This window comes from Carassius gibelio, chromosome A13 (assembly GCF_023724105.1).
Source record: "Carassius gibelio isolate Cgi1373 ecotype wild population from Czech Republic chromosome A13, carGib1.2-hapl.c, whole genome shotgun sequence".
Taxonomy (NCBI): Eukaryota; Metazoa; Chordata; class Actinopteri; order Cypriniformes; family Cyprinidae; genus Carassius; species Carassius gibelio.
In genome coordinates, this window is record NC_068383.1 from 15,712,393 (window position 1) to 15,856,571 (window position 144,179).

General features: G+C 37.2%; 2 protein-coding genes and 1 long non-coding RNA gene across 3 annotated transcripts; 2 read left to right on the forward strand and 1 right to left on the reverse strand.

Moving 5' to 3' along the window:
• The first annotated feature begins 2,340 nt into the window (after positions 1–2,340).
• LOC128026281 (GDNF family receptor alpha-1-like) lies at positions 2,341–75,052 on the forward strand. Its single transcript, XM_052613249.1, has 9 exons — positions 2,341–2,845; positions 3,379–3,681; positions 4,271–4,354; positions 56,093–56,444; positions 58,258–58,367; positions 59,236–59,370; positions 65,980–66,185; positions 72,054–72,098; positions 72,901–75,052. The coding sequence occupies exons 1-9, from the start codon at positions 2,806–2,808 to the stop codon at positions 73,042–73,044; spliced, it is 1,419 nt and encodes a 472-aa protein (XP_052469209.1). The 5' UTR covers positions 2,341–2,805; the 3' UTR covers positions 73,045–75,052.
• Positions 50,574–52,931, reverse strand: LOC128026296 (uncharacterized). The gene is made up of 2 exons (XR_008186391.1): positions 52,227–52,931; positions 50,574–51,385 (listed from the first exon to the last, which is right to left on the reverse strand). It is a non-coding gene; the product is annotated as an uncharacterized LOC128026296 (long non-coding RNA).
• Positions 75,053–75,614: 562 nt separating the features above from the next.
• On the forward strand, positions 75,615–76,749 carry LOC128026288 (jeltraxin). The gene is made up of 2 exons (XM_052613266.1): positions 75,615–75,752; positions 76,012–76,749. Exons 1-2 carry the CDS (start codon positions 75,695–75,697, stop codon positions 76,683–76,685), a joined length of 732 nt encoding a protein of 243 aa, XP_052469226.1. The 5' UTR covers positions 75,615–75,694; the 3' UTR covers positions 76,686–76,749.
• Positions 76,750–144,179: the final 67,430 nt, after the last annotated feature.

The window sequence follows — 144,179 nt, forward strand, 5'->3', positions numbered from 1 at the left end:
TTCCCCACCTTAAATATGAATTTGACCTAATTGTTTAGGCTGAGGTTATCAGGATGTGCTACCCCTCTATTCATGGTCAGACTTACCACTGGGCTTGAGTGGGCTGCAGGCCATGGGCTCCGCCTTGTAGGGGACCTCGCCTTTGCCCGTTTAAGTGTGTTTTATCTGTTCGTTTTATGCCAGGCAGAATTCAGAAATTATCAGCCGCATTTCCACTGAGCATGCAAGATCTAAATGGGCTAGCCGGAGCTACATCTTATACAACTACGATCTTCGAGGCCAGATTCGAACAGCATAAACTGGTATTTATGAATATTTCACATACAGTAGAAGGACACATGTATTGAATTGCGTCTGCACCGATTGGTTTGCTATCACATGGCTACATTAAACAGATCCATCAAGCTTTTAGCCCCAAAGAGGGCACATTTAGAAAGATAATGATACATTCTCAAATGTTTACACCTCATTTCTTTACAGAGGATGAAACTAAATTATTTGATCCCCTCATGAGTTTTAAGCGCTCTCTCTCATCTTTCTGCCATTAGTGGAGAAGAAATGTCATCAAAATTATTTTCAATGGAAACAAAAAAATAGCAATTAAAAATGAACACCTGCTTGAGGGGGAAACAAAGAAATTACCGTATTCTCCACTTACGGTTATTAGAACGAAATGAGCCCAGGTTAATTGAGAGATGCATTTAAATCAGTCGGGAAGCATGACTCTTGATTGAACAGCTGTCAATATAGATTTGGTCAGAGTAATTGATCCTTAACTATGGACATACGGATAAGCGTCAAAAGGTTTAGATTGGTTCCTCATGTAAAAGTTCTCATTGATCTCACTGATGAAAAGAAGTTGATTTATTTTTAGCCATAGTTAACTATAAAGTCATTAAGCTGTAAAATACAATAATAAGATAGAACAAGTCGAATGTAATCCACCAGCCGCAACACAAGGATATTCCAATGGTTCTCAGCTGGGAAGTGATGTACCACGCATATTTGAATAATAAGCAGTGGGCAGCTATTTATTGCTGCAGCGCCCGGGGAGCAGTTGGGGGTTCAGTGCCTTCCTCAAGGGTACCTTAAGAGCACCTTAGCACCTAAGTCGTGGTATTGAAGGTGGAGAGAGAACTGTACATGCACTCCCCCCACCCACAATTCCATCCGGCCCGAGACTAGAACCCACAACCCTTCGATTGGGAGTCCAACCCTCTAACCATTAGGCCACGACTTCACCACGAAAACAATTTTTAAATACAGTTTTCTCTTCTGCAATTAGTGGATATAAAATGCTGCAACTTCTGTGTGCTTTTCAACTCTTCAGAGATGGTTAGGTGCTCATGTTCAGCTACAGGCTAGAGCATAGTGTTTTATAATGTTCACAGTAACGCATTTTGCATTTGGAGCATTATTTTTAGGAGCATTAACTTTTACATTTAACAAATATTACATCTTATTTAATTTAGAATTTATTTTAATTCAAGTAATACATTTTTAGTCGGGTATAATTGGCTCTGATTTGTGTTTATTAAAAGGTAGCCTACAAAAACAGGCACCTTTTTCTGGTACAAAAGGGGATAAAAATCACAACCTGGTACCATCTATTGATTTCGACAATGGAAGACTCAGGGTTGGAAAGGCTGAGAACCACTGTTCTAGTCATTTCACTAGTAAGATGCTACCAACAGATGGCGACCTCCACCAGTCTTTCAATAAGCAATGTACTACTGTGAACGATATCGCACCTAAACTTTGTTAGAGAAGGAAATACATAACATTAGATATTAGATATATTGTCATCCTGTAAAGAAAATGGTAACATTTTAAATTTTAATGGAAAAACAAGCAAGTATTTTTACGTTCTTAGAAAGGGCATTATGCCTATTTAATATAGGCCTATATATTTTTTAAAATCGTCCAAGGTACGTTCTTAATCATGATGTCACATAGGATCACGCATGTGATCATCATGCATATAACAAAAATATGTTTTGAATGATCTTTTTAACCTATTTCTTCGTACTTTCGTGGGATTTTCTGAGTAGATCAGAAATGTTGCAGAAATGTAATCTTAGAGCAATGTACGCATCTAATTTGATACGCGTAAATCATTTAATTGAGTCCATTGGTCAGCAACATCAGTGCCACACCAGACTAATCTACTCATATAATACCATTCAGACCAGACTGTCCAACATCTACAGGTCAGGAAAACAAAAGCGATTGCCTTTCAGAGAAAGCAGTGCACGTGGTTTCTTAGACACACTCACCAACTAACGAGAAATTAAAACGCAAGCAGGGTGCATAACACCCTAAATAGTTACACAATAACAAAGAGCAGTTATGATGATAAGTTTTGGAGTGGCAAAACGGGATGTCTTTGTCCGGTTGCCGTGCTTCAAGCAGAAGCGCTGAGCGTGCACGGAGTCGCGCGTGGTGTTTGGTTTGGGTTACAGCGCAGCTGGATGCCTCAGTGCTGTCGCGCGCTCAGTCGCACCAGCAGATCGTGAGAGCTGGAGTTTAATTCTGCTGTCTAGCGATTTATTTTCTGCCTGTTTGTTACATTATCTATGAGTCTAAATCCAAGAAACCATTCCATATCTGTTAGTGACAGTTTTGGACCAGGTTACGGGAATTTTGTTTGTTTGTTTTTGTTTTTATGTTATAGCCCACTCTGGATGTAGCATACACTGTGACCAACGATGTTTCAATGGACCTGAATGAGGAAGGATTATTCTTTTCATCGTCAAAACAATAAATTGCGTGTTTGAACGAACTTATCAACGGACAAAAAGCGCAATGATCATCGCCGTGATTTACCTCGTTTTACCGCTGCTGGGTGAGTTTGAAAGCGGTTTTACACATTCACTGATTGATTGGTAAATGATATAGGTAGAAATCGATTGGTGCACAGACACGCAGTACTGTATTTAAGATTAGATTTCATCACAAGACCATTAAAAATAGTTCTAATTGTAGTCTTTTTGATTATGTCTAATAGCCATTGATAGCTACGATGTTACAATTGTCTCATAACTAGGGCATATTTTAGCTTCTGAGGATCAGCGCTGTTTTAGTCTGCCTAAATCTTCTTGTGCTAATATTTGAATCTCTAAAGCACCTTGAGTTTATTACATCATTATAATATTGAACAGTATTAACTTATATAATAGTACACTAAATATAAAAAAGTACAAAAATAAAATAAGAAATTTGTATACGAATGAAATACTCATATATTAATAAGTTTATTGTTGTTGTCGTTATTCAATGTCTTTGGTAACAGTCTTGAGTAGCCTAGTTGTTGAAGCATTTCAATTAAACGCAATCCTATAACCGTGATATGATTATTTCTGTCGTCGTCCTTTATAGATGTGCTGCTATCTGCCGAGGAGTCTTACTTGACTAGCTCAAACCGACTGGACTGTGTGAAGGCGAACGAGCTGTGTTTGAAGGAGCCGGGATGCAGCACAAAGTACCGAACTATGAGGCAGTGCGTGGCGGGGAGGGAGAGCAACTTCAGTATGGTGACTGGAGTGGAGGCGAAGGATGAATGCCGGCTTGCACTGGACGCTTTAAAGCAGAGTCCTTTGTATAACTGCCGCTGTAAAAGAGGCATGAAGAAAGAAAAGAACTGCCTGCGCGTCTACTGGGGGATCTATCACCATCTACAGGGTGCGCGGTCTTGCCTTCTCATATAGTGCACTGTAAATATTTGAAGCTGTGACAATATTTAGCTTCACACTGAATATATATATATATATATACACACACACACACACACACACACACACACACACACACACACACACACACACACACACACATATATATATATATATATATATATATATATATATATATATATATATATATATATATATACTTAGCAACCAATGATACTAGGCCAAGGAAGTTGCTTTCCTGGGTTCTGTTATCCGATAGGGTCACTGTAAAGTCTTTAAATGCCTCTCTGAACTGTGTCCATTAAAGTTTATGGAGTGTGAGGTGAGCTGATGCTTTATTTTAGTGTAGGCTGATCAACTGATCAGTACAGCTAATCAAACAGAAACTGGCTCTGGAAATGTAATCCAGTCCCATGAATCAATGACACAAATACATAACGTAAAGGACAGTTTCCAGCCTTGTTGTTTAATGCACACATTAAATAACGCGATCAGTGATGCATTTTCATCAATTAAAATACTACATAATTGATGTAACATTTGATTATTTAGTCACATGTCGTTTGTTCATATTACAGGGAATGATTTACTTGAGGATTCTCCATATGAACCTGTGAACAGCCGGCTTTCTGATATATTTCGACTGGCTCCCATCTATTCAGGTAGGATGTGCTTTTTTAATCCACTCAATTTGTTTTAATGAGTGGATCAAATTGCTTCATGGAAAAAAGACTGAATGGTAATGGTGTGAATGGTATTGTCCTACTTGTTTTCCTCCCACTTTATCCTCGATATCCCTTTGTGGATGCATGCTATCTTCCAGTATCTGATCCCTTGGATTTTGAATGTTCTGAATGTTCATGCTTAGTGCCCAGTGAACCATTACAACTGCTGTAAACTTCAGCTGATTGTAGGGTCAATTTAATAGCTCGGTCCAGGGTTGCAACCGGCGTGAGGTGTTGCTTATGTAACAGTTGCATTTGAATGTGTTTTATTTGGGGAGGGACTGCGATGACATTACTTTTTAAATGTGCCTTGGGTTACGGAGGCAAAATGTTTGTGGTAGCAAGGGTTGTGTGAATCTCCCATCTATTGTGTGAATCTGGTCGAGATGCTGACTTGGATCATCCTCTAGGTGGCAATATTGTTCCCTACTTCAGCTTGAAAAAAACCATATTTAAAGAGAGAGAGAGCAATTCGCTGTCAAAGGTGTGCACAACAGATGGTAACAGCAAAGGTTTAACAGCAGCAAATGAAGTCAGATTGAAAGTTTTTATTTTCTGAAAATCTAGTTTACTTAACATTAGATGAGGCTTAATTTAATTAACAACTTAAATTAAAATATTTTTATATGTTTTTTCAAGTGCATGAATTAACACTGAATTATATATATATATATATATATATATATATATATATATATATATATATATATATATATATATATATATATATATGTATTTATGTATGTATCTATGTATGTATGAATAAATATGTACTAATACATGTTTTATCAATAAATAAATAATGTTTATGCATATAATAAATTAATATTTTGGTAACATTTACTTATAGATGATGTTTACAGTATGAAAGTAAGTAAGTTAACTCACTCCAAGCTTTAACAGATTCGTAGTAAAATAAAAAATAAACTTGAGGGGAAACTTAAACCTTCTAAATTCAATCTCTTTTGTAAGTCATGTCAATAAAAATTATGAAATCGAAGAACCACAAAGCCTGGATAGAGTTTAAGGAACCAAAATAAGGTGGTAAACACCACAGTAATTAATATAACACGTACCTTGCTACTTTCCCCTCACCCTCTCTCTCTTTGTGGCTGTGCGAGCAGAAAGTCATGGAGTGCTCTGAATCTGAGGGTGCTCCTTATCCCCCATTCATTGTAAAGCTTTTTACATTGATTGACGGCTGAGTTCCATGGCTAAGAAAACAGGCCAAGCGGGGAATCAGTTCCCCACCTACATCCAGATTTAAGACACAGACACTAAGACAAGGCAGACTCTACAGTCTTAGTGTCTGGGAGGAATAGGTCACAGTTTGAATTGCACTTCTTAACAGCTAAAAAATTAAAAATTAACTTTTGTTTTAATTTAATTTGCATTTATTAATTTGTTTTGGACCAAATTAGTTACATTATTTACATGTGTTTGTTTTAATTTGGTGGTGATATGGAAACAATAAAGTTAAAATAGTTATAAGCTTTTATAATTTCAGGCCCTTCTTAAACTGTCTGCTCAGTAATTTAAGGGCACCTTTGAATATAAATTTTAATATACCTTTAATATCTTAAATGATGATTAAAACTGTGCATTTATACTGTAGTTTAGGAGGAGGAGGTATGGATTGTTAGATATGCCGTGTGCTGCATAATTCATTTATGTCACCTTAGATGATCAGATTTCCAGTTTTAAATCTGTCCCCTCAGAACTGGAACATGTCTGCATTTTTTACCAAAATTACTTTTTTGACCAGCCATTTGTACCACACTTTAAAGAAGTCAAATTATATATTGTGCATGACATCATTGAAAGCATATTTTTTAAATAAAAGCTAAAATAGCCAGACACAAAACATTTGTTTTGTATGTTATAGTCTCCCTTTATAAAACACCGCTGTGCTCTATTGTGGTGTTGAGAGTTGTTGTGTGTTGCCTGTGTGAAACATACCGAGTCCTCATGAAATCTACCTCTTCCTCTGTCTGTTTTCCTGCTGAGTATCCTGCTGGGTTTTACCTGTATTGATGTCTGTTCTCCACACGATTAAATGGCTTATTGAATGCTGCAGGGCTTTCTCTCTCTTGGGACTATTGCCCTTATTTGCCGGAAGTGTCCTCATATTCCTCAGTGCCAATAAAATAAATCCAAAGACAGGGTGATGCAGGGGTCAAAGGCTGCAGATGGATTGGGTTTGCATCTCCCTCTGCTCATAAATGCAGATGTCTTGCTTCAAAATGGCCTGAAATATCAGCAAATAGGTGAGGACAGGGAAATGTAAACTGTTTAGATGGAGAGTTGACTGAGATCCCGTTCACCTGGCCTGAATGAAGATTCGGGTGTTTTTACATTTTTCTTTTTCCTAGTTTCGCTGGTTAGACTATTAAAAGGAATAACCAACCCAAAATGGAAAAATTCTATCATCGTTTACTCACTCTTATGTTGTTCCAAATCTGTATGCGGAACACAAAGAGCATATTTTGAAAAATGTTGGTAACCAAACAGTTCCATTTATTTCCATTGTATGGACAAAAATAATTTAATGGAATTCAACGGGAAGCAAAATGATTTTACTAACAACATTCTTCAAAAGATCTTCTTTTATGTTCTACAGAATTTTCATTTTTGGGTTAACTGTCCCTTTAAGAAGTCAAGCGGGGACACTTATGCTGGTCTTTTCAATGGCAAAAGCAGGTTTTAGGTGTGATTATTCAAAAGCTTGGAAAAGGGACACCATAATTGGGTGGGATTTCTCACTATAATACAAAACTGCAAGGAAATGTTGTAAATAGAGGGAATTAGTAAGAGAGAAGTAATGTGGAAAGCATGTTTAAAGTAGTGAAGAAAGCACCACGTTTCACAGCTAGTTTATTCACACTTATTTGGCACTCTCTTGTCCTCTGATCTGAGGTGACTTTGTATTACCTCCACATCATTAGGCTTTATGCTCGAGGAGAACCTAGAGAAACTAAGCAGCGAACACTCAGAGCAGCCTTTACTCTCCTATGCTGAAACACTTTCTTTTTGTTTCTCAGCAGTATCTGTTTCTACCATGTTCTGTTGCAGAATTTCTGAATTTGGCTTCAGTATTGGTAATTCAATCTTGTCGCGGGTTTGGAAAACAAAAGCCATTATTGTCATGGACATGCATGGTGTAAAATTGGGAGTTTGTTGATAAAGTCCTTAACAATATCAGCCAATTGCCATTTAGCATTTAGTGGCCCTGTGAAATATATGGGGCCAGGGGAGAATGTGACACAAAGTGTAATAGCCAGCCAGCTATTCTGCTTGAGTTGGCTGGGGTGAAATAGCTTAAATGAAAGGGTAGCCATGCATGAGAAAAGCAACATGACATCTTTAAAACATTTTCTTTTTGCTTTTACTTACTATGCTTTTCTTGTTCATCTAGTTCTACATTACAGTTTAGAAATTTTTTTTTTCTCAATTCAAATTCAAGAATTTAAAATATTCTTCTTTCAACACACACACACAAAATAAATAAATAAATAAATTAGTTAAACTAGTACTTAATGTTAACATTCAACATTTAGTATGTTTCTGGGCTACCCTTATGAAAAAGAAGTTTATTCAAGTGTGCTATTAGTATACTCCTTTTAAACAAAAAAATAGGAAAGTATGCTTTTAGTTGACTTTTTATGTATTCTCGGAAATGGGCTTTATTTACTCAGAAATATACTTAAAGGGGGGGTGAAATGCTCGTTTTGACTCAATATCCTGTTAATCTTGAGTACCTATAGAATAGTACTGCATCCTTAACTCCAAAAAGTCTTTAGTTTTATTATATTCATAAGAGAAAGATAGTCTGTACCGATTTTTCCTGGAAAAACACGAGCGGCTGGAGGCGTGACGTGTGGGCGGAGCTAAAGAATCACGAGCGCGAGTAAGCTTTTGCGTTGAGAGCGTTTGGAAGCTGTGAAATTACCGTGAGGAAAAAAACATCCAAAACAAACCATGGCTAAACGGTCAGATTCAGCGTATATTTATGATCCAGAATCAGATCCAGAGGCTAAAATTTAACAAGAGCAGCATCAGCAATTTGCTTAGCGGTTTTGGAAAATGACTAAGTTCCACTTTATGTCATCTTTTTTTTTTTTTAAGCAGTACATGTGGAAAGTGCAGTTTGATGACAACATCGCTTGTTGTTAACTTGATGTGCTTACACTCCGATAGCTAAGTTAACAACACAGATATTTTAAGCAGTTTTACTCACCGGGTGCGGTTCCAACACACGATCGTGACCCTTTTTCGTTGGGACTGCATTATCCTTAAGAAATAAACGATGTGCAACCCCCCCCCCCCCCTTAAAGCAGCAGTAGGTAACTTTTGTAAATATATATTTTTTACATATTTGTTAAACCTGTCATTATGTCCTGACAGTAGAATATGAGGCAGATAATCTGTGAAAAAATCCAGCTCCTCTGGCTCCTCCCAGTGGTCCTATTGCCATTTGCAGTTACGGACCGCTCCCGGTAAGAAAACAACCAATCAGAGCTGTGGTCCATAACTTTGTTTGTGTTCAAAATGTAGAAAAATGTATATAATAAGCGAGTACACCATGAATCCATTTTCCAAACCTTGTTTTTAGCTTGTCCTGAATCACTAGGGTGCACCTATAATAAGTGTTTATATTCAGACTATTTTAGATTGCTTCGGGGGTACCGCGGCGGAGTAACCCAGTTCCTTTGTGATTCTTCATAGACATAAACAGAGAGAAGTAGTTCCGGCTACGATGTTCTTCCGCAGGATGCAAGCAGTTCTGTTTATTAACCGCTAGAGCGTCAAAAGTTACCTACCGCAGCTTTAATGACATTTAGGTATGCTTGACTTATACTTACAAAAACTCTAACTATATTTGAGCTATACTCCTGCAACCTGTGTTTTCATTATTATACGGTAGAGGGCACTAGTACTCATCTTCTGCACAGAATAAAAAAAAAAAAAAAACACCAGATACTAACACATGTATCACGATCATCTGACATGAAGCAGCATCAAAACTGTAACATTATGGAATAAAATGTAGACTGATGAAGAGGTTATAATTGCAGTCAAGCTTTGGAGTGTTGATCGACTCCAACTACAGTTTGATTATCATTCAGAATCCAATTTATAGTGTTCTTTCACCTTTTGTTTAAAATGTTATTTCTTTATTTTTTATGAAACTTACCCATATTAAAGTGTAAAAAAAAAAAAAAAGACTGCATGAAGTTAAAATTAAATGTTTTTGTTTACAAGCTGATACCCTGTTCTTGCTTTGGATGTTTTGTAAGTTCAGATATTCATATAACAAAATATATACAAATTCAAACCTAAATAGGGACATAGTAGTATACATAAAGTATGATGTAAAGTTCACTTAAAAAATGAGAATGAAAACTTATGAGTATACTTAGAGTATAAAATTACTTGTGGACTCAACTAAACTATTTGTGTACTCAAAGTTTGCTGCTGTTATACTTAAAGTAAACTTAAAAGTATACTTTTATATAGTAGAAAGTGGGCCAATTTAGTCCCAAGGAGTATTGAAACGGTACACTTACAAGTATACTACTAGAACACTGATATTTGTATACTTGCTTCATAAAGTATACTTAATATATACTTGAACATTACTACTTTTTGGTAAGGGGTAATCATGGTTTTGTTTCTTTGCAATCTTTTTTTTTTTTTTTTTTGGTTAACAAAAGGTTCTAGCATTCCCTTTTCCTGTGTAACTTTAGGCAGTGTGAGTGGAATGACCTTCCAGACTCGCTGTGGAACACTTTTTAAAATCCCTATACTGACATGACGCTGTGAACCGTCAACACCTAGCTAGTGCCGGAGCAGCACTCGGTTAATCAGTTCCAGACAGAGAACACATTGTTTCACAGAGTACACTGGTCACCACAAGCTCCCCATGAAAGCAGAACATGGACATGATTTATGAATGATTATAGTACCATATCAGTACCATATAGTACCATTGCTCTCCACTGCACAGGTGTTTGACGCCTCTCTTGACACAAAACACCGGAACTCCTTTAATTTCAGCGGGAGTGGGAGCACAGCACTTGGCAAGCTCTCCTTAAACGATTCACCCTTGGAAGTCAGCCTCCATTCCCCACTATAAAGCTCAGTACACCGCAGTGCTGTTCTGGGAAAGTCCATCACAAAATACAAAGCCTTTCATGTTGGCAACTGTACATTGACCATGCTTTAGCAGGAACTGTTAGAGCAGATCAAGCAGGCCAAGGAAGCATCAGGCCATCATTTCCCAGCTCCCCTCTCTCTTTTTTGTGGGTTTTGTTCTGCTAAACTCTTCTATCCTCCAGGAGCAAGCTGCTGCTCAGAGAGACTTCAGCAATGAAAGCTAATCAATAGCGAGCCATGTTAAAATAGAAACTTGAAGCTGTGAGTACAAGAAACCATTGATTTTTTTTGCTTCTCTCTTTTTCCTGTCGCCTTAGGTCTTCCATTTAGATGGATCAGATGAATATCTGTCTGTTGCTAAAGCTCAGGTATACAGTTGCAGTACAGTATAGGACATTTTTAAACTCAAGTGAAATACAAAGTTGTTCCATTTTCTGATTAAATCTGAAATTGCATCAGCTATTTATTTTTATTTTTTATTATTATTTAGATTTCGCTTTAGGCACTAGTAGTGCCTACTTATTATTTTAGTTAATATTATAGATTTCTGTATATTACACATAAACAATTTAAACATTAAAAAAAAGACAGTAAACAAAAGGTAATATTTTGACTGTTTGGGGTCACAAGATGATCCCCAGTCTGATGTCCGGCATATGATCGGAACAACACAACTACTAGAAAGCCATTGATCTTGATTAACATCGTTCCCCTTCAAGAGATCAGCTCACACCTGTCAACACAATTAGAGCTTGTAATTGGCTACATGCCATTGATGAAGTGTAGAGCCATGCAGAGAACATTTAGGTCTTTGATGCTGGACTGAGGAGCTCTTGGGAAATGTTAACAGACTGTACAGCATGATGTCAACTAGACTTTATGTGGCAGAGAGCTCATCACATATCCCCATCACATCCAGACCACCATCTGTCTTGCTGCTATCTGGTGGTCAAACATTCTCCTTGCGGTGGGGGAGGTGGTGAGAGAAAAGTGGAAAGCTAAGAAAAGTGATTGATTCCCACTGGCCCTGACTTCTAACCTGCAGGGCTACACTGATGAAAAGAGAAATTAAATTCAAGAATACTTTCAAAAGTTGCACATCACCAATGTGCATTTCTGATACTGCATATATCTGTGTTTTAGCAACTGTAATAGCTGTGGAAGCATATTCAGCTGTGCTACCAAAGTCTCTGGCAGTGAAAAAGTTTTTGCAGATTTGCAGTTTTTAGTGTTATGGCAGCTCCTGTTCACTTTCATCATTTATTCATGCTGTTGTTTTGCTCTCCTCTTGAGGCACAGCATGGGTAAATCAAACACTACCACTGGTAACAGCATGAAAAAACAATTTCACTTAATTGTAAATGTGTTTCGTTTATTGTTATTTTATGTTAAATGGGTTTGTCCATATGTGTACATGTATGTCAGTGTTATTAATTTTTTATTTTTATTCTATTGCGGTATTTATTTATCAACATTAGAACAAGTTTTTATTTTAACTTTAGTTTAACTTGTTATATATATATATATATATATATATATATATATATATATATATATATATATATATATACACATATATATATATATATATATATATATATATACATATACATATATATATATATATATACATATATATATATATATATATATATATATATATATATATATATATATATATTCTTTTTTTCTTTTTATTATTATAATTTTATTTCAGTTTACTAGTAATAAAACATTTTTCAAGTTAGTTGCCAAAGCAACATTTGTGTTTCAGTTTTTTTTTACAGATATTAATATTTTATGTTTTAATATTTTTAGTTAACAGAACTAAGTGAAAGTGGAGTGATGTGGCCAATTATGTTGACCCATACTCAGAATTAGTGCTCTGCATTTAACCCATCCAAGTTTACCCACACCCAGAGCAGTGGGCAGCCATATTCATAAATAAGTAGTTGGGTTTGGTGCCTTGATCAAGGGTCTCACTTCAGTCGTAGTATCAAGGGTGGAAGAGCATGTTGGTTATTCACTCCCCACACTGATTCCTGCCAGACCTGAGACTCAAACCCACAACCCTCTGGCTACAAGTCAGACTCTCTAACCATTAGGCCACAGCTGCCCCACAAAATAACATTAGTGTGTATATGAGTTCAGTGGCGTTAATGTCAATACTGCCATACAAAGACAAACTGCAGTAACTACAACAACACTGAAAAAAAAATATTAATATATATATATATATTTTTAATCTGAGCATAGTTGAGTTAAACCTGTCAGTCATAGATTATAGATCAGTTTCTAACAGACACAGTTTAATCATAGTTTAGTTATGACTACATGTTATGTTACTGTGCTTGTTATGTTATGTTACAGAGAGCTCTACATGTTTTGGTTGTTGTGTGTCTTGCTTTGTCATTTGAGTAACAGGTACCACAGTTACAAGTCAGGCTGCAGTTTAATAGCGTAATCAAACACAAGGTGCGCTGGCATGCCGCCACATGCTGTCCAAAAATTATTTAGTCAGAGGTGACCAGATCTAAGGCCTGCTGTGGTTTCTATGATTGGATTGAGAAGTGGGGGAATGATTTATCATTGTTAATAGACACTGCTGACAGCTGGAATCAGTAGGGGCGATGTCTGTGCCAACTCCAGCCGTGGCCAGTCACCACAGATGCATGCAAAATTTACACAATTACCACAGCAACAAGTGCCAGTAAGGGAGCAGATAGATGGGGCAACCTACATAATTACTCTGTTTTTAAACAGGTGGAAGGGATGCACACAGGATACAGAAATAAATGAACTTTTAGGAAATCAGAATCCTATAAATCACTCTGTGAGGATTTATAAACAGCTGCTATACAACTATAACAAGACTAAAACTACTGACTAATCTCCATTTTAGACTTCTTTGTTTTGTAAATCTTCTTAATAATATTCATAATAAAATGTTGTATATGTATATATATATATATATATATATATATATATATATATATATTTTTTTTTTTTTTTTTTTTTTTTTTTTTTTTGTCCTTTACTGATTGCCAGGCATAACTCACTTTTGACAAAAGATTACACTCAATAAGTATAGTGGAATATACAATGGGGTCCAAAAGTCTGAGACAACATTGAAAATCAAGCATTTAAAATCTCAATCAAAACGGGAATTTAAATAAAGTTTTGTGGTTTTCATTCATTCATTAATTCATAAATAAATAAAATTGGGTCATTAATCAAAAGGTTTATGGTAAAAAAAAGAAAAAAAAAGAAAAAAAAAACATATATATATATATATATATATATATATATATATATATATATATATATATATATATATATATATATATATATATATATATATATATATGTCACTAATCAAATAAGTAAATGTGTCATTGATCATGTGATCATTTATACAGTCAAATGTTTTTCCATTTAAACTCAAGATGCACTTCAATTTTTCCTCAAATCATACTGGAAGTCATTATCATCAGCTTCTCCATGTAATCCTACAATTTACATTTACATTAAGGGCCCTATCTTGCACCCAGCGCAATTGACTTTGTACACCGACGCATGTGTCATTCCTATTTTGCACCTGCGCAAAGCGCGCTTTTCCCTCCACAGAAGCACGTCGCTAAACTAGTGAATGAACTTGCGCTCCCTGGGCGGTTCAGCGCAAAAAAGGAGGCGTGTTCCGGCGCAAACAATCCCTGGTGCTATTTTGCTGTACCATTAAACAATTGCGCCACTGACCAGAAAAAAACTAGTCTAAAGTCAGTGGCGCGTTGCGCGTTGTTCATTCTGCTATTTTAAGGGCGCATGCTTGACCATAATGTATAGCGTGCACAACGCGCATACACTTTGCTCATGTAATCTACACAGATGCAACAGTTATTTTTGGAAATCATAAATTGTTACACTTAAAAAAAAATATTAACACATGAGATGACGGAAATCATTGTGGTGTGCCACGAAGATGTGAAACAATAGGCATAAATCTAGCTTACAAATTATTCAGGCTAATTGTAGTAATTAAGGATCAGACCTGTTTGAGGTCATATATGTATTTATGGACATCTGACAAATTGGTTTGTCCGTCAAGAACCAGGAAAAAAAAATCGATGAAACAATTGTGGCTATTTCCTCCCACGCCTGTTTAACCGACGCTATTTTGGGTGGGTTTCTCCCATCCCCATACAACACAACTTCTCTGTCTTTCACTGCTCTTACAAGAACATCAGTCTCCTCGGCTGTGAACCGCGCCTGGCGTGCGCCTGGTAAATACGCCATAATAATAGCAATCCATAATGGAACTTGCGCACCTGCTTTTAAAGGGAATGTTGGATGACGCTCTGATTGGTTTATTTCACGTTACGCCCAAACCACACCTATGAATAATGAAGCTACTTCAGACCAACCCATTTTAGATTTGCGCCGGGCGCAAGAGCCATTTATCCCGCCGGGAAAATAGCAACAGCGCCGAGACCCGCCCACAAACTTACTTGCGCTTCGCGCTTTGACACTTGCGTTTCAGATCGTTAAAATAGGGCCCTAAATGTGACAACAACAACAAAAAAATGCAAATTAGAAGTATTTCATTAGTGGTCTCTGACCTTTGGACTCAGATGTCTGTGGTGTTATCCAGACAGTTGAGAAATGTTGGCATTGTCTGGAAATATCTGGAAAATGTTGTCTGTCGCTCAGAGTTTGAAGCCTTTCAATATAACGTGGAATCGGTTAGCACAATCTCACCTAGACCTCTGGTTCACAGAGGATTTGGCAAACACTTGGTAGGAGAGGAAAAGAGAGGCTGGCAGAGCATGAAAGAACAAACAATAGAAAGGATGAGAAAAGTTGCAAATAAATGAAAGTTGAAAGCCAGTGAAAAGAAACATTTAATACATGATTTTCATCTCAGCATGCCTCCAACTCCTCTAATCATGTCTTTACTTCAAGACCTATGATTGGACCAGACTAGCAGCATCGCACTTCCTCTCAGAGCATCTCTGTTTTATTCTGTTTGTCTAATCACACATGCTCTCCACACATATGCAGGGCCTACAATAAAATAAAATAAAATAAAATAAAATAAATAAAATAAAATGCTCTCATTTCACTTTTTTGTGCTAGAAATGTAAAGTCAAGTTTAAAGTCCTCCCATGGTCACAGGAACATAATTAATTTACTATTTATTTAAGTCTCAATATTTCATAGACTACAGAGTAAATATATTCTAATTGTTGAATTGTAATTCCTAGAACATTAACTTTCTTTATTTATTGTTTATTTATGAAGAGTTCATTTGTAAAAACCGATAAACCCCACATTTATTAAAAAAATAAAATAAAATATGAGCTGACTGCCTTGTGTTATTCTCCACATATAGCACTTTCTGCACTTGTTTTGTCACAAAAGCCGGTATTGTTCACTGACAAGGCTACGTGAGTTTACTTTTTACAGCAGGAACCAAAACCGTGGTTTGATTGATATTACTTGCAATGCACAATAAAAACATGATTTATGAAAATTAATAAAAACCAAATATCTGTTTTTGCAAATGAACTCTTCATATGTATTTATTTTTAATAGATATTTGTAATATTTACAGTAATAGTTTTTGGTAATATGGATTATTTTTTTTGCCTTTCTCATGGAACAGATTGCCATGGGTCTTTGAGTATCACAACTTAAACTACTGGACATTACTCAAGAGGATCTTTCTGTTATTGTTTTTGTTGCACTGTCCCATCACCGCCCCAGGTAGTGGGTCCCAGGGAAGGTCAAGACCGCTTGAGCCTCAAGACCCCAGTAGAAACAGAAGGGCACACCCAAACTGGGCTGTTCTTGGTAAATGCATCACTAATATACAGTACGTGAAAATGACTGGAGTAAATGGATGACCATGCATGCCTTTAACAAACCAAAGCATTTTCCATTGTGTGCCATAATTTTATAGTGACGTTGGTTTGTCTACTTACTTTTTTTTTTTTTTTTTACAGAATTAAAAATCTAATGTAAGCTAATGAACACCATCATTGATTAATGATAAGTATAAATAAGTAAATAACTAAACAGGTAGGGTATTTTTTATTTCATTCTTTCTTTGTTCTTTTTTTTACGACTATTTTACCATTAAAAATGAGTAGTGGTACAACACATGGGTAAATCATTAATTTTGCATTATTTGGGTCACAATTACTCAAGAACCAAATCTATGCAATTCTTATGACTTTTTGCCAAGAAGATGAAGGCAGCTGACAGAAAATGTTGCATGGTGATATATGAAAATTGCACACAACTGTTTTCTTTGTTCTCAATAGTAGGAATAAAGCTAGATCTTTATGCCTTTAGAAGAAAAAAAAAAGTCTTCATCTCCCTTTTGGAGTAAACAAAGCTGTAAAATATAAAATGGAATATAAAGTAGAGATTAAGAGGCTGGAGTTTTGGCTCTGAGTGAGACCCCAGCATTCGTACAGGATGAATAATTTAAGCACCTGCAATATTGTGTGTGCTGCAGAGGGGGACAATTTCCCTCTTATACTACTGAACAAGTGGCGATCATTCCCTTGGCCTCAGATGCTGTTTTCTGAGTGTCACAGCGGACTGATTTGTATCATCATTATTGTCATTTTAAAGATAAATGTTATCTGTAGAGGCTCTGGCTGCCTTTTACCTGTTGAATCAAAACAGTTGGAAAATTCAGGCCCTGATTTAAATTGTATGATCTCTTTTCAAAACTAGAAAGGTGGGTGTGTTAATGGCACACTGTGAACTCTAGAATATATGGAAATGTAATGGCATAAGTTTGATTTTAACCCAAAATAACAGTGACGAGAGCTTGAATATGGAAACATTATTCAGATTTTGTGTTGAATAGCTATTGTCTGTACAATGAATATTAATGGAAGACTTAAATACTTTGCTGTATTTGACAGGGAACACCTTAGGGAAACATGAATACATACAGGAATGCACACACACATTCATACATATATCAACTTTTCCCCTCGAATCTTTGCTACACTGTAATTGCCAGGGCACAGACAGAAATAGGTCAGATATCTAACCACTTCATAATTAACATGGATCGTAGTGGTCCGCTAGTCATTTAAATGCAACTAGTGAGTTAAATATATATATATATATATATATATATATATATATATATATATATATATATATATATATATATATATATATATATATATATATATATATATATATATATATATATATATATATGATATTTTAGTGCCTGTTGTGATGTGCTTCAGTTTGCATGATAAAACCCTGTCAGAGATATAACCCTCTATTGCACCTTTAAATCTTCTTCAAAAACCACCAATTTTGTCAGTCTGATCCCTTGAAATTGTAATATGTAACCACAGTATAATTACACACTGGTACATAGCATCTATTGCTGTAATATTTCTGTCACTACACTACAACTCTCAGGTATTGTGACGTGGCCAAGTATGGTAACCCATACTCTGAAAACTTCTAATTTAAGTTAACTTAAACAAATCTTCACATAAATCCATGATAATAAATGTCATATTTAGCTGCCTGAAATTGAATAAAGTTATTAGACATTAAATTCTAAATCAAATAAGAGTGGGGTGGCCAACTCTAGCTCCACCCCTGGATTAATTGTGTTAAATATTTGTAACATGTTAAACTGAAAAAAAAATGAATCACATGCATTAAAGCAACACTAATATATATATATATATATATATATATATATATATATATATATATATATATATATATATATATATATATATATTTGCATGTTTATGTGTGTACATATATTTAAAAAAAAATATTTTTTGTGTATAATGTATAAGTAATTTACATTTTTATATATATAAATGCATGTTTTATTTCATTTGTAATGATTAAAAAAATAGATTTTGTTTAACTTTTTTATACTTTATTTATTGGAAAATAAATAACAAAAATGTAAACAAAATAAATAAATCAAAAAAAAAAAAAAAAAAACCATTGTCATTAATAAATAACCCACATCATAATTAAGACTTTATTCAAAGGTAGGATTTCGGAAAGGCTAGCAATAAAATGCTGCAGACCAGAACCTAATCAGTGACACGATTAGGGATGGCATTGGTTGAGGGTTGAATGCAATGCTGTCAGATCACCTCATGTCTCTTTTATTGGTGAGAAAACATTACAGTACAAAGTGCATAACATTACAATAACAATGCTTTCCATTTTCACTGTCAGCAATAGCGAAATAGAACACGCTGATGAAGTATCGTGTCTGTGTGAACAGTGTGTGCAGAGGTATGCAAATTGACAGGCTGGTAGGACAGCCTATGATAATCTTCGGATCTTCGGATTTTGTCTGCTTAATCAAAATATTTTCTGAAGCCCAATTCGGATGGTAATTGTTTCTCATGTGGATGTCTGTAAAAATAAATTTACATATTACCTCAATGATAGAACTTATGGATTCAGATGCAGATCTATTCACAGAGGAGGAGTGTGATCTGTGATCCTACGAAACTGAGAACTTTTATATCCATTTATAATACACATTTTAAAACTGTATTCCATACCTTGTGCTGCCATAATAAAGACCCATTTCAATGTTAATGTGCTTTTCTTCTCTTTCTGTTCCCAGTAGCTGTGTGAACAGTTATGAAGTATTGTTCTTTTAAATACTTTTCAGCATTTCAGAAATAAATATGTATGCAAATTACACCGAAGTTCAAAGTTAACGTACCTTATGGTGTTCGGGAGTGCTCCAAAAGGAGTTCCACACTGAATTTTGAATTGACTTCTTGTAAACTTAGAGATGTGGATTCGGACGGCAATTAAATGACCACACAACCTCTGTGTTTGTCAGAAAACAGTACGCTGTATGATCCTCACTGTTGTATTGTTTTATTATTATTATTTTTGAAGTGGCTATAAGCAATATTTAAAATATAGCTAGCATTCAGAGCCTTCAGTCAGGGGCCAAGTAAACACACAGACCGGGCCGGGTAATATGAATATTTTTTATTGAGAACAGTGGAATAGAAATTAAATCCTTCTCATTTGCATAACAGACAGTGCTCTAGAGGCATTGGTGAATGTGCTCAGCTTTGCGTGAACATTCAAAGTTGTTTACGACAGGGTAGGGAGGGGATTGTTTAGCCATGTGGCCCCTCTCCTCCATGCTCGGTGCCTTTCATGTGCTGTTGATTTAGTTCCTGGCCGTTTGTGATCAGTACTTAGAGGCAGGATGAAACCAGGAAGCAGGTCAGTGAGCCTTCTGTGAAAGAGCCCGGAGGATTTGCATGGCCCAGGCCCAGTCATGCATGCATAATCACAGCCACTCGACAGGTGACTCTGGAATAAATAAATAAATATAAAAAGGCCGGAAAGAGCAGGCTATTCCCTTGGACCTTGAAATTATGTTCCAGTTTTAGAGCATTAACAGGATCCAAGCTGGCATGGCAGCTGGCCTTCAGGGGAATAGACGAGGGGTAATGAAAGTATGGCGTTAGCTTTGGAGAGCCCTCTCACCACCATTCACTCCGAATTGCCAGTTTGTCATCCAAGAAATGACCAGTTTACTATAATTATATATATTTTTTTTCTTCTAGATATTAGTGGTCAGTTATCACAACAGACAGAGACAAATGTATCACATCTTTTCTTTCAAATGAAATTACTGTTTGCACAGCAGGACTGTGAAACTGAATTAAAGCCATTACTCGGTAACACCTTATTTTAAGGTGTCCTTATTACACGTATTACATGTATTTACTATTATAATTACAATTAATAATGCATAATTACATGCAAGTAACCCTAAACCAAACCCTAATCCTAACCCTAACCATATATGAAGTACATGTAGTTAATTATTATTACTCAGTACTTACATGTATAACTACCCCGTAACAAGGACACCTTAAAATAAAGTGTAACCCATTACTCTTTAAATGAGTGATGTCTGGAGCGTGTTTATAGTTCATAGGCATGTTTTCACAGAAAATGTACATTTTGTTTATATATGATTAGATATGATCATACTACAGGTGCATCTCAATAAATTAGAATGTCGTGGAAAAGTTTATTTATTTTTGTAATTCAATTTAAATTGTGATACTCGTGTATTAAATAAATTCAATGCACACAGACTGAAGTAGTTTTACCCCTCTTTCACACTGCAAGCGTGAGCGTGCAGTAGCAGACTCTCGCGAGTATTCACACTGGAAGCGTATAAGTACAGCATCACAGCAGTGGCTGCAAAGCGTGTTCGGCAGACAGTAGAACCATTTCAAACAATGGGTATAATTCTTTCAACATTTGTTTTTAAAACAATACACCATACTTTCACCCAAAACGATTAATTAAAAAGTTTAAATGGGTAAATACGTAATAGTTATACTTAATTTTCTTTTTTGGCATAATTGTTAAAACACTAGACATTTGCATTGTTGTTAAAACTCTTGACATGCTTATTCTGTGCATTTTGAGTTTTGTGTTAAATCACATTTATTTTGTCCATCAAAAGTGTGCTTTCACTTTAATTGAGCGTGAGCAGCATAGCAAAAATAGACTGGACGCCGAAACCCCCGCTGCACTACTGTTCACGCAACGCTCCTGCTTGATGCTCACACGCTGCTCCTTGTCCCACTGTGAATGCACTCATTGATTAACATGGACGCCCAAATTTGCGCTGCTCACGCTTGCGGTGTGAAAGAGGGGTAAGTCTTTGGTTCTTTTAATTGTGATGATTTTGGCTCACATTTAACAAAAACCCACCAATTCACCATCTCAACAAATTAGGACATGGTGACATGCCATTCAGCTAATCAACTGAAAACACCTGCAAAGGTTTCCTGAGCCTTCAAAATAGTCTCTCATTTTGGTTCACTAGGCTACACAGTCATGGAGAAGACTGCAGATCTGACAGTTGTCCAGAAGACAAACATTGACACCCTTCACAAGGAGCCACAAACATTCATTGCCAAAGAAGCTAGTTGTTCACAGAGAGCTATATCCCAGCATGCTAACAGAAAGTTGAGTGGAAGGAAAAAGTGTAGAAGAAAAAGATGCACAACCAACCGAGAGAACCACAGCCTTATGAGGACTGTCAAGGAAAATCGATCCAAGAATTTGAGTGAACATCACAGGAAATGGACTAAAGCTGGGGTCAAGGCATCAAGAGCCACAACACACAGACGTGTCAAGGAACACAATACAAATACAATAAAAAGGCTTACAAATAACTGTTAATTTTTTTTGCATGCACTGACTTAAATTGTTAATTCATTGAAGGATATCCCTTTAGAATTTTTCAACTTCTTTCCTGCCTTCATAGATTATAGCACAAAACAATAGACTTCAAGTGCATGTAACAAATCAATGGTTGTATCTGAAATCAACTCACTTTCTCTAGTGGCTAGCTGCTGAGTGTACATCAGTTGTACACTCGTTGTAGGACTGAATGAGTGTACTCAAAAATGTCCACTATGGTTTCAGTCAACTCTACAAATAGGTGCAATTTTGACATGATATTTTGAGTCTGAACAAACTGCATGAATTTCATTCGTGAACAAATAGAATGAAAAAAAAATCTCATTATGACCATCTCCTGCATGCGCTTCATTCATTTCGGCATGTGTGTCAATCTCGTTCACAACAATGAATGAAATCGGCTGAAAGAATAATGAAAGTGTATAAAATGATACTTAAACATTCTTCATAAAGTCTCTTATACAAATTTTAGCAAAGGCTAATAAGACTGTCAACTCTTTGTTTTCGAACAAAAAAGGATTTACACACAAATACTTTGTCGCCACATACTTTTTAGTAAACAGATTTAAAACATTCAAGTCATTGGAGTGAAGCAAATCTCCAACCACTAAACGACTCAATACTGGTTTTGTGGCAGACCTCTAGGAGAGCTTTTAATGGTGAAGTGCTTGTGTCAACCCCTCCATTGTCCTAATGTGAAAGAAGTCATAATGTTTTACCTTTTTTTTCTTTCTCCCACCCTGTTAACTAGTGATTTGGCAATCTCCTTGACTTTCATTACAAGAAAATGTGTTCAAATTTGTAGTTTTTTCCATAGCAGTTACCTTCAGTGGTATTCTGTTTACCTTAATGGCATAATTTCTCCAAACAGGCACTGAGCAATCCATTTCACTATTTAAATGTTGTTGTTGTTTTTTGACAGGGCCCCTCTACACAATGCCGAACTGATAAAGATACCACTGTCTGTGGGTGCATACGACACAGCACTAGTGAATACCGTCTGTCTAAACGCACTAAACCTTCATTTAGTCACTGCTGCTGCCTTCAGTGCTGTCCAGGTTTTCACAGCTTGTACCTTATACATTATTCACCAGGTCTGATTCACCGAAACCTGATAAGTCAGGCACATGACAGACGTAGCAAAAGAAAAAGGAAAAGTGATAGCGTGTGTATAGAGGAAGTCGGTGGTAATAGGACCTGTGTGGGTACATCTATACATATGTTTGTGTTTCTTCACCTTAAGCATGCATATAGAAAGCCTGTGGTGTGTGAATTCATGCAAGTATATCTGAGATGCAGCAAGCATGATATGTGTTTCTTTTTCTTATTATCACCAAATCCAACACTCAATATCTGAAGATTTGGTTTAAAGAGATAGCTCACCATCAAATAAAAAGATTCTGTCAAAATTTACTCAGCCTCATGCCTTTCCAAACTTGTATGACTGTCTACTGCGGAACACACACACACACAAAAAAAGATGTTAAGAAGTAGTGTTGTTTTTGGCAGCCTGTTTTAATTTTAGTTTTAGTCTTTGTGTGAAGCTGTCATTTTACTCTTTATTAGTTTTAGTCACATTTATACTCTTTTTCTTTTTTAGTCTAGTCCAGTTTCAGTCAACTAAAAGTGTCTTAGCATTTTATTATTATTTTAGTCAGGATTAACCATGACTATTTTCATCTAGTTTTAGTCGACTAAAACGGATGACATTTAGTCTAGTTTTAGTCAATTAAAATTACATTTTAGTGTCTTTTTAGTAATGAAATTCTATTTAACCCAGTCAATATATTATAAGTACCTAGTAGGAGACAAAACCAAAATTTTCTTATTGCCAAATCCATATCAAACAAGGTTATCTTATTATATTATTGTTACCTTACAGACTCAAGAATACATCCATTCCAGACACGAAAGATTCTCTGATTTGAATTTACAACATTTATATAACCAAACGTGTTAGAAGTACACATCGCTTCCTTTCTCTGTGTCAGACTTAACTTTGTTTGTTGCCGTCTTCGAAATAATGCCGCGAGTGGGCTTGAGGAAGTGGCATTTCCTGCGTCTGCACATTGCGTCCTGATGCACCTCCTGAAGCGAGACACAGGAAACGGAAATACTGCAAAATAATAATAATAACGCAACTAAACGAGACAGAATAGCGTTATAACATTTGGTTTAATCTCGTTTTGGTCAATGGAAATGAAGACATTTTAGGAGACATTTTAGCATAGTTTTTATTTTGTATTTCACATTTAGTTTCATTTTTATTCATCAACAATATTGCATTATACATTTAATTATTGTCACTGTCACATGATCAGCATTTAAATTGCGTCTTGTCTCATTTTCGTCATGTCATAAAGGTTCGTAAATGATGATATTTAGTCATAATTTACATTGACAAAAGCAACACTATATATATATATATATATATATATATATATATATATATATATATTTTTTTTTTTTTTTTTTTTTTTTTATGTGAACTACCCCTTTAAGTATCTCTTGCTGGGCCTCAATTCTTCTTCTCAAATCTTTTTTTGTGAAGAAAATGTATGTACTTTTTTGTGTATAGCAGAAGAGTAGGCAAGCTTTGGGACATGCTACCACATCGCACAATTGCGTCTTAAAACCATGGGACATTTTTGCTGTACTGTTATGTACATCCTGTCACTATAAACCAGCTCGTCAATCATTTAACATGTGACATGCTCATAACCTCACATTTCAGTTTCACTACTCAATCCTACCCTATGGGAAATATTAGTATTTGTAGTATTTCGACACTTATAGTATTTAATAATATAATATTTTTTATTTATAAATATAAATATATTATTATAAATTCATTTTAATTTAGTTTTAGTAATTTTGTTAGTATTTTGATTTTTTTTTTTTTGTCATTTTAGTTAAACTAAAATAATAATAATAAGTAATTTAATCAATAAAAAATCTGCCTGTCATTGCATTATCTTTCATGTGTTTTCTTGCAGTTAGTTAATTTACAAATGTATCTTTATAAAGGTCCACATGATGTTTCAGATGACACACACACATAACATTAAATAAGTCATTTCAATCAGGTTGTTGACAATGAAAAGTGTGCACATATCCACACTTCAGAAACCTACTACTTACTCTTGACCATCCTGGGACTTCTGGCATACGTTCTTCAGGATATTATGCCCTGGGTCAATTATTTTATTCTCACACTACTAATCAGGATGGGTAGTATGCACACTGGGATGTCAGACTTGGTGCTCCTGTGGTGTGTTTTGGGTCCTAAAGCTTCCCGTGCATCTGTCTGTGTGTTCCATAGCCTGTAACATAGTCTCTTCATTTCAGTTAGTCATGACTAGACACACACAAGTCTTGAATAGACTGCGTGACTGCCTCTCTGTCGTGCCGCTCTGCTTGCAGAGCAATTTTCTTCAAACGGTTCCCTGTGGACAGTGATTGCCCCAGGCAGCAGCTTTTGGCTTGTAATCGCAAACCCAGTACTGTAGAACTGACAGAACTGCCCCATACCTGCGTCCACTTACCCCTCTTTTGACCACCCAAAAACACACTGTTGACCCAGGGCTGGAGAAGAGAGTGAAGGAAAGAACAAACTTGAAAGCCTAGTTTTGCTTGGGTTCCTCCTTTAATTCTCCTTCCCTCCTTGGGGCAGGTGAGTCATGGCAGCATTATTGCAGGCCAAATCCCCACAGTGTGATGAGGAGGGATTTACTGGGCTGCTTATGAGAGAGACGCACCAGACTCTGTTCTTGAGTTTCAGATTTACATACAAAGAATGGAGTGCACAAGAAACAGCGGGTCTGAAATAGTAGTGATGACTTAGAAATGCCCTAGCAGGTTAAGTGCAAAAGAGACACAGTTTAATACTCATATAATGGGAAATGCCAGCCTGCTGGCTTAATAAGTCTGTTGCTACTGATTTTACCCTTCACTTACTTTTTATGAGAACATCTCTGTGGATTTTCTTTTGTGTTTTGCATGGCAATTTCTTTGAAAGTTTTTGGAAACTGGAAGTGAGCGTATGTAACAGGTAAGATGTCCTCGCTAATATTATATAAAAGTTTTATAATACTATTACCCAAAAACTATTGCCCCTTCAAACTGCTTCATTTGCATGCATCTGGCAAAAAATAAATTAAAAATTAAAAAAAAAGGAAAATTGGTTCTTTGGCACTATAAAAGCGAGACTATATATAAACCACAGGTTGCAAAAACACTCCATAAAAACACTGTGTTAGCGCAGTGGATAAGACACACGTCTGTGGTTTGGGAGACCCGGGTTCGAATCCACTGTGAGAGACCAATGTGTCCCTGAGCAAGACACTTAACCCCCTAGTTGCTCCAGAGGTGTGCGACCTCTGACATACTTAGCATTTGTAAGTCGCTATGGATAAAAGCGTCAGCTAAATGAAAATGAATAAATGTAAAATAAAAATGTTGTGTTTCTTAATATGTTTGGTGATGAAACAGTGTTACTTTTTTCAGGATTCTTTCAAAGATATAATTTTCCAAAGAACAGCATTTATTTAAGATATAAATGTTTTTTTTTACCTTTATAAATGTCATTAATGTTACTTTTATGTAATGCATCCTTAACACACAGTCTTTTTTGACTTGACACAGTGTATGTTTGACTTGTACAGTGTATGTATGTATATGTGTGTGTGTGTGTGTGTGTGTGCATGCAATAACTGGGTTTGCACTAATTGATTGAGACTATGCTTAAGTTTGTTTTTCTTCTCATATATTCAGGGCTTAAATAATTTGGTAGAATTTGATTGAATGGAGTGTCTCATGTCAGATTGAGTTTTACACAAGTAAAATGGCCCATGCAGTCTCATGTGACACCAGCAGTGTTATATGAGTGAAACTAATTGGAAAAGTCTGCTTTTAAGCATTGCAGCAGACAGGCCATGTGAATGTGAGAAAAGTAATGAAAGTATGAGTTAAAGTTTCAGGGCGCACTGTATCAGACGACGCACCTGTTCTCCCCTCTGAACCAGTGCTAGTTGAATGTGGAGGGTGGGTCATGTGTCCATTCACCATCTGCTGTTGGCTAAACTCACAAAATACTCTCAGACTGGTGCATAGCCCTCCCTGTACCATCAAAAATGCAGTGCTGTAACTACAAAATAGTATAATGAAATGCTTTATACAAATATTAAAATCAGTTTGATGATTTATCTCAGTTTTGATTGTGAGTGTATTTAATCTTAATCTCAGTCTCAGACAATGTGCCCACATTCCACCCACAGTTCACTGCCAGATACATACAGAATTCATAAATGACAAGAGTGCTGTATGAAACACAGTATAAAGAATAAATATGCATTTTGAGATTTGCAGATTAGCAGGGTTCTGAAATAGTTAGTGTTTTGAAAGAATAATTTTAAGTGAGTGTTGAAGTGAAGTGATGAAGGCAAAGGTAATCTTAATATAAAAATTGATGAAAGGAACATGAATAATTGATATTCAATAGCATCCGATATAAAGCAGCACAGCAGTTTTAAATACTGATAATAACCGTCTGACCATTCTTGTGCATTATACTATTTTTGTAAGTCTGCCTGCTTTGTATGTTGCTGCACTTGAACACACTTCAGTTTTCACTTTACGAGACACTGGCAACATCACAATCCTCCTGCTGATTAGTAGGAAAAAATTCAGGACTAGTGTGAGTACACTGTGGATAACTGGTGGAAAAAATGTCATCTGGATCCCTTTCCCTCACAGCGTTCGCTGGTGAGATGGAGTTGAGAGCCCATTAGCAGCTGGGAGATTGTGAACGGTGAAGAATCAGTTTTGAGGTGAGCATTAAGTCTCCAGGGACTGACAACCATCAGTCTGCTGAGAGGTTTGTTGTTTGAAATTAGAAGGAGATGAGTTATTGAGAGAATGACTTTAAATGTGGATGTTGAGCCAGTCGAATCAGTCCACTGGTGTGTAATCTGTTCAGGGGAGCGTTTCATCAATCGGTTTGCATTCTGTCCTGCAGTTTCCTTGTTCCGTCTCTCTCCAGACTTGCACTCCCACACACTTTGCACATCGTAAGGTTTACACTATAAGTCACAGAAATCCCTCAATGGCTTTCAGCTGTCTTGCATCTCGATGCCGATCAATAGGGCAACAGAGATTGATGCCCCAGAGGGTATGGCTTTAATGAGAGCTTTACACAAGCAACAGATCCAGAATTATGGAATTTTGATGTCCAGTGTTGCTCACAAATACTCCAGAGTAATTGCATATGTGGATATTGTGGTATACGTGATATGTTTAAGGGATGTTATATGATGTTATAGGGACCGACTTTAGGTTCATAACTGTTCATGTCCATCTGCAACCGTTGTTGGTGACTGTCCATGAAAGGGCACTCTGCTAATAACCTTGTGATATCTGCTCAGCAAGGGGGAAGATTAATAACATGTCATTAACCCGAAACAGAAATTTTTATAGCCTAGCTGCATCATTATATGACGGCTCCCTCATCAATCATTTGAATATGTTATGTGTGTAGGTCATATTAAGGCTTTGTTTGTTTGTTTTTTGGTTTTTAATGATAATGTACCTGGATATATTTAACAGTATATTATTTTCCTTATGTAATTGTAAATGCAATTTTTTTTTTACAGTGCCCTTAAAGTGACATAGTGTTGGAAAATAAAATAAAATGGAAGGAATATCTGTCTCCAATAAGAATATCTACAGTATATCCTTGAAACAAGATACATTTACAATATACAAAATTGCAGAAGATATTAAGACTTGTTATTTGTGAATTAAAAAAGTTAATTTTTCTTACCTCATTGGCAAATACTTTTTCCATTGAATAAGAGCTTTAAAAAATGCTTGATTATTTAAACTTTATTCAAAATATAAAAATGTTAATATCTTAAACAATTGTGTTTCCCCAAGTAAACTTATCTTGTTTAAAGGATCATTTGACCTTTAAAAATTGAGACAAAAATACTGATTGAAAATAGCATGTGTTGGTGGTGAAGGAATCTATTCTCCTTCCACACATTCTTAATAACTTCTCCATTCTTTATACACAGGCAGCAGGAGATAGTGACATTGATTTTTTTTCCCCTATGAGCAGTGTTTCAGGGACATGGAGAAGACATTGTGTTTGAGAGAAGTTATATATGTTATTAAGGGGATGGCTGTGCCAAGCTTCTCCTGAGAGCTGAGGGATAAAGCTCTTTTCAGCAAAAGACCTGATGGAGTTAATATCAAGGCAGCTGGAGATCAGCCCTGCAGGCGGTAAGCACGTACATGCATTTCTGTCTGGTAATTATAGTAGGGTGGCAGGGAGGATGCTCGGCTAGGTCTGGTAGCTCAGTCGCTGAGAGATGAGGGACCCTGAGCCTTGGAGGCGTCCATCCTCAGGATACTTAAGCTTTAACCCGCCGTTCAGCATTCTGCCTTCAGAATCCTGTGTTTATATGGAAGCAGGTCAGCCGTGTGCTGGGGGGTGGGTATGGGGGTTTGGGGCTTAGTGGAGCTGACAGTCGAAGACAACACAATTACACAAGCTCATATACACAGGATTAGCCAAAAACACATCTACGGTCACACAAGCACACCAACAAACAAGCCCACCCCCCCAGTTTGATTAAAAACACTCTCTACAGACACATGCAGACAAAATGTACTGTGTCCTTCATAATACAGTGATCCCAAAACACAGTAGGATGCCTAAAATGTCACTTAAAGGCATGAAATTAAAATTCACATTATCTATATTGTAAACATATCTTAGACATCTCCAATTATTTCTTGACTTTTTATTGAGTTTGCATTTACATCTGCTTCCATCCAATCAACACCATTACATTACACCATTACATATAATGTTTTTGTTTGTTTGTTTTGTTTGAGATTTATACAATATCTGGAAGCTTAATAAATAAGCTTTCCATTGGCGTATGGTTTATTAGGATCGGACAATATTTGGCCGAGATACAACTATTTGAAAATCTGGAATCTGAGGGTGCAAAAAAAATCTAAATACTGTGAAAATCACCTTTAAAGTTGTACAAATTAATTCTTAGAAATGCATATTACTAGTCAAAAATTAAGTTTTAATATATTTACGGTAGGAAATATACAAAATATCTTCATGGAACATGATCTTTACTTTACGCTAATGATTTTTGGCATAAAAGAAAAATCAATAATTTTCATTCCATACACTGTTTTTTTGGCTATTGCTAAAAATATACCCCAGCGACTTAAGACTGGTTTTGTGGTCCAGGGTCACATATATACTAAACAGTTAAAAAAATCAAATGAACACTATACAACATAAAAATGACATAAAAGAAGACAAAAAAGGATGTGTCAAATAAACAAGATGAGAGTTCAGGGCCTTAGTGTGTCCTACAACACCTCAGCAATTTCTCCGCAGTTCTGAATAGTTCTGTCCTTTGCTCCACTGAGCTTTGCCAAAGTACCCTCTAGTAAAGTGACATCTCTAAATTAGGATAGCCAAATGAAGGTTGTTGAGAGAGAGAGATGTTTCGATTCTGAGCTTTGGAACAGTCTTTTTTGGCAGCCATCCAGCTGCTAATAAGGTCTGTTTTTATTGTGGATTTGGTTGAAGTGTAGACTTGTCCAATAGCTGGAAGAGCATGGGGTCCTGTGGTATATTTAGGTTTAAAATATCAGAAAGTACATTACCTACAGATATCCAGAAGTGTACTACAGCAAGGCATTCCCAGAACATGTACGAAACCTACTACAGACTTATTTCAGAGATGACAATAAGGATCTAAACTAACCTTTATTTTATGCAGTATGCTTGGAGTAATGCCCTATTAATATGCTTATAATTAATCATCTGATGTGCAAGGTTATTCAATGAAGATTTGTACAATTACTTTTAACTAATGTGATTCTTGACATTAACTGTGAACATGTTCTTTATCTGACAAATTCAAAGTGTCACTATATATGTATACATGTTTTTTCTTCTTCTTCTTTATTGTATCTTTATTTATCATTTTATTTTATTCATACCTTAAAGGTACATATTTGTAATTAAAATGACACATTTGTGTCTAAAATATCCTAAGGCATATATTAGAACCTTTTGAAAGAGTATGGTCCCAGTAACAGATATGTTTTTTTTTTCTTTCTTTTTTCTTAAATCAAGCCACATATATATATAATACCAACTTCATCTAACATGATATATCAGAGTTTTAAAAGACTAACTGTTTCCATTCAGTTCACGTGGTAAAACCACTTTCTTTCAGGTCCTCTCATCTTGATTTGAAATATCAATGAGACCTATTTAAGACCCTCCCTGCCTGTCTCTATCATGTAAACATCATTCCTTGAGCTGCTTTCTGTCCCAAAGGGCCTGAGCGCAGACCAGCCGTCTCACTGCTTCACACAAATCCTCCATCGTTAATGGTGGTTTATGGTTTTTACTGCTAATGCGGGGGAATTGAAAAAAGGGCCCCTGGGGTGCATGACTGTGCCTCTGGCGATAGTAAAAGAGCAAATGTACATTTTCATAGATTATTAGGCATTGATTTTCTGTGGATTAAGCGGTCTCGTAACTTTAAGCACTATGAATTTAAAATGCATGCTGTAATGCTGTTATCAGCTCAACAGAAAAACTGAAATGCATGCATCACACACGTGCATATACTTCTGTTCTTTACTCATTCTCTTTTCTCATATGTGTTCAATTAAGCCACTCTGTGCACATTTAGTCCTTTTTCATTTTTACTCTCTTCTACTCTCTACTATGGCAGTCTGTAGTTGAAACCCCATGCTCCAAGGCTAAACTGTAAATGCCCCAAAGGCCATTGTCTTTAGCCAGTACACACTCTCTCTTTTTTTTCTGTTGTTAATATTGCCAGACTAGACTGGCACGTCAAGGTCAGTCGACTCTTGTTTTCATCTGTTAAATCAAACCATCTGTATTGTTCTATATACAATTCACGGTGGCATCAACCAATTCTAATTTCAAAATTTGCTCTGGTGCTGTGAGCCAAGGCTTGTTTTTACTTGTGGTTCACAAGGGTATTTGGTAAATAATCCACAATTGTTCTAAATCATTCTAGTTGAATGACATGTACTGTTTTGTAAAGCTTGAGCGTCATTTGGGGGTATTGTTTAGCCTGAAGAAGCAGTCTAGAACATGTAGTGTATGCTATGAAGGCAGGAACAAACAACCCGTGCTAAGGTATACAAGTATTAAGACAAATTCTTTTATGTTTTACAGATCAACAGGATAGTTCACCCAAAATTTTAAATCCTGTCATTATTTGCTCACTCTCATATTGTTTTAAACATGTATAGAATAATAATAATAATAATAATAATAATAATAATAATAATAATAAATATGTGAAAAAATCTTTATGCTTTTTATTTATTTGTCTCTTGATTTTTTTACAAATCCAAAATGTTAAAAAATAATAATAATACTTTCAGTAAGTAAATTTGATTTGTGCACTATATTCCAGGACCTCTAAAGCCATTCAAAAACTTTGCGACTTTGCGTGAGGAAAAGACTGAAAGTCATTTTTAATTTACAGATAATTTTCCCTTCCTGAGAGCTGTTAATTGGAGAAGAGTTGCATATAGTTTGAGTTGAACTGGAGAACTGGAACTGTTAATGTATGATTCATTTGAATCAGCTCTTTAAAAAAACAACAAATTAGTTCAGAAAATTGCCTGAATGATTCATACAAAAACCTTTGAAACACTTGGGATATAGTGTATGTCAACTCTTTAGTTCCATGGAAAAAATGGCCACGTCACTTCACTTTCACTTTTTTCTGTTAACTAAACAAACTAAAATGAAAGATATAAAATTTTTTTAATTTAAATCAAACTCCAATAAAATATTAATATTATGTTTATCATTTATATATTTTTTTGTATTAATGTAAATGTAAAAGCTTTAAATTAAAAAGACAAGAAAAGAAAAACAAATATAACAATTTTGAAATAAAAAAATAGTTTTACAACTAAAATGAATAAAATTATAATAATAAAAATAAAAATGTTACAGGTTAAACTAAAGTTAAAAGGAACTAAACAAAAATAAAAACTAATTCTAATGTTAATAAATTAATACCATAATAGAATAAAAATAATTCTAAATAACACTGACGCACACGTTCACACATGCACAAACCCATTTAACGTAAAATAACATTAGATGAAACACATTTACAATTAAGTGAAATTGGTTTTTCATGCTGTTACCAGTGTTAGTGTTTGATTTACCCATGCTGTGCCTCAAGAGGAGAGCAAAACAACAGCATGAATAAATGATGAAAGTGAACAGGAGCTGCCATAACACTAAAAACTGCAAATCTGCAAAAACTTTTTCACTGCCAGAGACTTTGGTAGCACAGCTGAGTATGCTACCACATCTATTACAGTTGCTAAAACACAGATATATGCAGTATCAGAAATGCACATTGGTGATGTGCAACTTTTGAAACTCTTCTTAAATTTTATTTACTATATCTTTTCATCAGTGTGGCCCTGCAGGTTAGAAGTCAAGGTCAGTGGGCATCAATCACTTTTCTTAGCTTTCCACTTTTCTCTCACCACCTCCCCCACCGCAAGGAGAATGTTTGACCACCAGATAGCAGCAAGACAGATGGTGGTCTGGATGTGATGGGGATATGTGATGAGCTCTCTGCCACATAAAGTCTAGTTGACATCATGCTGTACAGTCAGTCTGTTAACATTTCCCAAGAGCTCCTCAGTCCAGCATCAAAGACCTAAATGTTCTCTACATGGCTCTACACTTCATCAATGGCATGTAGCCAATTACAAGCTCTAATTGTGTTGACAGGTGTGAGCTGATCTCTTGAAGGGGAACGCTGTTAATCAAAATCAATGAAAAAAGTCTAATAGTTTTGCTGTTCCGATCGTACACCGGACATCAGATCGGACATCATCTTGTGACCCCAAACAGTAAAAAATAGTTTTCATGTATAATATAAACAAAAATGTATTTAAATAAATTGCACATATTATTAATATTACAGTGCACTTGTGCGTTGTACAGCATAGCATTTTCACCCCTTGTCCCGCACATCGCATATTGAGAAATATTTTATTCTAATTGTCATATTAAGAAAACGCGCATATGTTAATTTGCCTTTTTAAGAAAGCTTTTTTATTTATTATTTTTGTGCCATAGTTTTACCTATATTTAACAGTGCCTCGTCAAGTAGCAACATACTTCACACAAATACAACAGTAATTTTTTTAATCCTATCCAATGGTGGTAAAGAAAAGAGCAAATACGGTCACTAAGAGGCTTTGGCGGCTGTCAATCAAAATGTCAAGCAGGTGATTCCCTGTTGTGTTCCCTGTCAGAAAACAATCTTGCCCACGTTCAAATAATTCAGAAAAGTAAAAGCTATTTTACAAGGCATCATAATGGAGAAAATGATCTTTTAGTAAATAACTTGGGCTGGGACATATACTGTACCTGGTTGAATGTCTGGTTGGCAACATTGCTCAGCGTTACGAAAACACGTCATAAATACAATCTTTTGATGCTTTAAAGAACGCAAACACAAATGCGCACTTACCAAATCTGTTTCGGCAATATCCTAATTTCACAGTTTTAACTGAAGGTGCGTGAAAAATGTAGGTGTGGTGTAAGAGAATGAGAAAAAAGTCTCAATTTCATAAGTCTCGAGCTGAATGTGTGAGAGTTGGCAGCCCTGCATCAGTATTTACATAGCATAACAGTAGTAAATGTACTGTCCCTCAAAATCACATCTACTGTCCCACAACAGATCTATTGCCAGGTGTTCACCCTAAGCAGAACACGGACTCAGTTATTAGAATAAGCTTTGGGGACATTGGACTGATGGTACTTTGTGGGGGTAAAGGGGGAGGAGTGACATATGGGATTAATTATGTGTTCCCAGACCCACTCATCCTCAACCCAAATCTTTTATAACCAAACAAAACTTTACTTTCTCTCCCTATCTCTAAAATGTACCTGAAACATTGAGTGTATGTATATATATATATATATATATATATATATATATATATATATATAATTTCAGCTTAGCCCAGTATTTTATATCCATGTGCTTATTTATTTGGTAGTCGTGTAGTCACATGCCAGTTTCCTGGTCACCCTGTCTGAGTTCATTATAATGACTGTCTGGATGTACATGATCTAATACTTGAACTCTGTATGAGGGTTGGTCCTTCAGTGACTGAACAGTATCAGCACTAGTAAATAATGAAGTGTGTTTTCCTAGAAAAACAGCAAGTTGAAACAACAGAGGATGAATAAATGAAAGGAAATCTGATATCAGGTTCAAACACAGCACTGCACTAACACTTCATTAGTTTTGTAGGGCATTGAAAGCCTCCCATTCTCTGTGGATTTTGCGTGTTTAATTAACGTGTGCTTCCTTTTAATGTTTACGCACATGAAGTCATTGTGCACATCAGGAGCAGTTTAAAGCGATTCCATTTATTGTTGCTCTCTCTCTCTCTCTCTCTCTCTCTCTCTCTCTCTCTCTGTCTGTCTATCATATTTAACAAGTAAAAATGACAGTGAGCGATTTGCTTTAAACAGTGTCATTGTTACAGCTTTGGCTGGAATGAGAATGATAATGAAATACAGGTTCTGGGATATTTGCTATTTTAAATCATGAAACGGAATTATTCAGATTGCCATTTTATTATGATAATTACATGGATTCACATGCATTTATGTAGTAAGGAGAATACTGATGTTTTAACTATATAATGAACAATGGAGAAAGTTAGTCCAGAGTTTTAAATACACTTTATAGTGTACTTTGATAGATAATTAAGAAAATATTTTCTCATTCTATCCACTGTTCACAAATCAGTTTAGCAAGTGCAGATGTTGGTGAGGAATGAAATGAGGGTGAATAGTAGGGTAGGGATTTGAATAATAATGTGTGTCTATCCATGTATTTACACTAATAAACGGGACTGGACAGACAGCTGAAAGGGATTTATGGCTATAAATTGACAAACAGTTTCAAATGCGCAAGCCGGGTGAGATTATAATTTATCAAAGATTGTATATAGAAATAAATTACAATTTTAACACTGCATGCAATTTACAGATTTCTTATAAGGACTGTAGACTGTCTATGACCTCTTTCCAAAAAATCCCATATGAGGCATCGTAGTTTTCCTAGCAAAGGTTTTGCTGTGAGATATTTTAATAATGTGCAGTTTGACTCATGTAATGCATTTTCAAATATGGTTTTATGAGGGGGAAAAAGGAGATTAGATTTATAATGTATTATAATCACTTGCCTTGGAGATGTTTGGTGAATTTTCAAAATGAATAGGGCATTCCAGAGTACCTTTTATTGTAAGTTACTATGGCAACAAAATGCTGTGCTTCCTCATAAATCTTTAGACATTATACAGCTCTCCCCCAAACCCTCATCCTTGTGTTTATTGGGTGAATCATTTTTGTCTGTGAGCACTCGTGTATGTGTATCTGTGACTTAGAAGAGAGAAAATCTACTGGATTTTCCATGCTACAGATACAGCAGCATAGACATGTGGTGGCACAACCCACTTTTCATAGCCCCTTCTAACAGGACGTATATGTTCTCACAGATGCATTAACAACAGCGGCAGAGTTCCAGCTTGTTGTCATCCAAACGCACGAGTCAGCAAATCTGTAAACAAAGTTGAACATTTATTCCACAAAGCAAAAACAAAGTAATCCAAGCATAATACATCTTGAGCTTATACCAATTTAGTTAGGTCACGGCTCCACTTCCAGATTTTTCAATCACAAAGTAGGGTTTGTAGCTGCCAGTGGATTACAGAACTAAACATAAAGGGAAAGTTTGGCCAAATTTTTTTATTCTGCCATAATTTTCTCACCTCCTTCTTCTTTTGGGAAGATTTATTCTGATAATGCATTGTTTGCTCTTTTTTCATGCAGTTATATGATAGTGTATTGTGAGGACCAGACTGACATTTAAGTCATTATTCACCGAAAATCTTTGATTAAATTCTTGAGGTTCTTTTTAATGAACTGGTTAAAATCTTTCACAAATCATTGATTTAATCATTTCTGAATTTCTATGAATTAATAATTTTAAAAATTGAATCATATGGACCACGTTTTGTTTGGTTAGATTTTGGAGCCTGAACAGCCCCAGTCCTCATTTGTGTTGTGCGGCCATGATATATTTATCAAAAATATATCTTCTTATTTTCTGAAGATGAAAGTCAGGCATGTTTGGAACAACATGAGGGTGAGTAAAGGTGAACTACACCTTTAAAAATTGTCATTTATAGAGTGAAATTATTAATTTTGTACTGCTTTATGAACAAAGTAGGCATATGAACATTAGAAATTTGAAATGTAAAAAAAAAAAAAAAAAAAATTAAATATCATTTGCAAGAAGCATTAAAAAAAATGTGCATGCATGTGAATTCAGTCACTTTCAGAAATTGCAAAGAAACTTAGACACAACATCCTGCGTCAGTCAATGCAGTGAAAACAGAAATGACACTTTTGTGTCACACGGTTCTTAAGAAATTATAAATTCACTATTTTGTCAGAGAAGATGAGGTGTGACTAACATACTTGTACTCTTTTGTGCATTTTTTTTTTTTTTTGGTGTTTATTGTATTTTAAACACTGGGTTCTACAAACCCTTCTTTGATGCTCTGCAAATTACATATGTTTAAATTTGAGAAATCTCTCTTGAAAGATCATATTGTCGTATTCTACATGAAGACAATTATCACATTTCATCTAATTTACCCCTACGTTTAGTAATCATGTAATCGTGCATCTATGTAATCGTGCACTCTCTTCTTCTTTGTTTCCCATTATCCCGTTTCCTTTTTTTAAGTTGAAGCTAATGTATCTGAGCTCAGGTGGAACACAAACAGATTAAGAGACATTTAATTCACATGAGTACAGTCTCTTGTGCTCTCTTTACCTGTCCCGTGCACCTCCCCTGTACTTTTTTCCTCTGTCTCCCTGGACACACTGAAGAGTAATGGGAACGCACACTCCATTTGTTTCATAGCTGTGAGCTTATCCTGATTACTCAGAATAGATATCCCAAAATGCCATGTGCAGGTCGAGTGTGTCCAGTCCCTCTGTAGGGATCTTTCATAACATCAAATTTGGCTTCAGTGTGAGAGCAAATTAACTGAGGGTGAAGAAATTAAAAAAGGCTGCTGTTTTGCTCTAACTATTTTTTTTAGGATCCACATTACCACATTAGGATCAGATTGATTCCAAAATGTGTCCTCCTGTACAAATATAGCATCTTGAACCTTAAAAGTAATGTTAAATCAATGTTTTAGGCAATAAATAACTGAATAACAGCATCAGTGATTAAATTAAACTAGAACTGTTGATATATTCATTAATTCATTGTCAGTAATGTGCAAATAATGTTATTCACACTAACCAATTTACTTCATTTTTAAGACAATAAAGAGTATGTATTACAGTTAATTAGCATGACAAATACACTACCATTCAAAAGTTTGGGGTCGGTAAGATATTTTTAATAGTTTTAAAAGAAGTCTTACCAAGGCAACATATGTTTGATCAAAAAATACAGTAAAAACAGTGATAATGTACAGTATTATTTTAAATTATAATATCTATATTATATTTAATATATTTTATAAGATGGTTAATTTATTTAATTTTCATCAGCCATTACGCCATACTTCAGTGGCACTTGATTGTTTATTAAGCATTGTAATATGCTGATTTGGTGCGAAACATAATATTAATGCTAAAAACTGCTGCACTGTTTATATTTTAGTGGAAACCATGATACTTTGTTACAGTATTATTTAATGAATATAAAGTTAAAAATAACTATATGTATTGGAAAGATATATATATATATTTTATATATTTTATTATATATATTTTATATGATATATAAAAGTATCATTCTCGTAAAAAAAGAAATAAAAAAATTATTACACACCCCAAACTTTAGAACAGTATGTGTGTGTGTGTGTGTGTGTGTGTGTGTGTGTGTGTGTGTGTGTGTGTGTGTGTGCATTAACATTTACACTTTTGAACCAATGAACATGTTTGACAGTGTTGTCATCTAATCTACATCTTTACAACTGGAGGGGAATCCCATAACTAAAACCACTTCACCTTATCAGTTGAAAGAATGTATAACATTTAGATAACACGTAATTTCCCTGCGTCTGGCCACCCTTTCCATCATCTACAGGTCAATGGTGTCAATGGATGATTGTTTCCTTGGGTTTTTTGACCTGTTGAAACTTGCAGTTTAGCTCTTCTTTCCAAACACCATGTCAGGAGTAGTGTTGTGCTGAAAGACACATTTCTTCCCGGGCCTGTAAACGTTCCATCACCATACTCCACATTTCAAACACTTTACGCATCTGCTCAGCATCAGCAGCCATAGCTCAGCATGCTGCATCAGCTAACCAAGAAGCTTTCAACAAAAGATGCACTGCAGGCGCGCCCTTGTACAGCTCCAATCTTCACAACTCCAGAGAGGGGGAAAAAGACACTGGATAAAGAAAGGCTAGTAAATTACCCAAATTTTGGCATTAAACACCAAATGTTGTATCCAGTAATTCCTAATATATATTCAGTAGATGTATTGAATGTTACAACAACTTATAAGAGAGATTAGAATGGGGCTGTTCGATTCAATATGTTCTTAAAATGTCACACAGGCACAGTTTGGGCTCATGGGATGTAAACGGAAACAGGTGGTCTCTGTTTTTCTGCAGGGTATTTGCACATTGTACTCACATATCTGCCAATAAGCACAAATCAAAAGAGACCATTTCTCCCTAGTCCTCTATTTCATAATATAACTTTAACAAACAAATCCTGAATCATGAAAAACTAAATTGTTTGTAACAAGCAGAGTGGAATGATTAAGCCTTAAGATAAATTATGGGTTTTAAAATAACCACAGCAGAGCTGCAGCCTGCCAAATGGATTTTGCAAGTGTACCAGAAGATTTTCAGGTTTAAATTTCTCTAATTAAGAGCACAAAGAAAAACTGAGATTTTCTTTGACACACAGCTTACATCAAGACAGATAGAGATGTGAAGCATGAAGGCCGAGTGTATGACCTTTGACCTGTAATGGCAGAGCGCATCATTCATGAGCAAGTTTAAACTAAGAGCATCACACTGATGCTTACCAGATAGTTTCCTCATCATTCCACACACCAAAATAAAGCCATCAATTACAGCACAATAACATATATATATATATATATATATATATATATATATATATATATATATATATATATATATATATATATATATTTATATATATATATATATATATATATATATATATAAAGAGCCTAGCACTGTACAGACCTGGGCAGGACATGCAAACACACATCTCAGAGCAACGGTTAAACACCTGTTATGAAGGCAGCTCCAGTAGTCATTAACCTGGCACTCACTTTTCTCCCAATAACTCAAAGAGCATCAGCCAGCTGTTATGAGTATATAAAACAAGTAACACATTATTTATGTTTTATTTATGTTTTATTGTTTCTTTCCCCGAGGTCCACCTATAATGTTATACGTTTGTTTTCCCATCCCATAGGCGTGATGTTTTTTTATACTGTACAAACTGTATATTCTATGGCCCTACACCAACCCTACACCTAACCCTAACCCTCACAGGAAACTTTGTGCATTTTTACTTTCTAAAAAAAAAAACTCTTTCTAATATTCTGTATGGTTTATAAGCTTTTTGATAAATGGGGACATGGGTTATGTCCTCATAAGTCACCATCTCCTTGTATTAACTGTGTCATACCATGTCATTATACAGAGTTGTGACATGTTATGTCACAAAAACAAGAGCACACACACACACACACACACACACACACACACACACACACACACACACACACACATACACACACACACACACACACATAGACAAACAGTGAACATACACCCGGAGCAGTGGGCAACCATTTTGACTGAAATGCCCAGGGAGCAGTTGGGGGTTTGTCGCTTTGTTCAAGGGTCTCTGGCCGCTGCACATTCACTCCCCCCACCTACAACCCCTGACGGTACTGAGACTCACACCCTCAAACTTTTTCCTCAAGAATTCATCGATTTTTGCTTCTATCCTGAAAAGTGCTCCAGTCCCTGCTTCAGAGAAACACACCATAACAAGATATTACCACTTCAATGCTTTATTGTAAGGAATTATGTTATTCGGATGGCGAGCTGTATTGAATTTTCGCCTGTATAATTTGGTGTCGAATTCAATTTTAGTTTAATCTGCCTCAGAATCTTTAAGGAGCATTTTGGAAAAACCCAGCTGTGACTGCATATGACCTTTCTTGAGGAGTGGCTTTTCTTGCAATCCTCCCATACAAGCCACATTTGTGGAGAATTTGTGATATTGTTGTCGCATGCACACAATATCCACGCTTTGTAATAAATTACTGCATCTGCTTCATTGTTGCTGTACGCCTCTTGGTAGCCTCTCTGACCAGTTTCCTCCTGACTCTGTCATCCAGTTTGGAGCGACATCTTAATTCAGGGAGGGGTTTTTGTATCTTTTACCAAATACCTTCCACTTCGTAATAATATGTACTTCACTGCGCTTCTATGTATTGATAAAGCCTTAGAAATGATTTGTACCTTTCCACAACTTCCCCCAGAAATCCTCTGACAATGTCTTACCACCCATAGTTGGTTGTTTGCTTCAGCTGAGCTACCAAGGACTGAAATGTTGTATTGTTGAGATAATCAAAATCACCACTGCTGATCACAGTCGAAAGTCAAATGGCTTTGATTGCCACTGAGAAGGTGATTAGCTGATAGAGTATTACACCTGATAGAGTTTAAGGAGGGGGGCGATCCATTTTTTGGGGGGTTTATTTTCTATATCCACTGTATATATTTTACTGACCCCAAACTTTTAAATGGTAATGTATATATATTGTTAAACGTGAACTCTGACAGTCCTAAAAATAGATTCTGCAAAATCTCTTTTTTTGCAGATCCTTTAGTTCCCCCTTTATATCTCCAGATCCCAGTTTGACCACAGTCCAAGTCTATAAACAACCTTTGTCGGCCCACTGGGGAAGACAATTTGAATTGTGAAAGTTAGCATGTTTACTGCATATCCAATGTACATGCTCAAGTTATGATTTTCCACAGCTCTCACTGGCATTATTAATAAACCATCCCCTGTAGTTGAAAATTGGCTAATTAGTCAAATGAGGTGTTGTAGAACACAGCTGGAACAAAAACCCATAGGACATCAAACCCCTGATGAGATGAGCACCCATGTTCCAAGTCATCAGTGGTGCTCTGGCATCAATTATTGCTGAAAGCTCTGTGAATGGCTCACATGGCAATGTGTTGGCATCTTCAGCCAGTTGGAAAGGGAGTTGGGTGACACGTTAAGTTCTGCCTAATAATTCTGCTCTCCAAACGGAGTGGATTAATCGACTTGTTCTTTGATGAACAGAAATCTTTGAACGTGTCCTGCGGTATGTTCATTTAGCGGCGCACTACCAGACTATTGATCAGTCAATTTCTCACATTCTGGCTCAAAGTGATTGCTGAACTAGACGTTTCTTCCATCACGCAGTCTATTACAGCAGGTCAGGGCTCAGCACTAATGCAAAATCACCAGACTGAAGTTCGTCCTGTCAGACAAGCTCATACTAAACTCATAACTTATACTAAAATATCTAATCTCCTCCCTCTTCTCTATCAAAGGACAATTGACAGTCCTTTTTCCTAAGGGAAAATACTGGTTTCTTTTGATTAAAAAACCCACTATCTTTCTGATACAAAGTCTAAACTGATAGGTGATCTGATGAGTAGAAACATACAGAATTAGCATTTACATATTTCCACAGCACTGAAATTACCATAATTCCCAGAGTTCTACCATTGTGTGTGCGTGTGTTTGAGATATTTTGGTTTATTTGATTATGCTTAGCAAGAGTGTGGTAATCTCAGCTTCATTTAACATATTTTACCATGTTTAAATCGATTTCAACCAAATATTCAGCAGGAAAAAAAAATGCTTTATATAATGCTTTATATTTAATTTATTAAATATTCCATCTGGGCTGGCTGATAAGTGATGCCATAGCCAACGGCTCTTCAACAGAACTCTGCAAGACATTGTGTTTATTTAGTTTTCTAACTTCTCAAGTGTCCATTTAGCTGGTTCTTGAAGTAGCAGGCAAAAACAAAGGGTGCCCTGACTCAATCTGAGCTATGAGCAGTGATCCCTGGCATGTTTTCCCCTCTTAAAACTACTTTCTTTCAACCATAACCAGAGCAGAGCAGTCAGCCTTGTGCTGTATAGTTGGATCTCATTGTCTGTTGTGGTTTGATTCTGTATGCATGGCCTCTTATAAGAGATGCATGTGGCCAGAAAAAAAGGCTTTATTTAAAAAAGGCTTTATGACTTGCTTGCCTTTGTGATTCATTGGGCAGCAAACCGTACTAGCTAATAGATGAATAATTATGAAAGTGGGCATGGAGGCTCAGAAAGCCAAAGCATGAATCAATCGATCAATCAATCAATCAATCAATCAATCAATCAATCACTCAATCATTTTGCCCAATACATATGATAATTTAAATCTGTTAATTCTAAGTGTATTTCTGCCACAGCAATTCTATTCAAAAATATTTATCATGATTGAGAAGTTCATGGAAAAGTCATGCAAGTGTATTTGCCATAAAGTGTTATAAGACTGTTTGGTATTTTACAGCACTTAATATTATAAATTTGTTCACTTCCTCATTTATTATTAATTATTAAAAAGGGTAAAAGGAAGTATTGCGATTCAGTTTTTCCTCAAGACTGTTAATTCTTTATTTACGGCAGTCTGGGTTTCATCCTTTACACTCACACTGAAAGATTTCATCATCACATCTTCCACGGCTATTGATTCCCCCCTCCATTTATTATGAATGTCTTCTGTTTCTTTTTTTCCTGCTCTGCCCCTTCGCCATCTCTTTATCTCTTTCATGTCTAGTCCGAGCTGGTTGAGTGATGGATGTAGTCATTCTCATTGTGCTGTGGTTTTTAGTCCTGTAGATAACCCACCAGTGTGTCCTGACTGACCTCCATAGTAATGGGTATTAATGAGAGGTCATAAAGCATATCTGGTCTGACCACAGAAAAGTATGCTGGCAGAAGCCTGACAAACCCAGACGGGCCGCTGTTTCTGAGTTACATCCTCTCACTTCCCATGTAGCTCCATTAATTATGTGCCATGTGTTCATGGAGATGATGAGGAGAATGCTATGGAAAATTGCAAAGCAGTAGAGCCCTGCATTTCAGCCCGGGCCCGACGAGCCCGACTTTTTTTCCATCCCTTGGGCTGGGCTTCGAGCCAATTTTCATGTCATAGTTCAGACGCGGGCCTGGCCTCAGGCCTGTTTTAGTCTTCTCCGTATTTTAGACGTCCATCAATTAGTGATGAAAAAAAAAATGTTTGCGCTGCTGGAAACAACATGCTACCTCAACTTTCAAGAGCGGTTCGAAAGTGTTTAGTGTCCCGCAGCGGCAGCATGTATGGTGCGTGCCATCGGTGCAGCTGAACAGTTCTGCTTTCAAATGCACACAATAGGCTTAAGCTTGCCGCAAAGCACCGGAAAAAGTAATTACCATAAATGTGACAGGGAGAAATAGTAAGTGATATTTTAATTATTTATTAATAAACTCGTTTTTTTCTGAGTCAGTGTCCGAAGGATGCAGTTACAGAGCCAGACTCGTCATCTCCACTTTTGATGCACCTTTAGAGATAAGTGCATCTTTATGGATTATGATTATAATTAAAGAATTTTGTTTTTGATTTGTTTTATTCCGTTAAGTAGTAATTTAAAGCGTCTCGAGCCAGGGCCAGGGCCGGGCTAGGGCCTAAATCTGAGGCCCGTGCAGGGCTCTACAAAGCGGTTATTGTCAAGATAAGCATGAGCGTGAAGTTATCTTGGACAATCTTCTTGTCTTGTCACTATACAAACTTGATAGTATATGATTCTAATTCAACTGTAATTAATTGGCACACATTCTCAAATGTCACATTCTCTGTTGCTTCTACAAACTTCCATCAGCTGATCACAATCGAAAAAAAAAAAAAATCAGTTTATGCTTGGATAACACATTTGAATGATTATATGCACCAAGACTAGTGTTTCTAGTTTTGCAAGACAAAAAATGCTGTGGTACCTGTGCATGGTAATGGTTTTGTGGCTTAAAACATGTCCATTTCTAATCCAGCTAATCAAAGAGTGTTTTCAACAAACCAGCCTTGCTGTGCTCTATGAAGCACTCAGACAATGTGATTAAAATGTTGGCTTAATGTTGAGGAAGTGCACACTGTTGTTTCCAAATAATTACAGGGGAAGTTATCTGGCAGTTATTGGCTCTGAAACCCCTGCGACATCATTAAGGATACTCACATTAGGTAATAATGACCTCATTGGCTGGTTCCTTATCCTCCCAACTAGTGGAAGCGAGCAGTTTGGGAATCATCAGAATCAGGATGTTGTGCATGTCTGCATTGTTTTCAGTTTCCTCCCTCCCTCCATTTCTGTTATACAGTACTTGGGATTTTTAAGTCAAAGACAAGATATTCAAACTCCTGCAACTGTGACATTGAATGAAACACCGGTAGTTTTTAGCATTCAAAGAAGCAACAAAATGCAGGAGAGAGGAACCCACTGGTGTGTTTGGTGTGAAAAAATATATTTGCAGCAGTGCTGTTTCTTTAAGAGCAGAGAGACAGATTCTCCAGAGACCACACATCTCCATCAATTAGATAGGAAAAGCGCTCCTTTTCTTCTTTCTTCCTTTTTCTATAGATATTTTATTGAATTTATGGAAAATATGATAAGCCAATCATTATTAAAGTAATTAATAACAAATGTTCTGTTTGATATTTCTCTACCAGTTTCTCCATCATTCTCTGTATATTTGTCTCCTTGTCTCTGCCAAGCCCCACTGTTTTTGCTGCGTGATCCTCAACTTTCCCTGCCAGAAATGGGAGAGCAGTAGTCATCCATCTTCTGGGCATACTTTGGCACAGTGGATGTTAAATTAAAAACATATAGCTTAGAGAACTGGGTCATATGCACTTTAAGTGTTGAAGACAGTGCTTAGAAAATAAGCATCATCAATCAAGACTGAGAGTCTGCAATGCTCTGTGAATTCAGTATCACTCCAGCCCAATTATGAAGGTAGATAGACTGGAGATAATGATTGTTTTTCAGCAAAATGAAAACTTTTAAACTGTAGCCAGGAACTGTGTAGATTAAACGTCTGCTATTAAGTCGCATTATGTAAATCACTTACGGTTATAAGTTTGTGTAGATGTGTTCATTTACCTGTTCTGTGACAATTCAGCTGAAATACTATTCTTATCTTTCTCATTAACATTCTAGGTATTATTTTATTAACTTTTTTTTTTTTTTTTTTTTTAGTTATATGCAGCCATCTCTTGAGAGTTTATATATCAAAACAAAGTCCCGCTTTGAGAACTCTTTATTTCAGGTGTCTGAAAATACCTTTAGATGTATAAATCCCTGTCGTAACCTCTTAAATAAATAAAAGTGGTAGGTTTCAGCATTTAGAACAGCCTGTTCATTTCCACCACACAGTTCCTCTGATTGGCAGCTGACATTCTGAGCGATGACGAGGATGCCAAAGAGAAATATCATATCACTGAGATAATAATAGACTAAGGACTCTTGAAGCTGTGGAGAGAACAAGCAAGATTATATTCTCTGATGACTTTTGCACTGCTGAACACACAGCGCACGCAACTACTTGTGTCTTATATAGTTATTTAAAGTGGTGGGACACGGATTTATATATAGTATGTATAATTATCATCACATATAAAACGGACATTACAATAACACAAGAGACAATTTCTTTTTTATTTTGTTTAATTTGCAAATATACGATTTTGGCAAAGAAAGTAGGGTTGCGTAGAAATGCATATTTTTTTTTTTTATAATCAACTAGTCAGTGGGTTGTCTGAACGGGTAGTTGACTAGACTGTTTTAGCCCTAGATAATTAGGCTGATTTAGGGTCGTCCACACAGCAAATGCATGTGTTAATTAATTAATGAACAGCTAGATGGTCCACATTCAAATGTAACCAAATTATTGAGGTCCAGAGATGTGTTTTTAAAGTTGACATAAATATATAAATAAAGTCGAACCTAACTATTTTTTAAATGCATTTGCATCTGTCTCACTTAAAATGTCAATCTGAAATATATGTCTCTATTTATGTTAATTGCAGCTATTTTTAACTTGACACAATGCAATGGCCAAGTCTCTCACAGTTGGCCGTCTCATAGCATGCTAAGAAGTTGACAATAAAAACACTGACTCTAATGCAACAACTAGACAAACTAGTCAAATTATTGAGTTGGTAGATCAGCCATCCTGGTCAATCACTAGAAAGCAGATTTCTTAAAAAAAAAAATTGATCTGATTTGTATTCATACTGCAATTCGATATGTTAAGAGGTGTTAGTATGTGTGAGATGAAGTGAGAAAGCATGCTAAAGGGTTTAAACCCTTTAAAACATACCGTTTCTTGCATCTCACAGCCACATTTTGCTTTCTCATTGCAAAGCCCTGGGATCTAATTTCTGTATTTTTGTTAGTGAATGCAAGCAGAGAGAAATATCACAGTACTTGTATGATTTAGAAGTGCAGCAGACACAGCTGACTGCCAGTTTAGATAGCCGCACTGATATTCCACTCCCACTGGGTTTCCGCATTAGCTCAGAACGATCTCTTACTCTTCAGGTCTTTCATGAGCAGTTCAGTCAGTGGGTGCCTTTTGAACGTGACTGCCGTTAAAGTATTTTCCCTCCCATATTGTTCGCACTCTCTTAGAAAATTCACACACGAGTAGCACTGCCTGACGGGAGTGTGACCTCTGACTCATATAGTCAGTATGCGGTGTGATAAAGACTGCAGCGATGGCTGTGATGAATGACAAATATCATATGACTGGTGCTTTCCTATGCCTCACATGTCTCAATAGTAGTTTTAGCTGTCATTTTAAGGGTGCATGGTAAGCCATACCGTCCTCTGAGCTCCAAAGCAGATGGCCTCTATCAGTGCTGCCAGTCTTGATGTAACCCGTACGTCCCAATCAGAGCCAAGCACTACTGCTTTAGCCTGATTGCACTGCGAAAGTTTAGACTGCACTTTAAGCCTCTGGCAACAGATGCACTTTTTACCACCCCAGGTCATTCTGTCTCACAAGTTGATCGATTCCAAATGAAATAGAAAATTATTAAAAGTCATAAAAAGCAGTGGGGCTGGACCTGAAAAACTCTTATGTCACATGCTGGCTAATCTAACTTAGTAATGATGTTGTTTTAAGCCATGTTTATCAAGACTTGCAGTTTCTAAGCTAATGCAAACTGCATCTCCTGATTGGTTGAGCTGTAGATGGTCCATAGTCTCTGTCTGTTGACACTGTGGGAGCTTTTTAAGTTGAGGTCATTCAAATTGACAGAAAATATTACAATATTATTGAAATATAGAATATGTATTTTTACATTTAATTCATAAAATTATTCATTCATGTATTTTTCATATTAATATATATATATATATATATATATATATATATATATATATATATATATATATATATATATATATATATATATATATATTAAACTTTTAAAATTGTTTTAAAGTAAATAAGTTAACATTAGCATTCAAAAGTTTGGGGTCACAAATAAAGATAGTAATACTTTCAGTCTTCAAGCATGCATTAAATTGATATATATTATGCAGTACATCTGTTTTCATCATTAATAATACAAAATGTTTCTTGAGCACCAAATCAGCATATTAAAATAGTTTCTGAAGAAAACTGTTATTTTAAATGGTACAAATATTTCACAGTGTTTACATTTTAGTAAAAAAAATATTTCCAATGGCATATATTTGGACTTTACCAGTGCGGTCTTACATTGACCACACATTCTAAACACTTTACTCTTTAAACAATGATTACAAATTATTTGATTCTCTATATTCTTTCAGGTTTTTATGTGTACATGGTAAAGAGTTACTTGTTTTAACAATGATTCAGCAACATTTTGTTTGCATGCTCTATTTCATCACATCCAATCAAGGGGAAAAGATCACAGCTATATTTTCCGCTGCATTCATGCAATACAGCAGCAGGTGTAATGAGTCTCCCTAGTATAACTTCTCTGAAACGGATGTCTCTCACTGTGCTGGTACTCTGAGGCTAGGACGGTATATCTCTGTGACAGTCTAGGGAGGGGGGTTGTGCAAATTAATGCCTCACAGATCATGTTTGTGTACAGGGCCAGGATCAAACAGGCAGTCTGGGCCATGAATCCTCATCAGTCGAGGGTTCTAGCAGGATGGGGATACTAATGCTGGAGGGAGCATGTATGTGTGTGAGGGATGTTAACTTCTCAAGCAACCTCCCATTTTGGTAGGAGAGGAGGTATCTGACATAGCCAAAATAAAATAGTCACTGCTTATAGGTTCTGCAGGCTAATCACATAGCCAAGGCATCAAATGCTAGTTTACTCGGAATTATTCAAAGTAGCATATTTTCTGAGCCAACATCTCCTTGTAAACAACGGCTTCCTTACCAAACTCTCCATTACCCCAGGATTTAAACAGTCACTTCTGAAACTCAATGCATTCTTATGAAATCTCTTGGAGGAATGTCCTTTACCGAGAGCATGCCACCTTGATCAAATGAGTGAGGAGAGACAGCCAGAGAGCTTCAGGGATTCATTACAGAGGTCTTGAGTTATAGTTTCATTTGTCGTTATTACACTGGAGGATTGTTTGCGGAAGGAGAGAGTTTATTAAGAGCAGGGAACAGGAAAACATTTGGCTTTTCTGGTTCACTCATGGTCAACAAGGAAGGATGGCTCTCTCTGATTCCACCTGTACACATGGAGTGTTATGGTCCACAAAAATAGAGGTAATATACCTATACTGTACATAGTGTACAGTAAGTATAGAAAAGAATAATAATCTGCCTAAAATGAAGGCGGACACAGTTTGTGTTTTATCTAGTCATAGGCGGAATTCGCGGGGGGGTGGGGGGGTCCAGACCCCCCCATCTGAGGGTTGTCCCCCCCTAAAATATAATTGAAATATGTGTATTGTAAATAATATAATGTAATATAGTTAAACTAATTGTGTAAGTAGTAAAACAATAAAAATACAAACAGAGCTTCCTTTCCTCACGTCTTAGCTCCACCCCTTCAAAATGCAAGGGAAGGACGCAAGGAAAAGAGGCGAATATGGAGGAACTGAATCAAATTAAAATGATATATTCTCACTCAAAGCGTCGTCAATTAGTGATGACTCTACACCACTGGATTGAGCTTGCAAGTCAGGATTCTTGATCATTAGAGATAAATATTTATATTGCAACAGTTTCAAGCTTCACAAAAAAAAAAAACACATTTGTCTGTATTTTATATTTATTATTATTATTATTATTATTATTATTATTATTATTATTATTACCAGTTATTATTAATTGTTAATGTGTTGCATATTAACCCCTGCAGGCATCTGTATTAACCAATATAAGATGCATTAATTTTAAAAATTAAAACCAATAAGCCATTCAAATCAAGAGACGTAAATAAATATAATTACGACTGTGCTGAAAAGTAAACGTTATACATCAAAATTACAGTCACTATCAAAACATAACACACATAACTTCATGCTTAATAAAACTTCATGCTCGTGAAGCCTCCTCACTCCTCGATCCTCGCGGTGCAATTAGAGAATTGAGATGTCCCACAAGATGGCTGTGCTCGATCGGTTTCCGGATCAGAGGATGGATATTATTCAGAAACGATTTTGATCAGCCAGCATAGTCTAAACCTAGACATTCATGTTAATTTCAAAATCTGTCATTCAACATGAAATTGTGTCAGATGATTTTTTATATTTATTATACAGTTCTGGAAAATATTTTGGCAAAATTAGATTTTTTTCACTGTGGGCGGGGCTACTAAACAACACTATGAATAGAAACCAATCCATCAATAAAATGCCCTGTTATTTGTCACTCTTAGTAAATGGCGCTTCAGTTGTATTTGTGTAATTATATGCTTGTGTATTTATATTACATCAGATAAACAGCCAGTTACAGTGTGCATAAGGACTGCACAGGGCAAGGGGCTTTTTTTTTCTTTTTTTTTTTGTCAAAACCCCTTTAGAGCAAACTAATTACAGCTCGTTATCAAACACAATCCTTACCTTATATTATCAAACACTACATCCGTGTGACTGCAGGGAGAGATCAACCTGGACACAACAGTCTCTGTCAAAGTATTTGTTAATGCTTCCCATCCTTTTAGTCTTATTACAATCTTTTTTTGCTACAATTGTCTCTTCGTTTACTTTCTCTGCAGTCCATTGACTGAAAACAATCACCTGGAAGACAGATAGATGGAGAGAGAGAGAGAGAGAGAGAGAGAGAGAGAGAGAGAGAGATGAGGTTCTAATCATGTTGGTGTTTTAATCAAATCCTCGACCTCTCTGCTAATCGCTGGTGGCATTACAGTTCCAGATAAAGTATGTGTGCTGGCCTCCCTTCCTCGTTTCACTGTATATTTCCCATTAACCCTCAGGTGAGGCTTTTATTAGGATTTAATCAGGCCTGGAGTTTTTTTTTTTTTTTTTTTTGGCCTTTTTGTTAGATAGAACAGTATGGGAAAAAGGGAGGATTAAACCAATTTATCCGAATATGCCTGAGAATCAAACTCATGAGTCATCATGACTATGGTGTTGTTAGCACCATACATGTACTTTGCAGGATGATCTACTACAGGAAAACAAACCCATGTTATTATGTGAGCTCCAACTTGGTAAAGGGGTCATATGATGTGTTAAATTTTATTATATTTCAATAATATTGTCATTAAATTTTTCCTTTCTATTTGGAGTGTTACAAGCTCTTGGTGCATGAAGAAGATCTGTCTAAAGTCTCAAATCCAAAGAGATATTCTTTATAATTCTTTATAATTCTTGATATTCTTTATAATTTGCATTATACCAAATACACAAAATAATGTTCTTTTCAGCAATGTCATAGGACCCCTTTAAGAAAACACATTTTGACAACTGCATCATGACCCTAACTTAACTGTTTGTATATTTTATTTATTTTTCCATTTTAAAAAAAATAAATAAATCAAGGCAGAACTGATTTTTTTATAGATATTATCTGCTGCATTATAATAGTTTATTTATAATCATTAAAGTCTTAACTTACCCACAGTTGGATCATACTGGCTCAAGAAAAGAACAGCTGGATAACTAAGGTCCAAATAAAACATTAGAAGCAGATCTGTAAGCACACCACAGTTTGTTCCAATAGCATTCAAGGTCATTACTCAGACTGATTCTCCTGCTAACTGAAAATTAGAGCCAAAAGGGGAAATAGAAGACACTAATCAATCTGAGGCTGTAACAGAGATGAGACACAGAAGGGAAGGGGGTTCCTGCTCAACCTACCAGACCAGATGGCCAGTGTGTGTGAGATGAAGGAGCTCTGCAGCATCTCCTGTATGTGTGATGTTAGTGTTCGTGAAGCACATTTATGCATTATGGTTAACGAATAATGATCCTTGATTTTGAATAGATAGACCTTTGTTGTTACAAACAAATTTTATTTTAAATAAATGTATTTTTATTCATCAGAAAAACTTAAAGAGAAACACATATCTGTTTCAAAAAAAAAAGAAGAAAAAAAAGTAGATTTTTTATTTTTCCTTTATTTAACCAGGTGATGTCCCATTGAGATCAAATCTCTTTTACAAGGGAGCCCATCATACATTTATTCATTTATCAGACGCTTTTATCCAAAGCGACTTACAAATAAGGACAGTGGAAGCAATCAAAAACAACTAAAAGATCAATGATATATAAGTGCTATAACTATATATATATACTAATTTATTTCATCATAAAAAAAATTTATTTGAATGTTTTACATTCTAAAATAATATATATATATATATATATATATATATATATATATATATATATATACATACATATATATATATATATATATATATATATATATATATATATATATATATATATATATATATATATATATATATATATATATATTTGCAGCTCTAATCTAGACTATATAGAGATTAAAAAATTTGATTTAAAACCTTTGATTTGTTTTATGTTGTAATTATCTTTAAAATTTCCAGCCAACTGCAAGTAAATATGTTTTATTTATTCACCATAGTGACTTTTTACTTGTATCTGGTGCTCGATGAGTGTTAAGTAAGATACTTGTTATGTGGATTGTGTTTCTGTGTGTGTTCATGTGTCATGGTCAGTGTCTTCGGTGTGACATCTGGTACTAAGGGTATATGAAAGGTGAAGGACTTGGAAAGCTGTAGAGGATCGTTTCAACCTGAAGCCCTTTGTGCCAGACCACAGAATAGGTATTGTATTCTTGTCAGCCTCAGGGCATCAGATCAGAAGAGCACATTGCACACACTCACACACACACAATGTTTTTTGATGATGTCATCTGACAGTACTGCAACTCAGCAGAGATGGCTTTTTTTCTTGCATTGAGTGCCTGTGTGAATGTGTGTGTGTGTTTGTGTGTGTGTGTGTGTATGTGTGTGTACATGTCTGATGCTCTGACTGAGAACATCACACTGTTTATGAATAGGCAAAATTACATTCCACTTTTTTTCCACACATAGATAAGCACCCGCTCTCAGAGTCAGAGAGAGAGTCAGAAAGAGAGAGAGGGAGAGAGAGAGAGAGAGACTGAGACTTTTCTGTGCCAAAGAGCTTGAATGGGCAGATGTTGTCTGAGCAGATCTCAATGCGTGTACATGCTTCTGTATGTGTGTGTGTGTGTGTGTGTTGAACTACCATCCAGACAGCTAACAGATGGAGTGGAGAGGTGTTGTTTTACATTGTTTTATAGAATGTCAAGGGGTCATAGTGCATCTCTGGTAGACTGCTGTTCAAAAAGTTTGGGGTTGTTAATTTCATATGCTCACCAAGGCTGCATTTATTTGATCAAAAATACAGTATATATTGTATGTGTAAAAACAGTATATATATATATATATATATATATATATATATATATATATATATATATATATATATATATATACATGTTTGTTTATATAGCACAGTTTAATACAACACCAGGTTGCCTAAAGTGGTTCACAATATCAAAAAAAAAAAAAAAAAAACATAAAAACAAACATAGTCACAAATAACAACACACATCACATACAGTAACAACATAGGCACCATTTAAAATAACTAAACCTGAATCACAAAAACCCTTCATTAGTCTTTAAAAGATGTGCTTTTAACATGAGCTTTGAAAACCAGTAGTGTGTTAATGGATCTAATAGTATGAGGGAGGTCATTCCACAGTTTTGGACCGGCTCACAAAAATAATGTAAGTGTATCTGCTCGTGGTAATGGTAGCTAATGGTAGTGTATCTGCTATAGTCTTCAGCACAACCTGACTTTTACTTGGTAGAGATACGGTTATCACTGAGCATTGAATTCAGTTTTCCTACATATCATTATGCAGCATTATCATTACTGCATTGAAAAGCTATGTACTGTACCACAACAAAGTGGTTGAAGAAGAAGGATTAAAAAAGTTATATGGATCTGTGATAATAGCTGTGGCACTTCTTAAGCTGAAGTTTGTATACATTTAGTTAAAAAGACATTTTGCTTTGAATTGAGCAAAAACACATTATGGAAGTAAATAGGGTTGATTTCATGATGACTACTCCTTTTCACTGTATGAGCAACGACAGTCCGGAAGTCGTTCATTTCTAATAGAGAGCACTACAGGAGTTCCAGTCATATGAGAATGCCGAATTTTTGGACTCAATTTAAATTTGGGTGCAGAATATTAGAATTTTTTGCAGCTAGACTGTATGCAACTTTACGACCCAATGTGATGTATTCTAATAAAAACTATGAACACAGGGATTTAATTATTATTATTCCAGTAAAGTGGGTTGTTATGGATAATAATGTCTAAAATATTTGAGAATTATTATATAATTTACGGTGATTAGCACTAGAAAAGAAAATTGACTTAGAGGTGATATATTCATAAATTCATTATTCAGTCGTTTTACCTAGTGGAGGAAAACTGCTGCTTCTCAAGTAATTTGGAACTCCTGTCTAGCTGCCACTAGCCAGCAAAATGCAACAATTTTACGCGAATGTCAGGGATAGTGGAAAGGCAGCTCAAGGTGTTTCATATACCTGTTTGTAGCCTTAGTCTGATCTAACTTGCCTTACATACACAAATGACATTATTTCCCACAGCTAGAGGCTCTGAGAATACAGTCTCCTCTCAGGCTTCGTTGAAAACAACCAGCTTATTAGCACTGTCCTTAAACACACATACACAAATGCACACAGAAAACCACATGCACATGTATGCTCCACCCTCACTCTAATACAACCCATCTCTTGTTTTTAATTGGCTCTCATTAAAAGCCAAACTGCTGCTGTAGCTCAGCAAGTCTCCAGATATGTTAGTTAATTGTAGAATGTGTTAGAAAGCCAGCAATTAGCCGCAGCTGACAGGCGAGAGCAGAGCCGCGCCGGCCGTTTTGATGACTCCCCTGTTCGGCCAAGATGACTGTTTGTTAAGGCTGCAGGGATCCAAAGGGATAAGCACTGTTTCGTTTAACATAAAAAAACAGCCTAAAACAAAGAACAGGTTTCTTATAAACAGCCTCTGTGTTTTGGCAGACCTGCAGAAACAGGGATGATTAATTGACATGACTGTCACAGTGCTTTAGGGTATTATTACTTTATTTTATTCGTGGAGCAAGGGTTTCAGAGCTGTGGATAGTATCAGACTCTTTGTTTTTCCTGTCTTTGTTCTTTGTTTTTAATTTATTTCATTTTTATCAGCTTTTTCAACTTTTTGTTAAAGTTTTTTATTTATTATCAATTTATTTATTTATTTTTTCCTTAAGATTTAAAGCAATTTTATCTGGTTTTAGCTGCACGTTTAATTTCAACCAAACACCCTCTCTCTAAAAAAAATCATAATAGTTATATTGTCTTTTATACCATGCATCTTTGTCTTTGCAGGTGAGCCAGCACTTGCAAAGGAGAACAACTGCCTGAACGCAGCGAAGGCTTGCAACCTAAACGACACCTGCAAGAAATACCGTTCGGCTTACATAAGCCCCTGCACGAGCCGAGTATCAACAGCTGAAGTCTGCAACAAACGGAAGTGCCACAAGGCCCTGCGGCAGTTCTTCGACAAAGTGCCGGCCAAACACAGCTACGGCATGCTCTTCTGCTCCTGTCCTCTTGGGGATCAGATGGCCTGTTCTGAGCGCAGACGTCAGACAATCGTACCGGCCTGTTCATATGAGGACAAGGAGAAGCCCAACTGCCTGACGCTGCAAGCGTCCTGCAAGACCAACTACATCTGCAGGTCTGAACCACAAAAAACTGGTATAAAACAGGCATCATAAAATGTTATTTTTACTATTATTATTACATTAGTTAGCATGAGCTAACAATTAAAAAAAAAAAACCTCTATTGAAGGGGTGTCAAAGTCAATTTCTGGAAGTCCAGAGCCCTGCAGAGTTTAGATTTAACCTTAATTAAACACACCTGATCCAACTGATCAAGTTCTTCAGGCTTATTTGAAAACTATATGGTATGTGTGGTGGTCTGGTGGAGCAGGGTTGGAACAAAGAATCCAGTCGTCCAGCAATGCTCTAAAACATTTATTAATCTTGGTTAATGTTCATTTCAACATTCATTAATACATTATTAAAATAAAAAAAGAATGATACTGGCGTATCAATTCGTATTATTTAATGGACCCAAGCTAACATGAACTAATAGAGTGAACATTTATATTTTTATTAACTAATGTTAACAGATTGTTCTGGGAGGGTGTTATGTGATAGACAGCGACCCATTATGACAGTTGATAGTTTTGGGCAGTTTTTTGCTGGATTTGGCAGGTTTTGGTGTGAACCTCTCTGTTGTTATCTGAATTACTTTTAAAGTCTGTCAGTGTATGATCCTCAGTCGTTTAGTATATGATGGCCAGTTTTTCCTTTGTGACTGTTTACAAAGGCAGTGAGTGTATGATGTCCAGAATTGTAAAACCTGCTCAGATATTAGTTGTGTGAGTTGTGTAGTGTAGTCCTGTTTTAAGTCAGAACGGTCTGAAGATCTGGGTTGAACCACTGATGGCAGATTGACTATTCTGATGGTGTCGTTCAACCTTCTCTGGACCTTGACAGTGTAATATACTTGGCAGTCAGTGGGACAGTCACAAGCCTCCCAGTTTTCATTCACAATATTTTAAATTGTGTTCCGGAGAGGAACGAAGCTTTTTACGGGGGTAAGTGGGGGTAAGTGATTAATGACGGGAAAAAAAAATCACTGAATCTGAGAGGCAAGATCACAACATGCCATCTGTTATAACATGTGTTTACCAATAGGGACAGACATGGCCATAAGCAGCTAAGCTGCATCTACTGGGAAATAAAGCGTTTATTAAGGTGAGGCAGGAGAACACATTGTGAGGACAATTGTGGTGATTATTGAAGTCTAGCAATAAAAACTGCAGCCTTAAATCTGGTTTGTGCAGGAAGGAGGCAACAACAGAGTCTGTTAAGTGGCTTGTTAAGGATTCATTAGCACAACATGAATGTAGTTTTGCCAAGTAAACGTCTTTGGGCACAGAGAGAGCGACAGCTAATGACCCTGCTCAGTTAGAAGAGCTGCCGCTTGGCATTCTGGGGGCAAACTCAGACACTCATATAAATAAATGAAATATATTTGCACTTGCGCTCCAGGTCTGTACAGTTCATGTGCTCCATTCCAGCCATTTTTTCCTTATTATTTGTACTTCTTTCTATATCCACCCTGCTCTTGTACCCATAATCATTTTGAAGCCAGGTGTAGCCCCTAGCTGTAGCAAGGTTCTGGTGTAGTTGTGCAGAAACCTCAGACTAGTCCCACACCATGTGTCTTAGGAGACACGGCATTGCACATTCATTTACACATTTCTTCTTCATCCTTAACACTGTGACAGAATGCTGTGGAGAAATGTCCAACACTTTTAGCAGCCAAGAACTGTGTATGAAGTTTGCTTTACAAACACAGATTTGGCAACATATGTCTTCTTTCATTTAGAATGAAATCTATTTAACTGTAAATTTATGTCATGAAGAGGTGAGAATTATGTAATAAAGTGTGTGTGTGTGTGTGTGTGGTGTTTTAGGTCTCGTCTGGCTGATTTCTTCACTAACTGTCAACCTGAGCCCCGCTCTCTCTCTGGCTGTCTGAAGGAGAACTACGCTGACTGCTTGCTGTCGTACTCTGGCCTCATTGGTGAGGCTACACTGTAACATATATTATTTATTATTATTATTATTATTAATATGGTCAATTTTATATTAATTAGAGATCGTTGCACTTTTAAAAACTATTTATTTATTAATATATATGCATTACATTAAATTGTCACAGCCATTTAAAATGAAATAAAACTAGTGATGGCGAAAGATGATATATATATATATATATATATATATATATATATATATATATATATATATATATATATATATATATATATATATATATATATCAACATCTACCAGTTCTTTACTGATGATGTGAGTTGATCTGTTCAAATCTGGATACACTGATACAGTTTAGTGTCTCATTAACTAGCACTGAGTGACTGCTACTACTCTCTATACAGTCCACTTATATATATATATATATATATATATATAGAGAGAGAGAGAGAGAGAGAGAGAGAGAGAGAGAGAGAGAGAGAGAGAGAGAGAGAGAGATAAAGCCTTTGGGAAAACATGTTTGTTCTCAAGTTCTTTCTTCACGATTTGCTCGTGTGTGCACACACGGAAAAAGCAGCTGGACCCACGGGAATACAGCAGCGGAGCTATTAATCTGTGATTAGCTCCTGTTGTTGTTCTACCAGTGGGAGACTGTTTCTCTGTGGGCTAACTCTGTCACATCTCCGCAGTACAGCTTTTATGAGGCACATTGCACCAAAATTATGATTTTTCAGAAAGCTCAGTGAGAGCAAGATATCTGAAGATGATGTGTGATCACAATCAGGCTTTTAAACACACACATTTAGTCAAATTCCTTTTAAAAATGAAATCGATACTTTATTTTTTATTAGAGTGTAGCAGCATGTCAAACCATGAACTTTTTTTTTTTTTTTCAGGCACTGTGATGACCCCAAATTATCTGCGTTCACCCAAGATCAGCGTGTCGCCATTCTGTGACTGCAGCAGCAGTGGCAACAGCAAAGAGGAATGTGACAGATTCACCGAGTTCTTCACTGACAACACCTGCCTGCGTGAGTTACTGTTCTGGCTCAGTAGAAGCTCATTCTTTGCTCATATTTCACTCATATTACGTTTATACCCCCCCCCCCCATCTCTGATGATGAATGTCAATTACACTTCAATAAGGTACAAAAGACACCCAGGAAAACATTTTCAATGATGAAACATGAAGCTAATAAACAAGCGATTAATATATATTATGAATTGTATGTGATTTTCATGAGATTCTACACTAGTGCATTTGCATGTATGCACATTATATTTATATTTATGAATTTATTCATAATAATATATCATTATAAACAATAACATTCGCATACAAATATTTTTACATTTTAAAGCATGAAAAATGCTAAAATAGGAGAACTTTGTGAACATGATGATGTCAAATTTTTATGCCTGGAATCAATTCATTAATGTACCATCTGAAGTGTTTCACGAAAATGAATCAAACTTCCCAGCTCTAATGGCATTTTCCAACTGATGTTTTTCTAATTTTGCTGATTTAATGGTTTCCTACTCGAGAGCTGTAGTGTTATGAAAAACTCTTTGGGAAAATCATTGCAATTTAAAAAGAACCAGCTTCATTTCACCCACTAGTAAATTACATATAATAGATGTAAAGATGTGAATAATATGTCAATCAAACACACGTTACCTTTTTTTGTGTTGTTTTCTCTTTCTTTAAACTCTGTGCCTCCATCCGTCCCATTTCCCTGTCCATTTTATCTCATTCTCTTTCTAATCCAGTTTGCTCTGTCCATCTCTTCAGACTCCAGCAAGTTGTTTTCTGAGGCTTTTAGCTGTCCAACTGTCAGCCTGTTTTTATCTCAGCCTCTTCCATCATCCTTTTATGTACACTTCTTTCTCTTACCCTTTTCCCTGTATATCATTTGCTTGCTACACTTGCTTGACTGCACCAAGTGTTACGTTTTGTTCCTGTGTACTTGTAGAATGGCATGAAAACAGACTAAGTGGAAAAAGCAAAAAGTGCGCTTTCAGGAAAGCTTGTGAAAGGTCTAGGAGTGCTACAGAAAGAAAAAATATATATAGTACTGACAGAGATCCAAGCAGGAGGCAGTTTAGAAAGCAGGATCAAGATGAATGCCACTACTCAAACCTCAATACACAGCACTTGAACTAAGTTTCTTGTGGTGATATAGTTCACAGAAGAAGAAGGTCATGTCGATCATCATGCCTCATTTGTAACAGTCCAGTCCTCAGTTCACCGCTAACAGTCAGACCTGCTAACAGTAGGAATGCACAATTTGGAGAAAAAATATGATTATATTTATTTTAATAAAAACTGCATTTTGAAACTGTGATTGTTTGTAAGGGCTGCTTATATATCAATATGGCTATGATGATGAAGAAAAAGAAAAAGAGAATAAGAATTATTAAACGGAAATATAAAAATTAAGAAAAAAATAAGAAACCTCCACGCATAACGTATTTAAATAAATCACAGCTTTTGTGATTTGAAAAAATCGCACAAAGCTGCAACAACAACAACAACAAAAATCTCATCTCATTGAATATCATCTTAAACTAAATTTTCCTATATCCTACTGTATATGTGCTGCAGTTGTTACTTGTTACTTAAAAATGGCTGTTTAAAATTGTGAATGGCTGGTAAAATTTTGCATTCAGACACTGAATTTTCCACCTTAAACGTCTACATGGAATATTTGGACTTTTATTCAGACCACAAACTTTAACGTCAAGAACATTTACAGTGAAATAGTGAAGGCAAAAATTTGATTTAAAAATAAAATTAAAAAAGATAAATGTAAGCGTATAATGCCCTGTCAAAATCTTTCTCTAAGCTACTGCAGTAAAAGAAATGGATTTGAATGTTCAGATCAAAAGAAAGGGCAGGGTGGATTCACTGTAGGATGAGTTTATCTGTGAACAGTGTGAGCTTAATTTGATTTGTTTCTTTTAGTGCCGAGGGCTTTGAGGGGATGTTGAAGGAGACTCTTCAGGAGGTTAAACTGGGTTAAACTTCTTCTTTATCGTTATATCTTTCTTGCTTTCTCTCTCTCCTTCTCATTACCTCATTCTCTCGTGTCTCATTATGGGAATTCAGTGTTAAGGCATCCTGACAGTTCTGGGGGTTTGTTCCCAGCGCCGTCAGTATCTGGGTGTTTAGGAGGCTATGACGAAGCGCTTTGGCATCACACCCTACAGTAGCCCCTGGGTATTATGTCTGTCTGCCCTTGGAACACTGCGTCCTCAACACAGGCTAGTGTAGAGCAAAGCTGAGCTTCAGCAAAACAGATGGCATAAAGTAAAATAGTGAGATTGAAATAGTGAGAACGTTAGTGAAATATTAAGTTGAGAATACCCCCACCCGCCCCCAAAATACTTAACATCAGCTTTACAGTTTGAGTTTGTTGGCATGTTCTTGAAATAAAGATTGTATGTTTACTAAAGCTGCATTTATTTAATAAAAAATACAGTAAAAACTGTTTTATTGTCATGGTTGCTGATTTGCTGTGCAATTACAATAATTTCTTATTGTTACTCAGTTATTAACAATAGCTCTTAAGCAATATTATTCACTTTCTCGACACAGACACGCACACACATCAACATGTCTGCGCATGAGAAGCGTTATTATGTGGGTAGGGCGAGGTCTCAAAATCAAAGATGAAAGATGCAACATAACCATTGTATAATAATGAAGCTTGCAAACTCGCACTTTACAGCAAATTGGCCTGTTTTAATACTAAAAGACTGAAAACAGACGTTTTCTCATGCTGAGAGATAAGCAAATGTATGTGTGTGAGAAAATATCATATAAAGTGTTAAAAAAATAAATTACACAGCGCGGATGATAAGAGCTCCTATTCTCTGTTTTTTATTTAAGCTCCATTAGATGAGGAATGTTCGGAACATTCTCTTGCCTTTTATTGTTGCTGTCAGGAAATATTTTTAGCAGAAGGACAGCATTTAACAAACTTGCTTAAAAGAAAAAGTAACATTTCCATACATATATTTTTGATACAGCATGGCCTTTCATACCTTATTGATTACATAAATGTATAGAGGTAAATCAGTAGCTAAACTCGAGAGCTTGTTTATCTGAATGTGAGAACTTTTCATATTAATGTTTGTATTTGTAAGTTGAAATTTACATTCACAGCACTGATGTGAAAAGCTGAATCTTTCAATTTGCACACACAGACAATAATCAAAACACCCGTGTTTTGAATTGGGAGTTGCACATTAAGCTACAAATGTGTAAAATTACATTCACACAAAGAAAATGAGACACAAATGTTTACGACATATTTACTTTTGCACTTTACTTCAGTTTCGCTGCACAACCTCAAGTCGGCACTTACAACCTCTTAGATCTGGCACTATTTTCAACCCTAAATACTACACTAATTGTAATATAACTAATAAGTATATTAGAAAATTTAATATTTTAAATGGTCATTCATGGATCATACTGTAATTATTGCGCATATTATTTAGAACCAAAATCTTTTCAAATTAATGAAACAGAAATGAGCTAAAATGTAGTACAGTTTTTTTATTGGTTAAAAGTTACTCTTAAGGTGTTTGGTCACATTTGAATGCCAAAGACTAGGAGAACATATTAATGCTGTTTCATTCCCCAGAATAAAATGCTATTGTAAAGTATAGTCAGTGTAGTTATCCATGCACAATCAATGCACATTATGTGTTAATAATTACTAGTGCAAATATAGTGAAACTGCTGTCTGTCCAGGTTAATCCCATTCAAACATATTGACAGCGCGGAGTTGTTTGGAACTATTGATAGCTCCATGAATCACATGACCACATGGCAGTTAGTCAGTCATCGACCAATAAAATGTCTTCATTCGCTCCACATCCCCTTCCCCCAGCTCTGCTCTCTCACATCTGCATATACAAGTGCACAAGTGAGTTTTGCAACAGGAGTACAGAAAAAGGAGCAGCAAAAGTCAAAGTGCCAGGATTTGAACTTGTACTGCCAGATCTGAGAGGTTGTAAGTGCTGACTTGACGTTGTGCAGCGAAACTGAATTAAAGTGCAAAAGTAAATATGTCTTAAAGGGGGGGTGAAATGCTCGTTTTCACTCAATATCCTGTTAATCTTGAGTACCTATAGAGTAGTACTGCATCCTTCATAACTCCAAAAAGTCTTTAGTTTTATTATATTCATAGGAGAAAGATAGTCTGTACTGATTTTCCCCGGAAAAACACGACCGACTGGAGGCATGGCGTGTGGGCGGAGCTAAAGAATCACGAGCGCCAATAGGCTTTTGCGTTGAGAGCTGGAAGCTGTGACATTACCTTGAGGAAAAAACCATCATCCAAAACAAACCATGGCTAACAGTCAGATTCAGCCGTTTATTTATGATCCAGAATCAGATCCCGAGGCTGAAACTGAACGAGAGCAGCAGCAGCAAGGACTCGCTCCGAGCGGGGCTCGAACCCGGGTCTCCGATGGGAGACGGACGCACTAACAAGGAGGCAGAGATATTTTAAGCAGTTTTACTCACCGCCTGTGGTTCCAACACACGCTCGTGACCCTTTTTCGTTGGGATTGCATCATCCTTAAGAAATAAACAAAACACAAATCTGTCGTCAAACTGAGCCTTGTTTGTAAAACAAGCATCTTAGAAATGCAGGGAACAAACACAAACAGTTGCACAACTCCGTTAAAGCTCTGTAAAAGTAAACTCCATCCACTGGTCCCTTAATGCTGTTTTTTCTTTGGTAATCTGTGCAGGGTTGTCTTGCCCTGGCAACCAAAAACACACTCCTTTTGTGACTTCGGTCTCTCGCTCTGATCAATGATTGTCTGTGCTCAGCTTCTCATTGCTCTGCTATACGGGAGCGCGCGCTCTTCCGGTAGACGTGCCCTCAGGACCCATATAAGGAACACAGAGCCATACTCGAAAAAAAAATTCAGAAACTTGTGACAAACATACAACTTAATTTTTGAAACTTTGTCCATGTTTAGCATGGGAATCCAACTCTTTAACAGTGTAAAAAACTTAGTATGCATGAAATAGCATTTCAACCCCCCCCCCCCCCCCCCCCCCCCCCGCTGTGAGTAAAAATTACAAATTTCGACTTAAAATTACAAATTTTAATTTGACAAGTTCTCACAATCAGATAAACAATTTCTTAAATTTTGCTACTGTTTTACCTTCATATACATGTGTGTTGCTGAAAAAACAAATGCAAATGTAGTTTGCATCAGAAAAGCCTGCTTATTTTAAGCTGCTCTGTATTTCATCATAAAAAAACAAAGCAAACAGTAGCCTGATAGTGCAGTAATTTTTTTTTGTTTCTTTTTTTTGAAACATAAAACCATGTGGATCTGAAGGTCTCCAGACATCAGCTGGTGGAGTGTAGAGTGGATTCAGAGAACATGACATGCACATGAGAGGAAACTACACAATTCATCTGCTGAAGAAAGTGTGTCAGGGCTCATAGACTCAAAACAAAGATCAAAGTGTTCAGAGCCTGCGGGTCTTTTCCAGTATTTCCTAGAGAGATGGAGAGAAAATGTATTGAAATAGCAAACAACACATTCATCATGTGTTTGTTCAAACAATTTACATGTGAGTATGATAAAATTAGAAGAGACAAAAAAGAAACATTAAGATGTAGCGTGGCAACAGACGGACCTAAGCACTATGAGATTTTTCACTATGAGGGCAGATTTTTCTGAATAAAATATTTCTCAATATAAAACAACTACACGCATACTGTACCACACTTTCTTGGATTTTTCTTAAAACCGTGTCTTCACAGACTACATGTGTCTGTACTGTTTCAGTGGAGATGGCAGCGGTCCATATAATTAGGCAGTAGATCCTACTTCTAAGAAAAGCTGGGTTGGGAGAGGACCTGACAGAGCATTTGGGCAAACAGAAGTCATTTCCAGTATTTTACATGTGAAGAAGCAAATATGCATAATTTACAGTCTATCACACAGGCAGTTGAAGCTAACAGCACATTATCGATTGACTATGTTAGGTTTAATAAGTTAGTGATAAATGTCCTTGCAATTACTCGGTCATATACAGTATGGTACACACTGCTGGTCTTTCAGTTAAATCAATGATTATAAATCTCAGAGAAACAGAGATTAATCTGATCGTGATTATGTAGCTGTAGGATGAAGGTTTGACCTCTGGTATTCAAAAAAATGTAAACCACCTGTAATTTACAGGTTTGCATGCCATGCCATCAGTTCAGCATATATATATATATATATATATATATATATATATATATATATATATATATATATATATATATATATATATATATATATATATATATATATATATATATTAGTTTTAATTTTATATATATATAGAGAGAGAGAGAGAAAGTGAATTTTGAGCCACATTCACACACAGTATATAAGGAGTAAGCCTTGATTTATAGACAAACACATATTTGAAACACTAATATAAACAGTCATACATCTCTGGATACGTTTACATTATGACAACAGACAGGAGGCAAAACTTGTCTACAGTGTTTATCTGTGCTGTATTGGACCTCAAATTAATTCTTAAATATTTATTGTATCTCTCTTGTAATATGAGGTAGGAAACCGTATTTGCTCTTTGCACATAGGCAATGCAATCCAGGCTTTTGGAAATGGGACAGATGTGAGCGTGTGGCAGCCGATGCCCCCAGTGCAAACAACCGCCTCTATTACAACACCGTCCCAGAGGAACAGGGATCGAGACAGATCGCCCAACGCCATAGAGCCGGCCACAAACATTAACCATCTTAACCCGGTTGATAACTCCCTCTACCAGTTCTGCGGAAGCCTCCAGGTAATTGGAACTACTGCATGCATAGATCTTCATTCATTTACGCATTGAGGGTTTGGTGTACTGCATGTGTGTGTGCCTCAGGTTAATAATATAAACAACTGTTTGTGGTTAATAAATACCTCTGGTGATCTTGAAAATAGTGTTTTTAAGAAAGGAAATAGTTCAGTTGCATATGCTTAATTTACATAAGAGAGCTATACTACATTATAGTGGAGACCAAAGCATTGTAGGTCTCATGGGCAGTAAAGTCAATTTATGTAAAGGAACAAACGTTAAAGTCTTGCTTCGGAAACAAGAAGAAGGAAAAAAAAAACATAAAAGGTGTAATTGTCCCCCAATCAATCACAGTACATTTTTCAATTACCTTTTGGGGCATTTTTTCAGACTTTATAGGATCAATTGTCACAAAGATCATTTGCCATGAAAACAGCTTATGCAATGCAATGGCATGTCTCTCAGCTACATTTTATTTAAAAATTAAAGAGTAAATGTAAGGAAATTACAGAAAATGGGAAACACAATTGGAATTACAGAACTATCTTACTATTTAGGGTAAATTAATATTTACCATTAATAGGCTAGTCTTCTATTAATAGGCTAGAATCTTATCTGTAACCTCTATAATATAAATATCATATTTACAAGCTACATAATAATCACAAAAATGTTCCTCATTTAAGATGGTTTCGAGCATCATTTGTTAAATCACCTTTATTTCTATAGCACTTTATTCAATATAGATTATATATCAAAGCAGCTCCACCGTACAATCAGGAAAATAACAGAATCAATGATACAAACTTCTTCACATATTAAAAAAAGTTCAAATTCTGCTGCAAAACAGCTCTAAAAAAGGACAATAGCATCTTTATTCAACTCGAGTCAGTTTAAAGTCAGCAAAAGTCAGTTCAGTGAGAGAAAAAAAAAAAAAAAAAACCTTGGGAGAAACCTAGCTCATTTGGGGAGAGACAGTTCTTCTCTGGCATAAATGAACTTAATTGCGTAGCAGACTTTTGACAGAACAACTTATAAGTACCGTATTTTCCACACTAAAAATTAATATGGCGTACTGAATTATAACGCGCAGCTTCAATGAATGGCCTAATTTAGAACTGTTTTCATATATAGGGCGCACCGGATTATAAGGCGCATAGAATAGAAGATACTGCAAACATTTCACTGGGTTTGTCGTTTTTTGCGAAAATTAAAGGCTTTTAAGTGCGCCTTATAATGCGGAAAATACGGTACAGCATTTCTGTAGCTGAAACAGTAGAGCATGGCATTAGCTATACCACGGTTATAGATTCAATTCCCAAGAAATTCATGAACTGATCAAATGTATACACTGAATGCAATGCTCGCTTTGGATATGAGTGTCTGCTAAATGCATCAATGTAAATGTACTGAGATACTGCCCTTGTGTCTCAATCTGACAAGCCCCACATGCCCCTTCACATACAATTTACAATGTCTGTAAGAGTTGGCCATAAAAAGCATGTCTTTTAATTTAAAAACAAGGCTAATATATAATCACAGACATTGGGGCATGCAAACACATACACATCAAGTCAAGTCAACTACAACTAAGTTTCTACAGGTGGTTTGTACAGGCCCACTCACCTGTGTGTAGCACACTTCAAATTGCAAAAAACAAATAAAGTTTCAGACATTTTTTTCTGTGATGTTGTAAGGTTGTGGGGTGTTCAGGGGATGCAGGAGGTGAGATGGTCCATGCTCTTAGCAATCGTTCTAGTCTATAATTTAAAATCACAGCTCTCTACATTCATAATCCATTAAAAAAACAATATCGGCCACACACACATTGCAAAGTTTCGGGAATGATGTCTGCATATTTATGCGGGATTAACTCTCAAAGTAGCAGTGATTTACATAGAGATAACCATAGCAATAGATGGGACAAAATATGTGAATATGTGTGTTATATTGCAAAACTATTTATAAAAACAACAAAATACAAATGCACTAAATAAAATAATTGAATAAATGCATATATACAATTTAACCACTTAACTAAAATAGAATAAATAACTAGAGAAGGCTGACTATAATCAGCTTGTTTCCATTTAGTGAGATCAGCCTCACCTGAATTAGACAAAAAGGTTCAGTGATGCGAAGACAACATTTGAGTATGTACACGTAATATCTGAGAGAGAACAATTCATAAAAGAACTATGTATATTTAAAAGCACAAATCCAGTTTTGTGTTAGTGAACGTGAGTTTTTGCACATTACATGCATCACATAACTTTATGCTCGCTCAATATTTGTCATATATCACGCGATAGAAAATGCCTAAAATTAAGTATAAAGAGGAAAAGAAAGCGGCCCTAGGCGGCTGCACATGCCTGGATCTGCTAAATGCAGTTAGAAATTTACTAAAAACAAGCCTATCGCTAGTAGGGATGTAACGATATTGACGATATCGCACTATCGCGGTGGTAAACGTGTCTCGATATCTTCGTGGTTGGGTTACAATATTAAAAGGACAGGACTGCGTCGTCACAGCAACCGTTGTTAAGCCAATAGGATTGAACGCTGTCCACACAAGCTCACAGCAAGCCAGCATGGCCGACAGCGATACTGGATGAAAACAACAAAACCGAAGTTGAGATTGTGCCAGCCCCTGCAGCTTTTAAATCAGATGTCTGGAAACATTTTGGTTTCGCCGTGTCAAAAAACGCAAAGGGAGAGAAGGTGGTGTACAGACAATGGACTATGTGCAAGCACTGCCACAGTAAACTGCGATACAACACAGGAAACACAAGCAACATGAGTCAGTTTGGGGATCACGAATCATTTGAATCAGTTCGGGAATTCGTAGCGAGTTCGCGAATCATTTGAGTCAGTTCGGGAGTTCAAAGCAGGCGGCAAGGATGTCGACCGGAAGTTGAAGTCGGCTGCGTGCTGCCATCTTGTAGCAAAACTTCACTTGCGTTAGCATTCCCATTGACTCCCTTTCATTTTGGCGTCACTTTGACAGCGAATAACTTTACATCTGAGATGTTTAAAGACTCAGTTTGTCCATTATTTATTTCTAAAGAAACACAACAATGTATAAAGAGCTCCATTACTTTCTATTACGTTACATTATGGCCCCGTAGAAACAGTTTTTGTAAAAAATAGGCTAACGATTGCGTCATAACCACTCAACTCTCTGTTGCATTACCGTACAGACAGGAGGAGAAGCTCGCAGGCAATTAACTTAATATGGCGTACTGGCGTTACATTTTAAAATACTATACAAAATAATGAATCAGAATACTTACTCCTGCTCACTCACGCCAAAGAACTCCCCGCTCAAGCTCGCCGTCTCTGCAAGATTAACGATGGCAGTTTGCACGCACAGCTACTAGAAGATTTACATCTGTCAGACAGGTTGCTGACGTCGTCAAGCTTCGTTTGAGTCTGCGCGTCAGAAACAGAAGTACTAAAAAACGCTAAAAATGGGCTTCAATTGTCTCAGTTGAGTTCCAATGGGGTCGCTGTGTCCATTTCTTTAACTGTCTATGGTTCAAAGCGGGTTCGCTAATCATTTGAGTCAGTTTGGGGATCGCAAATCATTTGAATCATTTCGGGAGTTCGGAGCGGGATCGCGAATCATTTGAGTCAGTTCGGGAGTTCGTAGCGGAAAAGAAAGTTTCTAAAGAAAAACTTGAACATTAGCTAAAGGATAGTTCAGTGTTTTTCTGAAGGCTTTTTGCCAGACTGTTAAGGTTTTTTTTTTTTTTTACTGTTTTTTTTTTCTTCTCCCTTGCAATGTAGATATTTTGTTCTTTCTGATGAAAAACGTGAACATAAGCTAAATGATAGGTCAGTGTTTTTTATTAAAAGGCTTTTTGACTGACTATTTTATTTAAGTTTAAGTTATGTTCCTAAATACCAGTTTTAAAAGGCTGCTTTTATTTGCCTGATTTAACTTGATCTTTGTTTGCACTTTAAGGGAATTCCCTATTGTTTACAATTGTTCTAGTTGCTTCTTAACTTGAACATTGCACAGAAGAATCAGTTATGCAACCAAATATTACTGTACAGAATATTGATGTTCCTGACTACAGCTTTAACTTTAAAAGCACTATGTGATCAGCGTTTTATGTTGTCATGGATCCATAAATACAACAATAAATTACCTGTTGACTGGCAAAAGCAGAATAAATGTCAGTATTTTTACGCTATTATCATCACAAACACTATCACTATGAGCTATTTAACAATACCGTGAGCTTTTACACAATATCGCAATAAATATCGTACCGTGAGGTCAATATCGAAATTGTATCGTACCGTGAGATTTTGATATCGTTACATCCCTAATCGCTAGAAATCTGTTGGAGTGAGATGCAACTACATACCAGGCAGGGATGCAGCTGGTCAGCACGCTGTCAATGATCGCTTATAGAATGTGGTGAGGATGGGTGGAGGGAGACTTGCTCTTTTTCACATACATCCACGCCTACACACTCCAACATAGAGCAGCAGAAAAAATTGGCTTTCAGAGTAAAGTTAACAAGTTTACATGTTTTTGTATTAGGCTCACTGCTACACATAGTCCTCTGAGGGGGAGCAGCTGTCAATGTGCAAATGAGGAGAATAACAGAGACGAGGAGTGCAGACTCATTGGATATGTCTGTCAGTCTTTCTTCATCGGTTACAAAAGATCGCAGCATACGCAACTGACCTCAAGGAAAACTAGCGAGATGACTCCAGCATGCAAACGCAATTTTAATGTATTCTCTGTTGCATATCACTTTCACTCTTCTCTCACTCTTGCTTTGAACCGAGATATTTACTGCCAACCATGTTGTTTGCATCCCCCTTTAGTTACGTAGTACAAAGGGTTTTTGACTAAGTAGGTTTTTTGTGTGAGTAAATGACAGAGCCAGATGTGCATTCCTGCCCTCAAAACAAAGAGATATATGGTAATACCTCATCTTAGCATGTCAAAATGCAAGTATTGGGCATATTTGCAAAATTACTGAATGCTCTGCCTTAGCCATATGAGAGAGATCTCTGAGTTCAGTGTGAACTCGTTTTCTAAATACATAATAAATGTAAGAAACTCTCTGATTAGTATGTTGTCAAATGATGCAGTGAGATTAAGGGCTAATTTCATGATGCTTGTTCTCTTTTTCCAATTCTCTTCTTTTTTTCACTATTAAAGTGCCATATATTGCACTTTGGGAGCATTTTTGCTTCAGTGTAATTAAAACACTACTTGACGTGTACAGGGAAAAATTATCCAACCGTTTTTTGTTGTTGTTGTTGTTTTTGCCTGAACATTATACTTTTTACAATTTTGTTTATTTCTTGAATTTTGAAAATGTTTAATTAAAGGATGCTAGGACCGCTCTGGGAGAAATCAATCATTGATATTAAACCTAAAATCCTCATTTTGCTGCTCTGTAGATGTGGTTGTTTATAATGTTTCATGCTGGCCAAGGCATTGCTTTATCATGCTGGGCTCTGGCTTAGACTCAAGTCGGCTAGTTTCAAGAGGATACCGAACTGCCAACACACAGGAATCCATTCATTATATTGTCTCCAGGTCTCCTATATCACCACTGCTTCTCATTTTCTTACACACAAACCTATACAACAAGTACTCACACATAAGGAGGTGAAATCCATACTAAATTGTATGCTACTAGAGTTACATTTGAAATGCTAAAATTTGAACATTGATTGTGAGAAATATAAGGTGGCCTCAAACTATGATTAATATAATTAATTTTAATATCAGCTTGCATGCACATTTAATTCTCTAGTCATATTGACACTATCTGAAAAGAAAATCAAAACTTGCCAGTATCTATCCAGTTGATTTAATGGATCTTTCTCTTTCCTTTCTAGGCTCAGATGCTGAAGACAAACAACACAATAGATGTGTTATGTGTGGTAAGTATGCTAACATACTTTAAAAGTCAGAATAAAACTGGTAGCACATCCCAAATCAGTCATATTTCGGATATATGTCAAGTGCTAATGATGAAGGATGAATCATAATGAATGTAAATAGAGACCAAGCAATAATTATCTCATGTCACGCTGGCACCTTTTGGAACTCTGACCTGGCACTAGAAGGCCCTTCCTGCCCAGTGTGCACATGATCTTTGCATTGGGCGATGGCAAAATGTGAACATTGCTTATCTTCTGCCTTTTAAAGTTCACTAAATGTCATTGTACATAATAAAAGCAACATTATATGCTAGAATGACATTTAGTGTTGCCACGGCAGGTCCAAACAGCCCTAAAATCAAGACCTCTTTTCAGCAAAGAAAACAAATATATATTTCTGAATCAAAGAGCTTTTCTAATCTCTCTGAAAATCTGAACCCACAATAGGTGAAACTCAGATAGAATGGCATTTTATTTATGAATGAATGAATGGACTGGAAGTGTGTGTGTGTGTGTGTGTTTCTGCTTTGTTTGACACCTTTATAGCGTTTTGGGATACTTAACACTTGTTTGGAAGAGGAGTCCAGTTTTTTTTTTTTTTTTACACGTTATGGTGTAATAAAAGCCTTGAAAAGCTAAGCACATATGCATATCTTTTAGAAAAGGTAAATGGTAAAACATCATAATGGAAAAAATGTCAAAGTCAAATAGCTGAAATCTCTGACATTTCTAACTACCTTTTGGTGGAAAAGAATAAATGCTCATCCTCTTCCTTGCCTGTTCACTGTTATGTTTTTCCAAGGACCCACAGATCAATGACCCCAGCTCCTCCAATGCCATCTCCGGGAATTCGTCCACTTGGGAGACGTCTCTATCAGGCCTTAGCTCTCTGCTGCTCCTGCTGGCTACCTCCTTGTACTGCATCTTCACAGCAGCAATGCTGTAGCCACCTAACAACATAAAACATGGACAGTCACAATTTGTACAAAGTCGATCGCTGTCCCTGGTCAATCTGTTGTATTTGGGTACTCTCTCTTTCTCTTTCTTAGTCCCTCTCTTCCTCTCTCTTGCTGTTCTGTTTTTAAGAGCTTTTGTTGGTGTTGTTAATGCAACAAAACAAAGTGGTCTTGGTGTACTCAAGTTTCTGTCTCTTCCCTCCTGATTTTGCATCGGAAGATGAAACATGAAAGAAAAGCGAGAGAACCTCGGAATCATTGCAGCATTGTCATGTGATGTTGTGCTGTCTAAAGTCTGGAGGGCCAGAAATCATAAGGACTCCTGTAACAGCGTAGAGAGCATAGAATCTTATCTGTGCATATGTGCACTACCCATTGCTCACTGGTACACAAAGACACAGCTAAATTGAGACCGAAACACTATAGAACATAATTCCTGAGATGTGCCACTGACCCATCTATAGGTCAAACAATCAAACATATCGAAAGACATTTACAAAACATCTAGTTGTAGAAAGTGAGAGTTTAGAGAAATCAAGAGTTTTTGGATGACCAACAGGACCGCTTGTCTGAAAATACACGACGGAGCTTATTTGACAATTTTACTCTTGTTTGTCATGGTTTGTTTGCGTGTGGCTATATATGTGAATACGTCATGTTGTTTGTACATCTGTTTGTTTGAATGAAATGAGTTCATGGTTTGGCTGGATGGATATGTCAATAGATCTGGGGTTTCGTAACTCCTGTGTCAACAGTTTACAGGAGAAAACATGGACTGAGGCCAGTCAGCAGCATTGATTCTTGTGTAATCAGACAAAGTGTCAATGTTCTATGTTACAATTACATATATACGGATCTTTAAATTGCACATCACCACTCACCAGACTAAACCAACAGAAATCCGCATAACTAACAAATTATAATGCCTTTTTTTGATATTGCTTTGACATGGATTTTCATACTTCAACCCAAACGAATCATGCAAACTAGTCATGTGTGTTATAAACTGTAGCCAGTTTTTTTTTTTTTTTGTTCTATATATCTATACAAAAGTTACTGAAAGAGCCAATAGCGGTGATCCTTCAACACAATTATTTAAAAATCAGTGAGAATTATAAAAAAACAACAAAAAAAACATACCCTTATATATGTCAGTATGAGGCATGTGCAGTTTAATCACCTCAGCATAACAAGTTAAAAGAGTCTGTGACATGCTGCTTTGGTTCATGTGGCATTTTCAACAAAAATGATGTATTGTTGTATTCCACATTATTCATATGACATTTTAAGTGCTACATAAGAAAACACACAAACATATATGTACTTCTACATGAACTATATTTGTAGAGCCTACTATATTTGAATAGGGATCTGGTTATATGATATATGATCATATTGGATGATGATGTATGGCTTTTCTCAGTAACTTTATATACAGCATATATTTTTGTTTAGAGATTACAGTACAAATTGAAGACTTGCATCTGTCCTGTCCTACATCCCAAATGAAGGAAATGTACAACAGTCATTTATTTACTATAACACCGTTATTGTTTTATTGTAAGCCAATAAGCAAGAACAAAAATATCTTATTTTTATATCATTTCGCATTATGAGTTTATTTATTGTCATATTGTCTTTTCTGCTAGTAAGCAGTACAGGAACTTGAGGAAAGAAAAAAAAAAACATGCATGAGTGATGGAAATGCAATAATGGCTATTGGATGCAGTGTGTTATAAAGTTTACACAGGCATTCGGTGGTGGTCTGCTGCATTTGGCTTTGGTTGCAACATGAAGTTGCTGTGAATGTGCTTTAGATAAGAGCTGGACAGTAAGATCCCCACATTGTAAAAACTATATTTCTCTACATCCACATCTTATTGCTCCAGAGAATTTACAAATGAAACAAAAGACTCTTCCACAATGTCACATTTCTTCTTAGCTTGTGAAAATGTAAAAAGTATTCTATGAAAACGATTAAAAATGTTGACTCATTCACTTTTGTTGTTTGTTGATTTTTACATGGAGGATATATAAGACGAATCACTCAGTGATTTCAGTAAATATATATGTATTCTGATGTGCACACGTGCAGCTCATGATCCAGTTTCAGAATGGCTCCCTGTCTGAGTCTGGGTCGATTGTAATACATTTGAAAACACACACTATGTGCTAGATTCACTTTATTTTCACACACACACACACACACACACATATATATATATTACAATTGTATTACTGTTTTTCTATCTTATTATTATTAATAATAACAATGACAATAACAACAAGAACAAGCTAATAATAAAACAATATTGTTGATGTTGACAGGGACAGAACACACAGGGAACATGGAACTATTCCATTGGCAGCTGCAGATCATTATTTTTGCCAGGATTTCTTAACAGCAGTTATATTATACTTTTTCATATGAGATTAAATGTTTATCACTTCCCAATTGAAATCGTTATTGCAAAATAACATTTGGAGTAAATAGTGCAGTCCTGCTCCTTATCTATGCATGTGTCTGAACTGGTGAATCAGCACTAACCTGCGGTGTCGTCGCTAAAGTGGTGCAGTATAAAAAGAGCAGGGTGAAATTCTCAGGTAACTCTTTCCTGCCTGACTCAACCCAAGAGGACCATGAAGAGAGTTGCTTCTTATGTTTTCTTTATTGCCCTTTGCGGTTTGGCATTGTCCTGTAATTACCAGCAATGTAATATTAACAATACAGTCTTTAAATTACAGAGGTCACCCAATTAATAGCACTGGAAAAGATTTTAGACTGATAAGATAATAATTTATTCTGCTTTCATCATTTCATTTTGTTTGTGTCTATGCATTTGTTCATTAAGCAACTTATACAGAAGTACTGTATTAAGTTCAACCAGTGTCACTTTACAATACATTAAAGAGTCTTTAATGCCTTAAGTGTTGAACACATCTTGTTATATCATCAGTAGAGCCAAAGAAAGACAGAAAATGTTTGAGGGAGAAGGTCATCACATTCCTAGAGCTGACCACCAGCAACTGGGCGAAGCTCCATCCGAATGAATCCATGGATCTGTCTGCAGTCACCGTGTGTTTGCGATTTTACACTGAACAAGCGACTCCCAGCCCATGTCTTTTTTCTCTGGCTACACCGTCCCACCCTCAAGACTTTTCTTTACGTTGGTCAGGTGACAGCAAACATTACCAGATGTTTATTCACAACACCCAGGTTGAATTCAAAGGGTTGACGTTCAACATGAATCAGTGGAACTCAGTGTGTGCGACCTGGGATTCCAAAAGTGGTCTTGCACAGATGTTTGTGAATGAAGTAGCTAGCATTAAGAAGGTGGTGGGCACTAAAGTATCTTTCAAAGGAATGCCTGTCATCACACTTGGCCAGTATCAGACCCAATATGATGGAGGGTTCCTCCAACCCTCTATCTTCACAGGTTTCATATCAGATGTGCATGTGCATGGACAAGTCCTGACCACCCGTCAGATTAAGACCTACATGGGGGCAAAGAGCAAATACAAACTTGGTGATTACATTAACTGGCACAATCTGATGTACACCATTGCTGGGTCTGCACAAGTGGAAGAAAAGAGTCATGTAACATTCTATACCAAAGAAGAGCAGCAATAGTGCTCTGTTGTACTGAAATCTTAATGTAATGTCACAAGAAATTAATAAACATCTTGACATTGAACTTTGTGCTGAGTTTTTAGTATTGACCAAACAAGAGAAGCCTGACTTGAATTAGAGTCAACGTTTGGTGTAGTTTCATGACAGCTTGAGTAAATTTGACACAGTGGCCTCAAGTTTGCATGTATTCCCACCCATTCACTTGCTCAATACCCATATAATGACCAAACAGCCTGATCAGGCAAGTAATATATAACTAATAGAGTGACAGCATTTACCACTAACATTGGTCCAGCATAACAAATTGATATTCACAGATTTAGGTACCTTTATCTTTAAAGTTAAATACGACATTGGTATACATGTTTCTAACTTTAATAGCATTTGATATTTATCAAAATAAACTTCCAAATCCCTGCATGAATCAAAAAAGAGAAAACTAAGAAAATTATGTTATATATGAAATAATTAAAGCATACATTTTAACATATCTAATAGGTTTATTTATTTCCTACATTTTATTTCCTGTCAGATGGCCACTAGGTAACTGTGCCTTGACAAATTTGGTAAACAACATACTATGTGGGGAACTATGTACAGTTATTTATTTGTATAAAGACAGATTGTGAGTGGGAATAAAATAAATTATTTAAATAACATTTACAGGCATCCTTCTGAGGCCTCTTGAACTGTTTGTTGAAACATTGAAAGGTATGCCACATGGAACCACCTCTTGCAGCAATGAGATTCAATCTGAAAAAGAACAATCTTTTCAAATTATTTAAATTAATTCAAATTAATTTGTAATCATTTTACAGATGATTTAACAATTTATCTTAACAAATATCAAGAATCCTAAATGTGTGCGTTAAAGCTGACACCTAGATGAACACTTTACAGTTGGTTTTATAACTGTTAATTGTTCTCTTCAAATGTTATTGAGCATTCAATTATGGCATATTTTGAGCATGAGCCCATTTACAGTAAAGAAAAATACAAATTTTACAGATGATTTGAGAATTTATTTTAATATCAAAAATATAAAAGGTGTGCATTATATCTGAGACCAAGATGAATGCTTTACAGCTGGTTTTATGATTACAGTCATAAGTCCTCTTCAAATGCTTTTGAAGTCAGAATCATGTATTAGGCCTGTACCAATGTTTATGTAACTTTAGAGACGGTCCTCTTGACACCATGGTTGTTATTGTTCACCTGAACTATTACAATCAATCAATCAATGTGTTCATTGAAAATATTCTGAAATATACTGAAATATTCTAGAAAATAATGTCATTTTGGTTATTCGGGTGTTCTTTAGCTAGGGTTTGTATCACTGTTAAGACGCTGCAGTGCCATCTTTTGACGTGGATCCGCATGCCGTCTTTTAGGTTTATGTAAACAACACTAATACTAATGCGTTTTTAGAGAGCACTTTACACAATAATATTTTATTAATGACAATTAACTGTGTGACGAGTGGGGGCGGGGCCGAGTGATGTGGGAACGAGCGAGGCTCGTAGAGTGATTGGGAAATCCGCGACACCTGCGCCCCACCGCCGGTCTCGTGTCCCACAGAGGAGATGGAAGGATATAAAACTGGAGCGACGATAGTGAAGGACGAGAGAGGACCAGGCCTGGGCTGTTAGTTTATGGTTTGCTTTTTATGTGCGCGCATCAGTCGTCCGTGAGGGGCTGATGCGCTGTTTTGTTTATTTTGTGATTATTAAAGTTTCATTTGATTGTGCGCCGGTTCCCGCCTCCTTCTTCCCGGTGATTATGGAGTTTTTATTATTACAGTGGTGCCGAAACCCGGGAGAAGGAGGGACGCGCTGCTGAAGATCCCTCGCCACTGTGGTGAATCCGCGGTGCCATCGAGCTGTCGAGGAGTGTGCCGCCATGGACGGTGGACTGGAGCGAGTTGCCGGGGACGGGCGAGCTCGCTGCCGGCTGCCCATGATGTGGAGGGGCGGTTGCCGTCCGTGAGGGAGCGGAGGAGTCGGCGCCATTCGCCAGGGGGCCGGAGACTGCTGCCATCTGCCGGAACGGGGAGGAGCAGGGAGCGGGGGACTCCTGCTGGCTGCCCAAAACCGGAGGAGTGTCGTTCCGTCCGCCGAGGGCCATCCAGTGCTACCGCCAGGCATCGCGGAGGAGATCACCCAGCTGGTGGAGGGCCGAGCAGCAGTGCGTCTGGGAGCCGGATTTTTTTTTTCCCTCTCCCCTCTCTCGTCTCTGTCGCTCCTCCTTCCATCTCCTTTTCTCTCGGCTCGTCTGTCCTACCCCCAGGTTTCCGCAGGTCCCCGTGAGTGGTCCCCCCGGAGGGAGGGGGGGAGGGGGGGGGGGGGGGGTAGAGCGCAGTCTCGGGAGTACCCCCCGGCCTGCGAGGGGTGATGGGGGTATGTGACGACTGGGGCGGGGCCGAGAGATGTGGGAACGAGCAAGGCCGGTAGAGTGATTGGGAAATCCGCGACACCTGCGCCCCACCGCCGGTCTCGAGTCCCACAGAGGAGATGGAAGGATATTAAACTGGAGCGACAATAGTGGAGGATGAGAGAGGACCAGGCCTGGGCTGTTAGTTTATGGTTTGCTTTTTATTTGCGTGCATCAGTCGTCCGTGAGGGGCTGATGCACTGTTTTGTTTATTTTGTGATTATTAAAGTTTCATTTGATTGTGCGTCGGTTCCCGCCTCCTTCTTCCCGATGATTATGGAGTTTTTATTATTACAAACTGTTTCCCTTACCTTTTGAAGAAAAAAAAAGAAACACCTTCACTGCTCTGAGTTTTCACTGTTGTGTGTTAAAGGCACAATTTGTAAGATATTTGCAGTAAAATATCCAAAAACCACTATGCTAGTGTTATATATTTTGTCCAGCTGATTACTAACAATATCTCTAATGTTTTCAACTACTTGTAAATCATGAGAAAATTCCCATTCTAAACAGTGACACGGGGCAGTGCAGTCGCCTGTCAATGACGTTAGTTCTTCTTCTTCTTCTTAGTTTTATGGCAGATTGCAACCATGGCTCGTCAGGTGCATACCGCCACCTACTGTATCGGCGTATGTAGCATGGCTATGAATCTAATGACGTTAGTTACTCTTTGTTACCACCTTTACTGACATAGAAAACACATGACAACAGTGTTGTGGACAAACGCGGAAGTACCTTTGTGACAAACTTCACATAGAAAGAGATGCCGATCTCGCTTGTGTATTACCTGACATGTGAGTTGTTTTGATTTGTATCATTAAAGAAAACGTATGCTATTATAATGATCAACAGAAGAAACAGTCAAGTGACAGAGAAGGACAGCGGCTTGTGAGTGTTTAGTGTCGTTTTCTCATTAGACTACTGTGTGATCGTCATTGCTAGGAAAGTTTTTGGTTTAAATTGTGTGTGTCTTACCCTGGAAAATACGTGCTGAAAGTGGAACTTGGTTTTGCGTTTGCCTATCGCGGGACTGCCCAGTTTCGATCTGCTAAATAGTGAGGTGTGGCTAGCTGACTTCAATCACAGGTAATCAGGCAAATACAAAAGCGGCAGGTTTCACCGCGGCAGCCATCGTGTGAAGACGGACGAGTGTAAAGACAATCGACTCTGCCTGCGCGACTCCACCGAGCAAGGACACCGACAGGGCACTTGAGTATTGCTTTTCTCTTTCTTTACTTTTTGTATAGCTTGTTCTCAAATATCTCTTACACTTGTAGTCACCATGTGCTTTCAGATCTCTACTATCACTACTATCACTCGGAGAGCATGCTATGCACATCGCAGGAAGGCCTGTCTGACAAACCTATGCCATGTCCCTCTGACCTCTACTACTATGCTCTCTATTCCAGTTGGTCTCTGGAACTGCCAGTCTGCAGTTAACAAAGCAGATTTCATTTCTTCTATTGCTACTCATTCCGGTCTCAACCTCATGGCACTGACAGAGACTTGAATCAAACCTGAAGATACTGCCACCCCTGCAGCCCTCTCCACTAATTTCACTTGTTTCCCACACTCCTCGTACCACTGGGAGGGGTGGAGGTTCGGGTCTTCTTATATCCAAAGAATGGAAATTTGATCTTCAGCCATCACCTACAGGTACTGGTTCATTTGAATCACATGCCATTACTGTAACACCCACCCTGTTAAAATCCACTTTGTGGTCATTTATCGTCCCCCAGGTCAACTGGGAAACTTCTTGGAGCAGTTGGATGTGCTGCTATCAAACTTTCCTGAAGATGGTACTCCTCTGGTACTGCTTGGTGACTTCAACATCCACCTAGATAAACCCCAGGCTGCTGACTTCAAAACTCTGCTCACCTCATTTGATCTCAAGCTAGTGTCTACTACAGCGACTCACAAATCAGGCAACCAACTGGATCTCATCTACACGCGCTGCTGCTCTGTGGACACCTCTTCAGTTGCTCCACTGCACACCTCTGACCACTTCCTAATTACTGCTAACCTAGCACTTAGTCCTGAAGTGCCTCACACTCCAAAGCAGGTCACCTTTCGACGGAACCTACGCTCACTCTCTCCATCCCGCTGTGGTTTCATCCTCACTTACTCCACTCTCTCAGTTTTCTGCTCTGGACACGAACAGTGCTACGGACACTCTTTGCTCCACTTTAACATCTTGCTTGGACAACTTTTGCCCACTGTTGTCTAGACCAGCACGCATTGCCCCATCTGCCCCCTGGCTGTCCGAGGTTCTCCATGAACATCGCTCTAAACTCAGGGCTGCAGAGAGGAAATGGCAGAAATCAAAAAAGTCTACTGACCTCAGTGTGTATCAATCTCTCCTCTCTTCCTTCTCTGCAAATGTCTTCACGGCTAAAACATCCTACTACCACAACGAATTTAACAGCTGCTGCGATGCTCGGACACTCTTCAAGACTTTCTCTTCTCTTCTTAATCCGCCGCCTCCACCTCCTCCATCGACTCTTACAGCGGACGACTTTGCAGTTTTCTTCACAAATAAGACAAGATCCATCAGTGACCAATTCTCCACAACGCAGAGTGAGGACAACTTCACAATGACTGACGCACACTCTGTATCCTCCTTCTCCACACTCTTAGAGATGGATGTCTCCAAAATTCTCCTGTCCAATCATCCTACTACTTGTCCACTTGATCCGATCCCCACTCACCTCCTTCAAGCGATCTCTTCTTCAGTCATACCTTCGCTTACTCAAATTATCAACTCCTCTCTTCACTCTGGAACATTTCCCTTAGCATTCAAGCAGGCTCGGGTAAGCCCACTGCTAAAGAAACCATTTCTAAATCCAGCGCTTCTTGAAAACTACAGACCGGTATCTCTTCTTCCATTCATTGCAAAGACACTTGAGCGAGCTGTGTTCAACCAGCTTTCTATGTTCCTTGTACAGAACAACCTCCTGGACAGCAACCAATCTGGCTTCAAAAGTGGCCACTCAACTGAGACTGCTCTGCTCTCGGTTACTGAAGCCCTGTGACTAGCAAGAGCAGCTTCAAAATCCTTGGTACTCATCTTACTGGACCTGTCTTCTGCTTTTGACACTGTTAATCACCAGATTCTCCTGTCCACCCTCAGAAAGATGGGCATCTCTGGAACTGCTCTCCTGTGGGTTAAGTCCTACCTCTCTGACAGATCCTTCAGTGTGTCTTGGAGGGGTGATGTTTCAAAGTCACACCACCTTGCTACTGGGGGTCCTCAAGGCTCAGTACTTGGACTACTTCTCTTCTCCATCTACATGACATATTTAGGATCTGTCATTCAGAAGCATGGCTTTTCTTATCACTGCTACGCTGATGACACCCAACTCTACTTCTCATTCCAGCCTGATGACCCAACGGTAGCTGCTCGCATTTCAGCCTGTCTGAGTGACATTTCTAGCTGGATGAATGACCATCACCTTCAGCTTAACCTTACGAAGACTCCTGGTGATTTCAGCTAACCCATTGCTTCATCACAACTTCTCTATACAGTTGGGCTCATCAACCATAACTCCTTCGAAGACAGCCAGAAACCTAGGAGTTGTGATGAATCATCAGTTAAGCTTCACAGACCACATTGCTACAACGACCCGGTGCTGCAGGTTTGCCTTATACAACATTAAGAAGATTAGACCCTTCCTGTCAGAGCAAGCAACCCAACTTCTTGTCCAAGCTCTTGTTCTCTCCAGACTGGACTATTGTAATGCTCTCCTGGTGGGCCTTCCTGTATGTACTGTAAAGCCTCTGCAAATGATCCAGAATGCAGCAGCGAGGGTTGTCTTCAATAAGCCAAAAAAAGCTCACGTTACTCCTCTCCTCATCAGGTAACACTGGCTACCAGTAGTCGCTCGCATCAAATTCAAGGTACTGATGCTTGCCTACAAGACGACCACTGACACGGCACCAACTAACCTAAACTCACTGGTTAGATCTTATGTGCCTTCCAGAAATTTGCGCTCTGCAAGTGAACGATGCCTTGTGGTGCCATCCCAAAGAAGTTCAAATTCACTCTCACGGACCTTTTCCTGGACTGTGCCCAGCTGGTGGAATGACCTCCCAATCTCAATTCGTACAGCTGAGTCTTTACTCATTTTCAAGAAACATCTAAAGACTCATCTTTTTTGCCTGTACTAAACCAACTAACACCAGCACTTTTCCCTTTCTTGTCTTTTCATTTAATAAAAAAAAAAAAAAACCTGGCTATGCGTTCTATACTAGACTAACTGAGATTTGTCAAGGCACTTGTATACTGTTGTTGTTCTCTTGTTGACCTGACTGCTTCTATTGTTCTCATTTGTAAGTCGATTTGGATAAAAGCGTCTGCTAAATGATTAAATGTAATGTAATGTAACAAGATTAGTATTATGGGGCATACACACCAAACACGGCGCATCGCGTCTCTAGACCCATGCGAGGGCAAGTCTTTGCATTGACTTTGTATGTAATCTACTCGCGCAAATCGTTGAACTCGTGTTAAATCCATGATTTATGTTTCCGTTTGATTTGATGGCCATCAGCGGTTGGATAGAAGACAACAAATCCCATCATTCCACGCTCCTTCTTAGCGTCATTAAACCACGTGATTGTTATTGTTTTTATAGTGCGCCCTCTAATGGCAGGTCCTACAACTTGTACCTTTAAATCTGTTCACCTTTTGTGTGCCGATCTTTACGATCCCCTTTTTGTCTTCGTGTCCTGTCTTCTGACTTCATACCTTTACTGCTTTTTTGGTTGTACAGATAATGATTCTCACTTTTCCACGTGTTAGTAGAAGGTAATAATAATACTTTACGTTGAATATGTAACCAATATTAATAAGCGCATTCCACTATCTAATTTTTGCTCTTCTCATAACCAAACAAAACTACAGAGGCCTCAGCCAATGAGCACTTGGCTCCTCAATGACATTTAGTGATACATGTCAATGTAAAGTTAACATTTATGCATTTAGAAGACGCTTTTATCCAAAGCGACTTACAGTACATAAAGGCTAAACCTTTTTTTTTTCAGTATGGATGTTCCCTGGGAATTGAACCCACAACTTTTTGCAATGCTAACGCAATGCTCTACCACAGAGCCACAGTATTAATTATAATACAGTGAATGGTGTGATCTGCACCGTGCGCAATTAAAACTTTTTAAAAGAAAATTATTATTAGTAGTCTTCATCCGTTTGTTTGCTTGTGCTATTGAAATTACTCTTAACAAGAGTAATTGTTACTTAACTTTAGCACTAAACTGAAAAAAATACATTTGCACTTTTTTTCTGATGTGAAAGTTAGTGTACATAACCAGTTGTGCTCTTAATTATTGGTAAAATTACTTTCTAGAATGTAAATTACATGTATTCTTAAATAAATAAAAACTATTAAAAAAACAATTGTGGAATATGATGTAAATGACTGCAGATTAGGCTATTAAAAAGTGCATTAGCCATCCTAATTCACACTACATAATTTTGTGTAATATTAAGCAAACTGCTACTTGAACTAAACACAAAGTAAGTCTCTGTATAACAGCATATATAAATATTGTTGTAAAATTAATTTTACTCATCTGCACAATATTTGTGTCAAATTCAGCGGAAAGCATTATCACCCTTTACTTACACATGATTTTTACGACTTTATAAGCAGAATGAAAACATTTTCCACTACAGTTGCACTATAATCACACATTCTGTTTGTTTAATTAATATTAATTACAAATCAGATGTTTCATCCTGAATCTTAAAATAAATATCAGCTAATTTTTCTATTGTATCGGATGATATAAAATTATACTCCTGAAATATCCATCTAATGAATGAATGTGACCCCTTACAGGCGTGCACAAAACAGATATTTACAAAGACCTTCTGTGTACACAGCTTTAGGGGCTGTAATAATTATGGAATAATACTATAACATTAGCATTCAGAGAGCTGACAGCATGGCTCATATTGGCTCATGCTGTGAGGTGTCAGGGGCCAGGCTCAGGAGCCTCAGGGATGCGGAGCCCTAACATATTGGTAGGGGAGAACAGCTATCTCTAACATTGGCAGCCCCCAAAACCGCATCCATAACAGTCCAATAAGGAACACACCACCTCATGCAAGTCTGATCAGTGTCTTGAAGCAAAGTTTGTGTCTCCAAATGTGAAGGACAATATGTATGCAGAAGACTGGTGCATTTCTTTGATATGCGGTGTGGTGTTTGTTTAAAGTGGACTGACATTGTTGATTGTGTATTTAGGTGTGCAGGTGTTAGCAATCAACCAGAAGAGTTTGGAAATACTTTGCTGAAGATCCTAAAAGAATAAAGTGAATCGTTTGATATGTAAACATTCACTTTAAAAGATGGAAGCCATTCTAGAATTTGCGCCATTCAACAACTCTACCGCTTTGGCATAGCATGGTATTTTACCCATCAATCAAAAGCTTATCACCAGTCTTTGAAGTGCTCTGCTTCCTCCGGTGGAAAAAAAAAACGTTCAGACATCTTCTATATCTTGTCACTTTTGGCCTCTTCATTTCCCTCTGTCTTACTATTTTATTTAGAACACATGAAAACCACTTTAAGTTCATAGAGTGAAACCAATGTCCCTTTAAGGCAAGTCATTCCATTTGACAACCATCTGTTGAATGCCTCTTGGGCAGCTATTTTAGTCATGCAAGTAGACTCCTATTTAATTGAATGGGGAGACATCAAATTCTCTAAAGCGTTCAGTAAGCTTATGATAAAATTTCATATTCAAAATCTCCAATGAAATCTCTTACCAATTATCTCATAAATTTTGTTTCTCATGATCAAATAACATTAAGCTTATTTTCAAGCTAGACCAAACAATGGGCGTGTGTAGTCTAATGCACACGTCTCAGGACACTGACTGTTTTGGTCCACTTTTTAAGTATCCCGGGTATAAGAACTCTATTATATGCCAAAATAAAACAACATATGGCAATAATTGTATTTACAATGTAATGTAATACTACTGAAACATTACATTTCTTACCTTTATCTCCATACTGAAATCTTAGATGTCCAGACAGTGATTTATATTTTATAAATTAAAATTTTGTGTCTAGGATGCCATGAACATGGAGACCTTAGTTAAGACTCTTAAGTTTTTAAGTGATATGAAATAGTGAAAATAATGAAATAGTGCTCATAAATGGCTGTTGAGATGAAATTAAAAGAGTAGACAGTTGGACCCAGAAGCAGCATTCTTTACAGTATGTCACAACTTGTCAAGCGGATTGCAATCAGAGCTTCTAATGGCAGCTGCAGTGATGCAATGACTTTACCAATTAGTGGCTGACTCTTTTATTAGAAGGCAGTAGTACTGTACTCCGCCATACTGCGCATTGCACTTTCTCCCATTCATACGACATCTTTTTACTCAAGCTTTTAATTTATAAATTGTGAATTTTTGATACTTACTTTTTACTCCAATGTTTGTTTGATTGTTTAACTATCTTTTTTTGTATATGTAACAGAAATGAGTCGAACCAGACAAATTAAAGAGTCTATCAAAGCTGTGCGTTGAAACACGAGCCGAATTCCTCAGGAAGTCATAAATCAGTTCTAGTGCCACAAGAACCAAGCAAGATGACCAACCAACTTGTTCACACAACAGCTTTCAACATTAACACCACTAGAACAATTATTTACAATTTCAATTCGAAGAAGAGAAATTTGGTGTCAAATTTGTTGTTCGTACTTGAAATGCAACGCTGGACATCACATGGAAACCCATGAGTTAAACTGAAATTCCTAAGGGGGAAGGGATTTTGTCTCCACAGAAGTATTTGTCAAGAGAATGGCAAAGAAACTGCTTTTTGTACATTTATATGGACCAGAATGAACGCAAAAAGATTTATAAATGAATCAGTCCATCGCTTCACCCCATATTCATTTATGTGTAACCCACACATTTGACTATCATGTTATAATCACTTATTGTGAATGTTTTTTTTTTAATAACTATGGTATAGCTGAAGGATAAATAGTCATGTCTGGTATGTGTGTGATTGAATTTTCTTGCTTGATATTGTCCTGACAATCATTTATTTGTAAAATATATCATAACCTGGTAATAGGAATCATGTCCAAAATTAGACCCTGCAAGGCAGGAAAATTCGGACCACATGCTTGGTAAGATAAACAAATGATTTATGATACCCCCGAGCCAAGACAATATCTGATTGGTCAAGACAACATTTGAGGTGTGGCCAACAGGCCACTTTAAATACCTAGGACACCATGAAATTTTGCTTTTAGTCTCTGCTATTAGTCATGCCTGCTCTTAGCTTTTAGCTTGTAGCTTTGCTACCTAGCTTTTAGTCTGCTTTTAGTCGGCTTTTAGTCTCTAGCTATGCTGCTGCTATCAGTCATGCCAGTTTCTAGTCTCTAGCTATGCTTCTGCTAGCTTGTAGCTTCTAGCCATGCTGTTTAATCATCACTGTTCTTTGAGCGCGGTTCCAGCGTGCTTCAGCCTGCAAGCCTGCTGCTACTTAGCCATGATGAGAAGGAACACAACCTTGTCTCGTCAAACTTTATTTCTTTTCTTTTCCGTTTGAGAGTTTTGTGTTCTGAGTTAAGTTTTGTAAAGTCGACCTCGTCTGCGCGTTTCAACTCCAACCAGCCACACAACTCCAGCTTCAGCCAACGCCCAAGCACGGGCTCCCCAAGACGTCATCTCAGCGACTGAACTTCCAGCCAATCAACAACCTCGGGATAGCCCTTTCACCGGGACTCTTTCACAGGAGACGCAAGTAACTTTACCTCCAGACTGTGAAATTTGCTGGTGTATCTAATATGATTTTAACCTCACTGAGGAACTCAATGCGAGGGCTAATTACGTGATTGAAGGTTGTTCATGTCTATGCAATTTAACGTATTGCTGTAAACTTGGGATTCCATATTTCCATTCTCTTAAACTCATCTTTCCCTAACTTTATATCTTCCTGCAACTTGTGTGAATGTGTGAGTGCATGCGTTTATGTGTTAGATTAGTTTATATGTCTTAGATTTATCTAATAAAGCCTTATTCATATTGAAAAGAGAAGTATCTTGTGTTTTGTGCTTACAAGTTAATGTCTTAAACTGCCGATCTTGTATCTGTGCTAATTGATAGTGTTTCACTATAGTTTGGATATTAGTATCCAGCGCAGATTTTATGTTAAACGGCTCGTTCACTGAATCGCAGGGCATCCCAGTGACCAGCCGTGAAACAGTGATTCTGTTCAAATTCCCTTTAAAATCTTAAATGATTCCCTTAGAGCTAAATTGACCTGTTTCCGTTACATATGTATGTTGTAGCGCTTTGAGCATGTGAAAGGTGCATTATAAATAAAATGTATTATTATTATTATTATTATAAGTAATAGAGTGCACCTGTGTATATAAAGTCTTTGGTGAAACTGTCGGTTCTGGAGTAAAAATCCCATTTATTTTCTCCTTAAAGGGATTGATTGATTTTTTTACGATAACTTACAGACCAAACTACTTTGCACCTTTGTCTTGTTGTCCAATATTTTTTTTTTCTTTTTCTTTTTTTGATATAGGAAATGGGAAAAATGGACAGACACTAATGCACTATGCGTATGACTTCTGGTTTCCCATATATGGATTGCTTTTTGTGAATGATAAAAATGACTGACAGACTGAATTTGCCCCAAAAGTGTTCTGATTGGCTAAACAAAGTATCTGATCCAGTTTCATGGCCACTGTTTATTTTACTGCTTACAGACAGTATGGCTGTCATGGAGATCAGAACAGCTTTTCCAGCTATATATTTCAAGAAGTAGGATAATTTTCTGCATACCATTCCATAAAGAAACCATTTACAGCACCTTTACGTCCACCCCTGCAGCTGTGTGTCTTCTCTTTGCCTAGTTTGAATGACAACACAAACATTATCAGCACCTGCTATGTTCAAATGAAAAAGCCATTCATGGGAGCTAACATTTCTTCAATACATTTTACTCACTGATACCCAGCTACACATCTGGAAGTGAATTGACTGCAAAGTATTATTTTCAAAACCCTTTTCTTGCTCAGAGCAGTTGTGGGCAGTATATACACACAGCCATAAAGACTAATTAACTTAATGGCAGAACAGTTATGGGAAAGTAGTTTGGTTTTCCGACTTTATTTGCAGAGAGGATGCGTGATAATTATCCTGAGTAGTTTTGTCATTCATTTACTCACACTGTATAACTATCACAACACTAAACATCAAATAGATCATCATGACTCACATTAGCAACCTGATTGCTCAGAATGATGTGACTTCATCCCTGACACAAAAATCAATTTACCGTAATTGCACATTGTAATTGTGGCCTGGTGAACAGAGAGTGGTGTCTTTGTTAGCACTAATGTGGGCTGCTGTGAACGGACTGCCCAACAGGAGAGTCATTCTTCTCACAATGTGGATACATGTGACCTTTAAACAACTATCGGCTTTGTAGTCCAACTGCACTGTGATTGCTCATTCACCCTCAGACGACAAAAATTACCAGACATAAGTGGAGCATAATGGTGTAAAGATTAAGGTGCAGTCTCTAGATGAGATGCTATTCAAACAGGCAGAGAAGGGATGATAATGACAACTTCATGATGCCGCGATCATGTGAGATTAAACCAAGCAAGACTCGTGGGAAATTTTACAGATTGAGCAACTTTATTTTTCGGTTTATATATATATATACTAAAACCTCAGGTTTTAGTAACAAGTTACGGGAGGAGGGTGTCAGAAACTTAGCTTAATCAACACCGGTGGACCAAAATCAAGTTATCAATACCATAGTATAAATACCGCCGACTTACCTCTATACCTCTATTGACGGTTTTTCAGCATTCGGTTCGTTCTGTCTGTCATCTTATTACAGACCCAATTTTCCTTCCAATGAGGAGTTGGATTTTTCAGATCTGCTGCTTTTTGCCGGACCCATGATCAAAGGGAACCCACGTGCAAAAGCACGAGCTTGCCTCGCTTGACACCACGATCATCCCACTCAAGACCCGGCTCTCCTCAAGCGCTGGATCGCAGCAGCAGCAGGCATTCAACCAGCCTGGGCCACACCTAGGGATGGGTACCAAAACCCGGTATTAAAATGGCCCTGGGGCTAAATTATGAAAGACCGTAGTATCAGTAAGATCTGACGGTATCGGTTCTGTTTTCAGTACAGGAGAGGAAAAAATTAATGTACTATGTATTTTTGCTTAATAATGTTATCGTGCACATTTTATCTCACCAAACATTTCTAATGTGCGATCATATTAAGACATTTGTCTGTGGGATCTGCGAAATCTCTCATGCGCGCCGCGGAGGCTGTCTGTCAGTCACACCTACACACACCACAACGAGCGCGGCGCACGCACAGACATAACAGTATGAAAACTCCCACTTAATAATAAAGAGTGACGATGGTGAAGAGATTTGCTTAATAATGTTATCGTGCGCATTTTATCTTACCAAAAATTTCTAATTTGACGGCCCGTTTACATATCGCTTCTTTTGCGCGCTCAAGTTCGTTATTTCAAATTTAGGAGCGCGGTATGCATGCTCATAATGGAAGCGACGCGGTGCGGAGCTGTTTTTTTCCAGGCACGTCCGCTCGGCATCGAGTTAAAAGCATCTCAACTTTTCAGATTGCCGCAAGCATTCCTCATCTTTTCCGTAACAACGTTGAAAGCTCAGCCAAGATGAAGGAACAATTAATTTTGAATTAATTTAGTAGCAGAGCTACTGCAAGCAGTTTTTAGTGCTGCAAATCCATTTATCCATTGCTGAAATTTGATGCTTAGCAACGGCAGACTCCTCAGGAGGCCCGAAGGCTTTGGGGAAAATAAATTAGAAAGCGGGGTGCCTATAGCGTTTTCCACGCGTTTTTAGATGCGATATGTGAACGGCCCCTTACAGTATGAAAATTCCTGCTTAATACAAAGAGTGACGATAGTGAAGACAGTAAAACGTTCCAAAGTAAGGTTATACTTCACTAGAGTTGATGCAGACAATGCTGGTTGTCATAAGTGCAACACATTTTTTTGCATGTAAGGGCGGAAACACAAGCAATCTGTCAAAGCATCTTTCAAAAGTGCATTATGTGCAGACAGAGAAATGCAAAGTTTTCGACTGCCTAACACAACACAAAGTAACACAACACGAAGTAACACAACACAAAGTACCGATAAGAATACCATTAAAGTACCGGACCGTTAAGCAGTATCGGTAATAGTAGTAATACCGTTAAAACCTTAAAGATACCCATAGCCACACCCCAGTTCTCACTGCAGCAAGCCTCTCTTGCTTCCGGCCGCGGCTTAGCCTTTCACCACAGCTTTTCCAGCCATGACGCAGTTTGAGGCTGTCTCCACTAATGGCGAAGTCTGTGTGTTGTAAATCAATACATTTTCAGGATTAGACGCTAAATGCAGGTTTCGCGGCTAAGGTCTGTTAAACGACTTAATGATGGAATTCTGTCCAATGACGATGCCATTTTTAACCATTTCAACATTTACTGGCATTATCACTCAGATTTTATCTACAACACAAGTACCCTCATGTTTTTAGGACTGTAATATGAAAAGCATGCAAAGTAAATATCTTTAGAAACCACTTGAAAGCTAATAGCACATAACTGCAATTAACACTACTGTTATAATCATGTCAATTGGTACAATGTTTTACAAGACTAAACATGCTTCATCGTTTTCAAAAGTCTCTGTTTCCACAGTCCATACTACAACATGAAAACACCATTCCAAATTGATCCTCTCTGGAGGCTGTTTAAAAAGGCTGGAAGGCCAAAACAAGAGGAAAAGGTGCTTTTCCAACAGGAAAGTACTAATGCGTAAAAAGCTTGAGGAATTGTCAAATCGGGCAACCAATTGCTAAGCTGGCGACACAGCAGGCTACACAGGCATTTTTAGCTTGCCCCATCAAATGTAACTAACCCATCTACTTTTCCTGCCGCCAACAACTACAGCAGTCGAAGCAAGCTTCGCAGGCGGCTCAAGCAGCTACCTCCTCATCTCATGCTGCCCTTTACCTCTCTAAGTTCCGCCACACCAAAAAAAAGGGGGGGGGGGGTCAGCATTTTTAAGCCCCACCTTATCGGTTCCTCACTGGTTCATCTGAAAATTCTGCACAAGAAACTCTTAATAACTATGTCAGCTACATACAATTTGCCGTTTCAAAGCATAATCACTTCGCTGGCTCTTGATGAATTATCTCTCCCAACCGTAGAACAATGATCATGCAATCAATATAGAGATAGAGAAAGAAAAAAAATTCTTAAGCTCTTGGCTGGCAATAGTTGATATCACCTCAGCTTTTAAGCTACGCCGTGCATCCAGATTCATGGCACTTATTTGAGGTACACTGACAGGACAGGAAATTCTATTTTGTCATAAGTTTAACTTCGAATGCAAGCCGATCAAAGATTTTCTGACGCTTTCAGAAGCATCTTATTGGATTTGCTAAACAACTATGCAAGTAATCCTCATAGCATCCCCTTTAGACAACTCAAATCGAGTATCGAACTCCCTGTCAGGTCCTGCAAAGTGCTCCCAGTGCAGTAAATATTTCTACAACTACTTGGCAAGTCTCACCCATGCGATACAGTTAGTTTTGAATTCCCGTCAGATGTCACGAGAGCCTCCCGGTCGAGCAAACCTTGATTTTTCTGACAAACTACTGGCGGAGTTACCCATCTGATGCTATGAGTCTTTAAATCCCGCCAGATGCTGCAAGAGCTTTGCTGGTCAAGTGATTGTTTCAACTAACAGCGTCACTTACCTGTCCGTGTGCAAATATTGTACACTTGTCAAAGGCTGCTAGAGCCCTTCCGGTCTAGCATTCTTGGCCTTTCCGTCCAACTACTGGTGTACCCATTCAGTGCCGCAAGCATTGAGCTCCCACCGAATGCCGGCGAGAGCCTCCCGGCTAGACAACTTTACCTTTTCTATTTTACGACCAGCATAGGCTTACCCGTTCGATGCCACATGCTCCCATCGTACATTGACAAGAGCCTGCCAGCTAAACAACCTTAACATCCCCTTTACGGTCGTCAAGACTTACTCATCTGGTGTCATGAGTATTGAGCTCCCACCAGATGCCCCTTCGAGAGCCTCCCGGTTAGACAACCTTACATCTTCTATTTTACGGCCAGCAAGGCTTTCTCATTCGATCCTGTGTGCTCCCATCGTACATCGACGAGAGCCTCCCAGCTACAACATTAACCTCCCCTTGTACGGTCGTCGACACATACCCATCTGGTGCCGTGAGTATTGGGCTCTCACCAGATGCCGGCGAGAGCCTCCCAGCTAGAAAACTTTACCTTCATATTTTATGGCCAGAAGGCTTGCATGTTTGATGCCGTGTGCTCCCATTAGACATGGGCAAGAGCCTCCAGGCTTGATAACCTTACCTTTTCGTGCTTACGGCCGGCGAGACTTGTGTGTTCCCATCGAATGCCGAGCCTCCCGGCCACACAACTTTACCCTTCCTTCTATGCCCGAAGAGGTTTACCCATACGATGCCATGAGTAGGAAGCTCCCATCAGATGTCGGCGAGAACCTCCAGGCTAGACAAACTTACCTTTTACATCCTTTGGCCAGCGAAGCTTACCCAATCGATGTGTGTGCTCCCATTGGATGCCAGTGAGAGAATCAAGGCCAGATAACTTTTCCTTTCCTTTTTACAGCCGCCAAGCTGACCTATCTCTTCCATCCTATTGCCTGTGAAGTTGACCCAGCCAATACAGCGAGCGTGAAGTTCCTGTTGGATGTTGGTGAAAGCCTCCTGGCCAGACAACTTTACCTTTCCATCTTACATCTGGAGAGGCTTACCCGTTCGATGCCATGAGTACAAGCTACTGTTGGATGTCAGCGAGAGCCTCCCGGCTAGACAAACTTACATTTTCCTTTTCTATCGTCAGAGAGGCTTACCCTTTCGATTGTGTGTGCTACCGTCGGACGTCGGTGAGAGTGTCCTTGTCAGACAATCTTACTTTTCCAATCTATGGTTGGCGAGACTTACCTGTCCGATCGTGTGTGCTCCCATCGGAGGTTGGTGAAAGTTTCCTGGCCACATAACTTTACCTTTCCATTCGACCGTCTGACGCCACGAGTCTCGACCTCCTGTCAAATAATGTCTAAACTCTCTACGCTATCCTCACATCTTTTCCCCCCACCTGGCTTGGCTTACCCATTCAATGTTCTGAGTTGATACCCCATCAGATGCAGCGAAAGCCTCCCAGACGAGAGCCTCGTCCAGTGAGGCTTACCCGCCTGATGCGTGTGCTCTCATCAGACGTCGGCGAGAGTACTCCCAGTTGGGTTCCATACCTGCTACCCACAAGCAAGTCTCATCCATCCGATGCCGTGAGTATCGACCTCCTGTTGGATGTCGCAAGAGTCCTTGTCGGTCAGCCCAAAAATCTTTTTATCTGCCAAACTGAGAGGACACAGACGTCCATCGTCCTGAGTCTTAATCTTCATGGGCCCTCTCAGTCAGCCATTGCCCTTTGGCCACTGAATAGCAGGGGCTTATCAGCCAGTAGGGCCTGTACGCTGACACCGTGACCTATTCCAGTCGAGGCAACTCGGGCCTTCCAAAGCGGGCTATACAACCACGCTGCTCCTCCTCATCGATCGGTAGGGCTCACCGTTTCAACCCTGCTGACCGGGTGCCCCTATATAAATAATATATATATATATATATATATATATATATATATATATATATATATATATATATATATATATATATATATATATATATATATATATATATATATACATTTTTTGGTCATGAATTTTTCTTTTTTTCAACCTTGTGTATTCAACATCTCCTTGCAATATGCACATTTCAATAGAATAAAATAGAATGAAATATTTGGCTGTAGTGTGTCAGTGGGAAATATCATTTTATTTACAGGTAGGTTTCTTGAAGCATTTTGGAGACATTGCCACTTGTTCTTCTGGATTTAGTTTATTCTCAGTTTGTTCTGTTTCTTCATGTTATTCCAGACACACTGATGATTATGATGATGAGATCAGATCTCTGTGTGGAGCACTGACTGTTGTCAGACTCATTGTGCAAACAAAAATATCACTGAATTATTACACTTAATGGAAAAATTAATGTTTGTAAATGTGAACTGATATTTCCTACTGACACACTACAGTAAAATATAATTTTGGTCACCAATGTGTATATATCCAGCTATCCAGTGCATTGTGATTGGCCAAATGCCTCGTGTGTGACGGAAATGTTGCCCTCACCAAACTGTGATGCATGTTCTGGTCAGAACACCAGCGTAACAACACAATAAACAATAAAACCCCTTTACAAATTAGCAATTTGATGCATCCAGTGGGGAAATACTGATTATAATGACTTATACTGGGTTTTTATACATTGCATTGCATCGCATAAACATAAAACCATGTCTGCATTTGTGATCGGAGAAATGACAAACAATTAGCGCTACTTTCTACATTGCTCAAAACTTGCATTTGAATCATAAGTGGTAAATACTTTACATATGTAAACGTACTTAGAATGTGAGTCAGAAGTGCAGGCATTGTGTGTGAGTTCGAGTCTCGGGCCGGCAGAAATTGTAGGTGGGGGAAGTGCATGTACAGTTTCTCTTCAGTTCCTCTTCGAGCTGCGTCGAAACGCTTTGTGGAACACGTTTAGCGTGAGCGACTCTGAATATGATATCTAATCTGTCCTATAGAAGAGTGTGACGTCACGGGCGAGGTGACGTAAGCGACCAGGAAGCTAAAAGGCACGAGCCTCACAGCTGGCTTCAGCTTCTGCGTTTTCAGCAAGCGCTCTGTGTGTGCATGTCATTCTGTCTTGTCAGTCTTATTTATTGTTGTTTGTCACTATTAGCTCCTCAAAGAGTAAGCAATAGTCAAAGAGCAAAGCTAAGACGAGACATCTGAAAGGCGAATCCAGATCGCATTTCAGATTGTGTGTTCATCACGAGTGAGAATACACAGTCTGTGCGCGGTCTGCCTGGGATTGAGGCACGCTGTTTCTGCTCTTGAAGGAGCCGACTGCCTGCACTGGTACAAGCCAGTGGGGACGCTTCGATCCCGGAGGACTCTCTCGAGGGGGAGTCTTCACCAGCGTTCCTCGCGGTGTCGGTCCTGCTTTCGCCGAGGCAGAGCGGTGCCTGCACTCACTGGGTTCGCAGATAAGATCTGCTGGAGGGTAGGGAGACGGGCGTGTCCCTATCTCCTACCTCACCCGCCAGATCTGCCTGATCTCCGGGTGCGGAAGCCCGAGTGCTGCGGTCCTTCCCCTCGAGTGACGGCCGTGACGCACCGCCTTTTTTTCTCCGGGGAGATTAAAATGGAGGGCGTCGATGAGCTCGCAGTTGCACAAACATAAGCTGCATAAACATCAGTTGCACAGACAAACAGTTACACAAGCATCAGTTTCACAAACATATTATGCTTAACTGTATAATGAGCAGCATTCATGAGGAGCGCAGCTCACGCAGTCAGCTCTCGAAATAAATAAAAAAATAAGGGGGCTGACTGTGCTTCTCGAAATATCTAGGACGGGGCGAAGACGGCTCTGCCTATCTCCACCCGTATTCCCTAGATTTAGAGTTCATCTCGAGGTTCGGAAGCAAGCGAAGCGGTTCCTTCACCCTCTGTGAACTCGCAGCTGCAGCTACTTATCTCCGAGGAGATTTATATTGTTTGTGTGACTAAGCGGCTCGCGTGTTGTTGAAGCAACGTGTGTCCTACATCATTTTCAGTTTTGATGTAAATCTTACCAAATCCAGACCTTCTTTACTCGTCTGATTTGTTAACTGCATTAATTCTGAGGAATTAAATCCAGTATCTATCTGACTATGAGAAGTTAGATATGAACTATATTAACAATGCAGACCGTGTTTACTCATCTGATTGTTTGTTTGCATTAAATTCTGAGGAATATAATGACACTTATGTCACTCTGACAATTATATATACTGGAGGGGCTGCTGGGCGAGAGCAGCTCTCCCAGTCTGTAGTCAGAGCGTTGCCACCCGTGCTCCCCCTGCGTCGGGACCAGAGGCTGAAGCAACGCTCTGAACCAGGGTTTTTTCCAGCCGAAGGCGGATCTGAGGGCTGTACTTCAGGCTGTGAGGCCCTCGGTTAACCCCTTACTAGTAACCCCCCTTTTTTGGCATGGAGACCGAAATTACATACCCAAAATAAAAAGGTTTCTGCTCATGATTCTTTCTGACTAGATATATAATCAACCTTTGTTCGCAAAGCTGACACTTTAAAGTTTACTGTTCAGGAATCAGAATCACTCAGACTGTTATGATAATAGAGATATATAAGCTCAAACATAAAAACAAAAATAAAAATATAAAAAACATATGTTTTAAATGTATTTAAAAATATGTTGATGTAGGAAATGAGTTTGAAAACACAGTGTAGCTAAGGCCACAAGTCTTCCAAACCTTCATAAAAAATGTCATAATCGAATCTGTAAAACTGTGAATTTTATGAAATATTTTCTAAGGCCATGTCATGTGTGTTTTTAGAGAAGGCTAATCAGATTGATTTATGGCACTTGTCATCTCTATAAGATCTCACATGTAAACATTCCTGTGCTCTTTGTGTATGTTTCACTGTTGAAAGCTGCCCGATTCATGATTGTATTGTTCTCACCAAACGAGTCTTTCACACCTCCGCCAGGTATGACACATTATCCGCATTATTCTTTTATCATTATTCTTTTGTTTTTATTCCACCTTTATTAGCCTTGATTGTGGTTTTTCAGGCTTTACAAAGCAACAAAGCAGCGATCTCACTTCAGTCTCTCTTTGCATTTAGCCCTTATTTATCAAAAGTCTTACTATAAAAATACAACAAAACATTTTTATACGACCTTACGTGAATTATTGAGACAAAAATGCATTATGAAGAAGAAAAGCACCTGCTATTAGTAGCATTGGTGCTAACGTTAGCATCAAGCTACATTTGACAATTTATGAAATTATTAGTACACTTTTACTCAAAACTCACTTTAAACCCCGATCAAGTGTTTATAATAACTTCCTTTAGCGATCAGGGGTGGAATTTGGTCGTTTACTGTTGTAAAAATATGTTATTTGTAGCCTTTTTAATCGCTGCACAAGTTAGCATTTCCGATGTACATTTTCGATTATTTTTATAAAAACGCCCCAGATCTCAAGAAATTCTCATACCAAGCTTTACTATCGTAATCGCCGGTTTATTATTCGGATATTTTGTGTGTACAGAGGTGTTTCAGTGTTGTTTTGGCCAGATAACTACCAGGAAGTGTGCAGGAAGCATGTGACATGATGGGGCGGTGTCCAGATATGACACTCTAAGATTGACATTGGGAAGGCCCAATCAGAGTCTGAGTCACACACAGCACAAGCTGACACCACTGCGCAAACAACACAGATCGCTGGGAGAGGCTGTTTATCATCTGATCGCGTAAATCCGTGGAAAATGAATAGAAATGACGATTCTGTCTGAAGAAATATGAAGTAAACATCAGTAAATATATCCATATATCTCCGCAGATATGCATCTCTGGTCTAAAAATCCTTATTGACGCTGTTCAGTGAGTCTATGTGAACACAAATAAACCGCTGCTGACGTGACTGAATACGAGTAAGTGGTGAATTTCTATTCAAAATGTGGCATAATACGGATTTATTATTTTGCACTCCTGACATAAATCACTAAATATCTGTCACTGCAACAATGTTTTATCAAAAAATTGGTCAAATATCGAAGCTAGAGTCTTAAAACTTTCAATTGATGCACAGTTTGTCCAGATGAAGTAAGACAGTGATGTTTAATGTGCTGTGAAAGTGAAACAATAATAAACTGGGGCCGTCTGCGATGTTTGCACGTAAAGGGGTTAAGAAGTCCTGACACGTTTCGGTCACGACTGCAGAGGGCGGCCCCTACTGGGGTGGAGCGGCATACACCGCATTACACGGTACCCGTCTCGCCTCAGCGCCCTCTGGGGGCCGGTCTGCCAACCCTGCCAGTGTTCCAGGGCGCAGCGGTCCCCAGCGAGCATCATTCTCAGTATTTTCCGCCCATGTACGTAGCGGGGCTGATACGCTCGCTGCCCCTCTGGGGGCCTTTTACACCAGAGGTCAGTCTCGAGGGACTGATTCCCTTAGTAGATTATTTAGCAGCGTGAAAACTACTGCCAAATGTATCTCAATGGGTCCTGCACACAGTAGAAAAAGCTACCGTATTCAGTTCGGCTCTGTACCGCCGAAATTCAACGGGGTCATTCCGACGATGGTCGGCCCCGGGCAGGGTCGGGTTAAGGAACAGGAAGTGAAACCCTATTAGAGAAGGAGGCCATCGAGGTGGTCCCTTCTCAAGACAGGGAGCCCAGGTTCTACAGCTGGTATTTCACAGTTCCAAAGAAGGATGGGGGGTTGCGTCCGATTATAGACTTGAGGGTCTTAAATCGTTCATTTATGAGATTGAAGTTCAAAATGCTCACGATCAAGCATGTTGTAGATCAGATCAGGTCCGAGGACTGGTCTGTCACAATATATCTCAAAGATGCATACTTCCACATTTCCATCCTTCCACAACACAGGAAGTTTCTGAGGTTCGCTTTCGGGGGTGAAGCCTACCAATATCGAGTACTTCCCTTCGGCCTTGCACTCTCACCCTGCATGTTCACAAGATGTGTAGACGCGGCTCTGGTCCCCCTGCACATGCAGGGCATCTGCATTCTCAACCACATCAACGACTGGTTGATTTTAGCTCAGTCAAGAGCAGGTTGCGGCTCGGCATCGAGGTTTCGTTCTCGCACACATGGGGGAGCTGGGTTTGAGACTGAACGCCAAGAAGAGTGTGCTTTCTCCGGTTCAGAGAACTAGTATGGGATTTGACCGCAATGCAGGCTTGATTGTCCCCTGCTCATATCGAGTCAATCCGCATCTCACTTGAGAGAGTCAAAGAAGGACAGTCACTCACTGTCAAACAATCTCAGAGATTGTTGGGTCTGATGGCAGCTGCGTCCAACGTGATCCCTCCTGGCCTGCTGTACATGAGACCCCTACAGTGGTGGCTCAAGACCAAGGGATTTTCCCAGAGGGGCAATCTACTTCACACTATCAAAGTCACGCGGCGATGCCTCCGTGCCCTAGACATGTGGAAGAAACCTTGGTTCTTGAAACAGGGCCCCGTGCTGGGAGCTCCTTGTTGCCGTTTGACACTAGCGATGGACGCATCCCTCACCAGCTGGGGTGCAGTCATGAGTGGCCACCCTGCCCGTGGTCTGTGGAGCGATCGCCATCTAACATGGCATATCAATTGTCTAGAAATGCTAGCAGTTTATCGTGCACTGAAGCACTTTCTCCCAGACCTGAGGGGTCACCATGTGTTGGTGCGCACCGACAACACATCGGTCTCTTATATCAACCACCAGGGAGGTCTGCGTTCGCGACCTTTGTACAAGCTGGTGCACCAGATCCTGGTGTGGTCCCAGAGCAAACTCCTCTCATTAAGAGCAGTATATATTCCTAGGAAACAAAATATGGGAGCAGACATACTGTCGAGGCAGGGGCCGAGGCCCGGGGAATGGAGATTTCACCCACAAGTAGTGAAGCAGATATGGAGAGTATTTGGCAGGGCTCAAGTAGACCTATTTGCATCTCAAGAGATGTCCCAATGCCCCCTTTGGTTCTCTCTAGTTCATCCAGCTCCTCTGGGACTGGACGCTATGGTACAGACCTGGCCGAGGCTTCGTCTGTACACATTTCCCCCTATTGCTCTGCTCCCGGGAGTTCTGGCGAGAGTGCGCCGGGACGGGGTCCGTCTGTTGTTAGTAGCCCCGTTCTGGCCGGGCTGCGTATGGTTCTCAGATCTAGTCTCGCTCCTCGACGGCTCTCCGTGGGAGATACCGATCAGGACAGACCTACTCTCGCAGGCGCAGGGTACGATAATTCACCCTCGCCCTGAGTTGTGGAAGCTGTGGGTGTGGCCCCTGAGGGGGCACAACTGTTAGCAGCCGGTCTCTCAACCGAGGTTGTTGAGACCCTTCTCCAATCCAGAACTCCCTCAACGAGGAAACTGTACGCCCTGAGGTGGAAACTCTTCACCTCATGGTGCAGAGACCCCCAGTTAGACCCAGCAAACTGCCCGGTTGGTACAGTTCTGGAGTTTCTACAGGCTAGGCTCTCTGCAGGGTTGACCCACTCCACGTTGAAGGTCTATGTGGCGGCTATTGCGGCCTACCACGCCCTTCTCGATGGCCAGTCTTTGGGAAGACACCCCCTAGTTACACGTTTCCTCCGAGGTGCGCTGAGGCTGAAACCTCCAGTACGGTCCCGTATTACCCTGTGGGACTTGGGTGTGGTGTTAGAGGCTCTTTACAAATCTCCATTCAACCGATTCAAGATATCTCAGATAGACATCTGACTCTTAAAACTGCCTTTCTGTTGGCCATTACCTCTCTGAGGAGAGTAGGAGATTTACAGGCCCTCTCAGTGGCCCCTACCTATCTTGATTTTGCACCTGGCATGACCAAAGTGTTCATATACCCTCGAGCGGGATATGTTCCTAAGGTGCCCTCTATCACACCACAACCTGTAGTGCTGCAGGCCTTCTGTCCTCCTCCCTTTCGGGAGCCCGACCAAGAGAAGCTAAATTGTGTGTGTCCAGCTCGAGCGCTGGATGCATACGCCCACAGAGCTGCCCTGTGGAGAAAAATGGACCAATTGCTTGCATGCTGTGGTCCCCCCAAGAGGGGTTTCCCTGCTTCTACGCAGACTACTAGTCGTTGGATAGTTGAGACTATCAATGCCACTCTGAGCCCTCTGGTCGTCCCCCGCTGTCGGGAGCCAAGGTTCACTCTACATGGGGTATGGCGGCCTCCAAGGCCTTTCTAGCAGGTGCGTCCATGCTGGACATCTGCAATGCTACGGGGTTTCCACGCCTTCTACTTTTGAAAGATTCTATGGCTTAGACATGCCAGTCACTCCAGGCACTTCATTCCCCTCGTCCTAAGCTGTGCTCTTCGGATACACACTAGGCAGGGGTTTGGTAGTCTGGCAGCGTTGGTACTCGTTCCCCAAAGTGTTTCGACACAGCTCGAGTTCCTGAAGAGGAACGTCTCTAGGTTACATATTTAACCCTAGTTCCTCGAGGGAACGAGACGCTGCGTCTGGAGGCCATACCCCCGGCACCCCTGCCGGCGCTTGCTGGTACTCGAAGCTGAAGCCAGCTGTGCGGCTCGTGCCTTTATAGCTTCCTGGTCGCTTACGTCACCTCGCCCATGACGTCACACTCTTCTATAAGACAGATTAGATATCATATTCAGAGTCGCTCACGCTAAACGCGTTTCCCAAAGCGTTTCGATGCAGCGTCTCGTTCCCTCGAGGAACTAGGGTTACATACGTAACCTAGAGACGTTCTCTCTCCACCTTCAATACCACGACTTAGGTGCCCTTGAGCACCGAAGCACCGAACTCCCCGGGTGCCGCAGCATAATGGCTGCCCACTGCTCCGGGTGTGTGTTCACAGTATGTGTGTGTGTGTGTGTGTGTGTTCACTGCTCTGTGTGTGTGCACTTTGGATGGGTTAAATGCAGAGCACAAATTCTGAGTATGGGTCACCATACTTGGCTGAATGTCACTTCACTTTCACTTCACTTAAGTCTTTGCAACTTTAGGGATCTTATCTATTTACAAACAGCTTGTATTTTGTGGTCTCTAGGGTCACTTATATGGAATAACAGCTTCAGCAAGTAGAACATTTAAACAGCTGCTTCCAATCGTACTGCAAACTCACTGAAATAAAAAAAACTCATTAAAATCTGTCATGTATGAATATATATACTCTGTTATGTTTAACACCTGTGGCAACAGCATTTAATTACAAACTTTATATGTGATTTCCTTGTGGGTTTGGGTAGCATATTTTAAATGACTTGCTGAGTCAAATAAATATATGGTATGGACAGATTTAATACATGATTCATCAGTAGAAAAACTGAGCATGAATGTACCTTTTTTTCAGGCCTTTGTTCCTTATTCTTGGAAAATGCCATTCATCCCACATGATTTGTCCTATAAGACCCAGTCACTGCATCTTGTGATATAGACCTTCACTTTTGATGGTGCATTAAGCATTTTTGACTTCTTCAGAGAGCAATTTCAAAAAGAAAAATAAAGCATACAACAGATTTAATTAAAATCTTTCATTAAATCTTTCATAGAAAATCTCTATTTCTGTATACGAACAAACTTTATTTGGCTGCTCTTCATTTGTTAAAAGTTGATTTTGTATAATGTAAATTATTACATAACCCTGTAAAACCAGACAACTCATCAACATTTATACAATTTATAAAGGTTATGAATCAAGTATGCAAATGAGAATAAATAAACAAAAACAAGTGCATTTGAGACATAAAATACAACACAATATATATTTTTCTGGAATGCAGTGGCATTACATCTGTATGGCTTGTGTAACAGTGCAAATGAGCCAACAACACAATGAACGCAGAGCAAATGAACATTTGTTAGATTTAAGTTCAGAAGGGGTCATTTATAAATGGGAGATACAGACAAATTTGATTCAACATTACAATAAAAAAAAAAAAAAAAAATGAGAAAAAAAGAGAATATTTATAATAATAATAATAATAATAATAATAATAATAATAATAATAATAATAATAATAATAATAATAATATCATCATAATTATTATTATTATTTATTTTCCAAAGAAGAAAGAAAGTCATACAGGTTTGGCATGAGAGCAAATGATTACAGAATTATAATTTGTAGAATTATAATGAAACAAACAAACAAAGCAAAACATTACACAATACAAATACAGGCAAATGTTTCTTGGCTTTGGACAACACTTAAGAGACATACTGTATGTACTAATGGCAAGTTAAGTTTGATGACTCTATAAACAGACATGCAAAATAAAAACCAATGATTTTGCCCAAAGAACCCTAATAAAATGTTATGTCTACTTCAGTTAACCTGGCTGACTCTTAGCTGACACACATCTCTTGATCATGGGATGTTTCAGAACAACCACTGTATCTCTGATAAATGCAGCACTAGTTTTTGGCCGCTAACTAAACTACAGTTCCATAAAGAAGATGATGCTGAAAAACCCTGTGTTATGCACACACAACAACAGGTAATCCGTTTGTAGTAAGCCTTTAACTCTCAGTAGCGCTATCAAAACACCCTGTATTTGAGAATGAGGAATATTTTGTATTTGACAAAAAATGAATAAACAAATTATTGGAATGAGAAGTTTGTTATGCTCACTAATATTTGAATATATTATGAAATGTATTTTAATCTTGTGATGGTAAAACTGATTTTTTTTTCAGCAGCCATTAATGCAGTCTTCAGTGTCACAATTTCTGATACTTCAGAAATTATTTGCTGCTCCAGAAAAAAAAAATATTATTAATAATGTTAAAAAAGCTATACTGTTTCATATTTTAGTAGAAACCATGATATATTTTCATGATAGATGAATAGAAAGTGAGAAAGAAAAGGAAAAATGTATTTGTAAATGTATATATAAATCTATTTCTTAAAAATAAAAATAATAATTTACTGACTGCTAAATGTCTGATAAAAAGTTATTTTTAGCCAGCATATACAAAAAAAAAAAAAAAAAAAAAAATCTTTTCAGTATAGCATACAACTTTAAATCTACTCTCATCTCTGAAAATAAACTTTCTCAGATCCAGACCATTACAAAACACCACATATACCATAAACTCATCACCTCGGCTAATAATTAGTCTGTTAAAGAGTCATCAACTTCACTAAATAACAAGACAAGACAAAACCCTGAAAGTAGAGCCAGGTCACTGGCTCAAACCTGTTACTATTTTGGGTCCAAGTGAGTTTCATCTACGCACTCCCTCCCTTTTTGAGAAACAGCTGTTGAAAACAGAAACCCAGTGGGCACAATCAAAATGCAGATGTCCTCCACAGAGGTTCAAGCAATACTGAACGAATACAAGCTCCACCATGGAGCGTGCAGTTCAGGAGGAGCCACACATGGACTACTGATGTCTCAACCCTCCTTTGTCATTTACACTTCAAGAGCTCCCTACTCATCAACACCATCTCCTTCTAGCAGTAGAGAACGAGAACGAGAGAGAGAGAGCAGGAGATATAAAAGATGAGAATCAGTGTGTCCATTGAGGTCAGTCGGCTGGTACAAACACAGGTTCCCTGGTGCACCGTGTGCTGCTGTTTACAACTATTTAGACTCAAGCCCTTGTCTTTGAAGTCGCCGGCCCTCTGCTGAGATGTATCAATAAGAGCACTGGCTATGGTAATGCCTGTGGGGAGAAGGAAGAGACGAGAGAAAGAGAAGGAAGTGAGCTTCAAAGACGAGGACTCAGAAGTGCAGCAGGTGAGGCACAGCATCCTGATAGGAGCACACCGAAAGTTACCAAACAAACCTCATCCACAATAAAACCCCAGTGTCTGTCAATTTCATAGCAGTTTAAGCTCATCTTCTAGACAGCAGTGTAAAGTTTAAATCACTATTTTTTCATATTTTACAATTTTAGGCACTTTTGGCCTTGATACGTTTTTGAAAACAGGCTCTTTTCATTTCCTTTCATTATGTGGTGGAAATAACAGTGAAGGAAATTACATTTTATGGGTTTTTTTTAACAAAGTTCGGGAGGAGCACGATCAGATAATAATCCAATTTGGCACAGGTGCATCTCGTTTAGCGAACCATCTTAACTAGCACAACAAGTGTATATATATATCCAGCCTTCCTACCTCCTGTCCTACGACAGTTTTTCGGCATCCCTCCTCCACCCCAACTTCTCACTTCTAATCTATTTTATCCCAAATAAGGGATAGGGGGAGTTCTTTGGGTTCCGGCTATGCTCCAGGCCCGGACCCCTCTCCCAGGACAGCACGCCAAAATATGCTTACTATTCGCTTTCAGGTTAGATGTAAGGATGAACTCGTGAATACCATTTTTTTTTTTTTTTTTTTTTTTTTTTTTAAATGACTCGTTTGTCTTGCTTAAACTCAATGCATAGCAATCATTTTATATTTGCATTTATATGCATCCTACATACACAATTTAATATTTTCTCACTTTTTGCATAATTTGACAAAATTACAGTTTGGTAGGAAATACCACACACAAAACAAATATTCTTTAAAATGGGATGTTTCTATATTTTCTTCACATCTCATCTTGAGAATACATTTGGATAAAAGTGGCAAAACTGTTCGTTGTAACGTAAATGTAATTTATTTTCACACACAGTATATACTGAAACTGTTTGAAATGTTTTTCTGAAGATCTTCAAGGTTTAAGATTAAAAGTCTTTCTCTGGGACAAGAAAAAAATCTATGCATAAAATGCATCTGAAAAGTAGCCATAATAAAATGTTTCAAAGACAGTTTTAATGTAACAAAATTGACAGAAAGCTTGTCAGAATCTTAAAACCCATATGTTTATCACTGGGATACAATTATCTGCATTGCAGCTGTGATGTTCTTCTGTCTGCACATGTCATAGATCTAAGAGCAAAGTCTCTGAAAGCTCATTGCTTACCTTTGTAGTCTTGAAATGATGGAACAACATGGTGGATCTGATATAGTTTGATAATACTCCTAATGATGCAGGCCACATTCATCATTCAATATGTATTCAGAACAGAAAGTCTGAGAAGGAGTGGAGTATCTTTGAGCCCTTGTGTAATTTGGACAGCATGTGTTGATGTTTTACACATCAGAGACTCCTCACAAATCTCTTACTGAATACTGGCCACCCTGATGAGTTTAAAGCTTTATTCCTGAATGGAACGCATTCTCAGAGCATGTATGAGAGCTAACAACTTTCATGATCTGTGGTAAGAATTAGAGTTGTGTCTGAATAAAGCTTGCTAGAGATGACAAAAAAAAAAAGTAATAAAATATGTATTGTATATTAGGAATAAATAAACAGTAGACTGACTGGCTGGGAAAACAAATTAATAAACACAACCAAAAACAAACAGCAAAACAATATAAATATACAACTTTGCATGGATGGACCTAATGTTTTTGACACAACAATGAAAGTCCTATTCCACCAAAGCATGCTTGTTGGGTGCAATTTCTTTCAATTACCTTTTCAAAATATCAAAGTTCAAATTCACCTAACCATGTTTTTGGATTCACGGCATTTATTTACAGCACACACTGCATGAAAATAAAAGACAACATCATCGAAGGCTGGCCACACACTAGACGATTTTCAAATCTTAAACCATTTTAAAACCATGGGAGACCACAGACATGAAAACAGTTCAACTGATTTTTAGCTTTACAATCCTCTGAACACACACTAGATGAATCGACCAGACCACGAGACCACACACTTGATGATTACAGGAATGACTTTACAGTGAAACGTGATCTCACGGACACTAACGAGATCTCAACAAAAACAAAAAGAGGACAATCAACATTGTCAGCTGACTCTACCGGCATGCGTTCCATTTCAGCCATATAAAAAAAATAATATTTTTCATGGCATGTTTGTGGCTGCCGGGTCTCAGCTATAGAAGCATAGCCTACAACATCCAGTAGGTAGCGTTTGTTCGCAGGTATCACGTCAGAGGCAGTCCGATCAAGAGTTGTAAATATCAAATCGGTCAATTTGTATTCGGGGATGCTGCGTCTCAATCAGGAGCAGTTTAATAATTATAATGACACCACAAAACAAGCTTCAAATCGGGCCACACCCCCATTGTTCGGGACACAAATCAGGCTTAAAATCATCTAGTGTGCGGCCAGCCTAATGAACAAAAAGTTTTCTGCTGAGGAGAGCTGTCCATCAAAAGTGAATTCATTGCAAGGCTGAATCAAATCAGGTGCGCATGAGGAGAAGGCTAAAGTGCTCTTGGCTAATGTAAAATCAAACTCATTATTGTGATCTTTGGCAGGTGAGCTGCTCGCATGATTAACCCTGATGAATCCTGCACTTTGAGACAGGATGTGCGAATCCGAGAACTCCATTAAAGGTAATCAGAAAGACTTTGTTGACCTGAAGCATGCATCACTGTAAACTAACACTTTACAGCTCCTCCATTATTGGAAACGGCCGATGTCTCATCCATGTGAAGCATAAATACCTTCTCGCCCCAGCCCGCATTTTCTGTCAGCAATGCACATGAGACAAGTTCCAGAGATAATCGGAAGAATGTCTCTGCAGGAGCCGAATGAGCAGCTGTCTGCAGCGAGTCCTCTTCGCACCACCTGCCTCTTCACAAAGTGTCATTATGCCAAACCAAGGTCACTCTTTCAACTGATGAGTGTTTTCCGCAAGCAATCAGCCACACTCCAGCCTCAGTGTGACGCCAAGGTTACTCTGAGAGGGAACACACTCTCAACCTGACTTTCTATTTCCTTGAGTCAAAATGACTTCACCTGTCATTCACAAGCCATTGGAGGAAAGTGAGATCTGGTTTGGTGGGGGTCAACAACATCATTTAACTTCAATCTTACTCGTGTGATTAAGCTTACAATAATAAGCTCACTTACACAGACCTGACAGCATAGGTTAAAACATATAACAGTCCTAGCATGCAAACATCAGCGCAGTAATGGATGATAATTAGAAGTTCTAGAAAAAAGAAAAAAGAATTCAAGGAAAGAGATAAAGTTGATCGTTTATCATTAGCTGAAATGATTGAGCTATATGTGGCATATTTTATAATTATATTCACTGCTCATTTCTATGATAAGACTTGCAAACAGCTGATATTTCTTTCCACATTAGCAGACCTTCAGATCTCGGCTTTCAGTTTTTTGCAGACCAGCGGTTTCGAACCATCTGCTCTGAGGCCCACAGAAATGAAATGGATAGTTCACTCCAAAATGACAGTTATGCCATTATCTATTCACCTTTGCTTTTTTCAAACCTTTTTGTTTGTAGTTATTTAAATAGCTATTTCCATATGATAAATCAAAGTGATCAAGAGCTGTCAAGCTCCTAAAAAGGGAGAGAGAAAAAAAAAAAAATGAAGAAAAATATTACTGGAGTAACCTACTCCAAAATACTCTTTAAGTCATTCTACTTCTAAATTTCATGATTTATTAAATGTGTTTCTTGCTGTTACTTTGTAATTATTTGTGAAATTTCACATGCATTTTTTTTTTTTTTTTTTTAAGTAAATCTTATACCAAACATTTTCCAGTGGCCAATTTTTGCACAATATTTGGACCACAAAACCAGTCATAAGGGCATTTTTTTCTCAAAGCTGAATAAATAAGCTTTCCATTGATGTATGGTTTGTTAAGATAGGACAATATTTGGGAGAGAAAATCTGGAATCTGAGGGTGCAAATAAATCTAAATATTGAAAAAAAATCGCTAAATTTATAGCTGTCCAAATGAACATTAAATTACATTACATTTATTCATTTTGCAGACACCTTTATCAAAAGTGACTTACAATTGGGAGATACATAAAGCGATTCTTCTGAAAGAGTCAAAAAGACAAAAAGTGTTTGTAAAACCAAGTTTTAAACATTGTTCAAATAAGTACAAGCTAGAAAAAGAAGGAATAAATAAAGTTTTTTTTTTTTTTTAGGATGAATTTAAATAGCTTCAAAATAGCTTAATTTTCAGCTGTCGCTAGAAAATTGTCAGGGATACCACATTCTGGATAGAGGTGGGAAGATCATTCCACCAGCCAGCAATGGTGAACGAGAATGTTCTGGAAAGTGATGGTGATGGTACCAAGAGGCGTCGCTCACCAGCGGATCTCGAAGCTCTTAGCAATGAATATTACTAATCAAAAAATAAGTTTATATATTTTAAGCATGATATATTTATAGTAGGAAATATACAAAATATTTTTGTATATTTTGTCTGCCAACTCCGACATCCCAAAATCTGCACACTGACTTGTCCAGGCTGCAGATTTGAGAAAAAGCAAATGTGCAGTGTATCCCAGCCTTGAATACTTAATTAAAAAATCTTTACTGTAGTTTAACTTTTAAACGATTAGTAGCTTCTAGCATGTCAAAGTAATTTCAAAGTAGTTTCCCCAAGAACTGGTCTGCACTGTATCATCCCCTAAAAGGACAGTGGCCATTAATAAAATGGTGTGAAAAAAGCCTTATTCGGTCTATTGGTTTTGCAGAGCTAATTCAGCCCTGTGCCTGAACACAAGCATTTGAGTGCCACTGCCCTCCTCAAGGTCAAAAATGCCCTCCCTCCACTTTGTGCTGCTATCACTGTCGGTCACAGAATGGCCACAATGACCACCGCTGAGTTACCTGACATGATAAGGTCAAATGTGCTCTTCCCAACACAAAAGCTTGAGTGAGGAGAGAGAGACAGACAGAGAGAGAGAGAGAGAGAGAGAGAGAGAGAGAGAGAGAGAGAGAGAAAATACAGAACACAACCAACCAACAAATAGATTAGACAGGTCTGCGCCTGCATGCCCTTGCTAACAAGCTGCACAATTAGCTACTTTACATCTCATAAAAAACATGCTGGAAAAAAGCAAATGGGAGAATGGGAGTGTGTACTTGCATGCACCGTAACCTTGAAAGCAATTTTTTGAGTACACAGCTGAACACCTGTCATGCCACTAATTACAATACATCATTGCTAATAACATGTTTACTGCGGCAGCTGAACACTTGGGCTTATAACTTTTCTCAGAAAGAGGCTGCATAGAAAAAAGGTGGAAAATAGATTGTGTCTTTTATTTTGGTTAGTCCTGCAAAATTATTTTGATGCGTTTATACTGTGGCACTGATGAATACTTGCTTGCAACTGGCTGACATACACATTAAGGCACTGATTAGGTTTAATACATTAATTTATACATTACAAATACATATCACTTCAGCGCATTATTTTTTCCATTATTTTAAAGGGTCCAACACCAATAGAGAAGAACCATATAATCACCAAGGCATTGTAAATGATTTAAAAGTATATATATATATATATATATATATATATATATATATATATATATATATATATATATATAAGAAAATAACAAACTTTTTAAAATTACTTTTAAATGCATGCTATGAAAAACATGCTATATTATAATATTAATTGACTAAAGTATTGCTTGCATTTACAATACTATTAATCTAATAATAGAATGCTCCTGTTATTTTGTAATTTGTTCTACTAAATAGACAAATAAATTACATACAATTGTATAGACTGAACAAGCATTACTTTAAAAACTTTTCACTTTTGCTATTATTATTATTTTTTATTTTTTTTACGTTTTTCACTGTTGTACACAACAGTTCAAAAATATTTTAATTGATTTGAAACATATGATCACCATACCATGGCTGCATTTTTTAATCAAAATACTTTTAAACAATTTTTTATTTTATTTGTATTTTATTTATTTTTTTACATTTACTTGTAGTATTATTTTAGCTTTTGAAATGTTATTTATTCCTGTGATGGTAAAAGAAGGTACAATGATGAGAGTCATTTCTCCAGTATACAGTGTCACACGATCCTTCAGAAATCATTCTAATATGTTGATTTGTTTCCAGACAACCTAAATACCTAGAAACAGTTATTATTTTGAATGATAATCTCAAACTGGTATAGGAATGTAATGTGCTGTTCAGGAGCCAAGACAACCTGTAACATTACTTTTGTTTACAAAAATATAAGCATTATGATTCCATGAAGAGGAATGTTTTTTAAAGTACCCTGAAAGGCATTTTTTTGGAAGGCTTATAAATAAGTCAGTCTGCCACGACAGATTGTAGCTGCAGATAAAGCATGTTAGAATAAAATCAATTTGGCTTTCTTGCTCACTTATAAAACTATCAAAAGACTGCACTTTCATTCACTCCCTATGTGACTTCCCCACGGTGCTGACTGTGCTTTAAATGCACTAAAAGGACATTTTAAAAGGGTAAACAGAGACAATACAGGCTTTTGGGTAAAAACACAGACAAAAAATACTGACAGGATACGATCACCCAAACCATCACCCAATGTCATGGTCGTTAACCTACAGTATATACTGATTGATAGGGTTAAAGGTTGTAAAAATAGCAAATACATAAATAAAAATAAATGTATTTATTAACAGAACTAAGCAAAGTAGACCATTTTGCAGAAAGCATGCATCTAAATGACCTGTCAATTTTTTTTTTTTTTTAAACAAAACAGTTAGGTAAACCGTTTTATCGTGCACTACGCATATGTGACCCTGGACAACAAATCCAGTCTTAAGTGTATTTGAAATTGAGATTTAGTGTATATATCATATAAAAGCTGAATAAATAAGCTTCCCATTGATGTATGGTTTATTAGGATTAGAAAATATTTGGCCGAGATATGACTATTTGACAATCTGGAATCTGAGGGTTCAAAAAAGTCTAAATATTGAGAAAATCGACTTTGAATTCCTGAAAATGAATTCTTAGCACTGCATATTACTTTTCAGAAATTAAGTTTTATATATTTACGGTAGGAAATTCATTAAATATATTAATGAAACATGATCTTTACTTAATATTCTAATGATTTTTTGGCATAAAAGTAAAATTTATAATTTTGACCCATACAATGTATTTTTGGCTATTGCTAAAAATAAACCCCAGTGACTGGTTTTGTGGTCCAAGTTCACATATGCTGTCTTTCTAAGTACATAATTTCTGATCTAATAAATATTGTATACATGTATTTATTTGTCAAGTGTAAATTTAATAATGTAAAGTAATTCAGTCATTACCACAAGGTCTTTTAGATCAAGGTCTTGATCACTCTGTCTGGGTTTATTTTGTGATAATGACCAGATGACTGTGTATTATCCCTTATGTACTGTGCACTAATGTGGCTTACTTGCATTTAAGATCCATCTCTGACAGAAAAGCTAGCTGTAAAATTGGCCTAACCTGATTTTACCAAGTGAGACATGTTCCTGGGACAACATTGTTGTTGACCCTGGAACAACATTGTGATTAACCAATCAGATTTGAAGAACCAGTTTATAGATTTTGTGAAGTTTATGCTTAAAATCAGTGTTTGGTGCTTGTACATCAGTGTCATTCATCTATCATTTCCTCTGATTTTAGGGATTACTCATGGTTAAGGTTAGGTTTAGGTGTAGGGTTTAGGTGTAATGGTTAAGAATATATTTTTGGAGTAAAATGTTGTTCCAGGGTCAACTAAATATGTTGACCTAGGAACACATCGGACTTGGCAAAATCAGGACGTGCGTAAAATTGAAATGTGGAGGGATTGGGATGACATTCAGTGTTTATTACCGGTACCTGTTCACTTTACACCCTCCTAGATTGTCCTAGTCATTGGCAGTGTACGTCTTCGTCTGAATAAGTAGATGACAGGGAGGAAAAGTGGGATTGTGTTTTGCAAGTGTTCTTCAGATATGCTGTCTGAGAGCTGGGGTTGTACTGACAGGAGAATCAATCTGTTATCTTACAAACAGATGTTCTGCTCTGCTGTCTGCACCTGACTCTCAGTGTGAGACTTGCTACATTCACCTGTGTAAGTGTGTACGGCATGTGTGTAAGTGTGTGCGCGTCCAGCAATATAGTAAGGAAACAGCAATTGACAAAGATATGACACATCAAATAATGCAACAAATGCAGCATTATAATGTGCTTTATACTAAAATGCTTAATTAATTGTGATTTTGAACTACATGTTGGTGTGCTATTCCAAATTATTTAAAAATCGTCTATGGTATATGAAATCGAAATATAACAGCTAGTCTTCTGAAACAACTTACTTTTTCTCCTGATAAAACTTATGATCTCTTATGAGTCTCTTATGATAACCAACTGCATTATTTGATCAAAATACATAAAAAACTGTAATATTGTGAAATATTACAATTTAAAATAACAGTTTTTATTTTTAATTTATGTTACAATTTGATTAATTAATAATTTATTAATGTGATGGTAAAGCTGAATTTTCAGTGGTTACTTACATACTAATTTCATAAAAAAATGGGAATTATATAAATTCATACTTTTATTTAACAGTGATGTTTTAAAATGATGATAAAGACATTTATAATATTGCAAAAGATGTCTATTTCAGATAAATGCTGCTCTTCTGAACTTTCTATTCATCAAACCTGAAACAATTTTACTCAGCTGTTTACAACATGATAATAATAATTACTTTTTTTGAGCAGCAAATCTGAATATTAGCACAATTTCTGAAGGATCATGTGATTGGAGTAATGATGCAAAAAATTCAGTTTTGAAATCGCATGAATAAATTACATTTTAAAATATATTCAAATAGAAAGCAGCTATTTTAAATAGAAAAAATATATAGATTTCACAATATTACTGCTTTTGCTGTATTTTGGATCAAATAAATGCAGGCTTGGTGAGCAGAACAGAAATCTTTTTGACTGGGTAACATACACTTAATTTTTTCTAACATTTTCTAAACTAAACTATACAGGGAACCCTAACAATTGTTTTTCATAAAAGTTTATATAAGCCCTTTTTTAATAACATTATATCTATACAGTTTTTATTAATTATAATTAAAAAAGCAATTATGAGTAAATATATAAATTTATTTTTTGCATTACATATTTCTCAGTAGTTTATGGAAACTAGTGAGTGGATTTTCTGCTGTTAATATCTTCTAGCTGCTGTCTTTCCGTGGTTGAAACATCCGATGAGTGATTACATGATGCACCATACATTCTGTAAGTTGTAGTGCATCTTTCAACATGGATCTGATATTCCTGTGTTTACTTCATGCTAATAAGAATGCACTCCTGCTTTGCTTGAACTTGAGGCGAAGCGGGAGCGCGCATGATCCTGGTCATGCTACTAAAAAGCTCCAAAACTATATTTATCATTTTAAATTCGTAATAAATGAATGAATATTTTGAATACTATGCTGAGACTTAGTTTACTGCTGTGTTGTGTCCGTCAGCTCATTGTCTGTATCCTTGCTGCTCTGCGATGTTTTCCACTCCGTAAGAAAATGAACCTGTGTCGCGAGAGCGCGTACAAGAGAGGCTGGAAATAGATGCGATGAAGCGTGATGTGGAACACTAGACCAAACGCGTTGCATCCTTGATTTTATGGCTTAAATACATGCTTCTTTCATACGATTAAACAAAGAAAATGAAATAGTAGCATAGTAATTATAGGCTGGCAGATCAGATGTCCACCCTGGACACCCCTCTGGCTCCGCCACTGTTTGTAACATGCTTTTACTGTCACCTTTGGTCAATTTAATGTGCCCTTTATTGATAAAAGTATTGTCTGACCCCATTTTAAGCACCAGCCAAAGAGCTATTTAAGTATTGTCTCAGCAAACTCACATTCTGTATCAGGTAACATTCTGGTACGTAACAACAACTTTTTTACAGACCAATCAATTCCTGCAAGATAACATTTCAAGTTTCACTTTAAAAATGTCACATACCAGACATAAAATGGGTTGTGAATAGGCTTTCATTTTGACTTCAATCCATATTTTTGAATTGAGTTTGCATTAAAAGGTGAATTAAAGGCCCAAAGCGATATGTGAGGAGACGCTGACAGTGCAAATGATGGAAAAACAGGAAGTACTTTCACTTCACGGCTTAACAGCAATATGACCTCCACACCACTGTCTGGTTTAGAAACCACACAAGTAAAAGTTGTATTTAGTAACATTTACTTGTCAGAAATATTGCCCTTGTTAAGGAAAACAAATATATATATTTACAGTCTCTTTTCTCTTTATAGCTTCTCAAACTTTAAAATCACAAATATTGTTTTAGATTTCTAAAAAGCCTAAATATGGTAATCAAAAGCATTTTTAAACAAGAGAAGCAACCAAAAGCAGGTTCACTGAACATAACATACAGAGGAACAGAAACACAAAAGAACGAACTCAAGAAGCCACAACTGGACTGTTCACATGACTGGAGAAATAAAAGAGAAAGACAGAATCTTGAGGAACAATCCCTACCCTGTGTTGTTATACAATAAAGCAGAAGGACTAGGTATAAAAGCCAGTAATTAATTATAAGTCCAATTTACTGATCTAAAAATCTTAAAATATAAAAAAGACAGCATTCAGTGGCAACTTTCAAAAGCATAAAGGAAATGCTATAAATATATATGTAGGTGGCTTTCTGTATATTGATTGTTCTTAAGAGACAAGCCAAGCAAAATGGACATAGAGGCCCCCCGACGAACCCCATCACAAATCCCCCCCCCCCCCCCCCCGCACACAAAGCCTACAGGAACCACAGCATAGCCATACAGTTTATGCTCACCCGCACTTTATATAAATTAAAAAAGTTTAATAATTAATTGAAACAAAAATCTGAAATTAACTGTGAAGTACGTTTTACCATTTCACTGTTAGCATATTGAAAGAGGTCACTATTACCAGCTCAAGGGTGCGTTAAATGAACAACTAAGTTTCCTTTTATTTATATATATATATATATATATATATATATATATATATATATATATATATATATATATATATATATATATATATATATATATATATTTTAAATGCATAGAATGCAATGCATACATCAAAAAAAAAAATAAAAAAATTAATTATTAATAATTGTTTCTCTGTCTGTACTTGTACTTTGAACAATGACAATAAAGTTGACAGATGAATTAAGTGCATTTAAGAGCCATTCAGGTGGGTTTTTAAATAAAGCATTTTCGGAGATGCACATTAAACACCAAACATTAATTTATCTTCTAATTATTGAAAATTAAGCAAACTAAAGTTTTTGTTAAGAGCAGTTCTGTAGATGTTGTTCATGTGTTCACATCCTTATTTAGTGAGACATCAGACGCGAGACTGAAATCACTGCGAGCGTCACGCGCGCTTCAGTGCGTCTTCAAGGAAGACGCGCTTCTGCTCCTTTCATTAACAGAGACACGTCCGTATCGTGGTTTGATGTAAGCGCAATGACCTATTTTTAATTCATTCATTCAAAATTTGGCAAATTACGTGTCATTCTGCGTTAAACTGTAAATTCCGTTTTTATGACTGGATTCCGCGATTCTTGCGATCGAAACACGCCACGACGTTCTCTTTATGTTTGCCTGAGCCCTCAAATCAAAACACTGCTGACTCCTTGCAGTCTGCGATTTCTGATCTGCGTTTTCCTTATCCCGTTAAAAAAAAAAAAAACATATTACAGTAACCATATTCCTTCCATTCGAAAAAAAAAAAAAAAAGCAGGGATCACTTGACTTGGTTGGCCTGCTGCTGTCAGCGACAACTGAGAGGGGCCCCCTTGAGGGGGATCCCGATAACAGTGTCATTACACGTTACTGCATTGACGATCAAAGGGGCGCTCACACAGTGTCATTGCATTTTATTCTTAACCAGTCGTTGTCTTTGGGCCCCAGGTCAGCTCGGGGCCCCAAGCAATTGCTTGGTTTGCCTGCCTTGTTGCGACGGGCCTGCTGATGCATTTACCAGACACTTTTATCCAAAGCAACTTACAGTGCATTAAGGCTAACATTTTTTAATTAACATGTGTTTTCCTGGGAATCAAACCAACAACCTTGCGCTGCTAACGCAATGCTCTACCACTTGAGCCACAGGAAAACACGTATATATATACGTGTTTTCCTATATATACACACACACACACACACACACACATATATATACATTTATAATCTATAACTGATATATATATATATATATATATCAAAACATTGGATCTAGAGTATAAGCAATAACCACACTGCTTGAAAGCTTGTGTTTTTTACATTAAAGGAGAAGTATATAAATTCTGCACCACTAGCAGCTCCAAAAGTAATTGCTATCTGAAGACTATGCCCCCGCCCCCCAACCACCACACCTGCCGTTCAAATTCAAACATTGTTGTTATTTCAGCTTGATGATCTGATGTTTTTATTGCCATTTTCAATCTTCTTTGAGTAGTTCCTGAATGCAATGGCCTAGCTTTGAAGACCCTTACATTAGTGCAGCAAATTCAGGCACAGAGGACAAGATGTGGTTAATAAAGTTGGGCTGCAAACAGACAGATGTTTGAAACTTGTTTGAGAACTTTTTCAATCATTGATTTCATCAATCTCTCTTTTTTCCATAATTTTTTGTGCCTCTAGTGGTGCAGCAACTAGTGGCACCAAACACTTCCTCTTCAAGAAAATAATACTTCAGTAGACCTTCAGAAAACCACAATTCTGCCTGATAATATATTGAACATAAACATTATTTTGATTTAAGGCTTGTTTACACGTTCTCCATTATCTATGAGTGGGATAACCACGTTGCAGGCTGAATCATTCTTTTTAGTGTAATGAATCACTAAAATGTTTAGTATGATTCAAGGTATTTTATGATTCACCCTTGATATACGTGTCTGTAAAACACAAAAACATCCAGCATCTCAGCAAAACCATCTCCAATAATCTGTCATATGCCTTCAGCATCAGGCCAAATATGTCTTTTCAGACTGCATCAAGAGCAGTTGAGCACAGGAGCCTGATTCACATGTGTCAGTGTTCATTAAATCAAAGAGCAGGTATAAGGCCCTCTTAGATGATTTTCCTCAGGGATAACATTATTCCTGTCAGATTTATTCCTCTAATCAGTCACCACTTTTGGACTCCCAAAGTGCATTTTATCTCTTGTTTTCACATCATCTTTAATCCTTTATCCCCCTCTCTCTCCTTTTTTCTTTTTCTGTTTTCAATGAGGTGCAGTGGTGTCATATTGCAGTCAGAAGATGTTGCTGGCTTGCAAAGAGCCGCAAGTGTTGAATCTCTGAACCGCTACTTCCTGCTGCAGTACCATTTACAGCAGCTCATTTTTCAGCACATTCATCACCACGGTTATAAGATGAACACAACAACACCACAGAGACAAAGAAGCTGAGTATGAGGACAGAAAAAAAAGACAATTAAATGAGAGAATAAAAAAAGACTAAAGATGAGGACTGGTATTCATGTGAGACAGAAGGAAAAAAAATATGAGATGTAGACAGCCAGAGGCCAAAGGGTCAGTGATCGGCTGGTTAGCCTCATTATTCCCTGCTGGTAGATGTCCTAACTACACCATCTGGCTGCACAGAGCATCCTGCAATTAATTCTTACTATTATTTATTATATTACTTCATTTACTTTTTAATTTATTTAAATAATAATAATAATTCTATAATATTTTAGGGATTTATCATTTACTCAAGTTCCAAAATTTATTTTGAAGAATGTTGGAAACTAAACTAGATTTTTTTCCCCCCTCATACTATGGAAGTCAATGGTTATCAGAAACTGTTCGGTTTCCAACATTCTTCAAAAAGATCTTCTTTTGTGCTCAACAGAAGAAACCCATAACTTGGGAATCAGAATTTTAGAATAATGCAAAGCCCAAAGTATACTTTGTTTTTGTACATGCACGCTAGCATATGTGTAGAGTCGAACGCATAGCCTTTCAAAGTATACTTCATTTGATAGTTTTTTGCAAATGCAGGTGGTCAACACATGCATTTTTGTAGGATAAATATCCAGATTTCAAATGTAAATAATAACTTTTTTCTCACCTCTGCTTACTGTTGGGAACTGGAAGACGTGCAGGCAGATGTCGTAGTTCGTCACCACTGTGTGGTTAGTGACGAGCGGAGATAAAGAACAAAACACAACGCTGGTCACGAATTACAAGCACAAAACAAAGATTTGTAAAGAAAAACATCAGAGGATTTACAAATAAGCCAAGAGGAGACTAAAGTAAGTTTGCTCCTACATTTCCCAGAGGTGCGTGCGCAATGTATACTGTATGTCTTCCATCTTCCACCTGCATGTCTTCCCAACAGTCAGCAGAAGTGAGAAAAAAAAAAATGTTTATTAGGTTTGAAATGCGTGCACTTTATTTCACGTCTTCTGAACTGTTGAAAACAAACACCCGCTTACCCTCATTGAAAGGCTTGGAAGTGCAAGGACAATTTTTGGGTGCTTTCACACTTGGTTCGTTTGCCTGGTCCGAACCAGAGTTTGATGGCTTCCCCCTCCCCCTGCCCCCGCAGGACAGCGTTCATATTATATTATTTGTGTTCGAACCGTGGTTCGTTTGTGTCATCAAGCCAGCAGCTGTTTACCCCATTGCTTAGTAAGGAGGGCGCAGGAGAAGCAGAAAATGCATAACACTTTTATCTAACTGTTCTTTTTGTTTACAAGGTGAGAAGAAGAAGAAAGGTGAGAAGAAGATGGAATAATTTTCATTTTCGGGTGAACTAACACTTAATCAAATTTCGGGAGAAGCACGTGCAGATAATTGACATGGTCAATTAACAATTAATAACCACACCATCAATCCAACCACCTCGACAAAGAACCACACGCAGATAATCAACGCGGCCAATTCACCATTAGTAATCACACCCACACTATCCAATCACCACGAGAGAGAACCACTTTAAATAATCATAGCAGCCTCTATTCTATCAGTATCCCTCCTCCACCCCGACTCCTCACCGTCGACCCATTCTGGCAGGGAGCACTCACCGCTCGGGCTGATGCCAAGCTCGGAGCGCTCTCCCTGGGCAGCATGCCAAATACGCATACTAAAACGATGCATTTCAGAAGGTGGGGCAAAGAGGAAAAACAATAATGTACAGTATGTTGAAAATAATGTGTTTTTTTTTACCTTTAACCAAATAAACACATTTCATTACACCAAATAGACAAAATAATGTTATTTTTTAGTAATATCGTATAACTCCTTTAAATAAATAAATGAATAAATCAGTACAAGTAAGCCATGACTGAGTTAATCTTCCAGCCGGGAATCTAACAGCACTTTTATATCAGATAGATTTACTTGGTAGACTTATACTGATAGGCTCTGCATTTCTTTTCAGATGCAAACATTTCAGTGATTTCACTATTTTGTATGACCTCTGACCATGTATATTATCTTTATGTGTGTGTGTGTGTGTGTGTGTGTGTGTATGAATCAAACACCTTTTTTCAACAAGCATGTATCAATCAGAATATTAGAATATGCATATTTATTTATGAAGCATAATGTGACACTGAAGACTGAAGTAATGATTGCTAAAAATTCAGTTTTATCACAGGAATGAATTGCATTAAAAAAATATAAAAATACAAAATATATTTTAATTTGTAATACTTTTTCAAATTATTATTATTTAATTTTATTTTTGATCAAATAGATGCAGCCTTGGTGACCAACGAGAGTTTTTTTTTTTTTTTTTTTTAGGAAACTATAGTGTGTATAGCAATATATAAACCAGATTACAGCATCTACTGCAAAATATGAGACTGACCATAATAACACAAGAAGCTTGTATTTGAAACCTTGGTTTTTAGTAGAGTCCAATTCTCATGATTAACTAGTAGCTTATCAGCATGCCTATATTTAACATATTGGATGTTTATTGGAATTTATAAAACACATATTCTGCATTACCATATTCTACATCCCTAATCCTACCCAATACCTAAACTTAACAACTACCTTACTTACTATTAATTAGCAGCAAATTGGGAGTTTATTGAGGCAAAAGTCACAGTTAATGGTTTGTTAATAGCGAGAATTGGACCTTAAAATAAAGTGTGACAGAAACTTTTTCCTGACTCCACTTAAGAAAATTCACATATTAAAGCCTGTATTTAAGGCCACTTAAGCTTCATTCAAGCCTTTCCAGCATTTTCTTCAAAAAGGTAAAAGTGCCTCGTTTAGCTTTCTGTTTGAACAAGTGAAGCAGTATCTGTAAATGGCATTGCTCTTTTTTTTTTAGTATTTCACTCTCTTTCTATATAGACACTTGAAAGAACAGGCCATGAACCGTAGAACAGACACTTCACAAGAACAGAATGCCTGAATGAAAGTAATAGTTTGATGTAAAACTTGTAGGCCAAACGTGATCTGAAATTGTAGCACCTCGAAAGTGCCATATTTTGCTCTCCTTACTTACTCAAAATGTGTTAAAACTCGTAAACCAAACCAAACTGTGTTTAGCATGCATGTGGAGAGGCAGTTCTCCTGGACTTGATGGCTAGAATCATTCATTTATTAAATATGAATGCTGAATATTTATAACAAGACATCTCGACATCTAAATTCATGAGACATAAGTCGATTGTTTATGCCAGAAGTCCAACAGATTGAGAAGTCCCTCTTATTTCCTATTATCCCCAAGATGATGATCCGTCATGTGTTGGTCGATGAACAATAATTGTTGATTCGAAGCAATATATGGGTAATACATAGACACTTCATATTTTCTCGATCCACACCTCACCTTTCACCAAAGACATTACAATCCGTAAACTACACAGAGAAGCACCAGCAGGTGGGGAAAGTGGATTTCTCCTTCATTTGCATTTTAAGGGCTGTTTATAACATATAAACAAAATGGGCAGAGCTTTAAAAATTAATGCATACAGTTGGCCCACTGCTGGGTGTTTGTTTATTATAGAAGCTGCGCTACATACATTAAAAGTGTGTTGGAATGACAGGAACCTCAACATAGGGCAGAATTATTCATGCTTCCATTGTTAAATGTTATTTCCATATTATTGCTTCGAAATGTTATACTTAACACCACCTTACATCATATTTACAACTAAAGTAAACATTAGTGTAAACATAAGTAGTAAATGGAGGCGGGGAAATAAATGCTACGGTCTCCCAAAACACATTAATTCTGTATGCTTTCCTATCTAGACCATTGCAGCTTTCTGTGTTTTGTGGATTTCTAAACACGGTCCAAAATTAGCACTTTGCAAATGCCACAAGTAAATAAAGACATTAACTCTGCCAGCTTTAAATTCGTAAGTGATCAAAGATTTATACAATATAAACTTTTGTGCCTTCAAACTTATACCTTAGAAGTGCATTTAAAGGTACGTACACAACAATGTTGTCAAAACATCAGTAAAAAAGACTGAATTACGCATGACAGTCCAGTAGTTGGCGATGTCACTTTGTTGAGAAATACTTTGTGAACACATAATAGACATGGGCATGACATTTATTTATTTATTTATTTATTTTTCTGTTTACACAGAGACTCAAAAGTTTGGATTTTCAGGATTTTCAAGTGTAAATGAAAAAAAAAAAAAGGTTTTGTGAAAATAAACAAACAATAATAATAATAATAAGTAATGTAAACGCCCCCTTAAATCCCTTAATTTTTTTACCTACCTCCATGTGGGATAAATATCAAAGACTTATTCCCGGTTTATCAAACTTTTTAGAGGTGAAAAAAAACGACGAAGATGAGGAGCTGAAGAAATATATGTTAAAAATAAAAATGATGTAAAATACAGTTTCATGGGTGTATAAGTATTCACTCACTCTAAGTAAATCACTCACCATCAATACAAACAACAAAATGTTGCTTTTGTTTTATGTTTTTAAGTAAAATAATTGAAGACAATGGAAAGTGCATATACTGTGAAAGCTTAACGACTATTGTTGGTATGGGTTTGAATGCCTCTGACCATCTGACAATATTGGGGTGTACGGTGACCGCAGGGGGCAAAGAGGAGTACAGTGTTTACTTGCATCTAGTCTAAGGTATTTAATGATAGATATGCTTCACTTCAGTTGCCAGTCAAAGCTTTTAACTTCTGATCTCTAATCAATGTCTACTGCGTGGATTGATATAGAAGTAATGCACAATTGCAAAAGTGTCACAGAGTATCTTCTCTTTTTCCTTTCCTTTCCTTTTTTAACTCTTTATCACCATCTGCCTCTTTTCTATTTCTCCCTCTCAAAAGCACAAATTACTTTGTCCCTTTTCTCCTTTTCCTCTGACAGATGTAGCTAACAGGTTTAAGTGCTGAAGCATACAGACTAATTAAACGCTGTGCTACCTATGTTTGTGTCAGGTTTCAGAGATGATGAATTCATCAACATGAGGAAATAGGTTCCATTTAATCCTCAAATACTTCTGTATACATCAGTTTCCAAATGAACCTGCCAAAGAAGTTGAAACACAACGGCCATTATCTTTGCACTCAGCAATGAGTTCCTTTTTATGAAAAAAAAGGGGAAAAAAATGTTTGACAATGTCAATGCCAACATTCTGTCTCCTAATTATGACATACAGTAACGACATCCATGCAACTGGATAAAACTACAAAGAGTTTACTTGACAGCTTTCTAAAGTATTGGACTGCATACAAACATGTGCGTTGTAGAAAACATAATAATAATAATAATAATAATAATAATAATAATAATAATGAATTATGCAATCCATATTTCCTTACTTTGGCATTAAATTGTGATGGGACTATATCCTCCCCAAAATAATCTAGAACAGCATAAAAAATATGATTTGGAACATATAAATATTGATATATCATACAGTATATATATAAAATATATAAAATAAAACAGTCTTCCATCTTTTTCTGATATTTAATCAACAGTGACAATAACAAGTGATTAGCAACTTCTTTTTTTTTAAGTTATATTTATATAACTATATAAATATTTATATAACCACATATGTATATTAGTTAGTTAGTTAGTAAAAAAATATTATAATGTTAGTTAGTAAAAACATAATTGTTCATTGTTGGTTCATTAGTAATAAACTAATGATTACAAATGAAACCTTACTGTAAAGTTTTACTAATATATGTTATTTAATGCAACAAAGTTAATACATTTACATGAGTTTTTCCAAATATATTTTGAGGTGGCTGTTGAAATATATTCCTAGTTGCAATTGCTCCGGACACCGGGAAAGAGAAAGAAAAATGAAGAGAGCAGGAGAGAGAGTGTGCATCCAAGCAGGACTTGGCTTCTCTTGGGTGAAGCATTAATCTCTTTAAAAGCCTTCATTATCTTAGATTTATCCACCCCCACTCACTAAGGCAGCCTGTTCATCCACCAGAGCTGGGCAGGATATTTGTACATTTAATTGTAATTCTTGTTAATAGTTGTTTTATGAAAATGACACCTTTGAGTAGAAGGGCATTAACAGTGAAGTGATGGACTCTTCATGACAGATTGATCCAGGGTGTGAACGGAGAGATTGACTGTTAAGAATAGGTGGTGAAGTGATCCAAATTAATCAAGCTAAGTAATACAGTATATAAATCAAGAAAGAGGCACGAGGCGCCTTCAAAGGAGGACTTCAAAGGCCAGTTACATAAAAGGTTTAGACTAGCCTTAAAGTTAATCATCAGGTTTTTTTTTTCTTAAAAACTGGTCATAATTTTTTTAATTCAGTTACATTAAACCATACATTAGTCTAAGGGTGTACTCACACTGCCAGTTTGAACCGTGCCCGAGTGCGTTTGACCACCAAAGCGCGGTTCGTTTGACTAGTGTGAGTGCTCCGAATCGTGCCCGGGCGCGGCTCGATTAGCCGGCCCTGGCCCGCTTGGAAGAGGTGGGCCAGGGCACGGTTCAGTTGGACTCGGGCGAGGTTCACATGCAGTGTGAGCGCTAACCGTGCCGGAGCACGGAAAAGGACGCTTTGCATCACGGTTTTGCGATGCTCCAAAACCAACATGGCAGGGAAAGGGTCGCTTTGGTCTACGGCAGAGGTGCAAAACGCATAAAAACTAAAAACTGCAAAGTCCTTGCTGCACTTCAGCTGGTACCTTGCAAACATCCTCATACGAGCAGCACGATTACGTGAAAATGTTCGCGCCACTAAGGCGACACATCTGTTTAACAACAGGCTGTGGACCAAACAACACAAAATTATCCACAAAGAAAACAGAGCGATGCACTCCATTGTGTTCAGAGAGCGCCGCTCTTCCTGTTTATCCCGAAACCGTCGCACCATAATGACTTAAGCGTCAAACCTATACTTAAAACTGCAGTAGGTAACTTTTGTAAAAATATATTTTTTACATATTTATTAAACCTGTCATTATGTCCTGACAATAGAATATGAGACAGATAATCTGTGAAAAAAATCAAGCTCCTCTGGCTCCTCCCAGTGGTCCTATTGCCATTTGCAGTTACGGACCGCTCCCGGTAAGAAAACAACCAATCAGAGCTGTGGTCCGTAACTTTGTTTGTGTTCAAAATGTTGAAAAATGTATATAATAAGCGAGTACACCATAAATCCATTTTCCAAACCGTGTTTTTAGCTTGTCCTGTATCACTGAATCACTAGGGTGCACCTATAATAAGTGTTTATATTCGGACTATTTTAGATTGCTTCGGGGGTACCGCGGCGGAGTAACCCAGTACTGTTGTGATTCTTCATAGACATAAACAGAGAGAAGTAGTTCCGGCTACGATGTTCTTCCGCAAGACGCAAGCAGTTCTGTTTATTAACCGCTAGAGTGTCAAAAGTTACCTACCGCAGCTTTAAGATATTGTTTAGGCAAAGTTTATGCAACTGGCCCCAGTAGGCCTTGGGTAGTGAATCAGATTCATTGAGATTCCACAGTGGCTGTTCTTTTAGAAAAATAACTACTAAAATATATTGGTGGATATTCATATGTGACATTTATAGTTGCAAAATTTCATGAAAGTAATTGCAATATTTGACATTTACACTCAAAAACAACTGATACAGGTTCACGCTAAATCTAATACATAAAAACATCAAAACAAAGTCAACACTTTTATCCTCAAAGGATTTTTTTATGGCACTCTCAACTATAAACCATTAAAATCTCCCTTTGGATCAACAGTGTTCTGACTTTATGTTTTGATATTGGGATATTTGACATTTAGAAAAACGAAAGGCGTGTTAAAAAGTTGCATTTCTGGTAACATCTTTCACCTAAGGCATTATGCGCCTTATGTGGTTGAGCTTTGCTTTTTAGCAAAATTTCTGCGTTTCACTCTCCGTCTTCCTACTCTCAGAGTGGCTGAGCAGCCCCAAGGGGCTCTGACTGCTCTATGGGATTTTGAGGTAGGTGGTGTCCTGAATTCTGAATGTGCTGCCTCCAAACATTATGCACCCACATCAGTCGTATGTTATAGCCAGAACTTCATCAGTCCCTGAATGTGAGACTACTGCTCTGCTCTAAAAGACGGGCTGTAAAACAGTGGGAACTTTAGTGGAGTGGCCATCAGGTCTGTGAATCATGGGGAGATAAAGTGTGAAGGCACTGTCATAAATGAAGAGGTACTAAACACTGAAAGGTGAAGACAGTTCCTGTAGCTCGACTGTAAGAGCATGGCACTAGTATGGGTTCAAGTAAAATAATGCAAAATATAATTTTTGCATAAATATTTATTTGATGAATTAAAGGAGAGTGAATAGGGAGAGAGCGAGAGAGAGAGGGTGTGCTGATCAAGTAGAGGTAAATACAAAACTATTCAGTCGAGTATGTAAACATGTTCCATGTTTCTTTGCCATATTTTCTGTCAACCAAAACAGATGTCTACCCTTCAAGAACTGGGATGTATAAACCATATGGAATGTAAAGCATGATCAGCAGAGCTGTCAAATCATTCTGGAATAATTGAGAGAGTAGACTGTGGTATTTTTCTATTTTAATATTATTGATACCAGATTTGGTTGGGGCAACTGCGTATATTTCGTTAATATCTTGAAGAAAAACATGAGAAAATGTTGGTACAATAATCTAACACAATAAAGATTTGTTCCAACAGTTGCATACATTTTATTTGTAATCAGAATGCAATGTTAAACTGATGACATTTTAGTTTTTATTAGGAAGTAAATCTTAAAGCCAATGTGCTATGCTACAGAAAATAGTATATAATATTTCAGAAGCCAGTTTTTAAAAAAAAAAAATATTTTTTGTCAGACGTAACCTATTCTACTGATTTATTAGCTACATTTCTACTGGAATCCACATAATCAGAACAAAGTAATCATCAAAAACATAATAACTGTACTTCTGAGTGAGACACTTTACTATAAATGTGTCTTCTAAAAACTTACATGAAAGTTTAAGGCCTGAAGATTCCGCATCAGGCCCATGTGAAGCAGTAACATGTCCCAACATCCAGTTCTATGAACACTATGGCTTATGCCCTTGAGCGAGGCACTTTACTTCTTGCTGTACTAGTAAGACTCTGTAATTAGTGTACTGTAAGTTGTTCAGGATAATAAACTCCTGCTAGATAACATGTACTGTAACTGCCTGCTAAATGACAAGCAATTAGGTGAGCAGTAAGAAAAAAGCCATTTAAAGAGCACATTTGTAGGGATGGCCTCACCATAGCAAAGATTGTTTACTCTAAAGCTCTCAGTCTCTTCCTCTGTCGGCACAATTTATGAACTCAAAATCCACTGCATCTCTTCCACACAGTGATGGAGGTTTGATGGGGAAATTCTCACTCAATTTAAAGAGGCCTGGCTTTGATATCCCAGACTAATGGCAGTGTCTTAGTGCCAGTTTTAGGGCACTGAAGCAAAAAAATTAGGGGTCGTCAAGCACCCAGTTTTAAAACCACTTTTACTTAAATTGCTTAATTCAGTGCAGTCCAGCAATTTATGTAATAATGGATTTATGAATTATTCTGCTCTGCTTGTGCTCCATGAATGAGCATTCCAAATCAATAAGTTTTATAAGTTTAAAAACTCTCAGTTTCATCAGCATAATGAAATATTACAACATAATATCAAACCCAATGTTAAACCTATAAAACCTACACTACCCTTCAAAAGTTTTGGTGTCAGAAAGTTTAATAAAAAAATAAAAAAAATAAATAAAATAAAAAATTATAATTATTGAGTACAATTATTTTTACAATTAAAATAATCATTTGTATATCTGAATCGGTGCTCAAGAACATTTCAGCTTTTCTGCTTAAAATTTTCTGAATTATTTGATGAACAGAATTTAGAATAGAATTAAGCATTTATTTAGAATAGAAAACTTTTTTGACATCATTAATGTCTTTTAATCAATTGTATTGTCACTGAAGAATATTAAAGCATCATACTGACCCAATATTTTTGAAGTGTATTGTATAAATAATAGATTAAAAACATCTGGAGACAAATAGAGTTGTTCCGATTCCGATACTAGTATCGGAAATATCTCCGATACCACAACAAATTCTGGCATCGGCATCGGCGAGTACATGAACCCATATACCGATCCGATACCACTTTCTTAAAAAAGACCTAGTTATGACCGCAAGCTTTGCCTAACCGCTGCACGGTTCTTCTTCGCTGCTCAAAATGCATTGAAAACACAGGAAGTTGTGCTGTGTTGCCACAAGCAACCCCTGTTTAGAGCAGCGAAGAAGAAATGAAAACGCGTTAGCAGCCCTTATCTATATATGACTGGATCACTCATCACATTCTAAACTGCCAAAAGACAGTGAAGCCGCTACTACATTATAGATCAGTGGTTAGCAGTATGTCTCTGTAGTACCGGTAGTTACAGACTCTCGAGTATATTCAGTACCGGCAACTGCGTTCAGTCGCTTCCGTGTAAGTCAAAACGCAGGGCTCCAGACAGTAGCCGAATATATACTAGTGTCTGTGAATATTAAACTGCAAAATACTATTTAAATATTACTCCCGCAAAATCTACATCTCTGTGGGTGACTGGCACAGATGCGCGAGAGCTCGCTGTTTTGTAGTCTCTGCTGTGTGTCATGAGGACACGAACGCATAAACCGTCACTTCATGAGAATTTACCGTTTCATTTGAGAATACTGTCATATCATAAACACAGACACTCAAAGATCTTCATGGCAGCCCATTAAAATAAATGTTTGGTTTACATGAGTAAATTGACAATATATAAAGCTACTGTTGTAGCCTACAGTAATAATAATACATCTCTATAATAATAATAATTATGCCTAGATGGTTGCTTGTTTTTTACTTGTTTTTTACTTGTTAGAGATTATCTGATTAATAGATCTTTTTTTATATTCCTAGACTTATTTGTTGCAGTTTTTTTATACAGTTATATTGTAAAACTTAAATACCTTTTTTAGTTTGCGGTGTTAGATTTTTGGCTGCATTTGAAGTTCTTTTTTGCATAAGAAAATAAATAATACTGTCAAATTCATGTTAGATAATAAAAATACTGTAATAAATACAGTAGTTCACCATGTATTTGTTCATGTTTTATTGAGGGATCTGTCTGAAGCACACCATAAAAAAATTCTAGCAATTTACACAGGGCTAGTAGTATATACAGCTGTATATACAGATATACACCCAGGTATCGGATCAGTACTCGGTATCGGCCGATACCCTGAGCCCAGGTATCGGAATCGGTATCGGGAAGAGAAAAAGGGTATCGGAACATCTCTAGAGACAAACAGAGAAGGCCGTTGCTTCGGTAACAATTCACATTCAGTTTGAGATTACCGGGGGGCTGAATCCTGCAAGTAACGAGGCATGTAGTGTCCTGCACACTTTATATTTCTATATCAGTTCAGAAAGAGTGGACTGATGCACTTTCAGATCACACTCAGAGATTTCAGTTTAAATGTTAAGAGTCTCTCTGCCCTTTAGAAAAGATCCCTACACACTCCTCATCTACATACTGAGCATATTTTCAGTATCAGGGGAACATGTTTGTCAAATATAGATGAATTACTGTTTACTAGCAAACACTCTGGAGATTTAGGCCTCTTTAGATTTCCATCAGCTCATTAGTTCATGAATAAAACCATCACAGAATATATAACTGGTTGAGTGAGATCCAGTCTCGCCACAACTGCAGCATGCACTGTCTGGCTGTGGAGGGATATGTGAATAACAACCTTGCAATATTAATAAAATATGATTATACATTTATGTAAAAAAAAAAAAAAAAAACATTATGGCAATAAGTTAGTTTATTAACATGAACAAACATATTTGCATATCTTACAGCATTTATTAACCTATTCTACAGCATTTACTAACCTGTTAATGTTATTTAATAAAAATGTTCAAGTTAGTTCACAGTGCATGAACTAATGTCAACAGATACAGCTTTTAATTTTAAAGTGTACTACTAAATGTTTAGATTAACATGAGCTAAGTTTAACTAATGCTGGAAGAACTATTCATGTTACTTGATCTTAACTAATGTAGTTAACTAATGCTAACAAATGAAACCTTAATGTAAATTGTTAACAATATTGTTTACACTGATTACTGGAGCACATTTTACAATAAAATTTTATTTCAATCTTTCTACTTCAAAAAGTCATGTTTAATTTAGTGTTATTTGCCATTTCTTTCTAATTAATTTTTAAACTTACTATCAGTTTTTGAGTGAAAATAGATTACACCTTGTTTTTTTGTTTGTTTGTTTGTATACAGTGTATCTTGACCAATGTGTATTATATCTGTCATGGTTTTGGTTTGTTAGTTCTGGTTTATAGTTTGCTTTTATTCTGTTTCTCTGTTCTTTTCAGGTTTGAGGTTCTTTTTTAACCTTCTAGTCTGTTTTAATTTGTTCAGTTCTCTTCCATTCTCTACCCGTTTGTTTCTATGGTTATTAATTTGTTTAGGTTTTTCAGTTCAGGTGTGTTTAGTTAGGTTCTCCCTTTGTTTGTCCTGTCTATTTAAGCCCTGTGGTTCTTTCAGTTCATTGTCAGTTCTACGCTATGTTAAATTGGTTGTTTTGTTCCTGTTCTGGAGTTTTATGTTAGTTTCTGAATAAATATTGCTGCATATGGATCCTGCTTTCTTTCTCCTGCAACCAGCTGTGACAATATCATGCCTCATTATTTATTTATAATTTTATGCAACATTTCTTTGGCTTTAGAAGCAAGAATGTGCATCAGCTTTTAAAACTGACAAAATCATATATTAAAGTTATGATAAGCAAAAATAACCTATGTATATATCAATTGTTACACTATTTAAGCCATAAGTATAATATTGAATTAACTTTATAATTAAATTATTACAATAAGAACTTAAAGGGGCTGACATCAACATAATTACTATATACTGTACATACATGTGTGATAATTTTCCATTTAATTAATCAAATATGCCACCACCAGATGCACACATTTAAAAATACATAGTAACAATCATTCAATCTTAAGGTGGACAGCATGTAAGAAAGTTCAACAGCTCTCAAGTTCGGCTCTGTGTTATGTTTCAGTCAGTGCATCGGGAATGTTATAAAACTGAGCAGACTCCACATCAGCCCTTCATGTTTGCCTTAAGGTAGGCACACTTACTCATACACCTGTCAGTACCATGGGAAACACATTAGCATGAGTGTGTGTGTGCCTGTTTGTGCTGAGTTGGCCTGACAGAGAGCAAAAATGCGGGAAATGATTGGAGTTGAAAGGAAGACAAGCAGGCAAACAGGCCATCTGCTGGTCGAGAGAGAGATGAAGAGAGTGTGAGAAGAGAAAGAGATGCTGAGAGAGAAAGATGGGGAGAGAAAGTGAACAGGAGAGAGAGAGAGTGGAGAAAAAAAGGAGATTAAATAAAATAGAGGGATGCGGGGTGGCTGGCAGGTTATCCGAAGCGTGTCAGAAACACTCTCGTCGAGTGTCTTTCATTTTCAGCCTGTGAGCTGCAGTCAGGCAAGCTACTGTGCTTGTAGTTGCCTTGTGGCTGTGCTTTCCTGCACTGAGTGTTCAAAATCAGTTCTTTTCAGCTTGTGGGTCTCCACTTAAAAATGGGTTGCACCCTGTTTTTATCAAGGTGGTGTATGATACCTGGAGAAAGCTACCTGTTTGGACTGACCATTCATCTCGAAGAGTGCTATAGGTGGGCCTCTGGCTCAAGCCTTGAAGGTTGATGTTGTTTTTTTACTACCCTGATTTCTCGCTACATTTTTATGCCTGGTAATTTCTGTCACTAATTCAGAGCTGCAAACTGCTCTATAAAATGTGATGCATTTTGTAGTTTATTCTGCAAAGAATTAAAAGCTTGTGTAATTTATTGAAGATATGGCTTTCAACAAGATATGATGCCATAGACTTTATGTAACTCTGGCAAATCCTGCAAGTACTGTATTTATTTGTTTGTTTATTTATTTTGTTATTTTATTTAAGCAATTTAATTTTCTGTTAACTTAGAATAAATATGTATTTTTAAGAATTCTAGTAGCGAGTCAATGACAAAACTGTCAAACAATAAACAGAAACAAAATTAATTATTATTATTATTATTATTATTATTATTATTATTATTATTATTATTATTATATTAAACTACCTTCTTTGAAAGTAAACATACTTCCGACTTTTCAGCATGTTAGTGGACAATATATATATATATATTTTTTTTTTAAGTTTCTATTAACTCTTTTAATTTGGTTTCAAAGGAAATATGGAGTTACTGTAGTAAACTTTGAATCAGATTTGTTTTCATGGACAAACATTAAAAATAACTGTAATCAAGTTTTGGCTCCGAGTTTAGTGAAAAACAATGTCGAGCCATTTCACAAACTGAAAAGATTTTCCAAAAATAGTCTCATGATGAAAGAGAAACTGATTATCCTTTAATTTAGTTTACACCCTCAAAAGATGTCACTTTAATTACACAATGAGAAAAATATGCAATGCTACATTTTCAAAATCAACTAGTCAATGGGTTGCCTTAATCGATCAGGTAATCAATTTTAGGGATGAAAAATGAAAGTTCTGCCATCATCTACTCACATCAAATGACTTTCTTCTGTGGAACAACAAAAAATGTAAGGATGTCTAAGCTACAGTATTTGTCTATAGAATACATCTCAATGGGGTCCACAACAAGACTGAACCCCATTGACTTCCATTGTATGGAGGAAAAAAAACTGCTCTTTTGTAGTCCACAAAAAAGAGAAAGTCAGTTTGCAAATGACACAAGGGAGAAAACAGTTACAGAAATGCAATTTTGGGCAAACCATCTACTCAAGGAAGCCCTGAATAATGTATATATTGTATCTAACAGCAAAGCGCAGTTTAAAGCACTCAAAAAAAAAAAAGAAGAAGGATATCACAACAAAAACCTACTGGACTCACTCATCACTATTATAGAATGCAGCTGTGATGTTGTGTATACTCAAACTATGTGAGCATAACTGTCTTCAGCACTCTAAACCCGAACTGACAGCAGAATTCTGCCACTGTGTGAACGAACAGAGAGAACACAAAAGACAAAAAAAACACAAAATTACTTCTTGAAAAACATATATAACTGTAGTGAGTTTGCCTCTCTACTTCAGTCACATTCGGCCTCCAACATTCCTCCCAGCATGCTGCAGGCCTGCAGTAGTGCACAGCACAAGGTCTTAAGGGAGCTCATTGTGTTGGTTATGTGGAGCTCCACAGACAGATTCATTAGCCAGTTCCTGGGCATAAAAAAGGACTGTCCTGTCAAAGAGGCCCATTGCCAAATTTCCATTTTAATTGCAGAGAGAGAAACAGAGAGATGGAAGGAGAATAAGTGTACGATCCTATTACCTCTCTGGGGTAGAAAGGCCGGACTACTGTCTACATGAACAACAAATTAATCATCTCCATAATGCTAGGCAAAAGCCACGACTTCTACCCCTCCAAAACAAAAGGTGGAGTGTGTCCTTCACTCCCTCTCCCGCTATTAACATTGAAGATGAATGTATTTTCAGATTCTCAGACATGGGCAGCTCACAAGTGCAGAGGAGAAACAAGCATGAAACATTACACGGCCCATCATTTCAGAAACTGTTTGCTCCAATTCCAATATTGATTTTTTTTTTCCGGAATGAAGCTATTGATTAAAAACACGAAGGGAGAGAAGGAACACAGCTGTCATTAGGAAGTAAGAGAAACTCTTAATGGAGAGGCAGAGGCAGTTGAAGGAAGTATTGAAAGAAATTAAATTCACTGATGCAGAAAGTTACGGGTGCGAAACCAACTGCCGTCTAAACCTGCTTCAACATATGAATGCCCTGTGCCAGTTATGGAAGATGATGCAAATTCAACCCCGGGCTGTATCGTCTGCCACGAAGACATCTGTTGTTGATGAACAACATAATTACTTACAGTCTAGGCAAAAATAAAGCTTTGCATAACAACATATTTGAGCACAGATTAAAGCCTGTCAAGGAGCCTTTATCACAGCTATGCGTAAACTGCCTCTGCCTCTAGAAGATACAGCAAACTGGCATGTCTTTACTATTTATTGTCTTTCACTCTTTCTCTTAATCTCCCTTCATTCCATTTAATCTTTATATATTTCACACTTCTGTGTTAGCATACAAATGGATAAATATTTGAGAGGCAACATACAAATGGATAAGTATTTGGGATGCATGAATATTAAAATTCAGACAACAAAACGTTATGGAAAATAACCAATTAATGTCCATTAATTTGTGTACCATAATATTAATCATATTTGAAAATAAATATGCTGAATGCAAATAAAATTACTTTGGATTAAAGCATTTATCAAATCCATAGAAGCAAATGCAGTATACTGTAACAGTGCACCTGGAGAACTTAAACACCTTTACAGAAAATTCGTAAGAATCAAAGATTTTTCTTTCTTTTTTTGGAGACCTTTTGATCTTTAGAAGCTATGAAAGAAGCAATCAGGATTTGCAAAGACATTCTTGATGAGCAGTAGCATTTTGGATGAAAGCATTTTTCCTGACGGGCCCCTTCAGGGGTTTTGACCTAAGTCTCTGAATCTCCTTGACGAACGAGGGTTTAACTCTTAAGCATTACTAATCTCTAGGGCAGACAGGAATCACAGCTTTTTTCCAATAGCAGTACGCCGCTGAAAAATAACGGAGGTGTCAATTCAGGTCAGCCAAATATGCATGTGAAATGCATTGCAAGTACATTTACTCAGAGATAAAATATCTCATAATGACATTAATACAGATTTAATTTATTAGTCTACAGCTACTACCTATGCATTGTTCTCAAATTTAATGTTCATTTTAGTGCCGGGACTTTAACGCGTTAATTGAGATTAATTAATTACACAAAAAATAACAAAAAATAATTAATTACAGAAAAAAAATTCCCGCATTTTTAATAACGTAGTTTTGCACCGCGGAACGTTTCTCACTTGATGAGTTTCGGCGGACCGATTATACTGAAGCACCAACTAGTGTCTCGAGCCTCAAGTATCACCTCAACGCAAAACATATACTGTAGCAGCTAGCGTGGACTTTACACTTTATGTTGAACTATGTATTATTTTGTTGGTGCAACAGTTTATGTTGAACTCTTTATTGTTTTGGCCAAGGTTATTGAGAGTTGGACTTAGTATGTTATGGCCTCTGAAGCAACAGAGAGATGTTTTCTAATAGTCAGGGTTTCCAATGTTCTGAATGTAATTGACAGTATTGTGTTTTACTTAAAATCACTTTACAGAAGGTTCCAGCACCTATAAGCTTCCTGAAATTCTGAAATGTACTATTTCTAAATTGTTTCTAAATATGCTATTGCTACACTTAATGGCAAAAATTGCACTGGTCTGCTAGACTTGGTTGAACAAAAATAAACAATATTTTGTTGCTTAAGCTTATGTATTCAGTAATTTTTCAATGGTATACTATAAATCCATGTGAAAAAAAAACAAAAAAAAAAAACTTCTCACTGTTCTCAGGTCAAATATTTATATGCGATTAAAATGTGATTAATTTCGATTAATTAATTACAAAGCCTCTAATTAATTAGATTAATTTTTTTAATCGAGTCCCGGCCCTAGTTAATTTTAATTTTTAATGTAACTAAATACATTTTGTTTGTAAAATGTTAGGTTAGTAGTACCAAATAACCAGTATCCTCAATTTGAACTACATTTAACTTGACAAAGTATCTTAAAAATGGTGGAAGTCACAATGATCACAGATATCAAAGGACCTTTCTCGGCATATTTTGATAATACTTGATTAATTTAATGGGATATCATGCAATTATTAATATTAATGTAAGATGATGTTATTTAAATGCATACTATTTAATATTAATTACTTGATGTTTTCCCATCCTGCCTTCATAAAAATCAGGTACAGAATATCAGTATATGTTTATGTTGGCCAACATTCTATCAGCATCCCCTTCTCCTTGTCATTAATGTGAAAGACAATCTTCCATCACCTTGTACAAGCATATGTTGACTTGTTAACCTGCTGTGCCAGAGGGACAACAGACTGAGAGACTATTTAGTTTCACCTGTCAGTCTTTTGTAGCCCAAGAGAACATCTGGTTTCGATCTATCTGGCTTGTGGAGGCAGAGAAATGTCCGTTTTACAGTAACATGCAGGATCAGCTGAACATGAGACGGGCAAAGTCAAAGATCTCTCAGAGCAGCAAAACTGCTGAGTCGAAACTGGGAAGAAAATGAAGACAAAAAGCTGCTAATATGGATAACAGACCTTGGTCTGCGTCTGCACTTTACTGAGCCTTGCCTTTTGACACCAACATTGGGCTACATTGAGAAGAATCCAGATGTAGGTGAAATGTCCTCCCAGGGCACTTCGATCTCAAGGAACCATGAACGACTAAGGTCAAGGTTCAGGATAAGGATCAGGGTTTTGAGTTTTGGCTAAGTCTATTAAGAAATTGACATTTGCTAACCTAGATTTAAGGGTTAAGTGATGTAGTCAAGGACTAACTATAGGTCAAACGGCACATTCACTTGTTCAGCCTCTAATCTAGTTTAGAAGAATGATGCCAGATTTGATCAAGTAAATGAAATGTGTGTGTTTCTCTGTGGGTCATTCCAAGGAAAATACAAGTACACCGTTAAAAATGGCAATGTCCAATTCCCAGTGAAATCGCTACTTGTACTCAGTGATGGTGGTTGAGCTCTGAGGCAGCTGTAGGATTTATGAATGCTCATAAAAAGCATTCACGGATCATCGATCTAGGAGGTGTTTTGGACAGAGATGAGAGGTGACAGAAATCAGCACCCTGACAAGACACACATTAGAACCACAGAGCTAAGTATTACATTGAGCTTGCTCAAAGCACTACAGAGACTGTCTTTGATTAAAGTGTCCAAAACCTTTGAAATATGAAATGGAAACACCAAACTGATGAACCTCCCCATGTCTGCTGATATCATAGATATCATGTGCCTATTGTCAAACTGCTCAAACAAACAATGTTTTGAAAATGCAACATGGTCAAATTGTTAAAGGCCCTGTTCCGGGCAGATGTAAAAAATAGCAAAATAGCAAAATAAATAAATAATATTCTACAGAAAAAAAAAATCACATCAAAACCAGCAAGAACAACAAATCAAACCTAAAGAAAAAAATAACAACAACAATAACAACAACAAACCAATCAAAAACAAGTCAAAGCCAAAATGAAAACAAAATAAATAAAAATACAAAAAACAAAAGGATACATATTCTACATGTATGTGTTTTGTGGACAGTAATGTAAGGTCACATATATAGTGCAGCTAAATTTGGTTTTCAATTCACCTTTTAGCGCTTAATCCCATTTTGTACACAGTTCAGTAATTTATGGTAATAACAACTGTATTCTATGACAGACTTTACACCCAAAAAATTCAGAGAGTGAGTTCTGATCTGTATATACAATAAAACTATAAAATAGGGAATTCACTCTTGTATTTAAACACTGTTGTCACTCCTGAAACTGTAATAATTTTGAACTACTCAGGACTGAAGATCAGCCTGCAGGGTAGAAGAGAAAAACTGTGTTGACAGAGTCAGTGTCCTTCAATGTCATCCACTGCTGTCTGCTGATGAGCTAGACATGACAGAGAGAAATTATTTGCTTTTTTTTTTTTTTTTTTGCTCATGAAGGTTGGCACTAATGCCGCTGTGTATTTGAACAGCTGAGATTGTTTTGATAAGAGCAGTCCAGAGACAGACAGATCACAGAACAGATGTTTGGGTCCCTGCTCTTTAGACCACTATTGCCATCTCCCTGATCGCTCCCACCAGTCTAAGCTTCCTAATATCAGCAGCACATTTGGCCAGAGTACAGGAAGTAACTGATGCTTAGTAGAGACAGAGAGAGAGATGTTATCTCAACGAACTGACTAATATAAAAACAGTAAAACTACAAATATGAGAACGATCAATAGCTGTCTTTCCATCTAAAAAAAAAATTCAAATCAAAACAAAACCCAACTATACCCAAACTTAATAGAGCATTACTTTAAAATTTCAGAGTGAATTTGATAGAATGCTGATGTGCAGAAAAGAAGAAACTGGCCTGCAGCACTGTATGTGTCCTTGCTTACAGTAGATGCTTTGATGAAAACTGAAGGTGCACTTAAGTTCTGGCTGGCTTTTCTTTGTCCCAGTGCTCATGGTCTGTATACTGACACTGATTGGGATGGACTTTGTGAACTTCCTACATTAACTGCCTCCTAAGCAGCATCCTAACAGAGCTGGAACCTCATAAATGACTGAAAGATTTATTCATTTCAATAGAGCATGTGGTTAACCTGTCAGGAACAGGAATAGCACATCATTCTTAGCATCATGCTCTATAAGTATAAAAATACATAACACACATAATATTAGGTAAGAAAAGTTAATTTTGAATTATGAATAATAGTTGCCTTTCCCTACTCAGACAGGTCATAAGTTTCATAAATAGTCTTTATCTCCACACCAGCCACTGGAGGTAAATACAGCACATTAAAACATTACATCTGAAATTGACTCATTTCTCCCAGCATTACAACAACACTGGACTGTGATCGATCAGTCCACACAAAAAGTGAGATATATGCTTTTGGCGTAGTGCAGGTGCTCTGGGCTGTGGCTTCATTAGTTTTATTACTTCGCATGGACATTAAATGGAAGCTGATCTGAAGATTTATGCTAATGTCTCACCTCTTGTTTTATAATGCAACACAGACATAGATGCTGCTGCAATCAGAATGTGGCACAATATCAAGCATATGGTAGCTAGTGATGTACTTGCTTGTTATTTCACACTTGTCATAAGATCCTATTGTGGAACACTTTCATAAAAAAACATAAATAATTTAACACTCAAACAGTTATCAACAACTGAGTGCTAAGGGGACTTATTTGTGAATACAATGTTCCTATTTATGATAAATAGTGTCTGAAATAATAAAATAAATAATATATAAAATAATAATTATATATATATATATATATATATATATATATATATATATATATATATATATATATATATATATATATATATATATATATATATATAAAATCAATTTTATTTAATTTATTAATTAAATATAAAATAATTTAAATAATAGTTTTATATATTATATATTTACATATTGTTTCCTATTTAATTTCATAAAAAAATAAAAAAATAAAAATTCTCTGAGGAACATGATGTGGTGCAACAGATGTTGTTTGCACCTGAAAAGTTCTGAAGGTAACAGTGAGGTCAGCTCAGTCAGTGAAAGTTTCTCACACACTTCAGTCTAGATACTGAGCACAGCAGGTCTAGCACACTCTTAGCACTCAGGATGTTATTCCAGCAATCAGTGGTTTAGTATGATTCAAACAGGTTTGGGCTTATTTTGAAAGCACATCTAGATTTCCATGCATATGTTCCCAGAGCTCTTTTCCAACACTCTTCCCACACAGCCGCACCATGCAGATGTATTTGGCGCAAGTTAAAAGGAGCCGTCCAATAAATAACAGACCGCCAAATATTTGTCAGACTTTTATAGGAGGTCAATGATTGCAGATGGCATTTAAAAGATTCTTGAACAAGTCTGCTACTTCAAAAACAAGTGTCAATTTGACAGTCAATTAACAGTTTGAAGAAGAAATCTCACCGCATATCATCAAAATATATTGTTATATTATATCAACTTTAATCACAGTCTGGTTAAACCAGGTAAAATTACAGAGAGTAAAGCTGATGCCAAGTAATAACTGTTTGAATTGATGTGATCTTTCATATCACTTCAACTTGTTATAACTTGTACCAACGAAATTAAACAATTTGAAAAGAAAAGAAGTAAAAAATATAATAAGCTGTCTTTATCTCTGTGGAACATACCTGGACTACAAACATTTCCTCTCTACTGGCAACAGTCAATGTGAGAGAACTGCTCAGGGCCAGTGAAGGCATCCATCCGCAGTCTGTGCTTACCAATCAACTTAGGCATGAAATGTGATGATGGCCCTGCTCTTTGGCCCTGCTGCTTAACAAGCGAATAGTCACCCCTATATTAACCAATTATGCTAAATGGAGTCTACACTGTTAAACCAGATGTTGTTTAATCAACCTCTGAATGAGGAAAAAGCTGTAAATCCATGGTTTCCACTGTCTTCTATTATAAAAGGCTGAGGAAAGTAATGTGGAATGAACTCAAGTGATGAGACATTAAAGTCTACAAGTACTGAGGGTCATATATTTGGAAGTAAGGCAGTGAAAGGAAACAAATAAGATTATATGGCCACATTCACACAGCAGCAGGATATTGTATTTGAGTCCTTAATACGGTTACGTTCACACACAGTTTGGTTATTTACAGGTGTGACAACTGCATTCTGTAACCAAACTCACAGCTGTACATTTTCAGGACTCACAACCACATTCTCAGAACACACGCGATGTGTGAACGGAACGGGGAGCTACTCTGCCGCACAAATGCACATCTACTATGTGTTACGTGTTTTACTTTTCATGTGTGTTTTCGGTGATTTACAGTGATAGAGATATGAGCTGGGTGTCATCTGAAAGTTTTAGATCAAGTCAGTTTTCCACCGGAGATGCTTCCGTCCGTTTTGTGTTTTGCACTATTCAAATGCTTTGGTAGTAAAGAGTAATTGCTGAATTTGTTAAGGTTCTGAGGGGGTGCATTCATTACGATTCCATCCGGCAAAGTTTGAACCCCATTGCCTAGCTCGCTTCGCCCTGTTTACGCCTGGATTTAGTGCTGTCCCGCTTGTGACTGGATTGACAAAATGGCATCTTAAAAGCAGAGATAAACCTTAGATAAACTTAGATGAATTATTTACTGAGGTAAAAGTTGGAAGATCAGAACAGATGTTTTCTCAGACTTTTTTTTTTTAATCGATTTGAGTCCCTCTCATCTGCATCTCATCAGCAACAGTCTGGAAGTTGTTGTTCCAAACAGTGGTAAGCATTATAATTTTCCAGGAGGACAGACATGAGACTATGAGTGAAAGTCAAGGTGAAGGGTGGCAGTTTGCTGTGAGGTGATTCATAGGACAGTCACGGTGGTGATTGTTAAAGCTGGCTATGGCTGTGTGTGGATGTGTGTGTGTCATGGTCAAGAGACAAAGAATCTCACTAGTAGAGCATGAATGGTTTATGTTCCCTGACAAGTCCTTCAGGAGGTGAGAAGGACATTGTGGCATCTCTCGGCTCAGATTGTAAATGGCCCATAAAATGCATAATTAACCTCAACATGTTATAAACAATGCTCATCTGGGAAACATGATGTTGTATGTTTGTATGTGTGTGGGTGTGTATGAGACCGATACGCTTTGGAATAAATGTGTGATTCTTCACATATTTTTTGTCTGAACATGATGCATTCTATACTGTATGAAGCTTTTCAAAAAGGGAAATCCATCCTTTTATCTTGCAATTCTGGCTTATTTTACTGAGTTTAAATCTCACAATTCTGCTTTTCATTTATTTATTTATTATTCCCCTCCACTATGGAATATAAAAAAAAATGTAATACATATTTTTTTTCTTTTTTTTTTTTCTCTTGCAATTACAACTTTATGCAAGGAATTAAAGATCTGTCCAGAAAACTGCTTCATTCTATATGTGATTCAATGTACAGTCAGTTTTGTCACTGTCACAGAATAAACCCCACAATAAAAGGGTCTTTATCACCCTTTTAAGGCATTTCTTCAGTGATATTAACTGGCTCACTGTATATTACTGAGCTAATTACACAGCGACTTAAAACAATGACATATTGATTTGGTTTGAAATGATTTCATTATGTGAGATGAAAGAGACTGTAGGATTATACAAAACAAATTATCTAGTAAAGTACAGTTTGTTGGTTATTATACAAAAATAATATATTATGCTAATGTTCAAGCAGAACTAATTGGTCACACAAATGTTTTTCACATTCCTCAAAAATTCATTACACCTAAACAAGAGATAATACCTTTTTAGCAACTGACACTATAAATGCTTGCATATCAGCTGTTTTACAGTATCTCTCTTACATTTACATTTAGTCATTTTGCAAATGCTTTTATCCAAAGCGACTTACAATTAGTGGATACATAAAGTGATTCTTCTTAAAGAGGCAGTCAGACACAGGAAGTGATTGTAATACCAAGTTTTAGACATTGTTCAAATAAGTACAAGCTAGAAAAAGAAGGAATAAATATTTTTTTTTTATTTATTTTTTTCACAATGTAGCCAAGTAGTTTCGAAAGAGATGCGTTTTCAGCTGTCACTTGAAAATTGTCAAGGATTCAGCATTCTAGATAGGGGTCTCTGAAACAAATATACTATAAAATATGTCAAAGTAATGAATACGGTACATTAGAACAAACACAATCCACTTTTAGGAGTAATCAATGATATCTGACTTTTAATATTCTTTTCCATGAATATCATGGGGATGTTCAGTCACGGTTGAACTTCACTGCCTCCAGGCTGGTTTACTTAATGACATCTCCCCTGGGTTCATCCTGATTTATGTTTTCTGAGACTGATGTAATAACTCAAACTTTTAATCAACCAATTACTAATTTATTTATTTTTTTACAAGAAAAAAATAACTATTTTAACATAGCTTATTTTAACATACTCCGCTTGTCTGTGTTTGCAGAAAGACATTCAGTCTGTATATTAGAGGGGATTTTTTTAATGACCTTTTTCTGCGGGCGGGTTACATCATGAAATGAGTACAGTAGGTAACAACAAATGAGTAAGTCATTAATTAATCAGATCTGTTGATAAACACTGTAACTGTAAACCAGTAACTCTTCATTAGGAGGTTTTGAATCATTTTGAATCATTTGAATCATTAACTCATCTGATTTGTCAAAAAAAAAAAAAAAAAAAAAAAAAAAACAACAACATGCATTCAGGAATGAAACCAAGGACTGCCTTTAAAATAATTCACTCAACCATTTCATTCAAAACAACTCATTCATTGAGTAATGAAACATGGGAGAGTCATTG

Coding starts and splice junctions, on each gene's coding strand:
- LOC128026281 (XM_052613249.1), top strand. CDS start 2,806: ATGATCATCGCCGTGATTTACCTCGTTTTACCGCTGCTGG. Junction 4,355..56,092: donor ACTGGCTCCCATCTATTCAG/GTAGGATGTGCT, acceptor TTGTCTTTGCAG/GTGAGCCAGCACTTGCAAAG. Junction 58,368..59,235: donor GTCGTACTCTGGCCTCATTG/GTGAGGCTACAC, acceptor TTTTTTTTTCAG/GCACTGTGATGACCCCAAAT.
- LOC128026288 (XM_052613266.1), top strand. CDS start 75,695: ATGAAGAGAGTTGCTTCTTATGTTTTCTTTATTGCCCTTTGCGGTTTG. Junction 75,753..76,011: donor TTGCGGTTTGGCATTGTCCT/GTAATTACCAGC, acceptor TTATATCATCAG/TAGAGCCAAAGAAAGACAGA.